Below are 135,195 nucleotides of genomic sequence, written 5' to 3'. Positions count from 1 at the left end.
TTTCTTTCTTTCTTTCTTTCTTTCTTTCTTTCTTTCTTTCTTTCTTTCTTTCTTTCTACAGTCTTTATTATTTACTTTCCTTGCCTTATCTGCCAGCTTTAGGGGCAGGGCTGGCTTCCTGGGAATACTTAGATCTGTTTGTTATTACTGGTAGGCAAAGATTTAAAAATGCAAGGGACATAAACAGAATGAGTGGAGTTTGGGGGTCTGCCTTTTAAGTTAGACCAATGATGGGGTGCCTAGGTGGCCCAGTCGCTTGAGTGATTGACTCTTGATTTTGGCTCAGGTCATGATCCCAGGGTCATGAGATTGAGCCCCATATCCCACTCCACAGTGAGTATGGAGCCTGCTTAGGATTTTCTCTCTCTCTCTTCCCCTCTCCCCAATTCACACACTCTCTCTCCCTCTCTCTCTCTCTAAAAATAAAATTAAAATTAAAAAATTCAAAAAAGTAAGCTAGAGCAATGACTAATGTCCTTCTCATAAATGGACTCTGAATGACAGAATTAGCTCCTTTGTGCGGAGGGGATGAGGGAAGGCCCAGAAACAAGGGAGGCAGAAGTGGAAGCTTCCTGATCTAGGGAGAGAGACAGAAGTGTTCTTTTATCCACATCACCTGGTTTTGTTCAATTTTAGCCTGATGTATTTATAGCTTTCCAGTTTGCCCAACGTATTCAGGTAAAGAAATCAGGAAAGTACGACGGGATTCTTGTTTCAACCTGCCCTCATTTTGTCATCCTCATTGTCACCAGCGTCTTATCACTTATTGAATGCTTAACATATGCCAAGTCCATTGCCTAGCACTCTACTTACTCATTTAATAATCCAAAACCCGTGAAGTAAAATGAATGCATCCTTGGATGAAGAAACTGAGGCTTAGGTATGTTTAAAGATGAAGAAATTTCTGATATAAAGTAAATGTTTCAGGCCTCATAAAATGAGATGAAAAAATAAAAAAGTAAAAGCTCCACTGTTGACCAACTGGACAGTACTTCTCAAATCTTCTGTACATTTAAGAATCACACGGGGACTCTATTTCAAAAATGCAGATCTGGAGGCACATGGGTGGCTCAGTTGGTTGAGCAGCCGACTCTTGATTTCGGCCCAGGTCATGATCTCTCAGTTCATGCAGATCTGATTCTGATCAATAGATTTGGAGTAAATAGGTCTGGCATGAGGTTGGGGGCCACTTTTTTTAGGGAGTCACGGATGATTTGGGTTCAAATGACTGGAGATCTTGCTTTGAAAAACACTGCAGTTGGGTGACTGCTGGATTTCAGGAGGATGGGTGATGCAGACCTGCAAGTATTGGGGGTTAACTTAGAGGAGAGGTGCTTAGGGAACATCGAACCCCACCTTGGAATGCCTGAATGCAGCTAACACCTTATTTCTGATGAAGCCATATCCTATTTTAGTTAGCAGATCATCTCTTTTTTAATGATAAAAAAAGTAGTAACTTTTTGCAACAACAAAAGGAAATTCATCCATGGTTTGAAAAGCAGCAGAGAAGAGTTAAGAGATAGACAAGCCTTTGGTTGTAGACTTAACCAGAAAAAAAGGCCACAACTTATTCCATTCTCCATCATGGATAAAAGTTTATTCATTCTTTCTTTTTAATTAAAAATTAAAATCCTTCTATATCTTTTTTTTTAATTTTTTTTAACGTTTATTTATTTTTGAGACAGAGAGAGACAGAGCATGAACAGGAGAGGGGCAGAGAGAGAGGGAGACACAGAATCTGAAACAGGCTCCAGGCTCTGAGCAATCAGCACAGAGCCTGACGCGGGGCTCGAACTCACAGACGGTGAGATCATGACCTGAGCCGAAGTCGGACGCTTAACCGACCGAGCCACCCAGGCGCCCCAAAATCCTTCTATATCTTAAAGGCCATAATTCCTTAATATTTTCTCCTTTGTTCCAAAATTTAAATATATTTTATTTATTCTAATCATTTTACTCTCTCAGGATTCTTTACAACATTGTAACTTCATATTGAAGAGAGCTGGTTATAACACTGATAAAGACATGCTTATTACCAAACATAGAACAATAATTCTCTAATGTCTGCCTTTAGAGTTCTCCTAATAATTTCCAGTAGAGACCACAAAATGACTCATAATCATTTCATGACCATGTTCAATCTTCTGCTATATCCTCTTAGCCTGGCTTTCCTTTCTGATATTCATGGTGAATTTTGGTTGGTGTGAGGCCTATTATTTAATTTTGTCCCTGAAACTTACCTAATAGTAATGGAACATTCTTACTATTCCTAATATTATTGGAATATATAATATATATTTATATATTTATAATCTATAGGTTAAATATTATATATGTATATAAAATATAATTATAGGACTATATGAGTATATCTTTTCATGTTGTCTTTTGAAGAATGAGAAATCTTTATTTGGAGTCACCTATAGAATTAAATATCCTTTTTCCAGTTAGAGGAATGTAGGGCATTCTCCATTGTCACGAATTTGGCAACTAGGACCCAAAACTAAGGACCAAGGGGGGGCACCCAGGTGGCTCAGTCGCTTAGGCATCTGACTTCAGCTTAGGTCATGATCTCATGGCTCATGAGTTCCAGCCCCACGTTGGGCTCTGTGCTGACAGCTCAGAGCCTGGAACCTGCTTCAGATTCTTTGTCTCCCTCTCTCTCTGCCCCTCCCCCACTCGCGCTCTCTCTCTCTCTCTCTCTCTTCTTCTCAAAAATAAATAAACATTAAAAAAATTAAACAACAACAACTAAGGACCAAGAAGCATTGGGGCGCGTGGGTGGCTCAGTCAGTTAAGCGTCCGACTTCGACTCAGGTCATGATCTCACGGTTTGTGAGTTTGAGCCCCGCGTCCGGCTCTGTGCTGACAGCTCAGAGCCTGGAGTTTGTTTCAGATTCTGTGTCTCCCCCTCTCTCTGCCCCTCCCCTGCTCAGGCTCTGTGTCTCTCTGTCTCTCAATAATAAACATTAAAAAAATTAAATTAAAAAAAAATCACTATGCATCCACCACCATTTTCTATTAAGAAAGGTTTGCAGCCATACACTCCCTCTAGGATTTAAAAAGAAGAAAGCGAACAGTCTGTGTACCCTCCAAACCCCAATCTTCCCCCACTTAGCTGATGTGAAGAATGGGAAGAGCCAAGATGAGAAAAAGTGTTCCCCTTTCCCCAAAAGTCACTTGAGGAGTCAATATCCCCGCCTAAAATGACTATTAAAAACAAAGTCACCTGAAAAATAAAAAATAAAAAGGAAAATTGCATGACATTCTGTCTTTGGATATCTGCTTCTGAAGCAGATTGTGATCTATTTTTACACCTGCCTAAATAGAAGATAAGGAAATTGGAGAAAGATGGTGGACTGAGGAGGAGCGTCAATGGGGCTGCCTGAGTTTCTCCATTAGGCACGGTAAGGAGGAGTGAGTGTTCTCCTGAGCAAGTAACGCTGCTGAAGGCAGCAGGGCCTGAGCTGTCCTGCCAGTGCTCCAGCCAGGAGAGAAGAGAGAGCGAGAGGCTACTGAGAGTGCCTCTGAGTGGGGACCCTCAGGGAGGGGAGAGCCCAGCCTTGAGGAGGCCCCTCGGGGCTCCCTGGTGCTCTCCATCCAGATGCCTGCCCGCCCCCCATGGAGGGCATCTGGAAAAAGCAGGAGGAAGTGAACAGAGCAGGCCACGCTGACCTTCTGGTAGCCAGGGGTCAAAACTCAAGTTCAGAGAGCAAAGGAGAGATGACAATGGAAGATATAAACAAGGCTGCACTTTGATTTGTTTAATAACTGAAAATGGCCCAGAGACTTTGCTGGGTTCTTTCCATGATGTCTTTAAGGGAATAAGATCCAGCGTCCCTCCAAAGCACCCATCCAGATTTAAGCCTCTTTGCTAGTCTTTGATACTCTTTCCTCTCCCCTTAGAAAAATGTTTGCTCCACCTAGAAAATATTGATTTTGTCTCAGTAGGTAAACTTGTGTTATATCATCGTATCATCCCCTAAATCTACAGTTGATGCCAGATCCTTTCACATGCCTGTAGGGCTGAAACTGTTGCAATTAAGTGGCAAGAAAGGCATCTTTATTTTCTTTTTCCAGCTGTATGTCCTGTTCTTGACGTGATGAGCGAGTTACCCCACTGCCTGAATGGAGGAAAGATCATGTGGTTTTTTAAAAATGAAAAAAGGCAAAAATTCTGTTAATATTGCAAAAATTGTCCTGTCCCACGTGGAGATCATTCTGAAACCACAAATGACCAAAATTGAAGTTCTTCTGTGACGTCATAAGCACATCTAAGCAATCCTCGTCCACGTCTGTAAAGTAACTTTACTAGAGCAGATTGGTGGACTTGCCCGGCATGGGAAGAAGGCCTTCATGTCTTTAGTCACAAGAGGAGGATGTTCCATTGTCAATAACATCCCTGATCAGTTGGGGCAGAAAGCGGTTGGTTAACATTCAGTACTGAGGCTCTGCAAAAACTGTGACAAATGATATATTTTATTCTCTTCATTAGAAGCAGAACAGTCTGTGCATAGCCTCCAACATTCAGTGATTCCTGGCTTTGTCCCAATCCATTATGAAACGTTTTCTTTCCACTCAAAATAGGATGACAGAGGAGGACAGAAAAGTGGCTGTGCCATTTTCAAGCCTAAATAATCTATTTTTGACCATTTTTTATAGTGATAGAGAAAAGTAGAATTTATTTATTTATTTGGTGGGAAGGAAATTATCTTACTCAATCTGTTTCATTCAGTTCTCTTAAATTTGAGAAGATAGCAGGAAGTTATCAAGGTCTTTCTCTCCTTTCTTACAGAGCCTTTATTCTTTTTTCTTCTTCCTGTTCTTCTCTGAGGTCAACTCTGTCAGTGACCAGAGACATACACACAGAACGGGGGGGGTTTGAGCAGGGTTTGTGGAATATAAAGATGGGTGCCATTCCATGTGTCTTGTTTTGTTTATACCAACATGTGAAGTCTCTAAATGCCACCCCCGACCCCTACAGATACATGATCCCTGGAAGTATTTGAGGAGACTAGAGAATCAGAAAAGTTGGCTTCTAGATTAGGATCTGATCTTACACCTGCCCAGTCACTTTGAGCATGTCACTTTCTGCATCAGAGTCTAATTTACTCATTCTTGTCATTTAGATGAACTTTCTCAGTCCTCTCATAACTATTTTTTACTTGGTGGCTTTTCTGAATGTAAAGAAAACTCTTTGAGCTCCCCACCTCATCAGATCAGTGGTAAAATATATTCTTTCTCTTGGAGTGTGAAAACGCAGTAAGAAAAGCATTCTGGGTTGATGCTGTCCTTACAATTCTTATTTTCCTCTTTCTGACTCATCCTTTTAGAGTTGAAAATTCATAACTACTTCTCAAGGGAAACCCTGGGTGAGAGTGGATGCCTGTGTCATGTTTTCACCCTTATTCCAGGGACATAACTAAACCAGGGAAGTGTATCAACCAAGCTACTTTCTCACTGGCTGACCAATGGTCTGGGATTCCTCAGTGTGACACCTGCTAAGTGCCTGTCCTCCTATCTCCCCCAGTCCAGGTTCCAATACAGAGGCTGAATTCTAGGCCCTGGACTCTCATGTCCACTTGAAGTTTGAGGACGATGGAGGTGTCTATGCTGCAGATCCTGAACCTAGGAAAGAATGGTCTTTGAAACCAAGGAATTAGAAGAGGGGCCTGCCGCCTTCACTTGTCTTCCTGTCTTTCACTCAACCATACTTAGAGCAGGAGTCAGATCACATCTGTATACTCTGCGAGGAAGTCACATCCTTAGTATGAGGGGCTATGTCATATCGAGTATATCAGTTTGCTAGGACGGTCATAACAAGGACCACAGATGACCTACACAACAGAGATGTGTTGCTTCACAGTTCTGGAGGCTAGCAGTCTGAAAGCAAGGTGTCTACTGGGTTGGTTCCTTCTGAGGCCTGTTGGGAAAGGGTCCATTTTAGATCTCTCTTCATGGTTCTTAGATGGCCACCTTCTCTCTGTGTCTCTTCACGTTTATCTTTCCCCTATGAAGTCTTCGCGTACAATTTCCCCTTTTCTAAAAATACCAGCCATATTGGGTTAGAGCTCATCTTGATGGCCTTATTCTAATTTGATTACCTCTGAAAAGATCCTAAGTAAAATCACATGTTGAGGTCCTGTGGATTAAGACTTCAACATATGAATTTTGACACAATTCAACCCATAACCCTTTGTGATCACATAAGAGCTTTCTTTGCTGTAAAGAATTTCTTATATTCAGTGAGCCCAAAGGAAAATGGGAGAAAGCAATGGCATCCTGGCTCCTGGCAAGTGAGTCTAGATAATTCCTGCCACATTTTGCTCTTTCTGTAGGATGGAAAGGAGAGAAAGTTGAAGTAGAGAATGGGGTTCATAGAGGAAACTTCTAAGAGGTACCATACCTGGACCTTAAAAGTCTGCCTTGGGGGTGTGGAGACAGTCTTATGTTTTTCCACTCCTAGGGATTATGTAATGTTACGACCACGGAGCCCAACTCCTTGGAAAGTTCTGAAAGACAAGAAGTAAGCATACTCTGTTCCCACCCCACCATTAGAGGAAAAGAGTACATCATCTGATATTTACAATTTTAGAACCAAGGCCCATAGTATCTGATTTCAGGTTTAAAGAACAATGTGACTAATAAAGTAGCTTTACCACCCATCCCTGTGGACAGAAATTCCAGTCCCCTGAACCTGCACCAGGTTACCCTGGAAAATACCACTGTGGATTACTGCATTGTGAGAGATGCACAGTGGGACAGAATGCTGTATACCTGTTTCTCTGGCAGGGGAGGGGAGATAACCTCTATTTAAAGAGGACGTTACACATAAAACATGAGCTTCATGGAGGAAAATGGAAAAGAAAAGAAGAAGGAAAGGAGAAAAAATAAGGAAAAAGAAGGGTTCTGGGTTCCCTCAATTTTCCAACTGTAGCATATGCATTTCAGAAATGAATGAATTTTGAAAGTTTGCTAGAAAGAAACAATTAGTATATTTATTTCAATGTTTTCCTTATTGTTCTAGACGGCTGTTATGTTCTCTATTTTTATGATTAAATAAGTTATAAATGAAGATTTAATAGTTTAAAATATTAAAGCAACTTGGGTGCCTGGGTGGCTCAGTTGGTTAAGCCTCTGACTTGGTTTCAGCTCAGGTCACAATCTTGTGGTTTTCAAGTTTGAGCCCCACATGGGGCTTTGCGCTGACAGCACGGAGCCTGCTTGGGATTCTCTCTCCCTCTCACTCTGCCCTTCCCCTGCTCATGCTCTCTCTCTCTCTCTCTCTCTCAAAATTAATAAATAAACTAAAAAAATATTAAAGCAACTTTATGCATTTAGAATAGAAAGTGACCCTCCTTGATTTGTCCCTCACAAGTTCTCAATTACTGTGAACATTTTGTGAGCACATTTCAACTGCTTCGACTCATTTAAATACATATTCATAATAAACATACTGCTTAAAGACATAAATGGGACCACGCTTAGATGTAAAATACTCTCATTTGACTGAACGTCAGAGAATTCTCTGCAAGTCAGAAAATTTAAGTTTAATCCCTTTCCGTAACTGTATAGTATCCTAATATAGATGTGCCATAATGTATTGACTAGTTGTAGTGAAGGATATTTAAATTTTTCTACTTTTTTGCTGCTGCATACAACTTTATACATATGTTTTTAAGGGTGATTCTGGAAAAGAATTCTCAGGCAGGTGGAATTTCTGGGATCCAGTAATAGGTAAATAACCCTTGTAAACCTTAATTAGTTTACAGTTCTGCTATGAGAGATGAGCACCCATATCCTGACATTATCACACACACGAAATATTAATATTATTCATCATTCTTAAGTCTTTGCCATCTGATGGGCGAGAAAGGATATAAAAGGATTTTTCAAGAAAGTGTGAGTTAAGGGCAACCAGCACTTCTGGACTAAAGTGGCAAGAGGAGGCAGCAGTTATAGGAATCTGAAGAAAGCAGCTACAACTATATAGTAAAAACTTAGATTTCTTCTTTTCTGGTATAAGCATTTATACTCTACACTTTTCTCTATGCGTGGATTTTGCTGCAGTCGGTGCATTTGATATTTAAAACGTTGTCATTCAGGAAGAGGAGGAGAAATGACTATTTCTCTGGCAATGCTGGGGTGGCTCCTGAGATGGCACTGTTTCCATTTCCACCTCCTATTCTTGGCAGATCTGTGCGTGTGAGTGTGTGTGTGCGTGCGGGTGAGTGTGTGTGTGTGTGAGCATATGACTTGTCTCTGATTGGCTGGGCTCACCCTGTTTCCTACAGATGCTTGAACATATAAGGTAGCAAAGCAGATTCTTTATCTTTTGAGCCCTTGTCAGTATTACAGACCCAAGAACGAGTTCTCAGTGGCTCTAAGTGACAGAAGGAATGGACAAATCCTTGAGTTTGCTCATCCTTTGGTTACAACTGGACTGTGAGTGAAAGGGATTTGGAAATGGGCAAAGAACAGACAGATCCTGAGCCGTTTCTCCTCGGGGAAGAGAAAGAAAGATAGGGGGCTGTACCGGTGTGATGTTCTATGTAGACTGAAAAAGTAAATTGGGAAGTAATTTCCCAGGAATGGTTAGCCGCCAACCTGTCCCTCTCTCTGTGTTCTCTTTCTGAACAGGGGTAAGCAGTAAACAGGAGGTGATGCAGAGTCCGGAAGCTCTGAATGTCCGAGAGGGAGACAGCGTGGTTCTCAACTGCAGTTACACTGGTAGCACTTTTTATTCCCTTCAGTGGTTTAGGCAGGACCCTGGCAAAGGACTCACAGTTCTGTTGTTGATTCAGTCAGCTCAGAGAGAAGAAACAAGTGGAAGAATTAAAGCCTCGCTGGATAAACCGTCAAAACACAGTGCTTTATACATTGCAGCTTCTCAGCCCAGCGACGCGGCCACCTACCTCTGTGCTATAAGAGACACAGTGCACAACAGGCTCCTGGCACCAATACCCAAACTCTGCAGCTGGGGCTCCACCCACGTGCCCTATCTTGAAGCTGAGGAATCCTTCTCCATCGAGGGGCTTTCTAAATTGACTCTTTTCCCAGATAGAAGCAATTAACTATGCAAAACCTGATCTATATATGTACACACACATATGTATGTGTATATATGCACATCTATGCGTATGTATACATATATATGCGCATATACTTATCTGCACATATGTATCTGAAGTTACATTTGATCTTTAGATTTTTATCAACTTCAACTTCAATAATAGCTTTGTTGAGATTAATTCACAGGCCAAACAATTCATTCTTTTAAAATGAATAATGAAGTGGCATCTAGTACGTCCACTATGTTGTACAACCACCACCTCTATCTAGTTTCAAAACCTTGTCATCACCCGGAAAGGAAACCACATACCCATTAAGCAGTTGCTTACCATTCTCCCCTCCCCCAACCCCTGGTCACCTGCAGTCTGTCTCTAAGGGTTTATTTATTCTGTTCATTTCACATAAATGGAATTGTACAGCCCTTTATACATGGCTTCTTTCACTTAGCACCGTGTTCTGGAAGTCCATCCAACACGGGACCAACTGGAAAAAGGCAGATATTCGCCCCTAACCAATCACATAGGATGCCCTATCTTTAGTTAACCTGTTCATGTCTTCTCCATTTTTTTTCCTTGTTTTGCTAGAAGGTTGTCAGTTTTGCTGATCTTTTTAAAGAACCAGCTCTTTGTTTTATTGATTTTTTTTTTTTTACTGTTTTTCCATTTTCAATTTCACTGATTTTTGCCTTTATTATTTCCTTCCTTATGCTTGTTTTGGATTAGTTTTTCTCTTTTTCTGGGTTTTTGAGGTGAGTGCTTAGGTGGTTGATTTGAGACTTTTATTCTTTTCTAATATTTGCATTTAGTGCTATCAATTTCCCTCTTGGCACTACTTGGGCCACGTCCCACAGATTTTGATGTGCTGTAGTTTCATTTTCATTCAATTCAGTATACACTTGATTTTCTTTGAGACATTCTCTGTGACCCTTAGATTATTAAGAAGTGTGTTGTAGGGCCCCTGGGTGGCTCAGTCAGTTAAGCGTCCAACTCTTGATTTCAGCTCAGGTCATGATTTTGCAATTTGTGAGATCAAGCCCTGACTCCAGCTCTACGTTGATGTTTGGAGCCTGCTTGGGATTCTCTCTCTCCCTCTTTCTCTGCTCCTCCCACGCACAGGCTCATGCTCTTTCACTCTCTCTCTCTCTCTCTCTCTCTCTCTCTCAAAATAAATAAATAAACATTAAAAAGTAAAAGAAGTATGCTGTTTAGTTACCAAGTATTCGGAAATTTTCCTATTATCTTTCTGTTATTTATTTACAGTTTTATTTCACTGTGGTCAGAGAACATGCTCTTTAAGATTTTAATTCTTCTACATCATGTTTGTTGAGGTTTGCTTTATGGCTCAAGATACAGTCTTACTTGGTATGTACTTCATGGGCACTTGAAACCAATGTGTATTCTGCCATCATTGGCTAGGGTGTTGATGGGTAGAGCTGGCTACTAGATATGGCTGGTTGTGGTGTTGTTGAGTTCTTCTACATGCTTGCTGATTTTCTGGCTAGTTGTTCTCTCACTTGTGGAGAGAGGGTATTAAAGTCTCTAACTACAATTGTAGATTTTTCTATTTCTCCCTTTGGTCCTATCTGTTTTTGTTCCACTCATTCTTCAGCTCTGTTGGTTGGTGCATACACATTTAGGACTGCTATGTCCTCTTGGAAATTTATCCTTTTTATCAGTATGTAAGGCTCCTCTCTGTTTCTGGTAATTTTCTTTGTTCAGAAGTCCATCAACTTTATCTGGTACCAATGTAGCCATTTTTCCTTTGATTAATGTTCACATGATATATCTTTCTATCCTTTTACTTTCTTTTTTTTTTGGTTGTGGGTATGTGATTTGCAGTTTTATTTTATTTTTTTTCAATATATGAAATTTATTGTCAAATTGGTTCCATACAACACCCAGTGCTCATCCCAAAAGGTGCCCTCCTCAATACCCATCACCCACACTCCCCTCCCTCCCACCCCCCATCAACCCTCAGTTTATTCTCAGTTTTTAAGAGTCTCTTATGCTTTGGCTCTCTCCCACTCTAACCTCTTTTTTTTTTTTCCTTCCCCTTCCCCATGGATTTCTGTTAAGTTTCTCAGGATCCACATAAGAGTGAAAACATATGGTATCTGTCTTTCTCTGTATGGCTTATTTCACTTAGCATCACACTCTCCAGTTCCATCCACGTTGCTACAAAAGGCCATATTTCGTTCTTTCTCATTGCCCTGTAGTACTCCATTGTGTATATAAACCACAATTTCTTTATCCATTCATCAGTTGATGGACATTTTGGCTCTTTCCATAATTTGGCTATTGTTGAGAGTGCTGCTATAAACATTGGGGTACAAGTGCCCCTATGCCTCAGTACTCCTGTATCCCTTGAGTAAATTCCTAGCAGCGCTATTGTTGGGTCATAGGGTAGGTCTATTTTTAATTTTCTGAGGAACCTCCACACTGTTTTCCAGAGTGGCTGCACCAATTTGCATTCCCACCAACAGTGCAAGAGGGTTCCCGTTTCTCTACATCCTCTCCAGTATCTATAGTCTCCTGATTTGTTCATTTTGGCCACTCTGACTGGCGTGAGGTGATATCTGAGTGTGGTTTTGATTTGTATTTCCCTGATAAGGAGTGACGTTGAGCATCTTTTCATGTGCCTGTTGGCCATCCGGATGTCTTCTTTAGAGAAGTGTCTATTCATGTTTTCTGCCCATTTCTTCACTGGGTTATTTGTTTATCGGGTGTGGAGTTTGGTGAGCTCTTTATAGATTTTGGATACTAGCCCTTTGTCCGATGTGTCATTTGCAAATATCTTTTCCCATTCCGTTGGTTGCCTTTTAGTTTTGTTGGTTGTTTCCTTTGCTGTGCAAAAGCTTTTTATCTTCATAAGGTCCCAGTAATTCATTTTTGCTTTTAATTCCCTTGCCTTTGGGGATGTGTCGAGTAAGAGATTGCTACGGTTGAGGTCAGAGAGGTCTTTTCCTGCTTTCTCCTCTAGGGTTTTGATGGTTTCCTGTCTCACATTCAGGTCCTTTATCCATTTTGAGTTTATTTTTGTGAATGGTGTGAGAAAGTGGTCTAGTTTCAACCTTCTGCATGTTGCTGTCCAGTTCTCCCAGCACCATTTGTTAAAGAGACTGTCTTTTTTCCATTGGATGTTCTTTCCTGCTTTGTCAAAGATGAGTTGGCCATATGTTTGTGGGTCTAGTTCTGGGGTTTCTATTCTATTCCATTGGTCTATGTGTCTGTTTTTGTGCCAATACCATGCTGTCTTGATGATGACAGCTTTGTAGTAGAGGCTAAAGTCTGGGATTGTGATGCCTCCTGCTTTGGTCTTCTTCCTCAAAATTACTTTGGTTATTTGGGGCCTTTTGTGGTTCCATATGAATTTTAGGATTGCTTCTTCTAGTTTCGAGAAGAATGCTGGTGCAATTTTGATTGGGATTGCATTGAATGTGTAGATAGCTTTGGGTAGTATTGACATTTTGACAATATTTATTCTTCCAATCCATGAGCAGGGAATGTCTTTCCATTTCTTTATATCTTCTTCAATTACCTGCATAAGCTTTCTATGGTTTTCAGCATACAGATCTTTTACATCTTTGGTTAGATTTATTCCTAGGTATTTTATGCTTCTTGGTGCAATTGTGAATGGGATCAGTTTCTTTATTTGTCTTTCCGTTGCTTCATTGTTAGTGTATAAGAATGCAACTGATTTCTGTACATTGATTTTGTATCCTGCAACTTTGCTAAATTCATGTATCAGTTCTAGCAGACTTTTGGTGGACTCTATCGGATTTTCCTTGTATAGTATCATGTCATCTGCAAAAAGTGAAAGCTTGACTTCATCTTTGCCAATTTTGATGCCTTTGATTTCCTTTTGTTGTCTGATTGCTGATGCTAGAACTTCCAACACTATGTTAGACAACAGCGGTGAGAGTGGGCATCCCTGTTGTGTTCCTGATCTCAGGGAAAAAGCTCTCAGTTTTTTCCCATTGAGGATGATGTTAGCTGTGGGCTTTTCATAAATGGCTTTTATGATGTTTAAGTATGTTCCTTCTATCCCGACTTTCTCAAGGGTTTTTATTAAGAAATGTTGCTGAATTTTGTCAAAGGCCTTTTCTGCATTGATTGACAGGATCATATGGTTCTTATCTTTTCTTTTATTAATATGATGTATCACGTTGATTGATTCGCGAATGTTGAACCAGCCCTGCATCCCAGGAATGAATCCCACTTGATCATGGTGAATAATTCTTTTTATATGCTGTTGAATTCGATTTGCTAGTATCTTATTGAGAATTTTTGCATCCATATTCATCAGGGATATTGGCCTGTAGTTCTCTTTTTTTACTGGGTCTCTGTCTGGTTTGGGAATCAAAGTAATACTGGCTTCATAGAATGAGTCTGGAAGTTTTCCTTCCCTTTCTATTTCTTGGAATAGCTTGAGAAGGATAGGTATTATCTCTGCTTTAAACGTCTGGTAGAACTCCCCTGGGAAGCCATCTAGTCCTGGACTAGATTTGTTGGGAGATTTTTGATAACCGATTCAATTTCTTCGCTGGTTATGGGTCTGTTCAAGCTTTCTATTTCCTCCTGATTGAGTTTGGGAAGAGTGTGGGTGTTTAGGAATTTGTCCATTTCTTCCAGGTTGTCCAATTTGTTGGCATATAATTTTTCATAGTATTCCCTGATAATTGTTTGTATCTCTGAGGGATTGGTTGTAAGAATTCCATTTTCATTCATGATTTTATCTATTTGGGTCATCTCCCTTTTCTTTTTGAGAAGCCTGGCTAGAGGTTTGTCAATTTTGTTTATTTTTCAAAAAACCAACTCTTGGTTTCGTTGATCTGCTCTACAGTTTTTTTAGATTCTGTATTGTTTATTTCTGCTCTGATCTTTATTATTTCTCTTCTTCTGCTGGGTTTAGGCTGCCTTTGCTCTTCTGCTTCTATTTCCTTTAGGTGTGCTGTTAGATTTTGTATTTGGGATTTTTCTTGTTTCTTGAGATAGGCCTGGATTGCAATGTATTTTCCTCTGAGGACTGCCTTCGCTGCGTCCCAAAGCATTTGGATTGTTGTATTTTCATTTTCGTTTGTTTCCATATATTTTTAAATTTCTTCTCTAATTGCCTGGTTGACCCACTCATTCTTTAGTAAGGTGTTCTTTAACCTCCATGCTTTTGGAGGTTTTCCAGACTTTTTCCTGTGGTTGATTTCAAGCTTCATAGCATTGTGGTCTGAAAGTATGCATGGTATAATTTCAATTCTTGTATACTTATGAAGGGCTGTTTTGTGACCCAGTATATGATCTATCTTGGAGAATGTTCCATGTGCACTCGAAAAGAAAGTATATTCTGTTGCTTTGGGATGCAGAGTTCTAAATATATCTGTCAAGTCCATCTGATCCAATGTATCTTTCAGGGCCCTTGTTTCTTTATTGACCATGTGTCTAGATGATCTATCCATTTCTGTAAGTGGAGTGTTAAAGTCCCCTGCAATTACCACATTCTTATCAATAAGGTTGCTTATGTTTATGAGTAATTGTTTTATATATTTGGGGGCTCCCGTATTTGGCACATAGACATTTATAACTGTTAGCTCTTCCTGATGGATAGACCCTGTAATTATTATATAATGCCCTTCTTCATCTCTTGTTACAGCCTTTAATTTGAAGTCTAGTTTGTCTGATATAAGTATGGCTACTCCAGCTTTCTTTTGGCTTCCAGTAGCATGATAAATAGTCCTCCATCCCCTTACTCTCAATCTAAAGGTGTCCTCAGGTCTAAAATGAGTCTCTTGTAGACAGCAAATAGATGGGTCTTGTTTTTTTATCCATTCTAATAGCCTATGTCTTTTGGTTGGCGCATTTAATCCATTTACATTCAGTGTTATTATAGAAAGATACGGGTTTAGAATCATTGTGATGTCTGTATGTTTTATGCTTGTAGCGATGTCTCTGGTACTTTGTCTCACAGGATTCCCCTTAGGATCTCTTGTAGGGCTGGTTTAGTGGTGACGAATTCCTTCAGTTTTTGTTTGTTTGGGAAGACCTTTATCTCTCCTTCTATTCTAAATGACAGACTTGCTGGATAAAGGATTCTCAGCTGCATATTTTTTTCTGTTCATCACATTGAAGATCTCCTGCCATGCCTTTCTGGCCTGCCAAGTTTCAAAGGAGAGATCAGTCACGAGTCTTATAGGTCTCCCTTTATATGTTAGGGCACGTTTATCCCTTGCTGCTTTCAGAATTTTCTCTTTATCCTTGTGTTTTGCCAGTTTCACTATGATATGTCGTGCAGAAGATCGATTCAAGTTATGTCTGAAGGGAGTTCTCTGTGCCTCTTGGATTTCAATGCCTTTTTCCTTCCCCAGTTCAGGAACGTTCTCAGCTATTATTTCTTCAAGTACACCTTCAGCACCTTTCCCTCTCTCTTCCTCCTCTGGGATACCAATTATGCGTATATTATTTCTTTTTAGTGTATCACTTAGTTCTCTAATTTTCCCCTCATACTCCTGGATTTTTTTATCTCTCTTTTTCTCAGCTTCCTCTTTTTCCATAATTTTATCTTCTAGTTCACCTATTCTCTCCTCTGCCTCTTCAATCCGGGCTGTGGACATTTCCATTTTATTTTGCAACTCGTTTAAAGTGTTTTTCAGCTCCTCCTGACTGTTCCTTAGTCCCTTGATCTCTGTAGCAAGAGATTGTCTGCTGTCCTCTATACTGTTTTCAAGCCCAGCGATTAATTTTATGACTATTATTCTAAATTCACTTTCTGTTATATTGTTTAAATCATTTTTGATCAGTTCATTAGCTGTTGTTATTTCCTGGACGTTTTTCTGAGGGGAATTCTTCCGTTTGGTCATTTTGGCTAGTCCCTGGAGTGGTGCGGACCTGCAGGGCACTTCCCTGTGCTGTGGTGTATAACTGGAGTTGGTGGGCGGGGCCGCAGTCTGACCTGATGTCTGCCCCCAGCCCACCGCTGGGGCCACAGTCAGACTGGTGTGTGCCTTGTCTTCCCCTCTCCTAGGGGCGGGATTCACTGTGGGGTGGCGTGGCCCATCTGGGCTACTTGCACACTGCCAGGCTTGTGGTGCTGGGGATCTGGCGTATTAGCTGGGGTGGGTAGGCAAGGTGCACGGGGGCAGGAGGGGCAGGCTTAGCTCGCTTCTCCTTAGGTGATCCACTTCAGGAGGGGCCCTGTGGCAGCGGGAGGGAGTCAGACCCGCTGCCGCAGCGGTGGCTCTGCAGAAGCACAACGCTGGGTGTTTGTGCGGAGCAAGCAAGTTCCCTGGCAGGAACCGGTTCCCTTTGGGATTTTGGCTGGGGGATGGGCGAGGGAGATGGCGCTGGCGAGCACCTTTGTTCCCCGCCAAACTGAGCTCTGTCATCCTGGGGCTCAGCAACTCTCCCTCCCTTTGTCCTCCAGCCTTCCCGCTTTCTGAGCAGAGCTGTTAACTTATGACCTCCCAGATGCTAAGTCCCACTTGCTTGCGGAACACACTCCCTCTGGCCCCTCCGCTTTTGCAAGCCAGACTCGGGGGCTCTGTTTGGCCGGCGGGCTGCCCCTCCGCCCCGGCTCCCTCCCGCCAGTCCATGGAGCGCGCACCGCCTCGCCGCCCTTCCTACCCTCTTCCGTGGGCCTCTCATCTGCGCTTGGCTCCGGAGACTCCGTTCTGCTAATCCTCTGGCGGTTTTCTGGGTTATTTAGGCAGGTGTAGGTGGAATCTAAGTGATCAGCAGGACGCGCGGTGAGCCTAGCGTCCTCCTATGCCGCCATCTTCCTAGTCCTCTATCCTTTTACTTTCAATATGCCTATGTAATTTAAAATGAGTTAAAAAAATAAATAAAATAAAATAAAATAAAATGAGTTGTCTGTAGACAGTTATAGTTGGGTCATGTTTTTTAATCCACTTCTTATTTTAACTGTCTTTTCATGGATAGAACAATCTCTGTATCATAACTGATATATTTATATAATTTGCATTTAATATCATTGATGTTTTGTGGCTTAATCTTCCAGTCTATTTATTTATTCGTTTGTTCTCAGTTTTTTTTGTTTTCCTGTGTTTTTTCCTTTTAATCTCTGTGAGTCATTTGGCATTTTTCTAGAATTCAATTTTAATTTATCTATGGTGTTTTTGATGTATCTCCCTGTATAGCTTTTTAAAAGGATTGTCCTGGGTATTACACTGTCATATACATAACACAGTCTACTAGTGATGTCATGTCACCAATTTGAATGAAGTATAAAAACAGTGCCTCCTTTTTACATCCACTTATCTTCCCATATTCATAATATAATTTTCTTTAATATTTCCCCTATATATGCTTAGAATATCATTAAACAGTGTTATAATTTTTCCCTGACCCATTAAACTTAATTTAGGAAACTCAAGAGAAAAAGGAAAGCTTTATGTATTTATCCTTCTTTTTGATTACTGTGTTCTTTCTTCCCTCCTGATGTTTTAAGTTTCCCTCTTTCACCATTTTTGTAAATCTGTTCTGGATTTGACAGCTCTTCTCTTCTCTTTCAGCCATTCAGCCTTCTTGATACTTCTTGATACAGTGCACCTCATTATTGCTAGGTGGGAGTTGCAGCTCCCATGGTCTCCACGGACGCTAGGCAGGGGTGGCCTTGTAACTACTGGGCAATAGTGAACTAGGCCTGAACTAGGTCGCTACTAGACCACTCCGGTGGGGAAGAGGAAAGGCTCTCCATTGTTCCCAGTGGTGGTGGAAGTCCAGGCTCCCCACAGAGTTGCCCTCACACTCAGGGAACATAGTAAAACTCATTACCAGAAGGCAGGAGTTACAGTTCCCATTCTCTACTTGGCCTTCTCTGACACTACATCAGGAGAGATGCTAAAGGTGCCTCTGTGTTTGCAGGGCAGTAGTCTAGGCTCCCCACCTGGCATCTGATTGTGTTAGTATGCATGGGGCTGCAGTTTTTTTCTGGGATGTGTGTCGGGAATACAACGATTATTGCCTAACCATGCTCTGTCTTGCTAAACAAGACCGTTTACTGATCCTTTGAGTAGAGAGAGCAGCAGGGTTTTTTGGAGGGTCTTTTCAAAGTAGTGTTCTCTATAATATTTAGACCTTTTCACCTGGAAGAGCCATGAAGTTCCCTTTAGGGTGTTGAGAATTTGGCAAGGTTTGCAACAGAATGATCGGCAGTGTGAAGATAAGGTGTGTGGCCCATATAGAAGATTTCTGTTTTGCCAGCTAGGATCCATCCCTGCTTTGCTTTTTAGTAACTATACCTCATATTTGTTTTGAGGCACAGCTCCTCTTCCCTTCTTAGTACACATGATTTAGGTGAGGTTCTAATTTTGGGTCTAGTGATGGAGTCCAGGCTGATCAGTGGACTGAGTCCCTCTTGACCCGGATTCTCAACTTGAGAGCCCATTGGAACAGCTTTGGGGCTTAAAAGAGCACTGATACCTGGGTCCATCTCAGGCAATTAAATCAGACCTCCTCCGGCCTGAAACACTGAAACATTGGGTTTCTTCCTTTCTTTCTTTCTTCCTTTTTCTTTCTTTCTTCCTTTCTTTCTTTCTTCCTTTTTTCTTCCTTCCTTCCTTCCTTCCTTTTTCTTTCTTTCTTTTTTTTTTCTTTCTTTCTTTCTTTCTTTCTTTCTTTCTTTCTTTTTCTTTCTTTTCCGTTGTCCCAGATTCTAATGGGCAACAATGTTTACAGCTAGATTCAGATACAGTTATTGGTGCAGGTGAAGGCTGTGGCTCAAGACTTGATAATTAGCATAATTCCATATATCTAACGGCCTGTGTGTGTGTGTGTGTGTGTGTAACACAAGCTGGAAAGCTTTTTTTTAAAGCTTTTTTTTTTCATGTTTATTTAGAAAGAGAGAGAGAGCAGAGAAGGGGCAGCAAGGAGGACAGAGGATCTAAAGCGGGCTCCATGCTGACAGCCATGAGCTGATAAGGGGCTCAAACTCATGAACCGTGAGATCATAACTTGAGCCAGAAGTTGGACACTCAACAGACTGAGCCACCCAGGTGCCCCAAGCTGGGAAGCTTTTTAAAGTGAGAAGCACAATCTCAAGATCGGAGAGCAAGTGAGCCCGAGAGACCATGTTTCCTTGTTGTCAGCTTCCTCAACTCCAAATCCCGAAGGAGACAAAAAGAAAACCCGGTAAACTCACCGTGTTCTTTCTCAGTTCTCAAAGTCCCTAGCTGTTCTGACTTCTCTCCACCTTTTGGTTTTGTTTTGTTTTATACATAATGTCCATGGATTTTAATTGTATAGTACTTAGAGAAAAGTATAACTCTTCCATGTTCCCAATAGTGAAAGCGCATGCCTTTAATTTTTGGAACAAGTTTGTAACATTGTGTAATTGTCTGAGCTTGCTTTTCATGCAGGTCATATTTCTAAACCTATCGCGTTATATATTTCTGCATTCAAACATAGATTTGAAACAAACAATAATAGTACAATGGTTGTGGAGAGAAACATAATATTGAGTTATTCTATTTTGTTATTTTATGAGACCATTGATAGTTTCTATTTGTGTTTAAAATAAAAAACAGAGGGGCGCCTGGGTGGCTTGGTCGGTTAAGCGTCTGACTTCGGCTCAGGTCATGATCTCACAGACCGTGAGTTCGAGCCCCGCGTCGGGCTCTGTGCTGACAGCTCAGAGCCTGGAGCCTGTTTCAGATTCTGTGTCTCCCTCTCTCTCTGCTCCTCCCCTGTTCATGCTCTGTCTCTCTCTGTCTCAAAAATAAATAAACGTTAAAAAAAATTAAAAAAAAAAATTAAAAAAAATAAATAAAAAAAAATAAAATAAAAAACAGAGAATGAACACTATAAGGGATAATATATTTTTTTTAATGTTTATTTTTGAGAGACAGAGCGAGACAGCACAAGCAGGGATGGGACAGAGAGAGAGGGAAAAGAGAACCCCAAGCAGGTTCTGCGCTGCCAGTACAGAGTCCAAGGCAGAGTTTGATCCCAGGAACCATGAGATCATGACCTGAACCAAAATCAAGAGTCGGATGCTTAACTGACTGAGCCACTGAGGTGCCCCAGAAGGGGTAATATTTTTAAGTGCCAATTTAAGTCATAAATAAATGATTTATTGAATTTGAATAATATTCTAAACACTGAAATATCTTCTTTATTAAATTGTTAATTATTTACATTAAAAACTAAAGAATGCACCAAGAAGATATGTCTTTTCCTAAATATACCATGATAATTATGAAACATTTTTGTGTACAGTGAAAAAGAGTCTTAAACTTTATTTGATCCAGATGTCAAATAAGCTAGCCATGCCACTAGTCATTAACCAGAACTTTTCCATCTCTGAAGACCTACCTTCTCAGATGACAATCATCTGTTTTGATTGTCCTCATGAAGTTACTCTTATCAAATCTGTTCTTTAATAACATCTGTTCCTCCAGTTCCTTCATAGTCTTCTGTCTCATCTGCTATTTTCTCTTCCTTCTCATCCAACAGTCTCCAGGACATATTTCTTCAACTGCTTCGTGCTGGTATTCTCATCTCACTCTGTCCACCTGTTATTCTACAACACTTGTATTAGTCATGGTTCTCCAGAGAAATGAAATTAATAGGAGATAGATAGATAGATAGATAGACTTATTATAGGAATTGGCTCACTCATTAGAGAGGCCAAGAAGTCCCAAAGTCTGCCATCTGAAAGCTGGAAGACCAAGAAAGCCAGTGGTATAATTCCCTCCATGTCCAAAGGCCTGAGAACCAGGATCTCCATGGTCTGACAGCAGAAAAAGATGGATGTTCCAGCTCATGAAGAGAGAAAAGGGTAAGAGGGAGACAATTTGTTCTTTCCCCATCTTTCTGTTCCATTCAGACCCCCAGTGGACTAGACAATACCTGCCCACACTAGTGAGAAGAGATCTCTTTGGTCATTCCACTCAGTCAAATAATCTCACTTTATAATCTTATTTTTTTCTGCCACTGATTCCTTTTCATCATTTCAAATATTTAAGCTTTCTCATCTTAAAAAATAATTTAACACTCTCCAAACCCATACGTGCCTTTCCTGCCTCCAATCCACTAATCTCTCCTGGAAATTCTCACAGACATGCAGAAAGAATGTTTTACCAGCTATGTGGGCATCCCTCAGGCCAGTTAAGTTGACACAAAATTAACCATCACAACACATCTGATAAATTCCACTTCTGGACCAATCTTCCCTCTTAGTCATATTGCTTGACTGATGAGCATAGCTGGTAAAAACCACATAGCTATACTGAAGATTGTCTCCATATAGTCACAGCTTTTAACATCAACTGTACATGAAACAGTGCATGAAAATATTTTGTTTCTATAATCTGTTATCATTCTATACTCTACAATATCTCCCTTGAAGCTCTATTCTGCCAAAACGGCATATCCACCACCTTTTGATTATCCATGGTAGGTGACCATAAAGATAATTGATATCATTAAATGATATCATTAATATCATCTTCAACTTTCTGCATCCCAACTAAAACTTTGCTTTTATACATATAATTTACCTTACTTCCTGTAATGATGTAAAAGGTATCCCTCTTACTTTTAAACAGACAGTATCCTGTGCCCAAACTGTTCTCCCATATCATTCTGTCTCACTTCTCTGGCACCTCAGCCCACTGATTACCCAAACTCCATAATCTTTTTTTTTTTTTTTTTTTTGCCACCGATTCCTTTTCATCAATTAAAATATTTAAGCTTTCTCATCTTAAAAAATAATTTAACACTCGCCCCAAGCCCATACACGTCTCTCCTGCCACCAATCCACTTCTTGGCTCCCTGTTCCTTTACTGTAGCCTCAATCATAACTGCTTTCACTTTGTCTCCTGTCTTTCACTCCACACCTCCATGCATCTTGGCTTTTGTCCCAACCCTTTTTAAAATCTGTTTTCTCAGAAGTCATCAATGACCTCTTCATCTTTAAATCCAAAAGATATGTTTAAGTTGCATTAAAACACTAGGCCAATATTTCTCAAATTTTAATGTGCACATGAATCACTAAAATGAAGATTCTGGCTTAGGAAGTTTGGGTAGTGTCTGAGATCACGCAATCCAGAATAGCCCCCAGTGATGCCAATGCTGCTTAACCTACAGACCACATTTAGAGCAGCCACTTTCTGCAGTCTTACCTACTCATTCACTCATTCCTTTTTTGAAATCTTTCTCTCTCTGACCCTCTGCACTCCCATTTAAAAATTCAAGATCTGGGGGCACCTGTGGCTCAGTTGGTTAAGTGTCTGACTTCATTCAGCTCATGTCATGATCTCACAGTTTGTGAGTTCGAGCCCCGCAATGGGCTCTGTGCTGGCAGCCTGGAGCCTGGAACCTGCTTGGAATTCTGTGTCTCCCTCTCTCTCTCTGCCCCTCCCCCGCTTGCACTCTGTCTCTCTCTCTCTCTCAAAAGTAATAAACATTAAATAAACAAATAATAAATAAAAGTAAAAAATAAATTCAAGATCTGGGAGATCTTTTGCAGTGTCCTTTTATACTATTCTTTGATTATTCCACATCATGAGCATTCCTCCTGCTGTAGGCCCTCTTTTCTTCTCAATATGTGCCCTCTCCTTTGGAAATTCCATCTGCCCCTATGGCCTCAATTCTCATTTCAGCAGCCTGACTACTCAGGCTAGACATAAGACTCTGCTAATGGTCCATTAACAAGTCTTTGCTTCCTTAAAGACCTGATGGTCTACTGTTGGCAACTTTCTGGAGTTTAAAACTATATTGCACCTTCCTGGCTGGTTCCAATCCATTTTTATGGTTTTACTGCCTACTATTACCATATCTGTGCCCTCCATTCTATATAAACTTGATTCCTTACCTTTGTGGCGGATGCCTTTGCCTATGCTTTCCTTTGGTGCGAAATGGCTTTACCCAGTTGTATCTATTAAGGTTTTTCTTAACTTCTTGCTGATTGGTCCCAAATTTTTTACATTTATGGGGTTAATGTATAACTCATAATACACCAGTAAAATGAAGACATTAACAACTGTGGTAGGCAAATTCTAAGATGGTACCTAAGATTTCTGACCTCTGGTGTACATACCCTATGTAATCTCCTCCCCTTGAATGTGGGCAGGACCTACAATATGATGGATGTCACTTGTACGACCAAGCTATATTAATGGCAAAGGTAAAGAGACTTTGCAGATGTAATTAAAGCCCTTAATCAGTTTGATTTTGAGTTCATCAAAAGACAGAATATCCTTTGGTGGGCTTGTTACAATCAGGTGTGCTTGACACAAGAGGGCTTAGGTTTTCCTGAGATCAGAGAGCTTCTCCTGCTAGGCTTGAAGAAGCAAGCTGCTATGAGTTCTACAACTACAAGAAAATGAATTCTGCCAACAACTACTTGAGCTGAAAGAGGGCCCCCACACCTCAGACAAGACAGCAATCTTGGTTGACTTCTTGATTGTAGACTTGTGAGATCTTGCTTAACTGTACCCAGACTTCTGACCCACAGAATATGTGAGATAAAAAATGGGTGTTGTTCTAAGTCACAGAGCTCATGGTAGTTTGGTACATAGCAATAGAAAAGTAACACAGACTTAATAAACTGGTTAATAAGTATCATCAGTTCATAGTATTTAGGCTTTGTTACAGCATAAGAAAACTTGAAATGTAATGAAATCTTACAGTACACAGTGACTAAATAGATGTTTTACAAAATTTGACTATAGTCCTAAAAATTTATGTAGCATTATCACAATGCACTGTGAATTAAAATTTGTGTGTGTGTGTGATCAGCCATGCTGGGAGTAAAGACTGAATTATCTTTATTTTTACTATATAGGAAATATTGCAAATTTATTGTCAAATGAAGAAACAACTAAAAAGTATGGAGCCAAAAGAAAAAGAAACAAAAAGTATTAAATAAATATATGAGGGAAATATGCAGTTTTCTAGATTTTATGATATTTGTGGCCTTTGTTTAATAAAATTTGTAATTTGTTGTGATTTTCTTTCTCATTCTAAAAAATTATTTTGTGCCCGATTTTTTATTCAAAATTTTCTATTCTTTTATAAAAATCCCCCATTTTATAAGTTTCAGGGCCTGCAAAACATAAATCCTCTGGACACAACCATAATGCTTTGAAATTCACCTATAGACGGTCAGGAACAAGTCAGAAAGGTTCACAAAAAAATGTGAATGTCTCCTTAGCTCTGTTTCGCCCCTAGAGGGCACTGTTGCCTAAATTCAAAATGGCTTTTCTGTAAAAGATCAGAATAAGCTCCCAAAAACCTCTGTCCTTATACTTTAAAGAGGTGTTCTGTCGGCATTTTTTAGACAGTGACATATAAAGAATCTCAGACAACAGGGGCAGACAGTTTTGCCCGGAGAGCATCTCTTCCTAACAGTCCCGAAGAAAAAGGAATCTAAATCTATCATTCCTCCTCAACCTCAGAGCAATCTGGATTCAAGTCCCCTCAGTCATCAGATTTTATTTGTGTGTGAACAACTTCCCAGAAAGAAAACTCTCTGGTTCTTCACTGCTTGGCCATGACCTTGGTGTTCATCTTGACGCTTGGGGTGCTTCTGTTCCTGAGTGAGTAACATTCCATTTAATTCCCTTGTCCACAAGTAAAACATTGTTCTGGCTTGATTCTGAATATAGACCTTTTGCTTTAGTGGAGTTCATTGACTCAGCACTAATGTTTCAGGAGGAACTGGAGCCCAGTCACTGACCCAACCTGACGGCCACATCACTGTCTCTGAAGGAGCCCGTCTGGAGCTGAGTTGCAACTATTCCTCCAGTGGAACTACTTATCTCTTCTGGTATGTGCAGCACCCCAACCAAGGACTCCAGCTTCTCCTCAAGTACTCTTCAGGGCCATCAGATGCCCTGGTTCAAGGCATCAAAGGTTTCGAGGCTGAATTTAAGAAGAGTGAAAAGGCCTTCCACCTGAGGAAACACTCAGCCCATTGGAGCGACTCGGCCAAGTACTTCTGTGCTGTGAGTGACACAGCGCCTGGGACTACAGGGGGAGCTGAACACAAACCTTCTAAGACACTGTAACTTAAAGGACTAAGGGTCTCAGCCTGAATTGTTTTCAGGAAGTTGACATGTTCTGTAAAGACAAACAATACAGATAACACAGAATCCTGGGAAGTGTTTGGTTTCTATGGACATCTTAGATATTTTCCCTTTTTCTTTTTTTTAAACTTGTTTTATTTTTTATTTTTTTAAATTTACATCCAAATTAGTAAGCATATAGTGGAAAAATGATTTAAGGAGTAGCTTCCTTAGTGCCCCTTACCCATTTAGCCCATCCCTCTCTCCCACAACCCCTCCCATAACCCTCAGTTTGTTCTCCATATTTATGAGTCTCTTCTGTTTTGTTCCCCTCTCTGTTTTTATATTATTTTTGTTTCCCTTCCTTATGTTCATCTGTTTTGTCTCTTAAAGTCCTCATATGAGTGAAGTCATATGATATTTGTCTTTCTCTGACTAACTTCGCTTAGCGTAATACTTTCCAGTTCCATCCACGTAGTTGCAAATGGGAAGATTTCATTCTTTTGGATTGCCAAGTAATACTCCATTATATATATATATATATATATATATATATATATATACACACCACATTTTCTTTAGCCATTCCTCCATCAATGGACATTTGGGTTCTTTCCATACTTTGGCTACTGTTGATAGTGCTGCTATAAACATGGGGGTGCATGTGTCCCTTCGAAACAGCACACCTGTATCCCTTGGATAAATGCCTAGTAGTGCAATTGCTGGGTCGTAGGGTAGTTCTATTTTTAGTTTTTTGAGGAACCTCCATACTGTTTTCCAGAGTGGCTGCACCAGCTTGCATTCCCAGATATTTTCCCTTTTTCAAAAAATGTTTATTTATTTTTGAGAGAGAGAGAACAAGCAGAGGAGGGGCAGAGAGAGAGGAAGACCGAGGATCCGAAGCAGGCTCCATGCTATCAGTGCAGAACTGATTCAGGGCTCTGATTCACAAACTGTGATCACAACCTGAGCCAAAGTTGGATGCTTCACCGACTGAGCCACCCAGGCGCCCCTAGATATTTTTCCTTTTATTTATTTATTTTTCCATTTTGCAAAGGCAAGGCGCCTGTTTTTTGAAGTGCAGCATTTTTATCCTCTAGAGTCAGGCTTCTAGAGGAAATGAAGCTATAGGATTTGATTTTCAACAAGCTGGAGGAAGTTACTTGCTCTTGTGTCATCTGAAATAGTGATGGGCTTAGATGGTCCGGGGTTGGCCATGTGAGTTGGCATAAGGCAAATCAGAGAATTACTCTACCAAAAACCCAGTATAACTGCTTATGTCAAACTGCATTATCTCCAGATTATTTTACTAGTATCCTCAGAAGTTTCTTTCCTTAAAGAACATCAGCGCTTTGACTAAAATATTTGAGAATGGACTTAATTAGAGCTGGCATTTTAAGGATATTGTCAGGTGACCTTTGAAAGACAATTCAAAATGAAGGGAAAAGGGCCTTTTTTATCCATTGGTCCTTGACAACATTCTCAGTCAAACACAGGTCATGATGAAGTTCATGTGAAATCTTGGACTTCTTTGTTCTATGAGTGACCAGCCTTTCTTGATCAGCACACCCAGGTTACTGCCTCCCTTTTTCTCTTCTCTAATTCAATTTCTCTCATACCTGTTGAATGGACAATAATAAGTGAATCCTTAATCATTTTCTTTTCCTACACTTTTTCTCACAGTGCCATTGATAAAAATTTGCAATATTCTTGAACAATTCATCAGATATTCAGTGTCTGCAGATCACCTGACTTCAGTAAAAATATAGAGGCCTTGGTTTTCTATTCCTTGAAACTGCAAATCCATCTGCAGAGGACTCCTGTTATTTATAGAGTCTGAGACAAGGGCACAAACTAAAGCTTTATTCATATGCTTTCAAAAAGTTATTTTCCTTTTAATCTACTAAAGCTAAAAGGCAATATATAAAAAAAAAGAATAATCAACAGTTTTAGTAACATGTGCTTAAAACTGAAATTTTATTTAAAAATTTTAAACTTAGGGGCACTTGGGTGGCTCAGTTGGTTATGCGTCTGAGTTCTCTGACTTTAGCTCTGGTCATGAACTCACGGTTCCTGGGTTCGAGCCCCACATCAGGCTCTGTGCTGACAGCTCAGAGCCTGGAAACTGCTTCAGATTCTGTGTCTCCCCCTCTCTCTTTCTGCCCCTCCCCCCATGTGTGCTCTCTCTCTCTCTCTCAAAAATAAATAAATAAATAATATAAAAAATGTTAAGCTTAATTATGGATTTTTTTAATAAAAATAAAGTCATTCAATTTTAGTTTCAAAGTCCATCTAGTTGTAAAGTAAATAACACCGCTTTTTAAGCACATTTAGTCCAGAATGAATACATACGGTTTTAAAGTAGTATTGTTAAGTCCTGCAGTGTTCCAACCATCATGAAAGACTGTTATGAATACCATGCCGATATCCTTTAGAACCATAGGTGAGTACATAGATAAGCAAGAAAATGGATACTTAGCATTTCAGGAAATAAAATTTCATGATGCAAGAATCTATTGCACCCATAGCATCTGAAAGGAAAGATTGGGTTAGTGAATTGATTTTTCTTTCCTTTCCCTTAAATCTTCCCAAATTCCAAATCAAAGTCTGGAGTAGCACAGCCCACAAATTTTTCCGATATTCAAATGCAGTTTAAGAGGCAACCCTTAAGGTATGTGAATAAGGCTTTTCCTTGAGCCTAAAAGCTATTAGTAGTTACTTAAGGTTATAGACTGTGCCCAGATCCGAGTGACAGAGACACCCAAATTTTTAATACATTTATTTGTGTGTGTGTGTGTGTGTGTGTGTGTGTGAGATCAGTGGTCCCGTCCACATACTTGCTCATCTTCTCTGTTCTTTGTATTTAAAATACTGGGTCACTTGGGGTGCCTGGGCGGCTAAACCTGCTTAAAAACCAACTTTTGGTTTCAGCTCAGGTCATGATCTCACAGTTTCGTGAGTTCGAGCCCTGCATCGGGCTCTGCACTGACAGTATGGAGCCTGCTTGGGATTCTTTCTCTCTGCCCCTCCCCCACTCGTTCTCTCTAAATACATAAATAAACTTAAAAAAATTAAAATAATGGGTTGCATTTCAAAGATCACCCATCTTTGCTTTTGTTATTGTCCACTCTTGTCACCTGCATAGAAGGCATACGGTATCACATTTTCCGCTAAACTGCCTCCTATAATAGAGGCTTAAAGTAATTGTTGCTGTCTTGGTGTTCAGGTAATATTAATGGCATGTTTTAATTGCTGCATTCCCTAGGACTTGATTACATTTAGAAAGATGTTTGTCTCCCCCACTATTACCATAAGCTCCCTGAATGAAGATCTAGTGTCTAATTCATTTTTTTATTTTCTCAGGTCTAAAACACTCTTAAATATATGAGCTAACCTGTATTGAATCACAGTGAAGGTCTCATTTTTTAATAAGTTCCTGGCTAAGGGCCGCCTGGGTGGCTCAGTTGGTTAAGCATCCGACTTCAGATCTGGTCATGATCTCATGGTCTGTGAGTTCAAGCCCACGTCAGGCTCTGTGCTAACAGCTCAGAGCCTGGAGCCTGCTTCAGATTCTGTGTCTCCCTCTCTCTCTGCCCCTCCCCCACTTGCACTCTGTCTCTGTCTCTCAAAAATAAACATTAGAAAAATTAATAAAAAAATAAGTTCATAGCTAAGAATTAGATTGTTTTCATACAATTACCAAAAATTATATTACATGAAAATATTTATTTTCATTAAAAGGCACTGGGGGGCGGGGGACTCATAGTCCAATTCATGGTATTCTCTGTCCTGTGGACAATTCTATGGCTTCAAATCAATCCACAGGTACAGCGCCAGACAAAGATAGCTGGGCTGAGCTATGTGTGCTCTTACTGCTGAGTAAAAGGTGTTTCTTTCTTAAGGTTCTGGTCCATCAGGAGGTACTATAGGCTTTTCTTAAATCAAGACTATCCTGAGCGACCTAGTTGTGAGTAGCTGTTGAAAGACTGGAGAAATTGTCTGAGTGTGAAAATGGGGGCTAGTAATAGACAGTAAAGAGGGGAGAAAAATTGGGTGTGAGGAAAAACTAAATCATTATCAGCATGTACGAAACATGCTTCTTACTGAATATTCCTTTCAATTAGTAGCTTTGCCTTATTCCCTGATTCAAGTACTAGACGTTTCTAGCTGTGATGCATATATCTGTATTTACATTGTTATAATCTTTATCTGTATCATTACCTTGATCTGCCTTTATCAGAAAAGACTTCTAGATCAAACAGAGTCACATAAAGAGAGATGGAAGGTGAAGAATTCCAGAGTTTTCTGGTTTGTTTCATTTTTACTGCCTAAGAATTTTCTGTATCAGGACAAATAGGAACTTTTGTTCACAGGTCCAAAATCATTTCTAAATCGTTGTATACCACCTTTTCCTTAATATTTTTTCTGTTTCTTTCCTGTCACTAGAAAACCAAAAGGAGGGAAGACAGAGAAGCTAAGGGAAAAAAGAAGAAAGGAAGTAGGAAGTAGAAGGTGCAATGAGAGGGGAAGGTAGAAGGAAAAGAGGAAGATAAATTAGAGAAAGGATTCACTAAACCGCAAGTGTGAACCACAGGAAACTTTACAGCCAAGAATTAGAAAAACAAAGTATTATGCCGCAAAGTTAATATGTAGAAATAACGTCCAAATTGGTCCTATCTTTTCCTCATAATTTACAGTCTTATTAGGTTCCTTTCCCGTAACAATATTTACCACAAGTCTTGGTTATTCTAGGCCATAAATATTTCATACATTCCAATAATAGGAATTCGTTAAGTATATAATATATAACGTTTATGTTCTTACTTGGCATGACTGGAATGGCTCTCATATAATTAATTCATGGGTGAGTAAATATCTTTTTGTCAGAATACTCGCCTGTTTTTCAGATTTTAGAACATGAAAATTCTTTCTATGATGCTCTTCCATTAGCTTAGAAGAAGCCTGGTTCTCTCCCCCGGGGGCCTCTCCCTTTCCCTCTCCCACACTACGACTTCCAGGATTATCAGCAAGTGTCCCTGAAGTATCAGAATAATGCCCTCTGTCGCGCCCCCACGCAGCCCATTCTCAGGGGGGTTGAGGCCAGAGGGTGGGGCTTCCTGTCACAGAGCATCTGGGCCCCAACAGTGTTTGTTGGGTGAGGCTGATTGGTTGCAGAAGCAGGAACACTTCCAGATCCAGTTGGTGACGCTCACGCCCCAGGGTTTAGTTTAGTCTATCTTTTGGTGAAAATGTCCTGGTCAGCAGGGCAAAGCGTCCTGAAGAGGCTACTGGTCACTGTGCTGGGACTTTTGTGCACCCAGGTTTGCTGTGAGTTGAGACAGTCCCAGGTGGGAATCTGAAAGGATTCAGCAGCTGCAGTGTTGTTGAGGGAGGACGGGGGGAGCTCACAAGACTGGCAGGCTTTCTGTCCTTCTCATAATCTATGAGAGCATTTTCTAGGTTTTGCAGGGGTTGCAGTGACCAGAGCCTGTGACCGTGTCTCCGTTTCTCATCAGGTGTGACAGGATTGATGGTGAAGCAGAGTCCCCCAGACCTGAGTCTCCAGGAAGGACTCAGCTGCACGCTGCAGTGCAATTTTTCCACCTCTGTGAACAGGGTGCAGTGGTTTCGCCAAAATCCTGGGGGCCACCTCATCCACCTGTTTTACATTCCTTCCGGGACAAAGCAGAATGGAAGATTACGCTCTACGACCGTGGTTGAGGATCGCCGCAGCTTGCTCTACATTTCCTCCTCCAGCACCACAGACTCAGCCATTTATTTCTGCGCCGGGGCAGAGTCACAATGCTCCCCAGGCACCTGCAGCCTGTGCACAAACCCTCAGCAGGACTTGGCTCCTCCTCCAGCCGCAGTCAGATCCAGAAGCCCACCACACGGCATTGGCACGGCTTAATATTTCTGACTATATCGCTGGAGTTCAAACCACAGGCACTTTTAGGTCCTACAGATTTGAGACTTTTTGGTCTTTATCTTCCCTTCTCAACCTGGGATCTCTTTTTCTGGACTTAAACCTCTGACTTGGAACATGAGTAGCTAATGAGAAGACAGACTTAAAATGAATAGTTAAGCCCAATATGCGGGATTCCAAGAGGGAAAAAAGTGAAAGGAATACAAAGAAAAAAAATCACTCCAATAAAGATGTTATTAGAGAAGGATCCAGCTTAGCTGGGTGTCTCAAGAGTACAAACCTGCCTCAATCCAATGTGTCTTAATAGACAATTGCAACTGGCTGCATCCCATCCTGATGAGGGAGCAAAAGGCAAGCTGGGGGCAAAGCACGAGCTAACATCCTGCAACCCCTCCCCATCCCCAGGTGGGATGTGTGTGATATTCCTCAGGCACTCCTGGCTGCCCAAGAACAAAGGAAGGGGAAAAGCAAATGGTTAACTGATAGAGATCACAGCCATGCAAGACATGTTTCCATGTTTGCAACTGCGTTAATGATTTATAAGGAAAAAAAAAAAGCAACCTTCAGAAACCTATAGACTCAATTTCCTGGAGCCCTAACATCACCCTTCCCTCCATAGGATAGAAAATCTTATATACTCAGTCACGCCTCACAACCCCGGGCAGCTCTTTCTGCCCACAGGTTCTGTCCCGATGCTATAATAAAAATACCTTTTATTTATTTATTTATTTATTTATTGGCACTGAAAATGTCTCAAGAGATCTTTCTTGCCCATTGGCTCCCGACCCCTACTTCAAACCACACCACTACTAGTCTGGCAAAGCAAACAAAAAAAATTTCTTTCTGAATGTTCATATATGAACTTGGTCACTGAACACAAAACAAATTCATCCTCTTATAGTTTTGGATGCAAGAAGTCTGAAATCATTTTCTCTGTCTAGTCAAGGTCTCAGCAGGGTTGAGCCCTTCTAGAGGCTCAAGAGAAAGAATCCATGTCCTGTTCTAGCTTCTGGAGACCAGATGGATTCCCTGGCCCATGACCCTTTCTTGAATGATTCCAGCCTCTCGCTTCTACCATGGGGTTTTGAGGTGATTGTGGGGTTGGGAGCCGATGGCCAAGAAAGAATTCTTGAATACGTCTTTGGTGCAAAAAGGTGATTTTATTAAAGCACGGAGACAGGACCCATGGGCAGAAAGAGCTGCACTGGGGTTGTGAGGAGTGACTGATTATATACCTTCAGGTTGGGAGGGGGTTTGGGACAGTGTAAGTCTCTAAGGAATTTTGGAAGCAAGGTTTCCAGGACCTTGAGGGGCTAGCTGTTGTTAGGAAAACGCCATTTATTACTGTTTAGTTAAACCTCAGTTATGAGACTTCAAATGTATATCGGGGGCGTAAGCTTGGAGTATAATTGCCAACATACACTTGAGAGTTAAAGATAAAGGAGATTTGCAAAGGAATTTTTATGTGTTTAAAGAGACTCACAGGATCCTGGGAGCGGGGGTCAGGATCATGTTAAGCCCATATTCCCTTTTGCCTCTAGCAAAGTGCCATCATCCAGGAGCTGAGCTCCTAGAGGAAGGTCACTCTGTCAGTCTCAGGACTTGTCAGTGGGCTATAGGCAGTAAGGGAATTTAATTTTCATTTGCCTTTTTTTCCCACATAAACACTTAAACCTCCTTACATTTTGATGAGGGTGATATTAGGGCTCCAGGAAACGGAGTCTATAGGTTTCTGGAGATTAGGCTATGGATAAGATTGCCTTTTTCTTGCAGTTTACTAAGTTATCCATAAGCTGAAGGAGACTCCTGTCATGTATGACTGTGATCTCTATCAGTCAACCATTTGCTTTCTTTCCTTTCCTCTGTTCTTGGGCAGCAAGGAGTGTCCGAGAAATATCACACGTATTCCTCAGACCAGGTGGCAGCAGGGGGTGGGGTGGGTGCTGTTAGCCTGTACTTTGGCCTCAGCTTGCCTTGTGCTCCCTCATCACCACTACATCTCCTTCCTCTTCTGGAGTCAAATCTCCTAATCATTCTCACAAAGACACTTGTAATTATATTTAGGGCCTATTCAGATACCCCAGGATGATTCATATCAAGATCCTTACATTAATCATATATCCAAAGTCCCTCTTGTCATATTCATTCATATATTCAAATACCAGGCATTAGGACCTAGATATGGTTGGAAGTAACCACATATTATAGCAACCCTGGGTATTCATTCCCCATCCCTTTTAGGGCTTCTTCTTCTTCTTGTTGTTTGCTTGTTTATTTGTTTGGTGACTCGACTCTTTCAATTAAACCAATTTTGTCCATGGTGTGTGGCCTCTGACATTGGTCCTAAGAAAACACAGTCTTGGGTACATGCCCGGACATCCTGGTATAACAGTGGTATTTAGCAAGATAACCTTGACAGACTTTTTCCCAGATCTGTGGTAAGCTCTCTGCCCCTGTTTGTATCACACCTAGCCAAATAGCCTCAATTAAGTGCTGGCTGATTGTTCTTTTGTTTTCAACAATGCCCCAGTGGGCATACATTGCTCCAAGCCCCTTTGCAGAGGTAGTCTTTGAGATTTATCGTTGATGCTTATTCTGACCCCTGGAGGATGCTTCCTAGCTTTTTCCTGTTTTCTCTGTCAAATTCCTAGTTTATGATTTACCTTATTGCTGTTCTTGAGCTACTGGACTTCTATTAATTTCTTATGACCAAAATCTCCACTGTTTTCAACAGTACCCTTAAACTTGAACTTCCCAATGCTACGGTCCAGATAAAGTCTTCTCGAGGGGAGAGCTCTGTTCTTATAGCTGCTTCTCTCCCTGCGCATAACCTCTCTGTCACCACTCTGGAGCTGTGAGAAAGGACCATGACCTGTGTTTCTCAGAGTGATGTTCCTGCTTTAGGAACAGTGTGCTGGGTGGGAGCAGCGGCCTCTGGTCCCGACTTACCTTTCCCAGCATGGAAGCACCACTCAATGAGGGAGCTGGGGTGAGTGCAACATGGGCCCAGTATTCTCAGTCTGTCATGCCTGGGGTAGAGCTTTGCTGCCCCGTGAGTGGGGTGAACCGTTGCCGTGGACTTTGTGGCTTCTCTTGAGGGCAACGCAGCTTCTATAACAAAAAGCCGGGGGAGAGGAGAGGTGTTAGCAGTCAGCCTCTCTGAGGGAAGTACAGGGGAAGAAGGAGTCCTGTGTTCTTGGTTGTTTTGGGGTGATGGGGGGTGAGGTTCAAGGCTGACAGCCAAGAAAGAATTCTTGAAGACATGTTTGGTGCCAAAAGGTGATTTTATTAAAGCACAGGGACAGGACCTGTGGGCAAAAAGAGCAGCACTGGGGTTGTGAAGAGTGACTGGCTATATACATACTATGGAGGTTGGGGAGGTAAAGGCAAAAGTGAGGTCTCCAGAAGGACTCTCATATGCTAAAGAGGACTCCTAAGATACCTGAAGCCCTACTATTGTCAATCTCAGGTTGTTTTACCTCTAGGAAGGTATTAACTTTAGGATGGTAGGGGGTTCCTGGAGTAATGTTCTACTCTTCTTTTGCCTCAAGTATTTTTCAGTGGACCACAAGTTGTAAAGAAATTTATTTATTTTTTATTTTTTTTTTAACGTTTATTTATTTTTGAGACAGAGAGAGACAGAGCGTGAACAGGGGAGGGGCAGAGAGAGAGGGAGACACAGAATCCGAAACAGGCTCCAGGCTCTGAGCTGTCAGCACAGAGCCCGACGCGGGGCTCGAACTCACAGACCGTGAGATCATGACCTGAGCCGAAGTCGGACACCCAACCGACTGAGCCACCCAGGCGCCCCAAGAAATTTAACTTTACCTTCCATTTCCTTCTTCTTGCCTTTGTTCCCCACATCACTATGGAGGGGAGGGTAATGTTGGGGCTCCAGGAAACTGGGTCTACAGGTTTCTGGATTAGATTACTGATAAGATTGCCTTTTTCTTATAATTTACTAAGACATTTGTAAACTGATGGGAACTCAGGTCCAGTGGTCTCAGTGAACCATTTGTTTTGTTTTCTTTCCTTTGTTCTTGGGCAGCCTGGAGTGCCAGGAATACCCTTGGGCGGGGGTGGGAGGTGGAATGCATGCCAGCTGTGCTTTGACCTCAACTTGCCTTATCCTCCCTCATCATTTGACATAATATCAGAACTTACAAAATCATCAACATTTATGGTTATGGGAAAACGAATTTCTCTTTGCAGCTCATTCTAGTCCGAATCCTGATGTTTTACTGCTTTGGACATCTGCTAAGTCACTGGTTCCAAAGTCAGATTTTTCAAAGAAGTTGTGGACTGCATAGTTATGGGTAATTGTGTCCACATAGCAATAAGATTCTTCACTGAATCACGAACATGCCATTGAAAAAAAAACTCAATAAAAGATAAATTACCCAGTTTAAAAATGGGCAAAATATTTGAGCAGGCTTTTTATAAAAGAGGTAGGAATGACCAATAAGCACATTAAAAAGATGCTCCACATTGGGGATCAACAAAATATGCCCACAAACCAAATCTAGCCAGCTACATATTTTTGCAAATAAAGTTTTATTGGAACAGAGCAATGCTCATTTATTTATGTATTATCAGTGGCTTTTTTCATGCTACAATGGCAGAGTTGAGTAGTTGCAACAGAGACCAATGGCCTGCAAAGCCAAAAATATTTATTCGACTCTGTATTGAAAAAGTCTGCCAAACTTTCTACATCCTTAGTCATCAGAGAAAGACAGGGTAATACCACAATGAGATCACTACATAACCATTATGTCAGCTGAAAAAAAAAAAAGATGACTATATAATACTTTGGCAAGGATGTAGAACAATTGTCTATATTAGAATTTATTTAAAGACGCGTTTTCTTCAATATAAAGGACTCTCCCTGATCTGATGTTGAGGTTATGGGAGGAAAGACAGCCCAAGCAGTGACTCAGCCAGCGGGCCAATTTCTGCATCTGAAAAGACCATAGGGCACGTGACATTCCACCAAGAATGTTTCAGGAGCCCTGTTGTCTCTTGGTAGGTCCTTCTTTGCAACCAAGACCTCTAAATCCACCTGAGATACATCTCAGTAAAAAAGAGCACAAGTTTCATAGAACTCAACAGGGGCAAAATTTCATTCATCCAAAGACATCACTGGCTCAAGAAGATTCAGTCACTTACTTCCATGCTCTAATTGACCCAGGGATTTCTGAACACAAACTGTTAAGAAACTGTGGAAAATCATTCAGTGTGACTTTTCTATATGACCACCAAGAGGCAGTGCTGCTTCAAAGAAAATTAACATTTGTCTCACCCACACAAATTCATCAACTAGCCAGAATTAATCCTTAAAAATTTAATCAACTATTATCTCCTACTTTGCTTCAATTTGTATCTATTAATCATCTGCATGTATCTATGCATTTAACTATCTACCTATCCATCCATCTACCTAAATAGTATCGGTGTTCAGTCTAATAGTTTGAAAAATATGACTTTGAAAAGCAACACTTTTTCTAAAGTTTATTTATTTATTTTGAGAAAGAGAGTGCAGAGGGAGGGAGAGAGAGAGAGGAGAGAGAGAATCCCAAGCAGGCTCTGTGCTGTCAGAGCAGATCCTGATGTGGGGCTTGATCTCATTAACTGTGAGATCATGACCTGAGCCAAAATCAAGAATCAGATGCTTCACTGACTGAGTCACCTGCCCCCCCCCCCCCCCCACCAAACAACACTTTTAAAAATAATATACCTTGTTCTTCAAGGTCAGGGCTACATTAGCTTCTTTAATATGAATTTATGTTGTTTTCACCCATACACAGCCAACCTCCAATCACTGAGTTAATGTGTGCATAGAATTCTCTTATCCCATTATTTTTACTGGGAAATCTACTGATGATCTAAGTCCTAGTTCAAGCATATCCTCCATAAGAACCCTTCTCCATCTGGGTCTAGAAGCAGAGTCCATTACTTTTTCCATCACATCGATTAGATACACAGTTCTCTTTTGTAGACTTTATTTAGCTGAACTTGAGTATTGACTAGGTTGACTGAAGATTGGGACTATGTTTCTTTCAGAATGAGACCCAAGTGTTACTCATTTAGTAAGCACTCACTTATATATTGAAGATACGCATTAATGAATGAATAAATGAAAACGGAAGAAACACATCAGAAATGCAACAAACGATAAGAAATCTCTTTAGAGTACTGGAGTAGAATGAGATTGGGGAATGAGGAATGGGGACTCTAATCATTGGCTCCAATTGAACTCTGATGTGTTTTCTTTTTATTAGATTTGAGATGATATCAAATACAGATAATTTTCTCTGTGCTTCAGAAAAATTATGTCCTCCTTATTTCTTCTAATTTCTATTATTTGTAGTACCTATCACTTTTATTTTTAGGGCTGCTTTTGGAATTTATCCTGAATTTCTGTCTCTATGCCCTGCCGTGTTAACGTCTAAAGCCAAACTGATTCTTCATATTTTCATATTTTACCCATTAAGACAAAATGTGAAGAAAAAGTTAAATGTTTGTTCAAACTCAGAATGAGCACTACTAAAAATGCTACGTTACTGGATGATCAAGACTCCATATCTTCTGAAATCTGCAGAATCTTTCTATTCTTTTATGCCCATTTGGAGATCAAAGGTCCTGCAGAACAGATTATTCCAGTACTTTCCAATTTCTTTTCCCCAGGTGTATTCTTAGAAATATTTAATTTACCTGATTTATATTTTAGAAGAAATATAAAAGAAATCAAAATTGGTTCAATTATTTTCTATAATTCTTTTAAGATCATATATAATATGGACACATTTAAAAGAGTGTAATAAAATTTAAGTTCCCTAAGGGGAAAGAGACCATATATTCTCTATGTTCTGCTCCATCACCCTAGCTTGTAATGTGATATTACACTTTTTGTGTGTTTTTAATAGACTTTAATTAGTATTTGTAATAAAAAAAAGAAATGCCCCACACATGCTAATCTTGTGGCTTCATAGGGGTCCATCTCTTCCTTTTCTTAAATGTAATCTTTATTGACATATAAACCTAGTGACCTAGTATATGATTTTTAACTAGGAGGTATGAGGAAAAGGAAGAGGAGTTTTGGGGAGGAGAGAAATTCTAAACTCATCCATGTGTTGGGGAAATTTTTGATTCCCAGAGAAGATATTTTCAGTGATTCTAAGTTAGGGCAAAATGAGGAAGTACTTCCTTTGACAAAAATAGCTTTCAGTGAAAGCACTTGTGAAGGGGTGGGGCCTGTTGAAGGAATTAAAAGCAGGTGTGACCTTCAAGTTAGAGTTCTAGCAAGCTAGGAAGAACAGAGGACCAAATGAGTTGTCTAGGATCTTTGGTGTCGGGAGGAATGGACAAGATCCTGAGAACATCAATTTTAATTCTATGGCTTCAACTAGGCTGTGAGTTGCAGAGGAGAAAGGCCAGGATATGTCTTTAATCTGGGGGGATGAGGAAATTGGGATACAGGCAACCTCATGCACGTCAAAACTTTAAGAGGAAAATATAAATTCGGGGACCTAATGACTTTGTTATTTTTTTAAGCAGGGGTGAGCGGCCAAGAGAAGAGTGGCCAGGAGCAGGTGAAGCAGGGCCCTCCCTCTCTGATAGTCCAGGAAGGAGCTTTTTCTACTCTGAACTGCACTTATGAGAACACAGCGTTTGACTACTTCGTATGGTACCGGCAATACCCTGGTCAAGGCCCTGCATTACTACTAGCCGTGTTCTCGGTTAAGCACACAAAGGAAGATGGGAGATTCACAGTTTTCGTCAGTGAAAGTGCCAAACAATTTTCACTGCACATCATGGCTTCCCAGCCGGGAGACTCAGCCACCTACTTCTGTGCAGCAGCAAGTGCACAGTGCTCCCCAGGCACCTGCTGCCTGTACCCAAACCTGAAGCTGTGGCTCCAGCCAAGCCCTACTGTGCGGAGGAAGCATTCACACGCATGCGCAAAGTCTGATTGGCCACAAAAAATTCTCGATACATTAAAGAGGACTGGAATGATACAGAATTTATTTTCTGATCAAAGTAAAATGGATTCTGAAGGTCAGCTGCAAAAAAAAAAAAAAAAATGTCTCTGGAAACTCTCAAGTATTTGGAATTTAAGCCTTGAACTTTAAAATACAATAGCCTCCTCTTAACCACAGTTTCCCTTTCTGTGGTTTCAGTTGCCTGTGGTCAACCATAGTCTGGAGGCAGATGGGCCTCCTTCAGGCATATTGTCAACTAACAGGAGGTCACCATGCCTACTCCGTTCCCCTTGCTTCCTCTCATCGTGTAGACATTTTATCATCTCACATCGTCATAAGAAAAGGGGAGTAGAGTACAAGAAGATATTTTGAGAGACCACATTCATATAGATTTTATTACAGCATATAAAAATAAAAATATACATGAGGTGTAGCTAAAATAGTACATAGAAGGAGATTTAATATTTTATTTTATTTTATTTTATTTTATTTTATTTTATTTTAATACCAGTGTAGTTAACATGCAGTGTTCTATTAGTTTCAGGTGTACAATAGAGTGATTCAACAATTCCATACATTACTCAGTGTTCATCATGGTAAGTGTACTTTTAATCCCCTTCACCTAGGACATTTAATATTTTAAATACTTACACTCGTAAGGAAGAAAAGTTGAAAAACACTGCTGTAAGCTTTCAACAAAAGAAGATAGAAATAAAGAACAAATTAAACCCACCATAAACTAAAAAAAAAGAAAAGAAAAGAATTAGAAAGTCAAACTGATGAACTACAAAACAAACAATAGAGATAAAAAAATTTAAAGTTTATTTTCTTAAAATGATTAATAAAGTTGATATGTCCCTAGCTAGAATTACCAAGGAAAAAAAAAGAGAGAGAAGATACAAATTATACATGTAAGGAATGGAAAAGAAAACCACCCTCCAGATTCTACCCTACAAGGATAATGCAAGAATATCATTAACAGCTTTGTGCTGCTGAGTAAAACTATAGAAGTAGATGCACACAAGTGGGGACAACTGATTTTTTGACAAAGTTTCAAGGCAACTCAATGGAGGAAAGTTAGCCTTAGAAACACATGGTGTTGGGACAACTGGATGCTCCTAAGCAAATTATTGAACCTGACCTAAATCTCACACCTTTATACAAAAACTTGAGAAGAGTCTCAAAATGGATCATACACCCAAGTGTAAAATGTAACACTATAATTCTTTTAAGAGAAAATATAAGAGAAAATCTTCATGACCTAGGACTAGGTGAAGGGATTTTTGACAAGACACTGAAAGGACAATCCATTAGAAAAAATCAACAACCTAGATTTCACCAAAATTAAAAACATTTGTTCTATAAAAGTTAAGAGAATAAAAAAGACAAACCACAGATTGGCAGGAAATATTTGCAAAATACAGTTTCATCAAAGGACTGGTATTCAGAATATAAAGAACCTTCTGAACTCAATAGGAAGGAAACAAACAAAGGAAGGAAAGGAAGGAAACAAACATTTTAATCCAATTAAAAATGGGCAAAAGATTCATGCAGACACTTCACCAAAGAGAATTTGTGGTAGGGAAATAAGCATATAAATAAGCATATGAACAGATTTTCAGCATCATTAGTGACTAGGGACATGCAGATTAAAGCCACACAGAGATACCACACCACATCTATCAGAATTGCTAAAGTAAAAAGTACTGACAATACCAAGTTCTGGCAAGGATGCAGAGAAATTGGAACACTCATACGTGGCTGGTGGGGAAGTGGTACAGTCCCTCTGGAAAACAGTTTGGTAGTTTCACATAAAGTTAAACATTCACTTACCTTACAATGCAGCAATCACACCCCTGGGTACATACTTTAGAGAAATGATAAGCTTATGTTCACACAAAAATCTGTACATGAATGTTTACGGCAACTATATTTGTGATGGCCAAAAACTGGAAACCACCCAAATCTTTTTCATTGGGTGAATGGATAAATATACTGTGGTACATTCATACAATGGAATGCCATTTAGTAATAAAAAAGAAAAGATTATTTAAAAAAATTTTTTTAATGTTTATTTATTTTTGAGACAGAGAGACAGAGCATGAGCAGGGGAAGGGCAGAAAGAGAGGGAGACACAGAATCCGAAGCAGGCTCCAGGCTCTGAGCTGTCAGCACAGAGCCTGATTATGGGGCTCGAACTCACAGACCATGAGATCATGACCTGAGTCAAAGTCGGACGCTTAAACCGACTGAGCCACCCAGGCACCCTGGAACAGACTATTGATACATGCAACGACCTCGAAGGATCTCAAGGGCATTATGCCAAGTGAAAAAAGTCCATCTCGAAAGTCTACATAATGTATGATTTCACTTACTAGATTATTATGATTCCATATATAACTTCTAATAAATTAAGCATAGAGTTATGTCATAAATGAATATGATTTTACTGCTGTTACATTTGGTGTTCCAATACACGACTGGAGAGGTTACAGAAGCCAGAAACATATTTTGATATCATCTGTCTGAACAATATTTGCTGTTGTAAAGTTACCAGTTCTCATGGTTTGGTGGTAAGTAGGAAAGGAAAGGAGATAATGAGTTCCCCTTTGTCTCATGTAGGGAAGCCAAAGATCAGTGAGCATGTTTCACCTCAGAATCAGGTTGGAGGCAAGAGAAGAATCAAAATATGAATAAATATTTGTAGTCACAGCCATGATTCATAATAAATTTATTTCAGATAAGCCTGTCAGATCTTATCACAGATTAATTTACTAAACTTAGAAATTTTGAGCAATAAATCTTTTTTTCTTATTTTTGTTCTTTAAATATTTTAATTTTATTTTTGAGAGAGAGAGAGACAGAATGTGAGTGGGGGGAGGGGCAAAGAAAGGAGGAGACACAGAATCTGAAGCAGGATCTAGGCTCTGAGCTGTCAGCACAGAGCTTGACATGGGGCTTGAACTCACGGACCTTGAGATCATGACCTGAGTTGAAGTCTGACGCTTAACAGACTGAGTCACCCAGGTGCCTCAGTAATAAATCTCCTTCTAATTATTGCTTTGGTATTAAGTTTTAGGCTTGTCCTTAACCAGATATAATCATTAAGTCATAAGGAAAGACAAAATAATGTTTAGGACAGGACAAAACTCCGAACTGAGTGTCATAGCACGTTCAAACTTGATTTAGCCATGGGGCACCTGGGTGGCTCAGTGGGTTAAGCATCTGACTCTTGATTTCAGCTCAGGTCATGATCTTGTGGGTTCATGGATTTGAGCTCTGCATCGGGCTCTGCGCAGACAGTGCAGATCCTACTTGGGATTCTCTGTCTCCCTCTTTCTGCCCCTCCCTGCTCACTCACCCTTTCTCTCAAAATAAATAAACTTAAAAAAACTAAAAAACAAATAAACAAAAATCTTGATCCATCCAGAAACCACATTTCAGAGGCTGCTGCTCTATGCAGCTGAGGGACCTTACACCTCTACTGTCAGAAACCCGCAGGGCCATTTCAACAAGAGGGTCATCTGGCCTTCATGCTGCTCTCCAGGCTGCTGTGCCCACAGCACATGGTCTCCTTTGCTTAGTTACAAATAATCACAAACCAAGGCATCAGTTAACTGTCAGCACTCAGAAGTGAAATGGGACAGAGAGGTAGATGTCTCAACTAACTATAAACTCTCTTCGTTGCCCCACTCACTGATAAGTTACTTTGACCTTAGAATCAAGGAACTGGCAATGCTTTAGAGACCTTGTCTGTACCTTCTTTTCTAGTTATTTGCCTTTTGGTCCTTTTAGATGAATTCATCCACTAAAACAATGAAACTGAAGAGAAGACTGACAGCTACATTCCATACGATCAGTTACAGTATACAAAACTTAGCCACCATGTGGTCTTGACATGTCCTAAGTGCGTGAAACCTATAGATATCACAACTTGTAGGAGTGGATTATAGCACTGCATCACAGAGCGATGTAGCATGCTTACCTTAACTTTATTTTACAAAACACACACACAGACCCACACAAACCACCCAGCCACAGATTTTATAAGTGAGACCAAAACCTCTGGACCAATGAGAGAAAATATGACCTCAGGACAATACTAGGACACATGATCTAATAAGTTCAATTCTACTTATGGAGGCAATAGGACTGAATATCCTGATCCTTTTTAGAGTCTAATACATAAAGCTCAGTGTCAGATTTCAAAAGAAAAATATTTTATTTCTGTTATAATTTCATAAAAATATAACTGAATGAATTCAGAAAGTCAGAATTTTCATCAGCCTGATTTTTTCATCATTTGATTTTGAAGGACCTTTATTCTAAAAGTTAAGCAGAATCCTAGAACTCAATAGGGAAGAAGAAAAAGAGATGTACTCATTGCTTTGAATAGGATAACGTTTCACTGAGAAAGCCAAAGATCTGTGAGGGTTTTTGTTATTGTTGTTGTTTTTTAAATCATTAGATTCTGGAAGGAGAAAAGAAAGTATAGGTTAAATTAACAACTAGTAAGTAGTTGGAAGGTCCACAGCCCATAATAAATTCCATTTCCAATGGGCCCCCCAAATTCCTCCTCTGAAAATTATCAGTGTATGTCAACTGGTTCAATCTTCATTTCCCTTCAGCTCAAAACTTTCATGCTAATAAGCTTCTTCTATGTCCCCTTTCAGGTACTACCTAACTTAGCTATCAGGGAAAAACCAGTAGACAAAGTAAAGGCTTGGGGTGAGCCAGACTCTTATCTGTGCATGGACCATGTGGTCAATGAACATCAGAAACCCTATTTCCTGTTTGGGGGAGTAGCCTCAGACCCCAGGAACTACGTGTCTGTGCTGCGAAGCACTCAGGCACTGCTCTCTGCTTAAGGCAGAGCTAAACACCTCTGTCCTGGGAATGTAGGCCGCATGCTGCTCTCCAGCCTGCTGAGGGTATTCATGGCCTCTATCTACTCTGACGGGGAAGGTTCCAGAAAAAGGTAAGAATGTTAAGAATGAAAGGGCTGCACGCAGGCAGGTGGTCCTTAATGGGCATTTGAGGAAAAAAGAAAGATTCGAGACAAGCAAGCATATTATAATTTCAGTTTGGTTTCTCTTTGGGTCCTACATTAGTCTAATTCTTCACAATATTTTACTCACCACATCAGCTCTGTTTTCGGATGTTTCCCTCACGATCCAGTGTGGCCCAGGAAGTTACTCATGTCCAGCTGGCCACATCTATGTAACAGGTTCAGCAGCGCAGTTACCCTTGATCTGTCTGTATGAAACAATGCAGAGCACATGATACATTTTTTGGTATATGCAGCGTCCCAGTGGAGAGATCACTCTCCTTGTTCATCAGAGCTCTTTTGGCAAGAACACAAAGAATGGTTGCTATTCTACAAACTTCCAGAAATCAGCTAAATCCATCAACTTCACCATTTCAACCTTATAGCTGGAGGATTCAGCAAAGTATTTCTGTGCTCTCCAGGAACACTGTTCGAAGTGATCATAAAGCTGAATAAAAATCCCACAGCTCAGGGGTGCCTGGGTGGCTCAGTCGGTTAGGCGGCCGACTTCGGCTCAGGTCATGATCTCGCGGTCTGTGAGTTCAAGCCCCGCGTCAGGCTCTGGGCTGATGGCTCAGAGCCTGGAGCCTGCTTCCGATTCTGTGTCTCCCTCTCTCTCTGCCCCTCCCCCGTTCATGCTCTGTCTCTCTCTGTCTCAAAAATAAATAAAACGTTAAAAAAAAAATTAAAAAAAAAATCCCACAGCTCAATAAGAGACAGCCTCCCTGCTGCAGGAGCCAAGTTGAAATGCACACCTGCAACGTCCCAGACAAGAAATGGTAGTGGCTGTGGTTGCTTAATCCGCGGTGTGGATCAGAAGGTTTAATTCTAAGTTAAGCCTTTTTCTATGTCATTTGGAAGCAGGTGTCGAGAGTAACTCTCTTCTAATACATTCTCAGTTTGAATTTTTGACCTAAAATCCATCATACAGAACATGCACAAAGTCACCTGAAGTTGAAAAAACGTACCCCATGATGATTTTAAAGTGTCAGTGTCAGTTAAAGATGCTCTCACTGCAAATCTGGGTCTAGTTATCTGGAATCACCATGAAAATCATCTCCTTAGTCCTTTCTTTTTAGGCTCTGTGTCAGTAAGGGTACAATCAGAGACTTAGACCTACCATGAGTGGTGTAGAATCAGAGATTAATGATAAGGATCTGACTTCATGCAATTGCCTTAGCTGGTGGAGAAGTCTATATAAAGCTGTTGTCTTTGCACCTAGTACTGAGCCTCGGTTTGCTGTAAATCAGTTGTGATATTTGTGAAGGAAATGTGGATGTAAACAAAGGCATGGACAAAGTGTGACTTGTAAGAACATACCAGAACTCATGAGGACAACTGGAACCCACAAAGACAAACTAAAACGTCCCTCTCTCTCACCTCCTTCAATCTCATAGTGTTGGGTGACCTTCAGGAGGAGTAGGTATTATTTGCCATCACGCTACATGGAGACTTGGCCCAAGACAAAGGGAAGCTGAGGGAGGAGCTGTGGTAGGAGGTGAAGGAGTCGAGAGCCAACAGTAAGATGAGCCAGTAGATCGGCCGCAGCCTGTGTGAGTTACCACAGCAAAACCTTCAGAACATCAAAAAATATGGCTGCCGCGTCACAACTACCTTCCAAATCTTGCACAAATGTCTTTTGTGGAAAACCTTAACCCAGAACAATACCAGGAAGCAAACTCTGGGAAACATATTTCCAGATAGTTAAGTTGAGACAGTACAAAGCTACCACAGGACCCTCCTTTTCACCTTGGCATCTGTATGTACCTCTGTCAATAACACTTCACTTTTAAGTAAAGACAGTAGCAAAATGATGCTCCCTGCTAATATGATGCCATTGTTCCTCACTCAACCAGAACCAAGATAACCTTCTCCCACAAAAAAGATATAAAGTATATTTGTCCATTTTGGGGTGATGTTTCCTCTTCTAGCCAAGTCACTCTCCCATTGATATCCCATAGCTTCACTACTGATACAATGAGGTATAAGATAACTTTATAGTAGTGCATACTACTACATGTAGGCAAATGGGAAAGAGGAGTAAAACATGGTTAACATACGAATATATGCATATCAAAGTTATAAAAAACAAATTTTTGTAACTACGGTAGCCTTTGTTTCTGTACACTGTCACGTGATTACAGCTGGTTATTTGTCACTACTTTTTCCGTCACTCATTCCATAACCTTTTTGCTCATAGCAAGCATCTCCTCTCACTGTTCTGTTTAACTTTCTATGAAACAAGCTCCTTATTCAGCAGCAATGTTATGTAGAATTCCATAAAGTTCCATAAAGAATTCTACAAGTCCACCACCGTGGCTTTGGCAGAAGCACACTGCGGGCACTGAACACAAATACATATTCAGAATGTTTATTTAAGTGGAAAAAAAATCTTGCCCATACTCAGGGACAGTTGATAACACTGTCTTGCGTTCTGTGAAACATGGTTAAGAATGATACCTGTGGCTGGTGCCTGGATGGCTCAGTTGGTTAAGCATCAGACTCTTGACCTCGGCTCAGGTCATGATCTCACGGTCTGTGAGTTCCAGCCCCTGCATCGGGCTCTGGGCTGACAGTTCAGAGCCTGCTTGGGATTCTCTCTCTCCCTCTCTCTCTCTGCCCCTCCCCTGCTTGTCTCTCTGTCTCAAAATAAATAAAAATAAACTTCCAAAAGAAAAAAAGAATGATACCTGATTTTTCATTAGAAGCAATAGAAAGTTATCAAGAGAAAACATTTTTTAAGTCCTTAAAGAAAACAAACCTTTTAAGCTTGATTCCTATGAACATGAAAACATATTTTGGGGTTTCTTTATTTTTAAATTGAAGCATAGTGGTCATATAATATTATATTAGTGTCAGGTGTACTCTCTAGTTATTTGACAATTACATACATTATGAGACACTCACCATGGCTAAGTGTAGTCACTATATTTCATCATATGAAATTATTATAATATTATTTACTATATTCCTTATGCTGTACTTTTCTTCCCTGTGACCTATTTATTTTATAACTGTAAGTTTGTACCTTTGAATCCTGTCTTTGTTAAAAATCACTGGTAAGAAGGTGGAAAATCAATGCACGGACTGGTAAACGATATTTGCGATGCATATTTCTGAAAAAGGATTCAGATGCAAAATATATAAAAAGCACATGTAATTCAATAAGAACGCAACAAATAAAAATGACAAAAACTTGAAGAGTCACTACAGAAATATATCAAATAGCTGACAAACATACAAAAAAAGCTCTTAATATTATTATTCATTAGGGAAATGAAAATATAACCCCACCTGAGTATTTCATCTGCCCTGAGTATATGAACGTAGCTAGGAGGAAATGACCCTAATAGAATAGGAGAAAATAATGATTATCTCTGGGGAAATACAGGACTGAGTGAATTTCAGAGAAACTTCCATCACTGAATCCATGTGGAGAGAAACAAAAGCAGTAACAGGTCACAAACCTGGACATTGAAGGAAAGGCGGGCTTTACTAGGAAAAAAGAAACTTGGTGTTTATTGAGCTTATTATATGTTAGGCACTGCAGTATGCATTTGGATTCATTATCTAATTAAACACTGCAAACCCTATGAGACAGGTTTTATTATCCCCATTTTATAACTTTTGTTTTAAAAATGTTTATTTTTTAAGTAGAGTTGACATACACGTTCCCATTTTTTGTATTTGGGAAATGAGACATAACTTTCCTAACTTTAAAAGCATCTCTAACTTATATCATCAGCCAGGGTGTAACACCTTACAGGGCTCTGAGAGAGTAAGGTTTGGAATATGGAGAAGCAATTGGCCCCAGAAGAGGGTGGCTGGATACCTCAGCAATGGTAACGTTTCTGGTTTCAACTGGAACTCAAAAAGAACTAGAAAAGAAGATGGTGAACCCAAGCACAAATTGTCCCAGGGTCCATACATGAAGAAATCGTCCACTAACCAGTTAACAGCGCTGAATGCTTTCACAAATCTCTTACACAGCAGTGTTCTGGGAGCAATAAGGGGTTACAGGGAAAGAAGAGGGATTGTTCCTTAAACACTCACAACATGTTTCGATATCAAGATACTTGCTGCTTGCCTTTGTCCTCTCTGCCTATAAAACTGCACTCTCCCCAAAATATCTGCATGGTGTACCTCTGCACTTCCTTTACATCTTTATTCAAATGTCACCACTTTGTGAATCTTTTCTCTCTATTTTTCTACCCTGAGAATCAGGCTCCAGCGTACTCCAAGTTATCAAAAACGAGAGCAGTTCTTTACTGAAGCACTGCCACCTGGTGTTCTGCTAAAATATTTTGTGACACTGGCCTTGCTCTGCCCTCCAGTGAGGACAGCAAGGTTAAATTGTGGCAAAGACTCGTCCTGGCAGGAGCTACCATTGCTGAACCAAAGTCAGTGAACTTGCCATTGCTGTTATCATGCAAGAGAAGATTCAGGAGGGCTGGCTGGTTTTTAACCTTTTGGCCAACCAGATGTGAAAGTGATTGACTTCCAAATTATACCTATAATATGTGGGATGATTCGAGCTGGAGAATAATAAGATATCGGGGAAAATTGTGTTTACTCCTCTGTCCTTTATTGTAGTATAGAAATATCCTGAGAAGTGGGAGCAAGGATCAATGATGTAAAATAATAATAATAATAATTGTGTCATAGAGAACACTGCTTGGTTTACTCTTTTCATGTTATCCTATGCCACCCAATCCCCCAATATGACAACATAATGCACTGACTTCCCACTGACAGAATCAAACATGATAGACCCTGGATACTTACGATAATACGTGAAATACGCTATGTAAATTGCAAAATTTACCTCGGAAAATATTGAGCTTTCTCTTGTGAATAAACTCCACTGCAATTTCAGACTGTGTCTCGCAAGCCCTCGGTGTTTTATACATTACATGCATCTCGTTGAGTGCCTGAGGTAAGGAAGTTATTGCACTAGGTGACTGGCATGTGTGTTCTCATTTAATTCTTATTGGAACACTTCAAGGTTCCTTTCGGGAGACAGTGTAGCAAAATGCTTGAGACCACTTTGCTTTGGGACCAACGTGCTTGGATTTCCAGATCTACCATTCATCAGTTAAGATCTTAGGTAAATGAGTTAATAATTTTTATGTGTCAGTTTCCTCATCCCTATAGTGTGAGTACTGATGAGAAGTAAATGAGATGATGCCTGCCAATGCTTAGTCCATTGCCCAATAGAAGGATACTGACCATTTACAGAAAAAAATTGAGCATAAGAGAGGTAAAATACCTTGCCTACTGTCACAGAGCAAGTGACAGAATGGAGCCTTCCCTCCATATCCTGTTTACAGCAGATGCTTTTCCTCATGCCAAAAATAACACTCTATTTCATTATAGTATTGTATTGTCTTTAAAATTTTTTTTTAATGTTCATTTTATTTTTTGGAGAGAGAAAGAAACAGAGTGCGAGTGGGGGAGGGGCAGGGAGCTGGAGACACAGGATCCGAAGCAGGCTCCAGTCTCCGGGCTCTCAGCACCGGGCTCAACGCGGGCTCGAACTCGCAAGACTGCGAGATCGTGACCTGAGCCGAAGTTGGACGCATAACCAACTGAGCCACCCAGGCGCCCCTGTATTGTCTTTATAGAGCATATCACTGTTTAAAATTATCTTATTTTTAAAAAATCTCTTTAATTTTTTTCTTCTCCTCTATCTTCTTCACTACTGCATCTTCCTTGCCTGAACAATGCCTAGTACAGAGGAGGTATCATCAATACATACTTGTTGAATGAATGTACAACAGATAAAATTACCCCTTGAACCAAGGTGAAGTTTAAGGGCACCAACCCCTGCACCACTGAAAATCTGTGTTTTTAAATTCTGGCTCGCCAAAAAACTGCTAACAGCCTTCTGTTGACCAGAAACCTTACTGGTAACAGTTGATTAACATATTCTTATATTAACATATAATTATACATTTGTTATATGTATTATATATTGTATTCTTACAAAAGTATGGTAGAGGAAAGACAATGTTATGAAGGAAATCATAAGGAAGAAACAATACATTTACAGTACTGAACTGTATTTATCAATACCCTACCTAAGTTTATGTTACCTGTTTACAGGATAAGTTGTCTGCCAGTACCTGTATCAATATTGTCTTACATGATACAAAACACTGTAGGGGCTGTATGCATTGCTAACATTAGACATCAAAAATGAAAAGATAATGTGCGAAACAAATTCCTATTTATTTACAGGTATAACAATTCATGCATTGATGATGAAGAAGCAGCGATATGATTGCTTTATGGTAATTTAGTGAACTGGCATGATCGCTTCACGAGCACAGCAGATAAGCCTATGTGTATACCATAGTGTAATGATTATGATTCATAACCATTAGTATATAGCCTAGCCTCCACACCAGCGAATGAATTGTTATAAAGATTTTAGGGCATAGAGTATTACAGTCATATTTATAATACAGCTTTGGAAACATAGTTACATTTTTAAAAAACTGTTTACTTGATACAATTTCTTCAATAAAGAGAAAGAGAGGCATACTTTACGGTAACGTGATTCTTTGAAAGCAAGTGATAAAACGGTAAGAAAACGAACATAGTTTTAAAAAAGGAAAACTGACACGTTAGTTTTAAATTAAATATCATTCCCCTTATGCCTATGTAAGGGTAGGCTGTGAATGGGATCATGTACGGTGAGTGTTTGTGTGTGTAAGTTTTGATACATTTTAACTTTTAGAATACATTGGTGTATATTTTATAGTCATAAATGATAAAATGGTATCTATCTATCTATATATATATATATATATATATTTTGTGCGTTAGTGACATACCTAACTTTTTCTTAATTTTTTCCCATATTACTAGGCTATCTAGCTTATCTGCAAGTTTTCCGAATTGTCTCAAATCTCCCTTGCAATTTCCGACACATTTATTGAAAAATAAACGTATAAAAGTGGATCTGCATGGCTCAAACCTGTGTTGTCCAAAGGTCCACTTTATGTCTAGAGTCCTCGCAATTCCAATACTAATGTAAAGGATTAAGATGGACTAATCTGTGTGTTATTTATCCAGAATTGTCAAGATTTCTACCCTGCAAGTCACTTAAGGTATGATTTTTTTAATGTTTATTTATTTGAGAGAGAGAGAGAGAGAGAGAAAGCACTCAAGTGGGCAGAAAAGGGGGGGGCAGAGGATCTGAAGTGGGCTCCACGCTGACAGCAGAGAGCTCCATGTGGGGCTTGAACCCCCAAACCACGAGATCATGACCTGAGCCAAAGTCAGACTCTTAACCAACTAACTGAGCCACCCAGGTGCCCCAAGGTATGATTTAACTTATGTAAGGTATCTAGCGGTCAGTTGGCTTGGCCTCTGTTTCAGGCAAAGTAGGTGGCTAAAAATTGCAGATTCTGCCCTATTAGTTACAGGAATGCTCCCTCTGTCAGAGGCATGCCTTTCTTCTTGAGGACCCTGCCCCTCCAATGTGTGAATGAACTCATCAGTGGATCAGTATTTTCAGCAGATACACATTTTACATCAAGTGGGCTTTCTGAGCGGTGAGGACAGACTCTCAGTATCACTGAGGCGTCTGAATGCCGTGATCTGAAGAAAAAAGGAGCTTGACTCGGAGTGGCTGTTGTTTTTCTCACAGCCCATCCCTAGCCCTAGCCCTTACACTTCTGAACCAGGAGATATTTCTAGGATTTCTGTCATGAACCACAGCCACATCTCTTTTCTTAGAAAGGAGAACTATAAATTAGCCATTGAGATGCGTTTGCAACCTACTCCACTTTTCAGAATATGATTTGAGTCTGTGGAAAACACTCTTTAATATTAGCCACTAAACCATGCTGTTTCCTTACTTATTTTAGTTGTTCACAGGAAGGGGTTTGAAACCAACTTATACCACCAATTTCCCAGAAGTAGATATATATTCTGAATAATCTTAATTCCTGCAATCATGCACTATTACTTTTTTTCTGGGCACCTCTTATTTCTCCAACTACATTTTGAGCTCACAGAAAACAGAGAAGGTTGCTTTTGTAATTTTCAGAGCTCAGAGGGAAATCCTAGGCACAAAAATAACTGCTTAAGCAAATGCATGTATGTTAAGTCAAACTAACATTATACCTCAGACTCTTGACTTCAGCTCAGGTCATGATCCCAGCGTGGTGGGATCGAGCTCCGCTGAGCAAGCAGCTTGCTTGGGATTCTCTCTCTCTCTCTCTCTCTCTCTCTCTCTCTCTCTCTCTTTCTCCCTCCCTCTGCCCCCTACCCCACTTGTGCTCTCTCTCTAAAATAAAACAAAATAAAATAAATACATTTTTTGAAGATCCATGGAAAGATTTCTAGCCAAAGTGCTTTCCCTATCCCAGATTGCTATGGTACCTGTAACTCTCTCTGAAGCAGAAAAATGGCAGTCCATGATTAAACAGCCAATGTCTCATAGGTTACCCATTCTCTTTGTGTGGCATTTCCCCAATGCTTGTAGAGCTGGCATCAAAAAAAAAACCCCAAACAAAAACAGTGTTTGATCTCTCCTTTTGAACCACAGGAAACTGAATCTAGGGCAGAGTTGGTTGGTGTGTTTCCAGGACATTTAGATGAGCTTGTCTGTGATTGGCTGTGCAACCAGATGCGACATTCTGTTTTCTGAAACAGATCTAGGCTGCAGAGCGTTCCTCTGCGGAGATCCTTGGGTAGGATCAATGGAGAAGAGTCCTTTGGCAGCCTCGTTGCTAATCTTGTGGCTTCATCTTGGCCGTAAGTCTTTGGGTTGCCAGAGAGATTCTGGACAGTCGTGGGTGGTGATGGAGAAGGGGGAGAGGGTGGTCAGACACCTCTAGGTGTTACTTGGGAACGTGCAAAGAAAATGGAAACTGTAGAGACCAATTTCTCTGTCTGACCCTGTCTTTCTCAACAGGAGTGTGCAGCGTATTGGATGTGAACCAGTATCCTCTGTCGCTTCATGTTCACGAAGGAGAAAACACCAATTTCACCTGCCATTTTCCTACCAGCAATTTTTATGGTTTACAGTGGTACAGATGGGAACCTGCAAAAAGCCCCAAGTTCCTGTTTACAATTGCTTTAAATGGGGATGAAAAGGAGGAAGGACGAGTAAAAGTCACTCTTGATACTAAGAAGGGTTCTAGCTCCTTGTACATCAAAGGATCCCAGCCGGAAGATGCTGCCACATACATCTGTGCCTTGACAGACACAGTGCTCTCCAGGCACCTGCAGCCCATACCCAAACCCGTGGCTGGTGCCACGGTGCAACGCTGGTCTCAGCGTTGACAAGTGCCATGTGCAGGGTGGAAAAGGCAAATTCATTGAGTTACAGTGTTTTCAATAATCAGAGGAAAGTGCAGACCCAGATACACAAACCTTCCAGTCACTGTAGCTCCCTCAATTAACTGGACTATTACTAAGCCCCACTGACCTCAACTCCCACCAATATATTAGCTGTGTCACTGAGTCGGGTCCCTTGCTTCCTCTTTTGGCATAACCGATTCCAGGTGCACTAGATGGTTACTCCAACCTAGGTAAAGTAATCTGGTTAAACTAGGATAATATTTACTCCTCACTGTTGCTACATCCTAAGCGCTAGTCATTCGGTCATGTCTGTTCACATGCATGAGTGGAACATGTGAATGTGCCCTCTTCTCACTCCTGGCAAGGAGATCTGCCTGTGTCATACCCGGAACAGGCAATGCCAATTCTGGTTTTGGTTCAGTTCATCTTGCCCCCTACGTGATCTGGATTTCATCTCTTCTCATATATGGATATTTGCATTTTTAAAAATCACTTGGGAGGCCTGAAAGGAGCACGGATAAGGGAAGCTCACTATTATGCTTGATCTATCCCCTAGTTTGTACTGGGATTGCGATATTGAGTAAGTAACTGAACTCGATGAGGATCTAAGTTTCTTTCTTTCTCGTTTCCAGGCATATGAGGTGGGTAGAGCATCTGGGGCTGTGCTCATTTTGCAGACTTCCAAACAATCCAGTAGTTTAATACCCCATTGGTGCTCTAGAGGCCTCTAATTCTGGAGCCTTTTGGGGTTTGGTTAACATGAATTAACTCCTTTCTGGGCCTTTTCATCTCATAGCTTGTCAGCTTTCTCTCGACATCTACATTAATGACTGCTCATCCAGCTTCTGTCCAGCTTCTTAAATTACGCTGCCAGTGCTCTCTTTGTCTCTTTCTTTTTGTAGATTTTTGGGTTTTGAAATCTCACTCCTGTCATCATCACATGTAAAAAAAAAAAAACAACTGCATATTTTGAAAACAGTATTGGATTGCATACTGATCCCTCAGATTGGACCCTTATTTAAGAGGCACACATATGGAAAGATTGTTTTTCCAAAAATCATTCACAAGGTAGTAATAACTCCATATGATGGTCAGACTGGGAACAGTTGAGCCTGTCATGTTATTGGAATGTGTGTAGAATGGGAGGTGTGTAGCACAAGACTGAGTGAGGAGAACGTACAGTCCATTGCCCAGTAGCGTTGTTGGAGGAAAACAACACAAGAGAAGGCCATTCACTGTTCTAGCCACTGGTCAGCTTCCCAAATTGGATCTCCATTATTACTGTCATAAAGATCAATGGTAGAAATTTCTAATATTTTCAGTAATAATCCTGTGGTTTTAGCTAACTCTGAATTGGTAGAAACAAAAGGCACAGAAGACAGTCAAGGACAATGTTTGGTTCGTTTGCACATTACCGCAACACAATGCTTCACAGACTTTTTCATGTAACAGGACAGAGAGAAATCGGTTGCATTTGCACAGCGCTTCCGGACAGAATGCCACTTGACACTGGTCCATGACTCCAGCTTCTCTGGGCCCCTTGCTTGCCTTTGGATGCGAGGGGATAAAGCTCTTTCCACACATGTGGCCAATTCCTGGATACAGTGGCACATACTTTGGAAAATCTACTATTAAAAGCATGGGGGAAATGTAAATCTGGAATGCAGACTCCTTACCAAAAAAATATCTATACCGTTACAAAAGTGTAACCAAGGAAATATTAACCACAATTCTCAGTCTCTGAGTGCTAAAATTGATCTGACATTGAAAATGGTCTGTCAAATTTTGATTATTCACAGAGATACAGGCATGCTCTTGTAAATAGCTCCACAGTGTGGGGGCGTCTTTTGTTTGTGTTTTAGAGTTTAGTAAATGGAATGAGAAGAACAAGTGAAGTATAAAAATCACATTGAACAAGATAGTCTTACATCTTCCTGTTTATTGTAGGGCCCCAGCGTGAGCAATCAGCCACCTGCTCCTGTGCTGTGGAAGCCCAGGGCTCACATCACACCCAAGCATTGTCACCATGCCTTCTGTGCCAGAGCGGGAGCGCTGGGGTCATATTTGAAAAGAAGTTCGGTGAAATAGGCAGATGTTCCAGGTGGAACTGTTAGAAACCATCAGAAGTCAGATAGAGGAAAAACACATTTTAATTCTTGCCAATTTCTCCCAAGTCCTCAACAAGACTCTTCAAAGGACTTCAGTGCCATAACAGTTTGCTGCAGAATAAACCACCCCAAAACTTTTAAACAGCTTTTAAACAGCTACCGTTTTACTCTCTCATGATACTTCTGCTCCATGTGGCGTCCAGGGGCTCCACTGGACTGGCACACCCCCAAACTGCTTGCTTAAATGTCTGGAGCCTTAGCGAGAATGCCTGGAAGGCTGGCCTCAGCTGGAACACCGGGATGGCAAGGCTCGTCTCTCATTTGCTGTATTCTCAGAGACTGTTCCTCCCCACATGACCTCTGGAGTGGTCTTTCCAGAAGGGAAGCTGTATATTTTATCTTATGTGGTGGCTCAGGGTTTTCAAAATCACAAAAGTGGCTGACTTTTGCTCATCTGACTTCGGCTCAGGTCATGATCTCGTGATTCTTGGGTTCGAGCCCAGGCATTGGGCTCTGTGCTGACAACTCAGAGCCTGGAGCCTGCTTCGGATTCTGTGTCTCCCTCTATCTCTGCCCCTTCCCTGCTTGTGCTCTGTCTCTCTCTCAAAAATAAATAAACTTTTTAAAAAAAAATCACAAAGGTGGAAACTGCCAAGCGAACTTAACATTTAGTCCTAGAACTGCCACGATGTTCCTTCTGTGGCATTCTGTTTGTTAAAGTGAATCACAAAGCCAGCTCAGATTCATTATGTAAGGGGAGCATGGAATTCAGGAAGAACAGACAGTGGGGGGGGGGGGCATCTAACCAAAAAGCGAATGGAATAAACACATTCCTTGGATGATTTTATGGCCTCTTAATTGTCTGTTGCCTCTAGTCTCTACTCCTTTGGATCTAACTTCTACGTAGCCACTAGAATTATTATAAAATATATATATATTTGATCAGATCACTTCTTGCTAATCTTTGGGTAATGAGGAACCATTAGAAGTTGTAAAGATAAATTCTATATTAAAAGATATGAGTCCGTTTACGTTTCCCCCCTAAGTTATCTTCTTTTTTTTTAAGGTTATTTATTTTGAGAGAGAGAGAGAGAGAGCACGCACCTGTGAGCACACAAATGAGTGGGGGCAGGGCGGGGAGAAGGAGAGAGAGAATCCCAAGCAGGCTCCATGCTGTCACCTGAGTCAAAATCAAGAGTTGGACGCTTAACTGACTGAGCCACCCAGGTGCCCCTCTTAAGTTATCTTCTATGTTCACCTCCCACCCCTTTTCACTACATGCCACAGATGTGTATCTGCTATTTAAAAATTCTAACCACTTATGCACACACTGAACTCTTTCTTAAATCTGTGCCCTTGCAGATGCACCCCCTTTGCCCGGAATATACCTTCCCCATTGTAAAATGTCTACTCATCCAACTTGTCCAGTTCAGACAGCATTGTGTACCTCTTATCTGAAATCTCATAGGATAACACATAGCATTTTAGTATAAATATTCTTGAATCTGTACTCCCTCGTGATTATTTTAACAAAAATATTTGCTACTTTGAGCTGTCTTATATTTATATTCAGTGCAAGGGGCGCCTGGGTGGCTCAGTTGGTTAAGCGGCCGACTTCAGCTCGGGTCATGATCTCGCGGTCCGTGAGTTCAAGCCCCGCGTCGGGCACTGGGCTGACAGCTCAGAGCCTGGGGCCTGTTTCAGATTCTGTGTCTCCCTCTCTCTGTTCATGCTCTGTCTCTCTCTGTCTCAAAAATAAATAAACATTAAAAAAAAATTTTTTTTATATTCAGTGCAAGCATTTCCTACTGGGAGGGGAGAGATTCCTTCTACTCCTCAAACCAGTTCCTTCTTCTCTTCATTTAGCAAATTTCTACGTCACGCCGTGGGGCCCAGAGACAGTTTACAACAGAGAGTACGGTGTGTGTTGGAGAAGAGCAGATTTCTCCCACGCCAGACGTTCTCGCTCCAGGTTAGGCTTCCGTGTGCACTGCAGCCTTGCCCTTGTTCTGCCCAGAAGTGACACAATGATTCAAGTTTCCACAGTGCCCCTTCCAGACTCCTTGCTCTTTTGGCATGGGAAGGAGACTTCATTATCACAGCACTGGTTTTGCCTTCATTTGGGGGCCCCGAACCAACATTCCTGGGAAGGAAAGAGGATCCCAATGGCGTGTATGTCCAAAACGTTTATCTTAACTCACGAGATTTTCATTTTCTAGCTCATCCTGAAACTGCTAAAACAGAACATGTTCTGTTTCCATATTATTCTTTAATTCAAATTCAGATCCACTTTTAACTCTTAACTTGAAGTGTTGAGATTTCTGCTATTAACATCTACATGGCAATACTTCAAAGACATTAGAGCGCCTATAGTGGATTAAACCATGAACCTCCCAAAGAGACGTCTGCTTCTTAATCCTCGGGAACTGTGAATGTGACCTTACCCGACAAAGAGCCTTTGCAAAAGTAATTAAATTAAGAATAGCAATATAAGATCATCCTGGATTATCCAGGGGGGTCATAAATCCAATGGCAAATGTCTTTTTGAGAGACACACAGAGGAGAAGGCCGGGTGAGGCACTCTGGCTAGAGGTGGAGTTTGGAGAGATGCAGCCACAAGCCAAGGGATGCCTGGAGGCATCAGGAGGTGGAAGAGGCAGGGCAGGCTCCAACCCCTGAGCACTCAAAGGGAGCATTGCCCTGCTGACACCTGATTACATACTCCTGGCCTCCAGTACTGTTAGAAAATAAGTTTTTGTTATTCTGAGCCACCACGTTTGTTACAGTAGACCTAGAAAACGAATGTGGTTTCTCCCTAAAGTAACTTGACTGTCTACATTCCCAAAGGGTATATGCAAGCACACACATTTATTTATCATTTAACAAATATTTGAGTACCCACTGTTTGCCAGGTATTAGAATAGTTTGTGGGAACCTGGTGATGAACAAAGACAAACATTGAGTAAGTGACTACCACACGTCCGGGACTTTACTTGTGATACAGTAGCGACAAAAACAGACAAAATTCCTTGTTTTCATAGACCCCACATTCAAAAGAGGCACTGTCCAACAGAACTTTCTGAGGTAGCAGAAATATCTATATTCACACTGTCCACTAGCCACTAGCCCTACGTGGCTATTGAGAACTTGAAGCGTAGCTAATATAACTGACAAACTAAATTTTATTTTATTTTTACTCCTTTAAAGTTTTTATGGATTTATTTTGAGGGATGGAGGGGGGGGAGAGAGAGAGAGAGAGAGCAAGAGAGAGAGAGAGAGAGAGAGAGAGAGAGAGAGAATCCCAAGCAGGCTCTGAGCCCGACGCGGGGCTCAAAGTCACAAAGTGTGAGATCGTGACCTGAGCCGAAATCAAGAGTCAGACACTTATCTGACTGAGCCACCCTGACACACTAAATTTTAAATTTTATTTAATTTTAATTACTTTAAGAAGCCTCATGCGGCTAGTAGCTACCATATAGGTCAGCGCAATTGTTAAGGATGATATCTAGTATACGCCCTCAAGGTAGATGAATATGAGGCAGCTCAGACAATTAACAGATCATTATCACACAGGGCAGTAAGTACTGTGGTAAGTGAGATTGAAAATCTTTGGAGCCGTGGGGAGCTATTCTACCCACGTGTTTTAAGGAAGCCTTCTTAGAGAAATTCATATGTGATAGATAAGACCTCTTCTTTCAAATTATGTTGATTTTTTTAAAAATCACTGATATGTGAACAAGTAACACATTGGGACAGTAGAGATGACCTCTAAACTGATAATTAATAACCAGGGTAATCTGTAGGATGACAGAGAAATAGGTACTTTTTATCTTCTACTTTGAGATCATGGGTGACCTAACAATAAATTATGAGTCTTTTCCCACATTTATTTAAATATCTGTGACCTAGTATGTTCCATTAGCTCATGCACAGACAAACGCTACTTTTTTCTGGATGAAACTGGGAATGCCAAATGGAAGTTTTATTACCTGTTGACATCCTAGTTTTAAATCACAGAACCCATTTTTTTTTTTAAAGACAAAGTATTCCTCCCTGAACGGTATCAGCAACAGTAAACTTTTTTTCCCCAAGTCTTGACAAATATAGGCACCATTTGAAGTAGAAAACAGTGGCTCAGTGGGTTAAGCATCTGACTGCCACTCATCTCAGGGGTTCCTGAGTTCAAGTCCCGCATCGGGTGAACTGGAGCCTGGCTTCCGGTAAAAACCCGAGCCCTGCGTGTGTGTGTGTCTCTCTCTGTCTCTCTCTCTGTCTCTCTCTCTGTCTCTCTCTCTCTCTCTCTCCTCCCCCTTGCTCATGTGTACCCTCTCTCTCTCTCTCAAAACAAACAAGTGTATAAGGAATCGGTTATAAAATCGGCACGTTTTGAGTCTGGCCCCCAGGAGGCAGCATCTGCAATCATAGACCCTCTTCTGAAGGTGATTGAGAAAAATAGTCTGATTGGCTACCTGAAATTGCAGTCACTTCTTTCCCCTTTCTTTCCAAAAGGCAGTGTAGTGGTACACTACATTTCTTTGGGTCTGGGAGACTCTTGTAACAAGGGAAACACATTTAGGAGCAACCAGATTCAGTCATTCTTTCTGAAGAGGAAGAAGAGGAAGATGTTACTTACAGTACCAGTGTTGATCTTGTGGATGCAAATATCACGTGAGTTTGAGATTTCCCTGATTGCTTCCAGAGAGCCCAGCATAGTGGAATACCATCTGCAGGAATGAGATTTTTCTGATTAAGAGCAAAAATATTGGAGAGGGGGAGCTAAAAAATAAGAAAGTTAGAGGCACTTGGGGAGGGAGACAGGGAAAGAAGGAGAAAATTAGACAAGAAGAGTGTAGCTCAGAGAATAGAGATCTAATCAGATTTTCTCTGATGCCTCCCATTGGTTTTTTGTTTGTGGTTTTTTTTTTTAACAGAAGTGAACGGACAAGAGATAAAGCAAATTCCTCAATTCCTGCTTCTACAAGAAGGAGAGAACTTCACCATTTACTGCAATTCCTCAAGGACTTTAAACAGCTTACAGTGGTATAAGCAGAGGCCTGGGGGCAGTCCCGTCCTCTTGATCACCTTAGTTAAGAGTGGAGATGTGAAGCAGAAAAGACTGACAGCTTGGTTTGGAGACACTAGAAAGAACAGTTTGCTGCACATGGTGGCCACCGAGACTGCAGATTCAGGAGTCTATTTCTGCACAGGGGCACAGTGTTCTCAAAGCACCTGCGACCTGTCCCCAAACCTTGCTGTGGAGCTCCAGGAGCAACGCTTCCTTATCTCTCTTTAGGGCAGGAGTCAGAGAAAGCTGAAGGCACAATGTCTGTGTAAAGTTAAATGTTAAATAATTTTAAAAGAATCTCCAGACTCAGATGGCTTAATTGTGAGAATTCTATTAAACATTTGAAGAATTGGCATGAATTTTAAACAAGTTCTTCCAGAAAATAGAGAGTAATTGCTAACTCCTTTTATGAACCTAGTATTACTCCAGTACCAAAATCAGACAAAGGACATACAGAAAACTGCAGAGTTCCCTCATGAATGACTATAGGCACAAAATTTAACAGAATATTGGCGAGTAGATTCATCAATATATAAAAAGAATAATACCAAACGCGAATGGATTTTTCCCAGGGATGCAAGACTGCTCTGCTTCAATGTTTGGAACTTAACTGATGCAATCTACCTTCCTAACAGGCTAAAGAAGAAAATCACATGATCGTGTTAATCTATGCAGAAAATAAGTTTGCCAAAATTCAACATTCTCGCTTGCTAAAAATTGTGACAAACATAGGAGTAGTGAAATCAAATCATTATTGATGGTGGGGCTTTCAAAGTCTTCAGCATTGCTCTGTTGAATGTCCCTTTGTTCTTAAAAGTCCTTTTCCCTTCTCTTTCTGGACACCAGTCATTTCTGACTTGTCACTTACTTCTCCAGGCTACTCTTTGAGGTTTCTTTGGTACGATTTCCACTGCCCTCTCTTTGGTGTTGGGTTCCTTGGGCATTTCCCTTAGTTTCTATTCTTTTCTCTGAGTATTGCTTTTCTCAGAGTATTGCTCTGAGTGTCTTGGTGAAATTATATCTACTATTTAAAGGGAGTACTATATCATAAATAATATAGTGGGTGAGGAGCTGGGCTTGGTGTATAACAGAATTAGATTCCAATTCTTATGTTGTCCTTGGACAAAGTATTTAACTTCGTAAAGATTTGATTTCCCGTCAGTAAGTTAGGATAATATCTACTCTAAGGGACATTAGTAGTAAATTATCAGTGGTTAATAACACGGATTTTTGAATCATTCTAATGGGACAAATTCCAGTTGTCACTTACTGTGACCTTGGAGAAATTACAAACTTCCTTCCACATTTCAGTTTTCTCATTTATAAAATGAGGATGGTAATACTATTTCCTTCATTTGGCCAAATAATAGTACTTACTTCTTTTTTTTTTTTTAACGTTTATTTATTTTTGAGACAGAGAGAGACAGAGCATGAACGGGGGAGGGTCAGAGAGAGGGAGACACAGAATCCAAAACAGGCTCCAGGCTCTGAGCTGTCAGCACAGAGCCCAACGCGGGGCTCGAGCTCACGGACCGCAAGATCATGACCTGAGCTGAAGTCAGATGCTTAACCGACTGAGCCACCCAGGCCCCCCTAGTACTTACTTCTTAAGATGAAAACAGACTCTTAGTAAGCAGCCCCTTAAACACACTCTCATCAGATTATAATGCTAAGAAATTCATTCAAGCCTAAATAGGAGCAGGAAAAAGACAGGCACAAAAACCTTGACACAATTTGTTACCATATTTGACCCCCAGAGGGTGATATTGTGTAAACTGGAAGAGACTCTTCTAAAAAAAAAAAAAAAAAAAAAAAAAAATTCTACCTCACTTCTGTGAGCTTCTTTACCTTACAGCTCAACAGAGACACACATTCTGAGTAGGCTAGACACCAGGAGCAGTCATTGTCAAGGAAGCGTCTCTTACTATCTCTAGAACTTAGCCTTTGAACGGGGATTTCTGGAAACTCAAATTTTCCTTGTTACAAAGACTCAGCGCAATCCGGCAGGCTTCTTCCTGCTCCTCAGGGGAAATCTTCCAGAACACAGCCGTCAGCTTCCTCACCGCCTAGCTATGTGCTCAGTGACCATCCTGCTGTTTGGAATGCTCTTCACAGTGAGTAAGTAACACTGTATTTTACACTCCTGCCTCCATGTCAGAAACACTGTTCTGACTGGAATCTGCAGGGAGACACTGTCTCATTTTAAGTACGTCTGTCCTGGTCTCACTGACTCAGCATTGATGTTTCAGGAGGAATGGGAGCCCAGTCAGTGACTCAGCCTGATGCCCAGGTGTTGGTCTCTGAAGGAGCCCGTCTGGAGCTGAAGTGCAACTATTCCTCTCGTGGAACGACTTACGTCTTCTGGTACGTGCAGTACCCCAACCAAGGACTCCAGCTTCTCCTCAAGTACATATCAGGGGACACCCTGGTTAAAGGCCTCAACGGTTTCGAGGCTGAATTTAAGAAGAGTGAAACCTCTTTCCACCTGAGGAAATCCCCAGCCCTTGGTAATGACGCGGCCAAGTACTTCTGTGCTGTGAGTGACACGGTGCCTGGGACTGCAGGGGGACCTGAACACAAACTTCCTGAGACACCGCAGTTTTCAGAGACTCAAGGACACAGTCTGACTTGTTTTTAGCAAAGTCTGTCATTTGATGGAAGTGAGCAAATGGAGGAAGAGACCTCTGGGGGGGTGCTTGGCTCCTGGCTCCTGAGGATAAATAGGAACTTCACCGTGTATCTTCTTTTACTACTGGGTCATGTAGACAAGTCCTAGAACAGAGACACTTGTATGGATATTCTCCTGCCATTTGGGGATATTGCATTCTAGAGGGTCCGGATTCCACTTTTATGTGACCAATACTGACCTTCTAATCTTTCACTTTCTGAACTCACCTCCAACATGCTCTCCACACCATCTTTTGCTTTTTTTTACTTTCTAACAGCTCCATTCTTTCAGTCTCTGGTCATAACTCAAGAGTTATTTTTGATTCTTATTTTTTCTCTCACTGTTGACATCTAATCCACCAAAAACTCCAAGTGGCCCTACCTTTAAAATTGATCCATAATCTGACCACTGTTACCATCTTCACTATACCTCCCTGGTCAAGCCCCCCTCATCTCTCAGATGAATTACTCTGAGAGTCTTCTAAGGGTCCCTTGGCTTGTCCTCCTACACTTCCTCCTCCTCCTCCTCCTTCTTCTTCTTCTTCTTCTTCTTCTATTTTTTTTTAAGAGCTGGGTCAGCCAATCAGCTTTTTAAAAAAATGTTTATTTATTTATTTTTGGGAGAGAGAGTGGTAGAGAGGGGGCAGGGGAGGGGCAGAGAGAGAGGAAGACAGAATCCCAAGCAGGTTCTGCACTCTCAGTGCAGAGTGTGTTGCGAGGCTCAAACTCATGAACCTCGAGATCGTGACTGAGCCAAAATCAAGAATCAGGTGCTTAACTGAACCACCCAGGCACCCCTACAGTTCCTTGTTAATACAGCAGTGTCTTCCTCACTTTGGGCTGCTGTATCAAGTACCGTTGACCAGGTGGCTTATAAACAACAGAAATTTATTTCTCACAGTCTTCAAGGCTGGAAGTCTGAGATCAGAGTGCCGGCATGGTTGGGTTCTGGGGAGTATTCCTTCCCAGACTGCAGACTGCCAACTTCTCGGTGCATCTTCATGTGGCAGAGAGCAGAGAAGAGCAAGCTCTGTCAGGACTCCTGTAAGGTCACTAATCCCATTCAGGGCTCCACTCTCATGACCTCACCTAATCCTAATTACCTCTCCAGAGCTCCACCTCCTACAATCATCACATTAGGGGGTGGAGTTTCAACAAATGAATTTTGGAGGGCACACATTCAGTCCATGACAAGCAGCCCATGTGATTCCTTAAAACATAGGTCAGGGGTGCCTGGGTGGCTCGGTTAAGCATCAGACTACAGCTCAGGTCATGATCTTGCACTCCGTGAGTTCGAGCCCCGTGTCTGGCTTTGCACTGACAGCTCGGAGCCTGGAGTCTGCTTCAGATTCTGTGTCTCCCTCTCTCTCTGCCTCTCCCTGACTCACACTCTGTTTTTCTCTCTCAAAAATAAAGAACATAAAAAAACATCTTAAAAAAAAAAAAACAAGAGCAACACAGGTCAGATCATGTCACATAAATGCTTTCAGTAGTTTCCCATTTTTCTCAAAGTCCTTACAATGGCCTATAGACTCTACATGATCTTCTCCTGTTACCTTTTTAAAATGCTAAGGGGGAAAAATTAGTTTTCAATCCTGAAAACCACAGCCAATGAAAATTCCCTACTGAGATTATGGTAAAATAAAGACTTTCTCCAGTGAAGGAAAACAGAATTCACTGTTAAGTGGACCTACCTTAAAAGAAATCCTGAAGGAAGTTCTTCAGACTGAAAAGAAATGATACCATAGGAAAATCTGGAACTTTAAGAATGAAGTAAGAACAATGGAAATAGTAAAAGTCTGGTCGTACGTAAGAAATGAATTTTCTTATTTAAAACATGTATAGCTACTGAAATAAAATCATTACAACATTGGTGGTGGGGCTTTCAAAGTCTCGGAGCACCTGGGTGGCCCAGTCGGTTGAGCGTCCGACTTTGGCTCATGTCATGATCTCACGGTTTGTGAGTTTGAGCCCCGCGTCGGGCTCTGTGCTGAAGGCTCAGAGCCTGGAGCCTGCTTCGGATTCCGTGTCTCCCTCTCTCTCTGCCCCTCCCCCACTCATGCTCTGTCTCTGTCTCAGAAATAAATAAACATTAAAAAAAATTTTTTTTAAGTCTGAAATGGAAGACATCCAACAGCTATAAAATGAAGGGGGGGTAAAATAACCTATACAATCATAACATTTCTATATTTTGCTTAAAGCACTGAAAAAACTCTAAATAGACTGGGAAAGGTGAGGCAGTAGGCACGCTACAGTCCTTAGAAAGCATACTACATAACATACTACAAAAAGAAAGGGCAAATAGATGATAGAATACTGAGAAACAAAATCAGAGTATGCAAACAGAACACGAACAATAAAATGATGGACCTAAATCTAATCACATCAATAATTATGTTAAATACAAATATTTAAATACACAAATTTAAAGAAATTTAAAGACAGACATTGTCAGTGTGTATTTTTTTTGACTCACCTATGTACTGTCTCATGAAACCCATGTTAAATATAATGACATAGATAGATTAAAAATAAAAGTATGGGAAAAGACATCCAGGCAAACACTAATATGGAAAGGCTATATTAATGTCAGACAATTTAAACTTCAGAAAAAGAAATATTACAGAAATAAAGAGGTATATTCCATACGTATAAAAGTTCAGCTTACTAAGAAGACATAACAGTGTTAACATATATGCATCTAACTTCAGAATGCTGGAACCTAAAACTATTAGAACTGAAAGAAAAAAAAATAGACAAATCTACAATTACACTTGGAGACCTTTACCCTTTGTGCTCAATAAGTAACAGAATCCATAGTCAGAAATCAGCAAGATTATAGTAGACTTTCACAACACTATCTACCAATTTGACCTTATTGATACATATTCACAGAACACTTCGCTAAGCGATGACAGAAAACACATGAAGCATGCTTAGAATAAAGAACTTTATTCTTTCATCTTTTAAAGAATTACCAGTTATGACGATCTGCCACAAAACGAATGCTGTATACACATGATGGACTACACTAGAACACTATAAGGTAACCCACAACCCACATATGTGGGGGGGGATTGTGTATATATATATATATATATACACACACACACACACACACAACATATATATATATACACACATACATAAATATAATTTGCCATTATTTTGCTGTATTCATTTATATTTTATTTCTCCTTGCATGTTTCTCCTTCCTGCTCACTTGTGTTTGAGCAAGTGGTATATCTGTGCTTCGACATGTAAGTGATGATGTCTGGCAAGCAAGCTATATTTGCTGACAGAATCTTCTGGCTTGTTTGTAAAATCCTAAATTTATTCAAAAATGTATAGGGTTTATGGAAAGTGGTAGAGGTTGATGAGAGGGTTTGTGGTGGGAAATAAGAAGGAAAAAGTGGCCAGGAGAGAAGAGCAGGGTCTGCAGGGCCCAGAGCAATAGGGGGGTGGGGGGTGGGGTGGTCAGGTCATTGTTTCTTGACAATTCTCTTAGAATTAGTGAGATCCAGAGTGGGAAGGCTATTTGGTGACTTTAGGAAGAGTTCTCAGCCTTGAGACAGATTCTTGGGTTCCTGTAAACCTGAAAGGAGAAGACTTCTACTTGGAATACCCACCTAACAGAAACAGTCTATTGTATATTGGATAGTATTTAGTATATGTGCTGCCGAAGCGAGCACAGTATTGGATAGTATTTAAAAAAAATTTTTTTTTAAGTAAGCCCCACGCTCAGCTCAGAGCCCAACATGGGGCTTGAACTCACGACCCTGCAAGTAAGACCTGAGCTCAGATCAAGAGTTGGATGCTTATCTGACTGAGCCACCCAGGCACCCCTGGATAATATTTTTAATATTTATGAATCCTCCCTGAAAGGGTCATGTTTCCACTCACAGATCGGAGGGACATCGTTTACAGTTTGTGTAAATAATTCTTGGCAAAGAGTGGAGCTGGTCTCTGTCTTCATAACCACACACATAATTCTATTTCTTGAAGTCTAAGATCTCAACAGTTCTGAACTTCAAGCACCTTAGGTTCAGATGCTTGGCCAGGCTGGGTGGAGAAGCTTAGATCTTATGGCTTCCCCTTGGATTTGGGCACTAAAGCTGTCAAAGACTTTCCCAACAGGCTAAGGGATGTAGCAGAGTCACCCTTGTTTGGGGTTATCCGGGGTTCTCTGCAAGAACAGTAGAAAAAATGTGTAAATTCTATAGCAAGATTAAATTTATATGTCTTATGCTGCCTTGCCAATCAACAAGAAGAGTTCTTGATCCCTGCATGTCAAAGTGGGGAGAAACACTAAAGTTGCTATTCCTGTTCCTGTGTACGCTTTAACGGGGATAAACAGAACCTCAGGAAGAATTGCCAAGATCCTGTTTGTAACAAATTTAAATTGGAGTGAAAAAGAAGAGAGAAACCAAGAGTTACCCTTACCACTAAGGAGATTCAGGGCTTCAGGAACATTTCAGTTTCACCAATTAACCTCTGTGTTTTGTATTCTTTGGGCACCTGCAGCTGGTCCCCAGTCCTGCTGCTGGGGTTGTGACACCTAGCGTCAAGGCAGCAAAGTTGTTCTCGACAGGCGTTTTGGAAAAGCAACCCCAGTGAATCAAGTATTTTTAGTAGTCTGAAAAAATTATCTCAAAATGCAAATATATACATTTGATAATATAGCTATGCCTTAATATGGGCTTTGCCAACTTCTCTTCCTCTGCATCAGCTAAGGAAGTCAGTAACTCGGTCCATCCTCTTATTTTTTGACGTTATATAATGTGACACTCTAGGCCACTCAGGCCTATACAATGAAGTATAACAATGGCTTTTCATAGAGTTCTATCTCCCCAATGTTAGTTACATTAACTTATTTCCCACCCTTGCATAACTGGGGCCTGCAATGTGAGTACTTTATTTTTGTTCTAGTTTCTTCCATATCTTCCACGGACATTTCCTTCTTTGTGCTATCTCACCGTTCCCTTTTCTGCCTCTCTTGGTGCCCTAAAAGGAGCTGGCAAGAGAAAACTGACTTTTGGCTCTTGTCTATCCATCCCTATTCTGTGATCTTAGACAGCCTTCCTCTATTCTGAAAGGACAATTTCACCTACTCAGCCTCTCACAGGGCCATTCTAAAACACCTTCTAGAATAAAGATGTCCATTTATCAAATAAGAAACTAATAAAGACTAACATAAATGATGGGCTGAGCCTCACTGTGCCACTGAAGTAAAATATACACTGGCTGTTTTGTAAGTGGATCGAATACTAAGTTGCAAACCGGCCAGGGGTTTGAATTGCTCACAACATATAGTTACTTGTATGAAACAGAGAGAGAGTTGGGTTTTTAAAAAAATTTTTTAATGTTTTATTATTGTATCTTTGAGAGAGAGACAGACAGACAGAGCATGAATGGGGGAGGGGCAGAGAGAGGGAGACACAGAATCAGAAGCAGGCTCCAGGCTCTGAGCTGTCAGCACAGAGCCCGATGTGGGGCTTGAACTCATGAGCTGTGAGATCATGACCTAAGCCGAAGTCAGACGCTCAACTGACTAGGCCACCCGGACGCCCCTAGGGGGAGCTGTTTTGATGACTTAACCAGGAACACAGGCCAGTTAATTAATTTATAGCACCTGTGAGCATCCAAAGTCACTAAACCCTAGATTACAAAATTAAGCTCTAGCTCTTTGCACAGTAGCCATCTTCCAAAGAATTGTATAAAGCTACTAGTTGACTTGAATAAATTGAGTACAATATGAGACATTTTTCTTGGAAAGAGAAGATGCAATCTCAGCTGTGGATAGAACAGGTTTCCCTCGGCAGAGATTTAGGAGATAAAAACACAAAATACCTCCGGCATCCATGTTACAGACTTAAGTTAAGGGAATAAAGATATCTCAGGGGTTGAGTTGAGGAAGGAAGGCAAGGACATGAATATCCACAGCTGCGGTAAGAGGAAATATGTATTTGAATATTCATAACGCTCAAGGTAGTTTCAATAGATAAGTATATGTATTTCCTCTTGAATCCACCACCTAGCTTGGATGCATATTTATTCTCAATGATCTAGGATGGTTACCATACCACTTTTGCATCAGACTTGTTCAAACTTTGATGAGGTGGGGATCTTGTTAAACTACAATTATGATTCGGTAAGACCTGTAACTGCATTTCTAACAAACTCCCACATGCTGCTGCTGGTCTGCTGACCACCCCCCCCCCCCCCCTTGGCAAGGTTTACACCGCCCGAGAGGCAGTATTCTAAGCTGGTCAGGTTTGTGCATTCATCAGGTGCACTGCCTAGATTCGAAGCCGGACTCTGCTCTATGATCCTGGGAGCTTAATTAACTTCTGTACCTCCATTTGCTCCTCAGGAAAAATAAGAATAATGTTAGCTACCTCCCAGAGTTGATAGGATGAAATGAGTTGATTTATGTAAAGTGTTTAGAGAAGTCGATAACTGCTAGTTGTATGCATAGTTTATCAAGTTTACCAAATCAAAAATACCTACGTTTTGGCCCAACTAGATACTTTGTATACCGGTTTATTAAAAAGGGAAAAGGTGACTAATTGGATCTTGTGTGCTTGTCCTACCTCTTCACACAACCCTTGTCACAGGCCAGGACATTCACACGGGATGGGTGATTTCCCTTAGGATGATTGTGGCTAACGATGGTGACGTGCTCTTGGATGTTTCTGGATAAGGACCCCGCTAGACCTTTTTGCTCAGTCCTGTTGAGGAGGAATTGGAGGAGTAGAGATGAGCTTCAGGGAATCATAAAAATAGGTTGATTGAAACATCGTCTGATTTATGTACATAATCTCAGTGTATCCGCAAGACATACCCATAAAATAAGTAGTGTAAGCCCTGCTCTACTGAATAGGAAGCTATTACATGAGTGAGTGAAGTAAATTGATGTGACCTCACTGGTAATTGGCAGTGATGCCTTACTAATCTAAATATGTCTGACTCCAGCACCAAATCATTTAGTCAGAAGTTATCCCTCCTCCACCAAAATACATATTTTTAAAGTCGGCTTTATGCCCAGCTTGAAATTGATTTTGGCTCTCAAGATAAATAAATAAACTTAAAAAAAAAACCCGTCGTCTCTTGAGTATTGGCATTTCGAGCAATGCGCAGCTGATGTTGAGGCTCAGTAACAATCATACACTGAGTGAAATCATTGTGTTGTTTGAGCATAACTGGTTTTTATTTTCTTTTTAATGTATGATTATAAACAGATCCCTTTATAGAATGGGCACACTGAGGAAAGAAACATTTCTCCAACAACTGATGAAAGTTGATGGTGATCCCATTTGACTTCAGAATCTGAAGAGCTAAATAGTAACTTAATTCTGTCGGCTATTGTGAATAGTGTAGCTCATGACAAAAGGGTGATATAGTACCTAAAACTCAGTAGTACGTTATGGAGCATAAGATGGCAGAGAAGGCCCAAAAACATTCACCTGGAGAGCCATCATGCTGAACCAAATCTCATTACACTTGGATGTAGTCACATGGCCAACACTGATTATCTTTACTAATGGCTATGAACAGTAGCTAAAGCAATCATGAGGCCATTTACCCAAGATTTTATGATATTTGAATACACAATACACCCACATCACAATATCTGTATACTTGAAGCACTATATTAATGCACACACACACACACACACACACACTCTCACACATTGATTCAATAATTTGTTAGCCATGTATTGACATTTTTCTGCCTAGTAATTGTTAGGGCCACAAGAGTGAAAATGGTGCAATCTTTCTGTCAAGGAACTTGTAGGTGAATCCAACAAGTGCAATCACAACACAACATGTTGAAGACTTTGAGAGTCATGAATCAGAGACCTAATGGCAGAGTAATGCGATAGATATCAGGAAAGTATTCTTAATTAAAGAATATCAACAGGGTTATTCATCTTAATTTGGTAAAAATAGGTTCATGTCTGGGTGCTTACCCATGCCATATGACCCAGAAAATATACCACAGTTTCACACACAAACACAACACTCATATTACACCTACAAATGCAGTTTACAGACACAGTTCTGCTCAACATGCTTGCTGAGGATACCAGAAGTTATAAGATAGTATTTCCATTATCTTCTGTTATTCTGTCTCAAAATGATAAATTTTTATTTTTTTATTATTTTTTAATGATTTTTTAAATGTTATTTACTTATTTTTAGAGAGAGAGAGAGAGCACAAGCAGGGGAGAGGCAGAGAGAGAGGGAGAGAGAGGGAGAGAGAATCCTGAGCAGGCTTCCTGCCCCTCCTTGCACACAGAGCCAGACATAGGGCTCAAACTCATGAACCGAGAGACCATGACCTGAGGTGAAACTAAAGTCAGACGCTTAACCAACTGAAACACCCAGGTACGCCTCAAAATGATAAATGTTTTTAAAATTTTTTAATGCTTATTTATTTTGAGAGAGAAACAGCGGCGGGGCAGAGAGAGAGGGAGACACAGAATCCTAAACAGGCTCCAGGCTCTGAGCTGTCAGCAGAGAGCCTGACACAGAGCCGGAACTCATGAACAGTGAGATCATGACCTGAGCTAAAGTTGGATGTTTAACCGACTGAGCCATCCAGGCACCCCAAAATGATCAATTTTTAAAAGGATGTATTTTCTATTTCTGAGAAAGGTCATTAGTCTCTACTTATATCTTGGTATTTGTGCATACCAAATGAAACTAGGAGAAATAAAAGCATTACTGAAAGTAAATCACTTTCCTATCTCTCCACAGGAGGGTACTGTCTCAAAAGGCAAAATCCTTCAAAGCAGAGTGTGAGGCTGGAGGAAGGGGAGGTTAGAGAGTGAATAATTCAATTGGCTGCCACACAGAGACCTCTGCCTTTTTACCCAGATCCAAGTGGGTGGGAAGTGTTACTCTAGTTCAAAAAAGCCTCTTTCAGGAGGGTATCTTTCAAGGGCAGCTAAAGTCAGTGACCAGGGCCATCCTGTGACAGGAAGAAAAGATGCTCCTGAAATTCTCAGTGCTGATCCTTTGGATTCAACTGGCATGTGAGTTTGAGAAGTTTCCAGTTACCTTAACTGGAAATCCAAGGGAAAATTAAAAGAAAAAAGGGAGAGGGTGAGGGAAGGAGCAGGTGGGGAAGAGGGAAGAAAAGTCATGTCAGGCTGGGAAAGAGTCCCCAGTTCCGTTCCCCAGTGCCCACTGCTTTGGTTTTCAACAGGGCAGAGCACCCAGCAACTGGAGCAGAGTCCTCGCTTTCTAAGCATCCAGGAGGGAGAAAACTTTACTGCGTATTGCAACTCCACAAGCACGTTTACCAGCTTTCAGTGGTACAGACAGAAGCCTGGGGAAGGTCCAGTCCATTTGATGACATTATCTAGGAGAGGAGAAATAAAGAAGCAGAAGAGTCTAGTAGCTCAGTTTGGTGAGGCAAGAAAAGACAGCTCCCTGTTCATCATTGCCGCCCAGGCTGAAGATGCTGCCATCTACATCTGTGCAGGGCCACAGTGCTCCCACGGCACCTGATGCATGTACCCAAGCCCTACTGCAGGCTCTGTCACGCTGCTGCTGAGTCCCCCACCCCCCTACCCGGCCCTTCCTCCCACATTTCCTGACATGAACAGTGGTAACAATCTCAGGCTCTCATGGAACCATCTCCACTACCTTTCCAGATATTTCCCACATACACTAAAGAACAAGATTCCTCTGTCATGGGATCACCTTCTAGAAATGCATCTCACTATCTGAACCAGTAAAAATATGGGTCTACAGCTCCCTGGGGTGGGCATTGGGGAGAAAAGAAGGGAGTCGATAGAGAAGAAAAATGAATATAATGGTCAGAGTGCATCATAGTTCCAATGAGTCATTCTGTTTTCCTAAAGACCACAGCCAGGAATGGTTAGTCCAAGGGGACAGAAATGAATGATTTTGCAGCTTTATTCTAGTAGAGTTGATGAAACTGGAGTGAAAGTCAGAAGTATAGTAAAAAAAAATAATTAGAAGAAAGTTGGTACTTTTTTTGGCAGAAAAAAATGCCTACTGTGTGCTCCAGTAATATCCCAACTGTGATTCCAAAGCAATCTCTCCATTTGGTGGTTCTGAACTACTTACACATTAGCTACAATTGCCTGTATTTACACAGGATTTGCTTGGTGATTATTAGACTTTGAGTGGTAGATATCAATAACTTCAAGTTTTCAAGGCTGAAGAAGATAGGATTTTTTTGGTTTCCAAAAGAAATTTTATTTGAGTGTAGTTCACACAATGTTACATTACTTTCAGGTGCACAACATAGTGTTTCTACAAGTTTATACATTATGCTGTGCTCATGGCAAGTATAACCACCATCTATTACTATGCAATGCCATTAAAATATCATTGACCATATTCTCTATGCTATGCCTTTTATTCCCATAAAATATGCTGTGCCATACTCATCCCATAAGTAGAGGCTTGTACCTCCCACCTCTTTTCCCCCAGTTTGCCTCCCCCATCTCCTCCCCTCTGGAAACCACCAGTTTATTCCGAAGAAGCTAGTTGACAGTTCCCTCCACCTGGTAAGTCTTCCACTGGCCTACTTTTATACTTGACAAATTCCTACTGGTCTTTAAAGCAAGATGAGGGGCACCTAGGTGGCTCAGGCAGTTAAGTGCCCGACTCTTGATTTCAGTTTGGGTCATGATCTCACAGTTTGTGGGTTTCAGCCCCACAACAGGTTCTGCACTGACAGAGTGGAGACTGCTTGGGATTCTCTCTCTCTCTCTCTCTCTCTCTCTCTGTCCCTCCCCCACCCTTGTTCTTTCTCTCTCTCTCTCTCTCCCAAAAATAAACAAACTTAAAAAAAAAAAAAGCAAGATGATATGCAAAGCACATGGGTTTTGGAGTCACAAACATCAAATTGCAAATCTTGTGTGCAATTTTCTAGCTCTGTATCCTTAGGCAATTATTTATCTTCATCTAAGCTTCCTTGTTAACACATGTTAATAAGAACACCCAGGGGGGCCTGGGTGGCTCAGTCAGTTGAGAGTCTGACTCTTGATTCTGGCTCAGATCATGATCTCATGGTCTGTGGGATCGAGCCCCATGTCAGGTAGAGCTTGCCCCTCCCCCCACCCCGCACTCTCTCTCAGAATAAATAAATACACTTGAAAAAAAGAGAAAAAAAAAGAACTCCTATTGTGCTGAGTTATTATGAATTAAATGAGATAAAATATACAAAATTATATGAAGTCCCATGTGCAACATATGTACTCAACAAATACCCTGTAATGATATGATTATTAATGCCTCTAAGGAAATGTTATCACTACTGTGAAGTTTGTACTGACTTCTCAAGAAGGAAAGATATCATCTCTGCCTAATATTCTGGATCCCCACCTTAGTGGTCAGGAAAGCAGACATGGCAAGTTGCCAACCTAATCCACATTCTCTTCTGCCTCCTTACTTACAGAACTGTTGATAACCCATTTGGGCAACTACCTCCCCACCTTAAAAAACAAAAAACAAAAAACAAAAAAACCCGTGCTACATTTCACATCCTTTTTTACAACGAAGGGTTGCATATAGCACAGTTCTGACCAATGAGACATAATCAGAAAACTGCTAGGAGTTTCTATAATGTTTTTGCTCTCCTGGTACAGGACTACATTTTCCAGTCCCCTTCCCCAACTCTTCTTCAGGCAACACAGAAGTTGTAACTTATAATCAAGGAAAGCCCAGGCCTGGGTCTCCTCCCCAATCCCACATTCATCTTTTAGAGGCCAAGTCAAGTCCCTTCTTCAGATTTATTTGTGTATGAAAACTCTTTAAAAAATTTTTTTAATGTTTATTTACTTTTGAAAGAGACAGAGACAGAGCATGAGCAGGGCAAGGGCAGAGAGAGGGAGACACAGAATCCTGAAGCAGGCTCCAGGCTCTGAGCTGTCAGCACAGAGCTGGACGTGGGGCTTAAACTCGTGAACCACAAGATCATGGCCTGAGCCAAAGTCAGATGCCCAACCCACTGAGCCACTCAGGCACCCCTGTGCATGAAAACTCTTCATAAACCATGATTTGATTGAATTTTTTGTTACCTGCGGCTAAACACAACCCTAACCGTAGTAGGATTGACATAAAATGACGTGATTTTCAGAGTTCTTGGGTAAGTGAGGAAAAAAGATTTGAAGCAAGTGCTGTGTTTATACAAGGAAGGCACCTGCATTCATACTGATTATACGTACTTCTTAAAGTATTAATGTTCACATAATTTTTATTAAGAATGAAACCTTCATCTTCCATGCCAAGAGGCCTCATTTAAAAATTTCCATCAATTTCTTACACTCGTGGGAGACTGGAATTCACTTTCTCATCCAAAGTCTTTTCACTATAGACAATATCCATTTCCATGCGAATAACTAATAACTGCAGTTTTATATTTTCTCACTCTTAGATTCCAAAGGCCATTTTGCTGTTGCTTTTAATTCCATACTGTTCCAGTAACCTATTCCAAAGGCTTTCCCTGAAAGTTTTATCATAGGGAACTCCTTCATTTTGAAGATCGTACGTAGAAATTAAAGCCAAAAAAATAAATTCTAGGGGCGCCTGGGTGGTTCGGTCGGTTAAGCGTCCGACTTCGGCTCAGGTCATGATCTCACGGTCCATGAGTTCGAGCCCCGCGTCGGGCTCTGTGCTGACAGCTCAGAGCCTGGAGCCTGTTTCAGATTCTGTGTCTCCCTCTCTCTCTGCCCCTCCCCTGTTTCTCTCTCAAAATAAATAAGCATTAAAAAATTTTAAAAACATTTATCATTTTGAGGTGTACCTGGGTGTTTCAGTCGGTTCATGCTCTGTCTCTCTCTGTCTCAAAAATAAATAAACGTTAAAAAAAATTTAAAAAAAATTCTAATTCTCTGTGGTATAAAGAGGGAAGGGCACTCTCCCAGTCCCTTTTATTAGAGTACTTTTGAAAACTTGTAATTATGAATCTTTTCTCTGTCCCTTTGAGGTGTGTAAATCTTTTAAAAAGCTGACCAAGCCTCTTGCCAGTTTTACAACCCAGGGATGTTTCTCTCAAGCAGGTGGAAGCCAGCTCATTGAGATGTAATCATGAGGAAGGATGGCATTCCTGCCTCCCAGTTTCTGTGGGAGGAGATGAGCCCAAACTCCACAGACGCCTTGCTCTAAGTTGCAAACTCACCTTCTGTCCTAAAGATATGAGAAGTTTCTCTTTCAGATAAAGGCAATTAGCAAACACAGGGTGGCTACCCCAATTCCCAGGTAAATTGAGGGCAAATTATGACAAAGGACGCTGTCAAGTTCTCTTACCTGAGGACTAATTTCTGTTCATGTTGAGAAAACACTTGTAATGGGTTGTATCTGCCCGGCTGGCTATATAAAGGGGTAAAATTTTTGCCTGTGTTTTAAGTATTTTTTAATTTTTTTAATGTTTATTTATTTTTGAGACAGAGACCGAACATGAGCAGGGGAGGGGCAGAGAGAGGGAGAGAGAGAGAGGGAGACACAGAATTCAAAGCGGGCTCCATCCAGGCTCTGAGCTGTCAGCCCAGAGACTGATGTGGGGACCATGACCTGAGCAGAAGTCACTTAACCCATTGAGCCACGGAGGCACCTCTTGTCTATGTTTTGCAATCTCTTAACAAATTGCCTGTGGTGCACATTACATTCTGGCTTAATGATTCCTCAATAATAAAACTCTTTCTTTTCTCCCTTTGTGGAGAGGTGTTCTGGACTGGCAGGAGATTTTGTTTTCATTTCCCCAGAAGAGGGCCCAGTGTCTTTCCATAATCGTCGTTCTTAGTCGTCTCTCTCCCTGAAAGGTGACGCGACACTGTGAAAAGAGCCATAGCCTCTCATGGCTCTGCCACTTAGTGGCTGGGTAACTCTGGGCATTTTATACTAGCTTTGTGAGCATCAATTTCCTCCTAAGTACCTTGGAAGTAAGTATGGTACTTACTTTACTGTGTCGTCATGAGGATTAACCATGTTTTGTGAATTGCCTAGCATAGTGGATTAAAAATGAAAAAACTTGAAAGTAGGCACCACAGCTTGGATCAGATACACTCGAAACTTCACTTGTGTCCCGGTATATGTTCTGACAGGGAATATGGAAAGGACTTTTCCTGCTTTCAAGGAACTCCCTCTCATGGTGACTGGAGGTCCATTCACCACTTCCCTCAGCCATCAGGCTGCAAGACCTATGAGCTGAAGAATCCTCTGATGTACCACCTCCATTCAGATCAATCATTTCTAAGAGCACTTTGGACACACTCCATGCTCCAGGAGCTTCTGAAAACATACCGTCGATGTCAAAGGTCACACTCAGAGACCCTGGGATGGGGGCCACATTACTGCACATAATATGGTGTCAGCCCTAGGTTAGTCCACAAGGGAACGCTCTAACCTGAGAAAAGTGTTATGATTCACTTTAGGATTCATTGCTAAATGAAGAATGAAAATCTCTGAAACAGAGGGTTACGAATTTAGGCCAGGGTAGAGGAGGAGGAGCAAGAGAATAAATATGTGGCCAGAGAATTGTTAATAATGTGCACAATCCTGCTTTCTCATCACCCATTTTCTTTTCTTTTCTTTTCTTTGCTTTTCTTTGCTTTGCTTTGCTTCCTATCTCCAAAAGCCAAAATAAAGTTGGAGATTAAAATAAAACAATTTGTGGGGTAGCTGGGTGGCTCAATCGGTTGGGTGTCCAACTTCGGCTCAGGTCATGATCTCATGGTTTGTGAGTTTGAGCCCCATGTTGTGCTCTGTGCTGACAGCTCAGAGCCTGGAGCCTGGAGCCTGCTTCAGATTCTGTGCCTTCCTCTCTCTCTACCCCTCCCCCACTTATGCTCTCTCTCTCTCTCTCAAAAATAAATAAACATTAACAAATTTTTAATTAAAAATAAAATAGAACAATTTGTTTCATATTTCTGTAACTTTAGAGTTTCATGAATCCATAGTTTTTAGTATCAGGGACCAATATGAGCTTTCACTTATTTGTCTAGAAATTGTTGTTCTTCTCTAAACCATGCTCTTACCTCCTATAAGATCAGAAACTCAAAGATAAGAAAAATAAAAGCAAAGAAAGAGGCGAAGAAAGAAGAGGGGGAGTACATATGGGCAGAAGCAGGTGGAGAAAAAAAAAGGGTAAAAGAAAATGGCAGAGGGTTGTTTGAACTGAAAATCATTACATGAGTTTCTCAACAGCAGCTTTGGGGCCAGAATCTGGGGAGAGGGGCTTTCCTGTGCATCGTAGGTATTTAATAGCATGTTTGGCTTCTACTCAATAGATGCCAGTAGGAGCCCCTCCCTTCCCTAGTGTGACAATCAAAAATGTCTCCAGGCATTGCTAAATATCCCCTGGGGAGCAAAAGTCCTGATTAAAAACTAATGATCTATATGTTAACTTGATAAAGTAGAAACTTTCAGAAGATAGATAGATAGATAGGAAGGAAGGAAGGAAGGAAGGAAGGAAGGAAGGAAGGATAGATATTTCAGGTATTATTTATACTTGCCTAAAAGTTTTTACTCTATCAATTTAACATATAGACTATTTAATATTCACTTCCTCAGTCTTTTTCATGTATAGATAGTAGATAGATAGATAGTAGATATAGATATCTATAGATATAGATACACACATATATAGATATATATAGATATAGATACATCCTGTATTTTTTATATACAAAAAAAACTGAGGAAGCAAATATTTTTCTGTCTACTATTATGATTCATATATCTTGAACTGTTATCATATCATTTGTCTTTGATAAATTCAACAAATAAGATACAAGGAATGTAAAGAATGGAAATAGGTTATATATTTGTATTATTTACAAATATACTAATAGCATATGTAATGTGTATACAATTTACATATAACAAGTAATTCACAACTGAGAAGTTTCTCAGTCTGATCTTGTCTCAGGTTTTAGCTTCGCCAGTATCTCTTACTTATAACATATAAACTATTTCTCTGTTCCCCCTCTAAGCTAACATCTCCCCATTTTTCACATAAATTATTCTACTCAGAGTTTAAATACTCAGAGTTTAAAGAAAAAAATATTCTTAAATGCTAAAAGACAACTCCTCCATTATCCCCAACACACACATGAGCGCGCGGGCGCGCACACACACACACACACACACGCGCACACACACATGCACCGGCTCATGCAAGCACCCAACAGTGTAGAGGTGGACTAAGCCACAAGTAGGCGGAGCTTCCCACTACAAAGCCGAGTGAAGGTGCTTAGGGGCCGCCACTGCCAGATCTATATCATGAAGCTGATGGGTTACAGCAACAAAGTTAGCCCCAAATTCAAAGTATGATGCATATCAGTATTTAAAGGGACTTGCCATTAAGGTGTATCCATACTGCTAAGGAGTCAAGAACCATGCAGACACAAATGAGAGTCTTGCTGGGCCTCCTGTGGCTACAGACTTGCTGTGAGTTGAGAACATCCCAAAGGGAACCTGAAGAAATTTCACAACTGAGTGGGGAGATGCAAGGGAGGAAAGGAGAGGTGGAGGAAGAGAGAGAACACAAGTCTCTTGGGCTGTGTCCTCTACTATGAGGATGGAAACTAGAGAAAAATTTCCTGTACTCAGAAACAGCTACGGTCATTTTGCAGTGACCCTCCACTGTGTCTATTTTTCTCTTTCTCAACAGGGGTAAGAGTCCAGATGAATGTGGAGCAGAGTCCTGGGGTCCTGAACCTCCAAGAGGGGAGAAATACCTCTATGATGTGCAATTATTCTAGCATCATAACCACTGTGCAGTGGTTCCAACAAAATCCTGAAGGACGCCTCGTATCCTTGTCGTACATCACTTCTGGAATGCAGCGAAAAGGAAGACTAATATTCATGCTCAACTTCCAGGAACGTAATAGCCACCTGTATATCACAGACTTGCAGCCTGGGGACTCAGGCACTTATTTCTGCACTGTGGAGGCACAGTGCTCTGCAGACACCTGTGGCCTGTACATGAAGCCATAGCTGGAGACTAACCCAACCCACAGAGCGGGGGGCAGGGGCCCAATATGATCAGAATTGTGTGTCCATTGCCTTGCCTCTCCTGGTTCATGCAGAAAGCATTTCTAAATGAGCTACAACTTGACACTACAGTGCAGGCATGTACGTGGCTCATCCTGAGATCTCCATGGGGCTAGTGTTACTAGGTAAATACTGTAGATTGATCAACTCTCTCATATCTGCTTCTGTCTTTCTGGGCAGAATGAGCAGTCAACTCAACGTGGAGCAGAGCCTCCCTCCTTCATCTCTACAAGCAAGAAAATACCAATCTCACCTATATCTCCTGGGCGTCTTTCTAACTTACATTGGTACATACAGAACCCTGAAAAAAGCTCCATGATCGTTTTTCTAATATACTCAAATGGGGAATAAAAAGAGGAGAAAAAAACCAAAGGGCCACTAGTAGTATGAAGGATGGGCAGAGCTTTGTGCATCTCAGCCCAGAGACTCAGGCACCTGCTTCCATGCTGTGGAGGCACAGAGCTTTCTAGGCACCTAAGGCCTGAATCGAGACATGTGGCCGCAGCCACCAAACCCAGCAACACGGGAGAGATGTTTGTGTGCTTTCCCTCACTTCTAACATGGTGTTGAGAAGTGCACACTTGATCAGTCGAAGTGGATCAAACATTTGATTCCACTTTCAAAAAAACTTGGAAATGCTGATGAATATTCAATCTAGTAACCATCTCTGTCCTAAAATAAACCATTCCTAACACGCTAACCCCTAAACCAGGGAATCAGTAAATTAGCAATCCACTCGTGACTTCTAATCACGAGTATGCTGCATCATCTTGAGCAAGGGAGTCACACTTTTTCTACCTCGGAATCCTCCTGTAGGTGAGGAGAGTATTTTCCATTGCTGTTACTCATATTTTCATACATTCAATCATTCAACAAATATATATTGAATACCTGTGAGATCCTGGATAGGGGGCTTTGAATAAATGAAGAGCTCCTTCCCTTGTTGAATGTACAGTTTAATGGGGAGCTCATTTTTGTTATCATAAAGTCCCTGCAAACTAAAGAGAAGAACTAAATTCGGAGAGAAAAAGAGATTATGAAAACAGTCAGCTAGAGACAGCTTTCTGGAGCATTTGACGTCCCAGCCTGAAACCTTATAGTTTAATAGGAGTTCATCAGGCTGAAGGACAGAAGAGGGTGGAGGAAAAGTGTTCTGGGTCAAGGAAAAGTGAGCACAAGGGCACATGCTTGTGTGTGTGTGTGTGTGTGTGTGTGTGTGTGTGAAGCAAGGCATATCATGGCAAATTTAAGTCCTAAAATATAATTAGTGATCAAAACAAGTGATAAAACACAGTGCATGGGTGACTCTCATGCTATGAGAGTCTTAAAATGAATAAGATCCTTGAAATTCATTGTCTGTATATTACAATACAGTAAGATGAAGGATATGGGGACCACTTAGCATGCCTACATACTCACAGAGCATGGGCAGGGATAGATAACTGCATTGAGGACCAATAAAAAGAATGGTGAAACTAATTAGTGATAAGAAATATTACTTTTCTAGAGACCTTGATTCCTTTTTAAATGCAGAAAGCATTTCTAAATAAGCTGCACAAGGTATGATAAACATGATACATAAACGTGATACATTTTGACTGTTGAATAAAACCGACAATTGCCTTTAAAAGAGGAAATATGTGAGTGTGTTATCTTAAGAGAAAAGAATTTTCTGGCTCTTGCGGTATACCTGATAGTGGAATTATCTTCCAACTGTAAACTACTATAAAATTGGGAAACATAGGAAAGAATTGTTTTTGAGGAGTGCAGACAGGGAATGCTTTCAGTCCTTGGGAGAAAGCAAGCCTGCCAAGTGATTCCCACATGCAGGCAACATTTCTCTCCTGGGGGTATTTTCTAAACCTCAGCATAAGGACTTGAAGCCCCATCGGAGAGCAGCAGCCTTGCTCAATGGCAAAAACAGAGATCAGAATCAGGGCTGTTAAATAACTGGCCTTTGAGGAAAACAGGTATTGGAGAGACATGAGCTTCCTATGATAGGACTGTGAAATCTGCATAGGGGGTTTTCTGAGCCTACACTTCAGCTGCACATGTGCAGAGAGAGACATTGGCAAGCCTAGCAGAAAATAGCATCTGAGGGTGTAAAATCTCCGAGATTTCCAGAGCTTGTACTGTGCTGGGAAGACATTGGAGCTCTGGCCTTTCCAGAGTGAAGACATCTTGGTAAATACCTTGGACTTTGAACTGAGTCACCAGAAGAAGGACAGAAGTAAGGGCTATGGCCTAGAAAAAAATAAACTGGAAAAGAAAATCTCTGCCTTACAAAGATTAAAGTAAGCCTCAACAAAATCTAAGTGATCTGCTAGTAATTTAACAGAGTTAACATTTTTCCAAGGGAGGCAAAATAATCCAGAGTTTCTGCTCATTATGACCCACATTGTGTAGCATACAATAAACAAAGTCACTAAAAATGTAATGAAGCAGGAGCAAGGGTTACATAAGGTATAGAAGCAGCCCCAAAGATGATTCACATTTGGAGTTAACGCCAAAGGGTTTCAAAATAAATATGACTAAACTGTCCAACACTGTTTCCTGTTGCTGACTCTGTTGGCCTGACTCTGTTGACCAACCACCACCGTGTATCTGGCAATGGACCCACGGAGATGGTAGCCACACGTGGCTCTAGCTTCTCTAGATTTCTCCATCAGTTTCCCCTTCAAATCACACTTTCATAGATAGACAGGCTTGGTCCTCAGATTGATTGACTGGTTAGGGATTCTTTCTCTCTGACTACCCAACTACCCTTAGACCTTCATTTCCTCAGCTCTCTTCACAACCGTGTAAGATCAAGTTCCTGTAATTTAAGCCCCTATCCCATAGCACTCATGATAACTCTGCTGCACTGACTGTACCGATATTCTAGGAAGATATAAATGAATAGCATTAGAATATTCTTTGTTTTTAAGAAATGAGTGTCCAGATACCGACTGGAAGAAATAATAATCAGAAACCTAGTGTGTGTGTTCGTTAGAGCCATGATAACAAAATACCACAGACTAGGTGGCTTAAACAAGAAAGATTTACTCTCTCATAGTTCTGGAGCCTAGAAATCCAAGATCAAGGTGTTAATTGGTTTGGTTTCTCCTGAGGCCTTGCCTTCCTACTGTGTACTCACATGAGTTACAAAGTAATTTGCAACAGATGTAAGACTGTCAGCTGTCAACAAGCCACAATCATCCACAGTTTGGTAAAAAAAAAAAAAAAAAAATTGCTCCAAAAAATTTAGAAAATGATAAACATGTTCCACCGTTTCTCCCAATCAAACCAATTTCCTGTGTAAGAGACAGACTGTGATCCAATTCCAGTGATTCTGCATGGGGCTTGTGGCTTGTGCTTAAATATGTGCATTGTGTGTCATATGTTTTTGTTTACCAAAGTAGTGTGTGTGTGTGGTGTGTGTGTGTGTGTGTGTGTGTGTGTGTGTAAAAGGGGGAGGTGTGTGCATTGCAGTCCAGCAGTTCCCCTGGGCCTAGAAAAGCAGCCTTCTTAGTGTGTCAGATGTGGTTCCTCGTGAACTGTATGTCATTGTCCTTTCTGACATCAGTTTAGAAACTTCCTATTGCAAACACTTAACTCCAACTATAATGAACCAAGTTTCCCCCAGCACTCTGAGCTATAATTTGCCTGTTTTCTTTTGAAATCTGACCTTCCCCTACAAAGTCAATTTGTCAATCTTCCCTAAAATCAAACTAAAGAGCTCTGCCTTTATGAGGTCTTCCCTGACTCCACATTTCTAGCTTTCGCAGTAGAACTAACTGATAACCATTATGTTTTTCTCATTAAGCACCCTTATGTGTCATGTCGTGTTGTAAGGATGTAGTCTTTCAGTTTAGACCACCAGATATTTAAAGTTGAAGATAGTTCCATAGTCATGTTTAAAACCTTAACCAAGCACAGTGTCAGGTATTTCAGAGAAATGAAATAAATGTTGACAAAATATATAAATACAATAGTGAATCTGAAAACATTTCTTCACTAGAAAGTTTGAATTATGAAAGTTTCAACCACATAATATGAAACACGGACAACTTACCAGATTGTCCTGAATTGGATAATTAGTGTAACTTCCCAGCATGTTAGTTTCATTATAATTCAAATAAAAATTTTAAATGTTTCTTCCCATATAAAATATGCATTGGAAATTGTTTTATTTTGTGTTCTGTGTCTTTGCTCAAACTAATTCCAAAAAATTATTTTGAGATTTACCATTGGCAGTAATGACTAGTTGCCCTACTGATTTAGCATTGAAAGCACAATAGATTCTTCTTGCCTCTTCCATTGGATTAAACTGGGAAGACATATACTAGATATAGACCAAGAGTGAAGACAAACAAACATATTGCCTTTTGACATCTCCTGGTGCCTTTCAAGTTTATGGCTTCATTCTGTCTATAAACTTTACAGGATTGTGTAATGCTTTCTCATTTGTGAACACAGAACACACCAAATGATCACATCCAAGTTCTCAGAGAGGAAATCCAGTGCAGAGGGTGATTTAATATAGGGAATAAGTTTTGTTGTGTTAATTTGTGGTTTTAAGGTAAGTGTCCAGAATTTCTATCAGATTTAATTGCCTTGTGGCATTTATTCATTCAGACCAAATATGGACACCTCTGAAAACCATCTTGGAATGCAATTACATTAAAGGCTAAGCTATCAAACTCCTTGTATTCTAAATTTGTAACCATGGTAAAGATAGCACCATACCTTTGTGTTCTCCCCCAAACACCACCAATATCTTATTTTAACTTCTTTATGGGGGAGGGAGTGCAAATTGATTTTAAGGAAACACAGAAATGCATTTTCAGAATTTTTCTACATGTGGGCTAAAGGGGGCAGTGCTTCCTCTCATAAAGATAAAGAGCTAAAAACAGTACTATTCATATGTGAAATAGAAGCCTCTGTGGAAGGAAATGAAAGAAGTGCAGGAAGTTGAAGTCAGATTTATGGTTGTTTGGGCAGGAGAGAAGACAACCTGGGTCCACAGGAGAAATGGGCAAGCTCCTGGGGGTATCACTGTTGATTCTGTGGCTTCAGCCAGACTGTGAGTTCTGGGTGGGAGGTCTGAATGCAGTAGAAAACCTTCAAGAAACACCACAAGGCTGGGAGACGAGATCATTGGGAAGTTTTGCTTTATTGTGTTTTGTTTTCTAGCTCATGCTGGTTTTCTGTGGGGACTTTAAGAATATAATTTAAAATTTACTCTCTTCCCAAACAGGGGTGAATAGTCAACAGAATGCTGACCAGCAGCAAGTTAAGCAAACTCCATCCCTGAGTGTGCAAGAACGAGAGATTTCTATTCTGAACTGTGACTACAATAATAATATGATTACTTCATATGGTACAAAAAATACCCTGCCAAAAGTCTTGAGTTTGTGATATCAATACGTTCCATTGTGGATAAAAAGGAAGATGAAAGATTCACAGTCTACCTCAACGAAAGTGCCAAACACCTGTCTCTGCACATCGCAGCCTCACAGCTTGGAGATTCAGCCTTGTACTTCTGCGCAGCGAATGCACAGTGCTCTCCAGGCACCTGCAACCTATACACAAAACTGCAGCTGGGTCCATGCCTCTTTGGGGGCTCATACTTGGAGGCACGTACTTGCTTCCACTTAAACAGAGCAGTAAGAGAGGGTATGCTTTAAAGTAGGTGAGTGGGATGAGCTTTAAGGAAGATCAGATACATAGTAAGTCCCTCAAATGAGTTAAGGATGTTCCTTGGGTTTTAGGGTGTCAAAGAGTTTAATCATTCTCCTTTTTCACTTTCAGAGAGAGGTTGCTGGTTTAACTAAAGCATCAATCTCTGGTGATGCTTTGATCCCGCTAGACCTTGGAATGAGGATACCATTTCCCCTGTAGCTTAGGGGAAAAGATACCCTGGAGATGGGGAAACCAGGATTCTACTGCAAGTTCTCCCAGTGAATGTTTATGTGCCTATACGTACCAGCAATCATGTGCTTCATTTTTGTGTTAAATGAACAAAATAATCCCTAGTTATTTCTTCTGAATCACTGTGCCTTCACATTAAATGCATTTCAGGATGTATATGTTTTAAGTTACATGCATTTATTTGTTTCATCGCTCACAAGATACTTCTAGGCATTGCTTCAGTGAATCACTTACTGTGTATTCTTATCCCCAGGCAGACATGGAACTATTTGACACACTGTCCATCAGTAAAAGGTGCTGCCCTGTGGATCATCATAATAAATACAGGCATGTCACGAACTTACCAGCTGCAAGCATCTTGTTTTGGGTAGCCATCCTGATTCTCTGTTGAGATGGATGTATCGCACTGGAGCCTTCAGGATGCAGTTCAAAGGGTGATGAACCAGGCCAACATCACCCTAGGACCATAAGAAGTTAGAAGATGTAAGAAATATCCCAAACGTTTATTAATTATAAGTCTCCAGTAGGTTGTCAGTTAATCAAAGATACAAGCAGTTTTCAGCTTCAAACTTAAGTGATCTAAATGGCCCAAGTTACCTACCTGGGATTCCCCTTTCCTAACAAATAAGTGGTAATGAAATGAGCATGATGACTAATAAAAAATATCCTGATGTTTTATATTCTAAGTTCCACTGTCAATTTGTATGACCTTGGCAATTTCATTAGTCACTCAGGTTCCTGTGAAACATGGGTTAGAACTAGATGAAATCATTTCCCTACAGCCCAATAAGTGTATGATTCCATTCACCTCAAACATTTACTGACCACTGGTTTTATGCTTTTCACTTACGTGATGAATAGAAGGAAATTAGTTAACCTGAATTTCTATGAAAAATTTTCTTCTTTTTAAAAAAATGTTTAGTGTTCATATATTTTTGGGAGAGAGAGAGAGACAGACAGACAGAGCATGAGCAGGAGAGGGGCAAAGAGAGAGGGAGACACAGAATTTGAAGCAGACTCCAGGCTCTCAGCTGTCAACACAGAGCTTGATGTGGGGTTCGAACTCACAACCTGTGAGATCATGACCTGAGCTGAAGTCAGACGCTTCACTGACTGAGCTACCCAGTCGCCCTGAAAAAGTTTTCTTCTTCGTGTCATGAATTCTCAGTCTCTTAAATGTAGAATTTCATGCTGAAAGAGAAAAAAAAGATGCCAGCTATCAGAATGAAAAAGAGAATTAGGATGAGACATCCATGGTTTTCTTGAGGAAACAAGATACTACTTGTGTAAATAATATATATGTAGAGACTATGTGTCTGTGTGTATGTGTGTAATATTTGCAAAGGAGCTTTCTCCTGATTCTTCATCACCATAAAGCTAAAGGCGTTCCTGAAATACCTTTCTAAGAATAAAATCTGTGGTCATCTAACGTGGTCCCTGAGTTAAGAAGCTATTTATTTATATTACACAAGAGACAGTTGCAATAGTCATTCCATTTGGGATAGGTTCAGAGATCCCAGATCTCTGGACCCATGAGACATCTAATCATGGAGTCAACACAAAGTTCACTGGAGAGCCTACCTACTCTACTGTAATGCAATATAGTCTTATCTTCTAGAAGCCACACCATAGGCTGTTCAATTAAGCACCCACATCTCCTTTGCTATATCTGTAAGCTATTGTTACAATAATGGTGCATAACTCTAAAACTCAGGGGCTGAGGGGCGCCTGGGTGACTCAGTCGGTTGAACGTTCAACTTCTGCTCAGGTCATGATCACACAGTTTGGGAGTTTGAGCCCTGCTTCAGATCCTCTGCCCCCTCTCTGCCCCTCTCCTGCTCATGAGCCGGTCTCAAAAATAAAAAATATTTTTTAAACAATAAAATAAAACTCAGGGGCTTAAAACAATAAATTATTTCACTCATAAATTTGTGAAGTGACAATTTAGATTGGACTCAGATGAACATTTCTTCTGGGTTTGGCTGAGCTCACTGTTAATGTCTGAAGACAGCTCGCTGTTGGCTGGTCTAGAATGGCCTTGTCTAGGATAACTATCACTATTCAACTCTTCTCCATGTGCCTTATCCTCTGGCAGCCTAGGTCAAGCATACATCAATCACAGGGGAGCAAGACTTGAGACATGAAAGCATCATTTAAACCTCTACTTCCATCACAACTTGCAATGCCAAATTGGCCAAAGCAAGTCTCAGATGCTCATCATATTATATCACTATATATTGTACATATAGTGTGTGTATATATACCTGTATGTATATATGTATATTCCACATATGTATATTCCACAACGGCAGGGCATGGCTGGGGAAAAATACATAACATGACATCATATTTTTTTTTAATTTTTTTTTTTAACGTTTATTTATTTTTGAGACAGAGAGAGACAGAGCATGAATGGGGGAGGGTCAGAGAGAGGGAGACACAGAATTGAAACAGGCTCCGGGCTCTGAGCTGTCAGCACAGGGGCCCAATGCAGGGCTCGAACTCACGGATCGCGAGATCGTGACCTGAGCCGAAGTCGGCGCTCAACCGACTGAGCCACCCAGGCGCCCCAACATGACATAATATTATGTATTATTTTACATAACACATACTATTTATCTATATGTGTATTCTAATAATTATTATATGCTATCTATTATTATGAATTCAATTTTTTATCATTTATTTTTTAATAGATTTTCCCCAACTTCTCCCTACTTCTCTTACTGCTCAGCCCCTCACAACCACTTTTTCACTCCTTTCTATGAGTTCAACTTCTTAAAAAAAGATTTCACATATAAGTGATACAATGCAGTCCATCTAAATTTCAAAATATATGGAAATATGGATAAAAGTCTAGTTATTATACATTCCTCTTCTTAACAAAACTATTTCTAACATCCTAAGTCAATAAATCAAATACCTTTTCTTATCTTCAGATATATTTAACATGATTTATAAATTATTCAAATTTAGTTATAAAGTTCCATTACGATGGACAGTTTTCACTGAGTGCCATTTATATTTACCCTAGTTCATGTCTATGTATGAGAGAGGCTATAATAAGGCAGTAGATTGATGTATTTTCTACATTCCTAAGATGATATAAGAAGTCATACTAGAAAAGAGAATGCTTTATACAATCTCATCCCTATTATTCTTGTTCAAGCTCTTTATACTACAACGTTCACATTTTATTAATTCCCACACTCATCAGTCTATAGCCTTTTCTTATTTGATACACTTGAGAAGTGACATTAATAAAGAGTTGCTTTCTACCATTGACCTCGTCATGAGTGTGCTAGGTCATCGTGAGCAAATGATCAGCTTTTTAGCATCTTATATCAGGAGTAATTCATTCATACTCAAGTATTCATGAGTAATGCAAGGACAAAAATTTCCAGCTAACGCTGCTCTCAGATTTTATTCATTTGATCAATCAACAATTATTCATTGAGTACCCGCTAAGTTCTACACACATAGAACTTAAAAAGAGCTGTGAGAAAATGCAGAGTATAGTATCTTCTGTCACTCGATTTGTACTCTAAAGTGAATCAAGGACTAAGCTTAAGAAAGCAAAGGGTGATCTGAAGGCATATAGCATTCCATCCCCACCCAGCCTTAGTAGTGAGTCAAAGACAGTGTAGAGTCTGTGATGTGATGCCCAAGCTAAGACAGGAAGTTTAGTAGGAGTTAATCAGGTTGCAGGACAGAAGAAGTGATGGAAGTGATCTTAAAAGTAGGAACAACACATACAAGGCAATAAAGATCATAGTGAATGTCAGGACTGAAGGCCAAGATTATGTCATGAATAACATTATACATTGTTTTATTTATATTTCTCAAACTAACACTGCAAAGCAGCCATAATCTCAGTTTTACAAATGAGCAATCATAATCTTTGTGGGTTTGCCAAATGTGTTCTCTATTGACTTGAGATTCTTATAATAGTTCATTCATTTGACACCCAACATGTGCCTTAGACTTCAACATAGGAGATGCAATCAGAAAAGAAATAGACATTGTGTATGCCTTCAGGAATCATGTAATATTGTGCGGTATGTTACAAAATAGGGTAATCAAAGCTATCACAGGAGGCAAATAAAATTAAACTACCTAACAGAGGCGTCTAAAGGGAAGGCTACCTGGGAGAGGTGACATCTAAATTAGGACTTATAAAAGCATTCGTCAAAGAGGGAGTCAGGCAGACTATTACAGAAAGAGAAATAGAATGTGCAAAAGTATAAAGACAAAATTAGAGAATTACATTAAAGGAATTCAGAGTGGCTGGAGCATGCAACTCAAAATAGGCAACGGTAAATATAAAACTAAAGCAATAAGCAGAATCCACTTTGTGAAAATAATTATAAGCCATTTTAAGAGGCCTTTACATTATCCTGAAGGCATTAATGAGCACTAAAAGGGATATGAACAAGCAAATGGTACAGTGAAATGTTACACTATTTGAAATATTATTCTGTTTTCATATATGCATACATATGTTTATATATAATTGCATACATATTTTTCCCTTGATTTTCCTTTTTCTCTTCATCCTGGAGTAATTCTCTCTCTAACCCAGTAGATTGATAGGCTCTTCCTTACAGCAAGAAAAAGACATATCTTAGATGTAAACTTATTAAAGAAAAGCCGAAATCCATTTTAATCTACATTTCTCAGCTTGGCCACAGGGAAGAATTGCTTTGAAAGTATTCTAGCTAGAGGTATGTAGTTCTGTATGAAGAGTGAAAGAGCTGTGATGTCTCTCTGCTTGGTTGTCCTCCAAAGTTACAGTGTTCTGGAAACAATTGCAAACAGGCCTCACTTGGAACTTAACCGTTGCTGAGGAACCCCCTTCAGAAGCTGACTTGGTCCACTGGATTTGCTGGGGAGCCAAAGGATGGAGACCCTCCTGAAAATGGTTTTGGGCACTCTGTTGTGGCAGTGGGCCTGGGAGTACAGGATTCAGTCCGGGAGAGGCTTATAACAGTGACTGCAGCCTGAGGGCAGGAACTGGGTCATCCTTCTGTCCTGGGAGGGATCGTTTTGAAAACCAGATGCAAGAGGAAGTGTGGGAAATGTTCTGTAACTATGTGGTGATGTTTATGTTTTGAGTAAAGGAGGGGAGAAAATCACCTTTCCTTTTATGAGATTGAGATATCATGTTCTATGTTCTGTTTTCTATGTTCTGATCAGGCATGAGAAGCCATGAGACCTCAATCCTTGATCATCCAAGAAATGCAAGACTCAAAAACTTGCAATTCCTCAAAGACTTTATATTCCTAGGGCTCCAGGGTGGCTCAGGCTGAGTTAGTCAACTCTTTTGATTTTAGCTCAGGTCATGAGATCTCAGGATCTCATGAGCCCCACCTTTGGGCTCTGCATTGACAGGGCTGAGGCTGCTTGAGATTCTCCCTCTTTCTCTGCCCCCGCCCCCCGCTTGTACTCTCTGTCTCTCTCAAAAATAAGTAAGTAAAGTAAAAAAAAAAAATGACTTTATATTCTTTAAACTGGTACAGGCAGAAGAGTGGTGAAGGTCCCATCTTCTTGATGATGTTACTGAGAGATGGTGAATCAAAGAGTCATGACAAAACAGGTGTCCCACTGAATGAGAAAAAAAAGCGGCAAAGTTCGCCATACATCATCATGGTGTCCTAGCTTGGTCATGCATATGATATGACTCACAGTCAAGAAGAAAGCAAATAGAAACTAACTTTGGGAGGGCACCTGGGTGGCTCAGTCATTAAGCATGTGGCTTCTGTTCAGGTTATGATCTCACAGTTCATGAGTTCGAGTCCCAATGGGGTGAGCTCGAGCCCCACTTCTGGTGAGCTTGTGCCCTATTTCAGATGCGCCCTGCTCCTCTCTCTCTCTGCCCCTTGCTCACTTGTGTTCTCTTTTTCTCTCAAAAATAAATAAATAAATGAATAAATAAATAAACAAATAATAAAATTTGAAGAAAATAACTCTAGATGGCTCAAGTTATTGAATTTAGCAGACAAATATTATAAAGTGCTAAGCAATTATGTACAAAGAACTAAAAGAATATATATCCCAAAAATCGAATCAAAATGTTCTTAGTAAGTGAACAGAAATAAAATCTCAGCAAAGAAATGCAAACCATAAAAAAGGAAACAAATGAAAATCTTAGAACTTAAGAGTATAAAAACTGAATGTTTCATGAGATGGTCTCAACAGCAGATTGGAGATGGCAGAAGAAAGAACATGGACAAGAATAAAGAAACTGATATATTCACAAAATTGAATACTACTCAGCAACAAAAATAAATGACCAATTCATTCATTAATGTGTATGAATGTTTAAAACATTATTCTAAAGGGGGCACCTGGGTGGCTCATTTGGTTGAGTGTCTGACTTCAGGTGAGGTCATGATCTCACAGTTCGTGAGTTCAAGCCCCACATTGGGCTCTCTGCTGTCAGCACAGAGCTTGCTTAGATCCTCTGTCCCCCTCTTTCTGCCTCTCCCCCACTCACTCTCTCTTTTTCTCTCTATCAACAATGAATAAACATTAAAAAAAACCATTACTCTGAAAGAAGCTAGGCACAAAAGAGTACCTCCTCGGTTACTTCACATATAAGAAATTCCAGAAAATGGCAAATTTAATACAAAAAATCATACAAGTGATATGATTTTTTTCCATCTCTGTCCCCAAGGAAGGCACTGAGCACAGTGGATCATAAGGAAACTGATAGGGTGATAAAAAATAATCTATGCGTTAATTGGTGTAGTGGTTACACAGGAGTATACATTTGTTAAACTCTCTAAGTGTTACATTTGAAATGTGACTTTACATTACATAACTTAGATCCCATAAAATTGAGTTAAAAAATAAGGTGGATAAAAGCTGTTTAGTTTCTACATCTCTCGACAACAGTAACAGTTCTTTCACCTCAAGAGTTAAGTAATTTTTCTATTTTAACTTGGAATAAAACATGAAAGAAAGAGAAGCAGAAGTGGGGGGTAGGTGACAAGTAGTATGTAATCAAGTTCAGTCTCAAAAAGCTATTGGGTCCCAAGTCCATCATTCACTAGCTCTGTCATATTAAGCAAGTTTCTGGGGTGGGAGGAGTAATAATTTCTCACAAGTTTCCTTGTGCCTTGCCACAAGGCAAGGATTAAGTAAGATCACATGCATGAAGTTCCTAGAACATGTTAAGTGTTCCGTAAATTTTATCTACTGTTTTTATTGGGCTATTTATTTACTATCTTTATTGTTAAACAAAAGTGGTCATTGCAAGTGAGTCTAGTTTCTTTAAATAAAATTGTGGGAGATGACCAACACGGCATGGTGGTTCCAAGATTTCTTTTTTTAGTTGGGCAGTGTGAGGGGCTGGAGGTGAGAATAGAGCAAAAAAGGTTATTTTTGCCAAATCTCACAGACTGGTTAGTGACCTGGAATCAGGGAAATAACATCTTATCATAGACATGATCTGTTGTTATAGCTGGGCCCAGGGCAGATAACATTGAATAAAATGGAAATTTTCTTTTGTCTAATGAAATGTACTTACTTAGATCACAACCAGAAGCCTAATCCGAAATACAGATAATCAGATAAGAGAGTGGACTTCAAAGAAAAGTGTTTGAAAACATGAACTGAGCAGGAAAGGAAACAGAAAAGAATGCATGGCTACTACCAGTATTATCATGAAATTCCATGTTGTAAAAATATCTATCTACCCCTATACAAGGATGGAGATCCTCCTTGGTATTTTAATTTAAAATATTTTTTCTTTGGGGTGCCCGGTTGGTTCAGTTGGTTAAGCATCTGACTCTTGATTTTGGCTCAGGTCATGATCTCATGGTTTGTGAGTTCAAGCTCCAAGTCGGGCTCTGCACTGGGGCAGTTTGGGATTCTCTCTCTCTCTCTCTCTCTCTCTGCCCTCCCCCCTCTCTTTCATGCATGTGAGCATGCTCTCTCTCTAAAAATAAATAAATAAACTTTAAAAAATGAAATATATTTTTTTATTTGGGAAAGAAAACACAGGTATTATATTTTTTAAAAAAATTTTTTAATGTTTATTTTTGACAGAGAAAGAGAGAGAGAGAGACCACGAGCAGGAGAGGGGCAGAGAGAGAGAGGAAGACACAGAATCTGAAACAGGCTCCAGGCTCTGAGCTGTCAGCACTGAACCTGATGTAGGGTTTGAACTCTGAACAGTGAGATCGTGACCTGAGCTGAAGTCGGGTGCTCAACCGACTGAGCCAGGTATTATATATTTTTAATGTCAAACCAAATCTGAGAATAAATGTACATGGCCCCCAAATTTCTGGAGAATAACTGAACAGCTTTTTCAGGAGGATAGCAGCTATCTTAAACACAACGAACAGCTAAACTTAGTCCGTGCAAGTGTGAGCAGGATATGATCTGACAACCTTTCCCTATCAAACCTGTTTTGAAACAGCTGCAGTGTCCCTCTCCACCAATTCTAGGTTGAGCTTTACAAAAAACTGAATAAGAATGAATCCCAGGCTCCGAGCAGAAGATTCCTTTCCTAGAGATAGAGGTGCCAACATGACTCTTCTCAGCATATCATAGGCACTGGTGGCCTCTGTCTTCCTTGGTAGGGATAGTTGCTGCTAGTGAAGCTGAGGACAGTTTAGGATTGAGGGGGGATTGGAGGTAGGGAGCAGAGGGGATGAACAATGGCTAACTACGACAGACATTCCTGAGAAAATAGAAGGAAGGAGAAAGGAACCAGAGTTTTTACTCCTTCTGCCTTGACCGAAGATTTAACTCATACCCTGGTAGCCAGCTCCCTTACAGATCAGTTCAGGGGATCAGTCTTGTTATTTTTTCTGTCTACAGGATCTAGCGTGTCCAAAAATGTCATTCAATCCCAACCAACACCATCTAGGCAGGAGGGCAAGATTGTGAAACTAGACTGTTCATATGATGCCAGGGTTATATGTTATGTATTGCATTGGTGCAAAAGGCCTCCCGGAAGGGAGAGAATTTTCCTCATTCCCCAGCACACAGATACAGAAACCAGTGCAACACAGGGTCAATATTCTGTGAATTTCCAGAAAGCAGGTAAAACTATCAGGCTCATCACATTATTATCATACTTGGAAGACTGCAACATATTTCTCTTGTCTCAGAGATGGCCTTACAAAAAGCCAGAACTCAACCTGTGGCAATTTCCTGTTCTTGTACTCCCAGGGAAGTCTCAAACTTTACCCAGACATGTGTTAGCAGCTGGCAGTTACAGTGTGTAAGATAAGATCCAGAAAGGAAGTTGTTAAATACATTCCAAGAAGTACTCTTTCACAGCTGGCTCTGGGACCACTCAGGACCATTTGCAAAAGTCACAGTCCTCAGATGTCATCGTATATCTATTTCTTCCCAGGGAGTATGGCATTTTTAAACTAAAGCAGCACATGAAGGACAGTATTTTAAAATTATATTTGATTATTCTAGATTTTATACCTGCTCAACTCAATCTTTTGGGGCAGATAGTTCTTTTTGAGTTCCTGGACTCAACTCCATTGTGGGGGTGGGAGGGACTTCCCACGACACCAAGCAATTGTCCAGACACTAGCTGGGGATCCTACAATTCAACTCAACTCTGACACTATCTGTCTGGAGACAGATCCCACTGGTTGAGGGCTCAGTCCCACAAGACTGCTCCCCACCACTTCAGATGCAGTTGAAAGCCCATGTTGTTACCTGTACTTCTGACCAACTTACTAGAGATGAGAGATTCCAACAACACCTTCCTTAGACCCCTGATGCCAGTTGCAAGTCCATGTTGCTATCGTACTTCTGACAAACTGGCTAAAGCAGAGGTTCCCATGACCTCCTCCTCAGGTCTCATTAATTTGCTAGAGTGGTTCACAGAACTCAGAGAAATGTTATACTTACTAGATTCTGGTTTATTAGAAAAGGATGTCAGGAACTCAGGAACAGCCAGATGGAAGAGGTGCAGAGGGCAAGGTATAGGGAAGGAGTGCGGAACGTCCATGCTCTCTCAGCCACTCTCCCAGCACCTCCCCATGTTCACCAACCCAGAAGATCTCTGTACCCTGTCCTTTTGGGTTTTTACAAAGGTTTCATCACTCAGCTATGACTGATTAAGTCACTGGCCATTGGCAGCCTCCAGCCCTCCTCCTCTCCCTGGAGTGTAGGGGGTGGGTACTGAAAGCTCCAAATGAATCACAAGGCTGGTCCCCAGCAGCAGTCCCCATCCTTAGGTTGCCTAAGCGCTTTCCAAAAGTCACCTCATTAACATAAAAGACACCTTCAAAGCTCTTATCACAGGAAATTCCAAAGATCTTAAGAGCTCTGTGCCATGAATGGGGTTAAAGACCAAATACATATTTCTTATTATAAATCAGAGAAGACACTGGGGAAAAACAAGCACACAAAATAGAAATTTATATGCTGGGATGCCTTGAAGACCAACCAGAGAAACGGAACCTCAGCTAAGACTATGGACAGGACAGAAGCATATCACACTAAGTAGGATAGTAACCTATTCTGGACCAGACATGTTTTCTTACCTGTTTGACTGCATTTCATTCTAACCCTTGCCAACTTCAGTTTGGCTTACCATGCCCTTTGACTCCCATACTCCAAGTAGCTGAATGGAGTCCCCCTACAGTCACGTGGCCATCACAAGCTTTAATTGATCATCACTGAGTTAAAGGATGCATGTGATGAGGCACTACTATATACTCTAGGGTCTGCAGTTGAGTTTGTATCTACCTGACTTGTTCATGGAAAACGAAAAGTTAGATTGCAGATTCTAAATCACAGAAGGTTTTTTTTTTATTCAGTCACCTACTTCCCAATGGTTTTTTTTGTTTTTGTTTTTTGTTTTGTTTTGTTTTGTTTTTTTGTCAAGTCCACAGGACTGGTCTTTCGATTCTGATGAGTCATTTTCCCCAAAATTCCTCCTAGGAATCCTCTGCTAAGGATAATGAAGAGACCCTATCTCACATGTCTGCAGGTCTGACACAGTGCCAAATCATTCACCTCCTTTCTTCTTCACGGTGTGCCCTGACCTAAGGCTTTGACAACTTATGAGAATCGAAAATGAAATACATCAAGTGTCAACTTTTTTGTGGTTATTACCTGTTGCTGGACAATTTGGACCTTCCTCCCCTGAAATTGTATCTTTGTGTACTGAAATTAGGATTGCTATGCTTGTTGAATACTTACTCCCATTGGTGTCGTCAATTACTTGTTCATTCCGAGAATAAAAATTAGATTCTAGGTAAAACCATTCAGTTGTTTCTAATTGCTTTAAGGGAAGTGTCTGTGTCCAAGTTCCCTTATATATATTACAAAATATTCCTCCTCATGATCTGTGGAATCAAGACCAAGGTGAATAATAATAGAGAAGATGTTCCCTGGATATCTATACTATCCATAAGCTCATCTTCAGGACCTATTTTTAAAGGTCCCAGAAAGAGCCCATCTGGGCCAGAATAAACTATCATTACCTGATTCCTCGGCCTTGCAGTGTTTCTTTGGGATTTATTCTTCTTGGATCCAGATTTACTCCCATGATTCCCAATCATGGGAATCTAGCTGAAATCACAGAATCAGCAAAGATCCCTTCTGGAACTTGCCTGTTCCTTCTTCAGCAAAGATCCAATGAAGATTCTAGTTTCTACAAAATTCCTAAAAATAAAATATAAATAGGCTCATTTTCTTAAAGGGGGTTTAGCGATCAGTAGAAGTTAAAATACAACCAGCAGAAGGTAAAACAGCGCTGTCCTATTCTGATTGAATAGGAAGGAGATATTTCAATTATGAATTGTGACTTACAATGATTATATATTTTGCAGTGCTGCATTCCTGATGCCAATATTTCAATTTTAGGTGCACTGGAAGATGGACAGAGTTCCAATTTGTCATAAGATATATAAAGCATGAAAGAGTGTCATATCCACCCTACCATGTAAAACTAGATAAACAGCAAAATCATAACTTTGCTTTTACCTATTAGAGACCTGAATTCACAAGGAAACCAAGTAGGCTGGATTCCAAACAGGAACAGGGTACTCCAAGGACAAGTAGGCATCTGGACTGGCACCACAGTAGCAGACCATAGGTAAAACAGGAGCTGGCTGCCTTATAAGCAAGAAGAAATCAGCCACAAGACTGAGTGAGGGCTCTCATGACAATGTAGAACTGCAGGGAGTCACAGACTCAAGAGGAGTCTGTATTCACTGGTGGGACCATTTTCACAGATCTCCACCTTGTGCTCGCAAAAATTGGAGCAGAGAGGGTGACAGAGGGAGCCCCATCAGAGATGTTGGTCTGCACCATGTGATTGGCTGTGACAGCAGGAGGCAAAAGTCCCTTGCCTAAGAACCTTGCCCAGGTCAGTCTCTCACAGAAAGGAAAAGCCTGAGGCTGTTGGGCATGGGGATAAAGAGCAAATTCTGTCACATGTGTGCATACACGCCTATGCACACACGCACACGCACGCGCACACACACACACACCCCTAGGGCACAGTTAAGATCCACTGCAACAGAGAGAATAGTCAAGGAAAAAGCCATCTATCTACCTTTGTCGAAGGGGCAGGAAAACATCCTGAGCTGAAAATCCTATAACAGTTCCATTAATCATTCTGCTACCAATTGTAACTGAACAAGCATGAGTTCTCTCGCTGGTGAGTTAACAAAGACTACACGGAGGGGGGAGTCGTCATACAAAGTAATCTTTCTTTGCAGCAAATAAGGAGGTCACAGGGAATAATTTCCAAAGCATGACTCTCTGCATATTCACGAAGGGGCTTGACAAAGGAGAGTTCAGTATAGAATTGTGACAGAAGCCAACCTAAGACGGCAGAGTCCAGGTCCTAGTTGATTGAAGTCATGAAGGCCAGCAAGGGTCAGTATCTTCAATTCTCTGCTCCAGTTAGCCTGGTGTTTGAGGCTCAAAGGGGCTTAAATCCTGCAAAAATGATTCAAGAATGTGTGTTAGGTCAATCCTTACTTTTGAAAAAGCACTGGGAGTTTTACTACTGATTTATCATATCTGATATGTTGGGCTTTGGAGAGACTGCTAGTTTTTGCATTCCCTTTGTTTCCTTAAAATCTTTAACTACTGAGGTTTTTGCATTTCTTTTTAATTTCCAACACCTTTTCGGAAATTCTGCAAGCAGGATGCTTGGGCAAGTAGTCCTGTTGGGCATAAATCACAAAAATAGATGCGGGCCTGAAATGATTTCTCTTGTGTCTTGAAAGCTATGCTTCATCTTTCTTTTTCTGAGGACCCCCTAACTCTGCTTACACAATGAGGAAGAGGCAGAACATTTTCTTACACAAGACGCATAGAGAAACATGTGGTGTTTGGCTGACACAGGAGCAGAGGTCCTAATGCTGAGAAAATCCAAGATCCAAGGACCAGGTACATGGATCAGTCTAAGATTGACACTGCACCAAGATAACAGAGGCTACCTATCCACACAGTAAGCCTAGCAAGCACTGAATAACAAACAGCCATCTGTTGTTGCGGGGAGCAAGAGCAAATACAGAAAGGGAGACATCTCACTGAGCAGGGACAACTTCAAGTTGAGTGTGGAGTTAAAAATTTGAAGTGGAGTACTCAAAAAGAAAGAGATTCCTTTTTTTTTTTTTTAATTTTTTTTTTTAACATTTATTTATTTTTGAGACAGAGAGAGACAGAGCATGAACGGGGGAGGGTCAGAGAGAGAGGTAGACACAGAATCCGAAACAGGCTCCAGGCTCTGAACGGTAAGCACAGAGCCCGATGCGGGGCTTGAACTCACGGACCGGACCGTGAGATCATGACCTGAGCTGAAGCTGGACGCTTAACCGACTGAGCCACCCAGGCGCCCCAGAAAGAGATTCCTTTTTAACATAACCACAAGAGTGTTCTTCCCAACAGGTACCCTCCTCAATGCCCATCACCCACCTCCCCCTCTCCCCCACCAAACCCCCCCATCAACCCTCAGTTTGTTGTCTGTATTTAAGAGTCTCTTATGGTTTGCCTTCCTCCCTCTCTGTAACTATTTTTTCCCCTTCCCTTCTCCCATGGTCTTCTGTTAAGTTTCTTGAGATCCCACAATAGTGTTCTTAAGTTTATATACATTAACAATAATTCAAGAAGCTGGAGTTTCAATGGCTCATGAAACAATAAGATTGTTTCAGGAAAACTTTGGTACTTAAGTCAGGGCAGCCTTATTGTAGAACTCTATATTTTCATGGCTTCTATTTTCTGTTCCTAGCGATGACGTGATTGGACGCTCCTGACAGAGATGTTAATTCATACACTTTTATTCGCTAGGTATAATTCTGAGGAAGTTGGCAAAAAAAAAGGATGTTTCTTATTAATATATTTATCTAAGATTTGTCACAGATGCTGACACTGTGAGTCCAAGGGTTTCTGGAAGGATCCATCACAAGTCTGGGGAAGGAAAAGAGGGTCATTCTGGTTCTCAAGTTTCCTATAGACTCTAAAAATAAATTGCAAATTCTGAAAATTATCCAGTAACTCAGCTTCATTGCTTCAACAGGGGTGAGTGGCCAAAAAAAAAGGATGTGGGGCAGAGTCCTTCAATTCTGAATGTCTGGGAGAGAAAAATAGCTGTTATCAAGTACAGTTATACTGACAGGGCTTTGAATTATTTCCTTGGTACAGGAAGGAAGCAGAGAAAGACTCTACATTTCTAACAGACTCATTCAAATGTGGATAGAAAACAGGACAGGAGATTCACAGTACTGTTGAAAAAAAAAGTTGAATGTGCCTTCTTGCATATCACAGCCACCCAGTCAGGAAACTCAGCCTTGGATTTCTGTTTAGTAGTTATATAGAACTCTTCAGGCACCTGCAGCCTGTAGCTGGGGACCCAGCCACATTCTTTGTCCTCGAGCAGGTTTGGGATTGAATGGCTTGCCGTAATGTGTTTATTTCCAATTTGAAATGAATGCAGAGATCTCATCATTGTGATTATTAAAAATTCCATTTTCAATAACTCAAGATGAGCTACTGCAATTTGTACTAGCTCCAATATATTATATTCTAGAGAAATAGTGGTGTTTTTAAGTCAATAAATAAATTGTAAGGATAACCTCATTGGGGTATTTAAGTTACTTTCATTGAAATCTTACATGGTTCATAATGTGCCAAAGAGATCTAAAACTCTTCTGGGTGACAATGTGGAAGGCCTTCAGAAAAAAAATATTGCCTTAAATAATTATGAAAACTAACACATGCTCATTATGGACACTTTTGAGAGTATAGAAAATGTGATAGAAAAATTAAAGTCATTTAAAATTCTGCTGCTCAAAGATAACCATTTACTATAAATATTCTTACTCTAGATGATCCATCTGCAAATGCCTCCGCATCAGTCTAACATATAAAATATACTTTTCATGTAACGTTTATGGCCATTCTCCTTTGTACAATCCATCTTCAAAGTATTGGGTGTTCATTATAAAAGATGCAATTCAAGGAGCAATCAGAAAAATTCCAGCAAAACTTTTTCACATTGCAACTATTCTACATTCAACAAATATTTACTGTCTGCTGTGTGTCAGACACTGTTTTTGAGTAGGATAAACAGGAAGAGATAGCAACATGTAACTCTGCCTCTCTCCTCTGCTCACCAGAAATAACTGGGAAAGTTTTTGAGGAATGTCTATACTCAGGGTTCAACTGATACTACTCATGAGTTTTGAGATTTTGCCCAAACATACCACCGATTTCTTTCATTCCTCATAGGTCTATATATACATCAGCAATGGTATGAAATTTTTCCATTTTTCCCAATGCTCCTTTATGAAAGGAAAGTAATAACTATTTTAAACAAATGATTCAAATTAGAAGGGAAGAAACGTCACCAACTCCTTTATAAGGCAAAAGAAAATAATATTTATAAAGGAAAGCTAAGAGTAGTGAAAATATTTGTAATACAAATTACTTTTGGATTTGTGAATAGGAAATAAAAACACAAGATAGAAAATAAAAATTATATAAAAGAAAATATAGTGAAAATATGTATAGTATATTCGGGAAAGTAACATTCCCTGTCACCTTTATCTCCACCAACCCTAGCAGTCTAGGAAAACCCTATTAAAATTAAATTTTTCCTTGGGTTATTTGTCTTTTTATCCTTAAGTTGTTCTTTATATATTCCAGATACTCAACCCTTAACAGATATATGATTTCCAGATAGTTTCTCCCATTCTGGGGGTTCTCTTTTTTACCTTCTTGATAGTATCTTTTGAAGTAGAAGAGATTTTAATTTTGATGAAGTCTAATCTATCTATATTTTCTTTAGTTACTTGTGTTTTGATGTCATATTTTAAAACCATTGCCCGATTCAAGGTCACAAAGATCTACATCTATGTTTTTTTTCTAAGAGTTTTATGGTTTTAGTTTGCACATTGAGGTCATTGATCCATTTCAAGTTAATTTTTTAGTACGGTGGGAGGCAGAGATAACAGTTTCATTCTGTTGCATATGGATAACAAGACTGTGGGAGTCCCTAGCCAAAAGAAAGCTGAGGAGCTATACCAATATCAGATAAAGTAGACATTAAACCAGGAATTATTAGAGATATAGAACAACTCTTCAAAATGAGGGGCGCCTGGGTGGCGCAGTCGGTTAAGCGTCCGACTTCAGCCAGGTCACGATCTCGCGGTCTGTGAGTTCGAGCCCCGCGTCAGGCTCCGGGCTGATGGCTCGGAGCCTGGAGCCTGTTTCCGATTCTGTGTCTCCCTCTCTCTCTGCCCCTCCCCCGTTCATGCTCTGTCTCTCTCTGTCCCAAAAATAAATAAAAAACGTTGAAAAAAAAAATTCAAAATGATTAAGTGCACAATCTACCAAGAAGATAGAAGAACAATTCTATTTTTATATGCACCTAATAGCATGGCTTCAAAATATATCAAACATAAATCAGTAGAATTAAACCAGTAGAATTTGTTGATGTAAAAATCAACAAACAAATATACAACCACAGTGGCAGGCATTAACACACATGTCTCAGTAGAAATGTAGAGAAAATATGACCAACACAATTAATATTCTTTACCTACTTTACATATCTCAGAACACTTTAACCTCAAACAACAGAATATATATTCTTTTCAAATGCCCACAGAATACTGATCAAAGTTGACTATATTCAGGATCTTAAACCAAGACTTAATCAGTTGCAAAGGATTTAAATCATTCAGAATATAGTCTCTGATCACAATAATATTAAGTGAGAATTCAATAACAAAAAGATAATTAAACTTCATTTTTGTACCTTGCTGGATAGAATAGCCATTTTTCAAGTGTATTGCTACAGAAGAACATCAAGGCAAAGCAGAGGTTTGTGGTGGGATAGATTTTCAGTCTCTGCATATAGCAGTGGGACATCCCACTTGTGAACCTTACTTCCTATTTGGGGACAGAAACATCTTATAGCCCCAGGAACCCTACACTCAGAGACTCAGATAAGAGCTGGTCTCTGGACTGGAGTGAGACTAAGAGAAATTTCAACCAGAAGAATTTCTATCATGCTCTGCCCTGGCCTGCTGTGGGCATTCCTGGCCTCCTTTGGCTTCAGTAAGAGTGGCCGTAAACATGAGGCCTCAGCTGCCTCTTCTAGTTCGAGAATGGGACTCTGCAAGCTGTAACGGACAGGGATATTAAGAGGGAAGAGAGATGATGGGCAAATGAAATGCTATGTGGTTCTTTTCTTTCTCCTTGTGTCATAAATTAATCCAGTCCTCATGACCCATCTGAGACATTTCAGAGAACCAAACTTCCTTTCTTTTTCCATAGATCCGGCATGGCTGAGAGAGTGATCCAAATGCAGAATACGGTAATAATTCAGGAAGGAAAAGCTGCCACCATGGAGTACAAGTATGAAACCAGTTGGAGTAATTACTATACTTTGTATTGGTACAAACAGCTTCCCAGTGGAAGGATGCATTTCCTCATTTACCAGGATGAAAGCAAGCCAAATGCAAAGCAGGGTCGCCTCTCCATGAACTTTCAAAAGACAGAAAAATCCATCGCTCTCACCATCTCTCTCGTACAACTGGCAGACTCGGCGGTGTATTTCTGTGCTCTCAGTAGTTCCACGGTAATAAAAATAATAGTGGAAGATGAACAAAAACCTTGGAGCTCCACAAAGGCAGCCACCTGCTTAGAGGCTTAGGAAAAACCCATGAACCACTGACAGGAAGAAGGAAGGCACTGTGGTAGCCCAGTTGAGACTTTCTAATGTAAACTTCCTTTCTATTAAAAAAAATGTTCTCCTAATTGAGCTCAGTGTATAAAACAATATTGTTCCCTGAGACTGCCAAGTATTACATTTGTATCTTGGGTTAAAGTAAACCACCCAGTGCTTCTCTAATTGTCCCTAAACAGGCTTGTTAAAAAGGAAACAGAAGGCTCAAAATGGAGTCACTTGTGCTAAACCCCACATCAGTAAACCAAGACTTAATCCCTAACCTAACTGTAGTTCCAACCTTCCAGGAATGTAAACTTTAACCAGTTAACATGGAATTACCTAGTCAGCATTAGTGAGATAACCTGCCAGATAGATCCCCTCTGTTCCCCTTAGAAAAGCGACTTGCCTAAAACAATGCATTATTTGCTAATAGTTTCCTTTTTCTGCCCCTTTTCACCAAATCCTATGCTAAACAACAAACAATGTAGGCTTTGGGAACTGCCTTCAAACACAGGAAGAAGAAAGTACTAAGGGAAGTGAAAAGAATTTGGTTGAGAGTGAGTTTTACAACTACTTCTGGGAGAAAAAACCTAACAGAAATAGTTCTAAAATCCCTGAGTGACTGAAAATAATTCAGTCTTTCATCTCAGAGTATTGTGGTAGGAAGGTCTTCACTGAGCCTTCCACTAGAGGGAGGTATCATAGACAAGGTATTTAACTTTAGACCTAAAACACAAACCTTGAAAGACTGTGGACAGACTTGGTTCCTAGTTCTAAGTAAAGAAGTTCATACACACGGTCACAAGAGGGGGCTGTTACACCTGCAAACCAAAGCTCCTTCCAGACTGAGGGGGAGATTATCACTGAGTTGAGCAAAAATTTTACTTTCCTCCCCTGTCACCTTGCACTTCATAATCTCACGTGGAATGAGAACACAGCTTCAAGGACATAGGTAAACCTCTTATCCAATGCAGAGCAAAGAGCGGACCTCTCATGGGAAGAAAAGAAAGAGGTGATTAATAGTTTAATTTTTAATGGCCAAATATTGGTTCCTATAGTAAAGTGATAAGCTTAGTTATTAGAGCAGAGAAGGATGAAAAATTTTAATTTTATTCTATCCCATTTCTTTAATAACAACCATTTCTTTAGAATAAATAGGGAAACTCTTTTATGTTTATTTCCACCTCTTGTAAAATGGCTTCATTTCAAATAATCTCTTCTCATTCCTTCCTTCTTTTTAGCGGCCTCAATGCACACCACCACTAGGCTTGGAGATGAGAAAATATGTGTTGAAGATGGGCTCAGGTGGGATAGGAATAAGTACCATTCAAGTCATTGGTTTCTGTATCAAGACCAGAGGCATCCAACAACGTCTGTCTGGAAGAAGCTTAAAATATCATTTCAGGAGCCAACATGGAAGACCTGAATACCAGGCACCTTGGCTTTTTTTTTTTTTTTCACTTTGGCTTTTACACTGGATTCCAATTTTTTCTTTTCCTGTTAGAGTACGCACAGTAGTATCATACAACTGTGAAGTTATTTTTGTCATAAACTTGCAAATATTTTCTTCCAATGTTATTGGATTTTTAGCTCAGCTTATGGTCATTTTTTTTAACCAGAAAGAAGTTTCTAATTTTTGAAGTTAAATTGTCTGTTACTGCTCCTGAGATGTACTTTCTCTGGCTGAGCATACAGATAGGAATTCTCGTCTTCCTTATACAGTCCAGGGCTCAATATAGGTTTCTTGCATTAAAAGACATTCATACCAGCTCAGCAGAACATCAAGTCACCAATTAGTGGTGGGTTTTGCCTTGTGCCACAAATGAGAGTTGGATAATCTCTTTGGGGATGATTTTGCTCATTCAGCTGCACTCAGACATAGCCAATTTGAGTTTGAGCCTTGAAAAGGATCTTAGTGTAAGCCCTTTAAATTAGGTCTGGACATTGGGAAAATACCCTTGTTCTCTTTTAAAATTTTTTGTTTAATCCTAGGAGTGGGAGTAGACCCAATCAAGAGACTGCTCCGTGTTCAGCTGATGCTTGGCTTGGAAACACCCAACTGGAAAGCTGCCTGGCAGAGGGCTATGCTACTGGCTGCCTAGGTCTTGCTGGGACCTCCCCCAGTGTAGGCTAAGATACAGATCCTGAGCTCTGCGACCTGGGACTCCAGTTTGCACTTGAACTATGAGATCACTGACGGGATTAGCTATTCTCCTAACTTTAGGTAAGTGATCTAGGTCTAATAAAGAGAACTCTCTCAGCTAAAGCAAAAGGCAGGCAACTGTTTCTTCTATTTCTCCCACTATACTTACCAAATGGCTGGCAAAATTTGCATTTATACACTTCTGTTCATCTATGTTTCTCTAGAGAGTGTCTCTGAGTATCATTGTGAGGAGAAAATCATACCCACCATTTACAGAAGACCTCCTGAGTCTCACAGCTCTCAGGCTGTAAGGAGTTTTGAGGTCCTTGAGACCAAGTGTCATGGAACACAGAAATTTATCTTTGGCCTTGTGGATCTGGAGGGATCAATAATACATGCCAGTAATATTTCTCTCATCGTGTGTAGCACACACAAAAATGCTTAGGTTTTGGGACAAGGCCAAGAGGAGAGTTCTGGGAGTGCTTGTGAACCTGACCTTAGAGGCACCCACAACTGACCACCAGAGCTAATCTATTGTTTCTCAACCCCTCAGGTATTATGAGCGATGCTAAGACCACACAGCCAAATGCAATGGAGAGTACAGAAGAGGAACCTGTACGCCTGCCCTGCAACCACTCCACAATCAGTGGGAGTGAGTACATACATTGGTATCGACAGATTCCCCACCATGGGCCAGAGTATTTGATTCATGGTCTAAAAGACAATGTGACTAATGGAATGGCCTCTCTAACCATCGCAAAAGACAGAAAGTCCAGTACCTTGATCCTGCCCCGGGTTACCCTGAGAGATGCCGCCGTGTACTACTGCATCACCAGAGACACACACTGGGACAGATGGGGCCGCACCTGTACACTATCTGCCTGGCGGGGAGGGGAGGGGAGGGAAAGGGGGGGAAGGGAAGCAGCAGCTGCCATCTCAAGAGGTCACTGCACAAGAATGAGCCGGAGCCCAGTAGAAGAGACGTAAAGAAGAAAAGGGGGAAGAGGTGAAGAGAAGATTGTAAGGAAGTCAAGGAAGAAAGAATAAAAGGATCAAAGAGGATGCAGAAGAAGGGCTTAGTTATTAAAGGGAAGGACTAAAACGCTTGCAAGGAAACGAAGAGACACAACTGTAAACCTGCCATAAAGGGAAAGGGAAATGAGAATCTGCCATAGCTCTTTGTTTTTTTTTAATTTAATATATTTTTAATTAATTAATTTTAAATCCAAGTTAGTTAACATATAGTGTAATAATGGTTTCAGGAGTAGAATTTAGTGATTTCATCACTTACATATAACACCCAGTGCTGCCATAGTTCTTTGTCTTCATCAAATGTTGCTTTCTATATAGGTCTCCCCAAAATAGGTGGGGACAACCATTGGGTTGTCTCACAGACTTTCTTCACTCAGATCGGAGGAGGCACCCAACCTCTGGATATCTCACCAATTAGTCCTTCCAACTTCTCAAAAATGGGAATGAATTTCAGAAACTGATTCATTTGCCCTTGAGAAAATTTGGAATTTTCTTTGTTGCTTATCTGTACAACACACATCACCGGGATAGAGGCAATTTGGGGAAAGGGGTAACTATAGGACAAATATGTGGATATTTCATTTTTAGGTTTTATGCTAAGATATTATTATTACACAACACACACACACAAACACACACATTTTCTCTCATTGCAAAAGACTCAAGATATTATTACATAAGGACGTAGAGTAAAGCCTGAAAGTCCAACACTGACTCTCCCAATCTCCACTTCATTTCCTTCTCAGCTCCTACGATAACCCATTTTGACATCTTGGAGTATGTCTTGATAATCTCATCCCCTTTCATTTATAAGAGCGTTCATATAAATACCCAATTCCCTTATATAAATTGGATTATACCATGTGTATTTTCCTGCAGCTTGGGTTTTTTTTAATGTAAAAATGTATTCTTGAGGGGCGCCTGGGTGGCTCAGTTGGTTGAGTGTCCGACTTCGGCTCGGGTCATGATCTCACAGCTCGTGAGTTTGAGCCCCGAGTCAGGCTCTGTGCTGACCGCTCAGAGCCTGGAGTCTGTTTCAGATTCTGTGTCTCCCTCTCTCTCTGCCCCCGACCCACTCACATTCTGTCTCTTTCAAAAATAAATAAACATTAAAAAAAATTTTAAATGTATTTTTGAGATGTGCTCATAGACACACATGTGCACACACAGACTTTCTAGTATGACTGCATAAAAATTTAATTAGCCTGCACACTTACTAATAATATTTAAATTTTTTTACTTCTCTTAGTTATCTTAACCAGAATCATAAATCAACAAATATATATACATATGATATATATACATATATATTTATATATGGATGATTTCTTAGAAGTGAAATTGCCAGTCAAAGGATATGTCTATTTTATATTTTTACAGATATTGAAAATTTGCCTTCCAAAATGGCTCTACCAGTCTACACTGCAAAACACAGCATATGGGAAACCTATTTCCCTGCATTTTGGTTAACACTATTATCTATGTGTTTTAGAATTTAGACACCTTGAAAGTATTTTGTTGGTTTCATTTGCATTTTCTTGATGGTTCAACAACATAGGGTAGTTGAACAACTTAGCTTGTGTGTTTGCACTTTTATAGATTATCTTTTTCTTGTTTATTTGTAAAAATTCTTTTTAATAATATGAATTACTTTCCCTGTTATATATATTGCACAGACTTTCTCCAAATGTATTACATCTTTTAAGTTTGCTTATTCAATGATTATTGGGGATATTTTAAATTTTTTTTTTTTAATATATGAAATTTATTGTCAAATTGGTTTCCATACAACACCCAGTGTTCTTCCCAAAAGGTGCCCTCCTCAATACCCATCACCCACCCTCCCTATTTTAATTTTTATACCATCAAATCTAAGCCTTCTAGGAAGACTTTACCTATCTCAAGTTGATAAATTGAAATTCTTACATTTTCTTCTAATCAAGAACATTCTTTTAATCTGTTTGAAGGAGGAACTTGTGAGCCCTGCTAGGGTTAGATATTTGATGAGGGGAGACAGGACTCTTGATCAAAATGATGGACTCCACAATTCTGCACTTTACTTATATAGAAGAGATGCCATGTAAGTTGAATTTCAAAATCAAAGAGTAACAGGCTTACTGATTTAAAAAAACCTTACCGTTTGTTATGGGTTGAATTGTGCCACCCTCCCAACACACACATGAGATTCAAACACACACACACACACACACACACACACACACGTTGCAGTCCTAACCTCCAGTACTTCAAAATATGACCTTATTTGGAAATAGGGTCTTTACAGAGACAATCAAGTTAAAATCAGATCATTATGGGTGGGCCCTAACCCAACATGACTTCTATCCTTATAAAAGAGAAAAATTTGGAGACAGACACACACAAGGCAAATGCCTTGTAAACATGAAGGCAGAGATCAGAGTAATGAGTCTTCAAGCCCAGAAGAGAGGCATGGAACAGATCCTTCTCTCATGCCCCTCAGAAGGAAATAATCCGCTGAAATCTTGACTTTAGACTTCTAGGCTCCAGGGCTGTGAAACAATTTATTTCTGTTTCTGGAGCTGTGCCGTTTGTGGTACTTTGTTCCAGCAGCCCTAGCACACGCTACATTGTTCAAATTCCTTCCAAGTGGGTGAGATCTAGGATAGGAACCCTCCCGCCTCCCCATCAGTCAGCCAAGGTGCCCTTGTGCACTTGTGCCTGTGATGTTCTTCACTCGAAGTGACACATCTATTTTATTCCTTTCCCTAAACTAGAAGCTGATCAGGAAAATGCTCTCCTCAGAAGGCAAAATAAAGGCTTTCCCACATAAACTCAGATTGAGAAAATCCATTGCTAACAGGGATCTGCTTAACAAGAAACACTAAAGGAAAGTTTTCAAAATGAAATGAAATTATATTAGTACACTTGAAACTAATATAACACTGTATATGAATTAGACTTCATTTAAGAAGAGAAGAAGGAAGGAAATGATATCAGATGGTAATTTTTAAAAATATAGTCTCAAAAAGAAATCACCCATAGTGGGGCTCAAACTCATGACCCCGAGATCAAGAGTTGCATGCTCTATTGACTGAGCCAGCCAGGCACCCCTCAGATGGCAATTTGAATGCATCTAAAGAAATAAAACGCCCAAGTAAAAGTAATTATAATTATACAAGTAAATAGATAGAAAGGAAGTATACATATGTTTTTCTTTCATTTTCTTAATTGATTTAAAAGAAAATTGCATGAAACAATAACTTTCAAACTGTATGGCAGACTTATAGTTTATAAACTTATAATATATGTAATAATAACAAAAGAAGGGGGCAGGGAACGGAACCATTTGGGAGAAAAGAAAAGACATCAGACAATAATGCAAAACCACAGGAAGAACACTGCAAATAGTCAATATTTGGATTATTATAAAAAGCCCTTTAAATATGTTTTCTCCTTTCTCTTCCTAATTTTTAAAAACGAAGATAGTAGAAAGTAAAAATTATAATGCACTGTTGTTGGGCTTATAGCATATATAGGCATGATATATATGACAGGAATAGCCCAAAGGAGGAGGGAAGAAATTGAGCTACCTTAGAGCAAAGTTTCTGTGTTTTATTGCAATTAAGTTAGCATTAACCTAAAAGCGATTATAATAAATTAAGACGTACATTGCAGAAACTTCCGGTTTCAGTTTCCACATGGAGGGAGCTTGGAAGTCATCACTCCATTCTAATAATAAGTAAAAAGCTGAACAAACTGAAAAACTATCAACTCTTCTTGGTGAGGAGGACACAGGCTAACGGGCCACACCCTAGACTGGAAAGACAGGCAAATACTACAGGGATTCACTGTTTACTGGAGCAGAGATTCACAAACAGAAATCACCTCAGGAGCCAAAGCCTGATAGGAAAACCTGAATTGTAATTCATGAATTGCTGGAGGCTCAGTGTGGACAAGTCTGAGAATTAAAAACTCCAGGAGGCCCCGGTAACAGGGTGTGCCCACAGTTTTGTGAAATAGATCTCCAAAGGTTTTCCAAAGTAAATTTCAGAGAAAAATCCCTTTCTGCTTCTGGCAGGTGGTGGCAGGAGGGGGGGGGGGGGGTGGGGGGGGGGGGGTACTGGCAAGGGCACTCTGTTCAAAAAAAATTTTTTAATGTTTATTTATTTTTTTGAGAGAGAGAGAGCACAGGAGCCAGTGCAAGCAGGGGAGGAGCAGAAAGAGAGGGAGACACAGAATCAGAAGCAGACTCTAGGCTCTGAACTGTCAACACAGAGCCCAGTGCTGGGCTCAAACCCATGAACTGTGAGGTCATGATCTGAGCCAAAGTCAGACCGTTAACTGACTGAGCCACCCAGGCGCTCTGCAAGCATCAAATCAGATACAGCAAGGATGCTGGAATTATCAGACCAGGAATTTAAAACAACTATAATTTGCTAAAGAACTTAATGGATAGGGCCCCCCCCCAGGTGGCTCAGTTGGTTGAGCATCCCATTTCGGCTCAGGTCATGATCTCACTGCTTGTGGGTTCAAGCCCTGCATTGGGCTCTGTGCTGACAGCTCAGAGCCTGGAGCCTGTTTTGGATTCTTTGTCTCCCTCTCTGCCCCTCTCCTACTCCTTCTCTGTCTCTCAACAATAAATAAATGTTAAAAAAAAAAAATTAATGAAAAAACTTAAAAAAAAAAGAACTTAATGGATAAACTAGACTGCACATAAGAACAGATGGGCAAGGTAAGCAGAGAGATGGAAAGCCTAAGAAAGAACCAAAAAAAGGAATGCCAGAGAAGACAAACACTGTATCAGAAATGAAAAATGCCTTTAATGGACTTATTAGTAAATTGGACACAGCTGAGGAAAGACTCTCCGAGCTAGATGGTATATTAATAGAAGCCTTAAAAATTGAAGAGCAAAGAGAAAAAAGACTGAAAAAAAGGAACAGAATGTCCAACAACTGTGGCAACTACAAAGGTGTGACATACACATAATGGGAATGCCAAGGGTAGAAGAAAGAGAGAAAGGAACAGAAGAAATATCCATGCAATGAATGAGACCAAAAGAAAAAAGAAAAGACAATCATATGAGCAAAGAAAAAGAAACTTCTGGTTTACAAACAACATAATTGTCTATGTAGTGAATCCTACAGAATCTGTGATTTTAAAAAGCTACTATAGGGGCTCCTGGATGACTAGGTCTTAGTTTCAGCTCAGGTGGTTATCTCATAGTTCGATTAATGAGTTAGAGCCCTACATGTGGCTCTGTGCTGACAGTGCGAAGCCTGCTTGGGATTCTGTGTCTCCCTCTCTCTCTCTCTCTCTCTGCCCCTCCCCCTGCTCGTTCTCTCTCTCTCTCTCTCTCTCTCTCTCTCTCTCAAAAATAAATAAATAAACATTAAAAAAATTAAAAAAATTTTTAAAGCTACTATATAGCTATCAGTGAGTTTGGCAAAGTTACAAGATACAGTCTCAAAATACCAATTGTACTGTGTTTCTATGTTTTAATAATAAACAATCAAAATTGAAATAAAATATAATACATATCATACAGTTTATAATGGCATCAACAAACTAAATTTAGCACCCAATTTGACAAAGATGTGCTACACTTGTACACTGAAAGATATACAAAAATTTCTGAGGGAAACTTCAGAGCTAAATGAATGTAGAATTATTGTATTCATGGCTTGGAAGACCCATATTAAATGTTAATTCTCTCCAAATTGATTTACATATTCAATGTAATACCAATCAAGATCCCAGCAGAAAGTTTTGTTGATATTGACAAAAGGATTGTAAGGTATGCATGAAAGTTAAAAGGGACTATGTTAGTAAAAACATTTTGAAAGCAATAGCAAATTTAAGGAACCAACACTATTATTATTGTTTTTATGAAAATACAATAATTGAGAAACCATGGGATCGATGTAAAGGTAGACAGATGTAACACTGGAACAGAATAAAAGGTCCAGAAATAGGCTCACACATATATGGTCCGTTGACTTTCAGTAAAAGTACCATAACAAGTCAATGAGGAAAAAATAATCTTTTTAACAAATCATGCTTAATAGCTTAATAGCATGGTTGGATAGCCATATTCAAAAATATAAACCTTAACCCTTAGCTCACACAATATAAAAAATTGACTCCAAATAGATTATAGAACTAAATGAGAGGGCTAAAACTGTGAACTCCTAGAATAAAACAGCAGGGAAAATCTTAGATACTGTGGATTTGGCAAAAATCAATTAATTATGATGCAAAGGATACATGACATAAGATTTTAAAATCTACACAAGTGAAAAATAGAACTACCATATGATCTAGCAATCCCACTTCTGGGTATATGTACAGAGGAATTGAAGTCAGGATCTCAAAGATATCTGTATTCCCATGTTCACTGCAGCATTATTCACAATAGACAAGACACGGAAGTAACCTAAATGTCCACTAACAGATAAATGGATAAAGAAAATGTGGGGGCGCCTGGGTGGTTCAGTCAGTTAGGTGTCCGACTCTTGATCTCAGCTCAGGTCATGATCTCACAGTTTGTGAGTTCGAGCCCTGCATCGGGTTCTGTGCTGACAGTACAGAGCCTGCTTGGGATTCTCTCTCTCCCTCTCTCCCGCCCATCCCCCACTCTTGCTCTCTCAAAATGAATAAATAAACTTAAAAAATGTGGTGTTTACATACAGTAGAATATGATTCAGCCTTTAAAACAGAAGAAAACCCTGCCACTTGTGACAAATGGATGAACCTGGAAGACATTATGCTAAATGAAATAAGCCAGACAGAGAAGAACAAACATTACATGATCCCCTTATATAACAAATCTAAAAATCATCGAATTCATAGAGGCAAAGGATAGAATAGTGGTTGCTACGGGCTGGAGGAAGCAGGAGTGGGGAGATGTTGGTCAAAGGGTGCAAAGTTTCAAATATGCAAGATAAATATGTCATAGAGATCTACTGCAGAGCACAGTGCCTATAGCTAACAATATTGTATTGTATACTTTAAAATTTGCTAAGAGAGTAGACCTCTGTTCAGGGTTTCTATCACAAAAAAATAAAAATAAAAATTTAAAAATAGAGAGCAGGAGGAAACTTTTGTAGGTATGGATATATCTATGGCATTGATTGTAAGGATAGTTTCGTGAATACAGACTTATTTCCAAACTCACCCAGTTGTATACATTAAACACATATAGCATTTTGTATGTCAATCACACCTCAATAAAGTGGGTTTAAAAAAATCAGTACCGTGGACTTCACAATATTAAAAATGTTTTCTCTTTAGGGATGACTGGGTGGCTTAGTTGGTTAAGCATCCAACTGTTGTTTTTGGCTCAGGCCATGCTCTCACGGTTCATGAGATTGAGCCCCACATTGGGTTCTGTGCTTACAGTACAGAGTCGGCTTGGAATTCCCTCTCTGCCCCTCCCTCGTGCATGTACACACACACACACACACACACACTCTCTCTCTCTCTCTCTCTCTCTCTCAAAAATAAATAAACTTAAAAAAAAATGTTTGTTCTTTAAAAGACATTGTTAGGAAAATAGAAAACAGAAGCCATAGCCTAGAAGAAAATCTTTGCAGAACATATACCTAAAAGCAGACCTATATCTAGAATATATATTTTAAAAGCTCTCAGAACTTAATAAGGACAATTTTTTTAATGGGTTAACAATTTGAACAAACACTTAACCAAACCAAACCAAAAACCCTATGTATAGTAAATAAACACGTGGAAAAAAATGCTAGCATCATTATTCTTAAGGAAAATGCAGGTTAAAATGACAGGATACCACTACATACTTACTAGAATGGCTAAAATATAAGTGACAGACCATACCAAGTATTGGTGAAATCTTGGAGAAACTGGAACTCCTACACTGTTGGGAATGTAAATGGTACAATCACTGAGAAAGCAGTTTCACCATTTATTAACAAGTTAAACATGAACCCACCATTTAGCCTAGCAATTACACTTCTGGGTTCTAACCCAAAAGAAATTACAGTTTATGTCTATATAAACAATTATAAGTGAATCTTCACAATTGTTTGGAAAACAGTAATTGGAAATAACCAAGAAGTCCATCAACAGGTGAATGGATAAATACATTGTGGTATAGCTACACAATGGAATACCAGTCAACAATGAAAATGAATCAGTTACCGATAAATGTAACAACATGGATGAATCTCAAAAGAAATATGCCAAAAGACACCAGATGAGAGAATACACACTCTATGATTCTATTTACATAAAATTCCAGAAAATGCAAGCCCTTTTAGTAAGAGAAGGCAGACCACTGATTGCCTGGGGCTGAATAGGGGTTGGAGTGAAGTGCCAGGAAAGTATACCAGAGGGGTTAAAAAGGAGCACGATGAATAGGGTCACAAGGTGGGGGGGGGGGGGGGGAAGGATCTGAGGAGGTGCATATACTCAGTATGTTGATTGTGATGATGATTTCACATTTGGACGGGTGAAGCAGAGCAGAGACTCAGTGTTTTAGAAGATAAAATCATGGAGAATAATGTAGCAGAAAAAAGAGGGAAACAAAGGCAAAAGATCAAGATCCAAGACTTAGAGAGCTCAGTGACTTATGATTTCACATTTGTATGCCCATGTCAAAAATGATCAAATTGTACATTTTAAATATATGCAGTTTATTATGTCAAGTATGCCTCAATAAAGCAGTTTTTTGAAAGACCAAAATCAAAGGCAGGCAGAACTAAATGTTGAAAACCAATTAATCAGTGTTATAGAGAGCAGAATTTTTCATTTTCCTTTTATTACAAGGGGAAACTGTTTCAAGCATGCAAAGGTAACAGGATATTTTCTATATCTAATCATAAATACCATACCTGGTGTAATAAATAAGTGTACCTCATATATATAAATTAATTTTGAAGTCCTCCATTATTCAATATTTCTCAGTCTGGCCAAAAGGTGGCAGTGTTTAAAAAGTGTTTGAGTTCAGGTTTGTGCAGCGCGGGAAGAACAGGAAAACAAGTCTGGTCTCTGGCTCAGTCTCCTCCCACCCATGAGAGACCCCTGAGCTAAAGTAAACTGTGCTGTGAAAGCTCGTATGACAACACCTGATCGGGCTGTGTTTTCTGATGAACCAAAGGATGGAGACTCTCCTCCAAGTACTCATAGGAATATTAGAGTTGCAAGTGGCCTGTAAGTATACGGTTCATCTAGGAGAGTCAGGGGATGGTGACAGCTCCCGGAGGGCAGGAATTGAGTCCTCTTCTTGTCCCGGGTAGGCCCATTTGAGAGCCAGTTACATGTTGGAAAGATAGACAATATTCTATGTTGATGTGATAACGTTGTTCCTGGAGGGAGGTGAAGAGCTCGGCGGAGAAAAACCTTCCCTACTGGGGTCATGATTGATCTTACGCCGGTCTTCTGTATTTTCTTTATATTGTCTCTTTGAACAGGGGTCAGTAGCCAAGAACTGGAGCAGAGTCCACGTTCCCTGATCATCCAAGAGGGAGAAGATTTCACCATAAACTGCAGTTCATCAAAGACTTTATATACCCTGGGCTGGTACAGGCAAAAGAATGGTGAAGGTCTAAGCTCCTTGATGATGTTACAGAAAAGTGGGGAAGAAAAGAGTCATGAAAAAATTACTGCTAAGTTGGATGAGAAAAAGCAGCAAACTTCCCTGCATATCACAGCCTCCCAGCCCAGCCACTCAGGCATCTATCTCTGTGCAGGAGATACACTGTGATCTCCAGACCTGTGCAGGCTGTCCCCAAACATGCAGCTGGGCCACAGATGCTCTGTTGACACAGGGCTCCGAAGGGGTGACTGGACGCTTGCCAAGATGAGAAGCCTTAGGAAGATGCCGTAGTCTCATTGCAAAACAAAAACAAAAACAAAACAAAGAAACAAAAGCAAAAATTCAAACAAAAAAATAAAAAACAAAAACACACACAAGAAGAAGAAAGTTCTGGAGTGAGAGTAGGGGAAGCTCTACCTTGATTCCCTAATTTCATTTGATTTTCTGTCTAGGTAATGAGTACTTTTTAGTAGATAGAACCTCAAACTGGGATAAGAATGGCATGGATTTCAGTGATTTTTGCAATAACTGTGCACAAACCTTGTGGCTTTAGTGTCCCAAGGAAACTCTTTCCCTTCTGCTACTCACTCAGCTTATTAACAGAAAGAAATTCTGAGTCATTTAGGAGATTCCTTGTGGCATTTTAGGACTATACCATGAGTATCAGGGCAGCAATATTGTCGCACTGGGAGGAGTCAGGGGCAATATTTTTTTTCCTAAGTTTATATTACAAATATAGAGATATACAAATGGATGGATAGATAAATGACAGAGAGACCGAAAACAGTTCACAGACTGCCCCTCTCTTCTCCAACAATAGGGCCTCACTCGTTCTCACTGCCCACTGGCTGCAGCCCCTCACTCTGATGTAGTTTCAAAAAGAAACAAATTATATTTCATCCTTGAAGCAGCGTTCATCTTACAGACATTTTTCCCACTTGTCTTATCCATTGTCTTTGATGAAAGATGTGCACTTAAGGCCAGATGCGCATGCAGAGATTTTGTCCTTAGTTTTTCCCCATCCCCACACCTTTGTGAACCTCCCTCCTATCAGCCACTCCTGCTTTTCCCCAAACTCCTAATGTACTCTGCGACCTTTTAACACCCTTTTGCCCACCCAAAGCCTAATGTTTCCAGTCACCAAATTGCTTTCCAAAATCTTCTCCCACTTTATCGATTCCATATCCATTTCCCAGCTCAGTCTCCAAAATGAAGTTGGTTTGTAACCTAACATCTCAGTGCAACATTCTAGATTAGCTCTCCCTGGATTGCTTGTATTTGAAAAGGGAACATTGGAGGAGATTCAAAGGGAGTAACCTCCAATGGTGCCCTTTCTCTTAGGGTGACTGTTGGAGAGAAAGGACATTTTGTGTCAAATGCTGTTTCCCACACTGCTAAACCATAGTGTACCCATCTGGGGTGACTCCCGTGGGCGAGGGTACAGGCACCACATTGCAAAAAAATTTTTTTTAAATATTTTATTATTCAAATTTGCTTATAAGGATAATATAATCCAGAAAAGAAAAAGAACAGAGATTCTATTGCTTGACACTACACACAGTAATTTGTAGTATCTCGTATCTAAGATAGACACAATCTACGTACAATCATTGTGATAGATGTGTGCAACACACAACATTGAAAGAACCATGGCCATTTAGATTCAATACCATAAAAGGCATAGAATGACAGATATTATTATATGCATTTTACTCATGGGAAAGCTGAATGAGAGAAGATATTAGCATCAATGAATGCTTTTGAAAACTAGAATTCTAGGGGAACACATTGGACGCCACAGCCACTCCAGAGACATAGAGGCCACTCGCCTATCACGTGATGAATCCTTACCTTGCCTGCTTCCTTTTAGTGGGTGCCCCTGAACAAATTTTCTGAAGCCAGAAGGCAGGTTGTGCTTTGCATTCTGTAAAATGCATATCAGAAAATGATGGAGATGTGGTATATACACTTGGAAATCAAAAAGAATGAAATCTTGCCATTTGCAACAATGTGGATGGAACTACAGTGTATTATGCTAAGTGAAATAAGTTAGGCAGCGGAAGACCAATATATGATTTCACTCCTATGTGGAATTTAAGAAACAAAACAGATGAACATAGGGGAAGGGAACCAAAAACAAGATAAAGATAGAGAGGGAGGCAAAGCATAAGAGACTCTTAAATACAGAGAACAAACTGAGGGTTAATGCAGGGGAGATGGGTAGGGGATGGACTAAATGGGTGATGTACTTGGAGGGCATTTGTTGGGATGAGCACTGGGTGTTGTTAAGTGATGAATCACCAAATTCTACTCCTGACACCAATACTACACTGTATGTTAACTAATTTGAATCTAAACTTAAAAAAATTAAAAAATGATGGAAACTGGGTTACTCTGCTCCTGACCCTACCAGGTAACTGAGTTAGACCTTTTTTGAGTCTCAAATCTCTCCCCTGGGCCAATGTATGCAGCCTATGTATCAGTGTCCTGCACTGAAAAGTGGTGGCTTCTCATATTTACTTTAGTTTATTTTATTTTTCTGGGGTTCCTGATTGGTATCTTTTTTCTCCTCCAACTTTAAATAGTAATAATCTATCCTTTTTTGGCAGGGTTTTCATTCTGCACAAGCTCGCTAAAGCCATTTGCTGTGCTTGATTTTCTGGCAGAGTCATTCTAGTTAGAAAATTATCTGAACAATTAAATTAGAATACATAGCAACTGTATTTCTTAGGTTGTAGTTTGCACACTTAAGACATATATGGGTCCTCTCATTAACCTCAGTGTTTTTAAAAGTTTTCCTACAAATTCCTGCTAACAGCTAGGAGAGTGAGGCTGTATTGTCATAGGCCCGTGAGATGTTGTCTACTATATAGATGATATCTCTTTGAAATCTCATGTTCTGTCTTTAAAATTCATGTGTCACATTCTGTTCTGTAATATGCCCTCATTTGTTTCAATATACCAAAAAAAAAAAAAAAAAAAAAAGCTTTAAATTCAGGATCCAGAAAAGTATGACATGTTTATCCCAGTGCTTACTGTCACCCTTCATACACTGCTACCTGGCCTGTTCTCTGTTAGGGGACATAAATATTCTGCCAGCAATCTCAAGAAAATGGGGGTGCTTTCAAGCCCTAAGACATCAGGGCTTCATGGAGAACTGGAACAGTGGCTCATCATCAGGGAGACTGCAACAGCCACCTTGATGATTACAAGGGGGCAGTAGATCTAGTGATAAACTTGACCTGTCCTCTTTATGCCTCCCACATATCATTAAAGATTACCAGATTAATGCAAATTTGTTTTTATCTAAAAGGAGATGTCCTGGTTTTTTGTTTATTCTGTTTGCTTTGTTTCTTTTTTAAAAAATGCATTACTTTAATAAAATATTGCAGCGTCACTAAAAAGCAAGAAAGGGCACCTGGCTGGCTCAACTGGTAGGGCTTGTGACTCCTGATCTCAGAGTTGTAAATTCAAGCCACACATTGGGTATAGAGAAGAAAGAAAGAAAGAAAGAAAGAAAGAAAGAAAGAAAGAAAAGAAGGAAAGAAAGAAAGAAAGAAAGAAAGAAGAAAGAAAGAAAAGAAGGAAGGAAGGAAGGAAGAAAGAAGGGAAGGAAGGAGGGAAGGAAGGAAGGAAGGAAGGAAGGAAGGAAGGGGGAAAGGAAAGGAAAGGAAAGGAAAGGAAAGGAAAGGAAAGGAAAGGGAGAAAAAAGAGAATGTTAGGTTGCCAGTATTTGTGCTTTAGGAAAAGGAATAGAGAAGAAACAAGGTAAATATACACACAGAAGTAACCCTCTGGCAAACCTAGACCTACAATTAGCATTGACCCTAAAAAAGCCCTGCTTTCCTAAGTCTAAGAAGCACAATGGGATAGAAAATGAATGCCCTGGTCAGTACAAGGTAGGAAGCTCATTTATGTAAATCAGGACAGAAGCTACAAGGTGTTCCTCAGGCACTCAGCCCAGATCCTCAGCATTTGAAACTCCAAGTTGTCAGATCATTTTTTTTTTAAAGACAAAACTTCCCCTCTAAAATTCCATTCTATAAAAATGAGCCTTTGCTATTATTCAAAGTTTTATTTTCTTCATTTAAAAAAGTCAGAATGTTCACCCTACTCTGTCAGTAAGCAACAGTAACCTTTTTCCTGCATTGTCACTGTCAGGGTCCTTTTCTCTTTTCGTTCTCGTCTCTGCCTTTCATGTTAAGGTAATCTTGTCAAATGCCCTGTGATCCCAGATGCTCATTCATACTTAGTGGGATATGAACGTGGGATCTGAGCAAAGGAGGTGGCTCTGGTTCCTCTGTTTTTCAGTATTTGCCTCATTTAGTTCTCAATTGAACCTGGTATCCCAGACTCTTATATGCCTTTTTAGTCAATATCTTTAGAAAAAAATAGTTTTTTTTTTTTTTTTCCATGAAAGCAGGTGGAAAGGAGTGGACATCTGACTTTTCCAGGTCAGGATGGGAGATCTGAGAGTATAACTTGATACTTTATACTTTATACCTGGTACATTCTATTTAAAGTTCCCTTACCCTGCACCCCTCACTCTGATCTTCTGAAGTATCAAGTGCCCAAATTCTTGAGATTTTCAGAGCACCTGGGTTTTTGTTGGCATTGCCCTCTGTGGGCCCTTAGGATTCAACTTTCTTCAGTCAGCTAAACCAGTTACCAGTTATCTGTTCACAATCAGTTACCTAAACGTCTTACAGGCCGTCATCTCTTGTCTCTGTTCTATATGTCCTTTGAGGTTCGTGACTTTTAAAAGAATGTTTACTCTCAGTGGTTTCTGAGAAAGGCACAGAGAAAAAAATATGTCTCCGATTCACCATGCTTAATCATAAATCCAGCTCTCACTGATTTTCCAGGGAGATATTATAAGGTGCCCAGATGCAGAGTTCCTGTCTGTCTTGTTCATATCTCTGTATTTCCCTAGCAGATAGTGGGTACTCATAAGGGTTCATCAAATGAATGGGAGAAATAGAATTATTTTTACAACTCTCCAATAGTGGCATGAAAGAACAGCAATCCAGTGACAAGTCATAAGGGGGCAGTGTCTCCATTCAGACTTAACCTTCAAGATCAGCTCCAAACTCAGAGAAACCTCCAGTTAGAGATCAGATTGGCTGAAACACAGAACAGATATTTTAACATCACGGTGGTATTTATAGTGTTACACGAAGCTCAGAGGAGTTTCTTGAAGCAAAAACCCTTTTAGGAAATAATTCTTTGCTGAACAACTTGTGATAAGGATGCTCCTCAAAGGTTCATTAATATTCTTGTGGATGCAGCTGACATGTGAGTCTTGGGGGTTTCTGAGTCTCACACAGAGAATTCTAAAGAGGTGGAAATTCTGTGAAGGCAGAAGGTGATGTTTTAGTCAAGTTTATGAAAAGAGAAGCAGAAGGAGAAAAGCTAGACAGGGAGGGAGGAAAGAAAAAAAGCACAGTGGTAAAGCTGGGAGTTAGGGAAGAGTGCCCATCACAGCTCCAACAAAAGTGACCTAAAAAATGATTTTGAATACCTTCTTTTGTCTTTCTAAACAGGGGTGAATGGCCAGCAGGTGAATCAGAGTCCTCATTCTGTGTCTGTTCGGGAAGGAGAGGATGTCTCCATGAACTGCAATTCCTCAAGTACAATCAACACCTTACTATGGTTCAAGCAGGATCCTGGGGAAGGCCTTGTCCTACTGATAGCCTCATATAGGCCTGGTGAAGTGACCAGAAGTGGAAAACTGACTGCTCAGTTGGGCGCAACGAGAATGGACAGCTTCTTGAACATCTCAGCCTCTGAGACTAAACATGCAGGAACCTACTTCTGCAGTGCGCAGCACTGTGCTCCCCGAGCACCTGCAACCTGCACATAAACTTGCAGCTGGAACCCTAGTCACTATGCTGCCTCAAGCTGCTGCTCCTCTTGGCATGAAATATGATCATACACACAACCTATGTGCCCTGCTCTCCCATTACTGCAAACTCTCGTGGGGCATTGGTGGTTCAGTGGTAGAATTCTCACCTGCCATTACTGCAAACCCTCATGTATTCAAGGCTCTATCTTCGAAAGATTGTGCTCTTTGCTTAATGAACACAACTCCTTTTTAATATGTAGAGAGATTTATTTACTTATTTTGTCAGTACGTAAGGAGAAATGATCAGTACAAAATCACAGTAGAAGATTTAACACATCTCTCTTTAAAAATGGATAGATATCAGTAGAAGAGAATTGAGAGTTCAGGAGTAAACCCAGACATCCATGGGCAAATGATTTTTAACACGGGTGCTAAAACCATCCAATGGGGAAATGATGCTGGGACTACTGGATAGCCACGTGCAAAAGAATATACACCTATTCAAATATTAACTGAAATTGGGGCACTGGGTGGCTCAGTCAGTTGAGCATCCAGACTCTTGATTTTGGTTCAGGTCATGGTCTCATGGTTTCATGGGTTCGATGCCTGCATCTGGCTCTGTGCTGATGGCGAAGATTTTCTCTGTCTCCCTCTCTCTGCCTCTCCCTCGCTCATGTTCTCTCTGTCTCTTTCAAAATAAATAACTGAAAACTGAAAAAAAAACTTCAAGTGGATCAAAGATCTAAATGTAAGAGCTAAAATTATAAGCTCTCAGAAGAAAATACAGGCAAAATTTTGGTGATCCTGGACTATGCAACCATTTCTTAGACATGATATCAAAAGCACAGCAACCAAAGAAAAAAATAAACTGCACTTTATCAATACTAAGAACTTTTGTCAGAGACCACAAAGTTTTCCACCAATGAAAATGAAAAGACAACCCACAGAATGGAAAACTATATTTGCAAGTCATATATCTGATAAGAACACAGTATTGAGAATATATAAAAAGTAACTTGGAACTCAACAATAAAAAGGCAAATACCAATTTTTAAATGGGCAAGGGATTTGCACATAATGGAATATTACTCAGCCATAAAAAAGAATGATATCTTGCCATTTGCAACAACATGGATGGATCTAGAGGGTATAATGCTAAATAAAATAAGTCAGTCAGAGAAAAACAAATACCGTATGATTTCTCTCATATGTAGAATGTAAGAAATAAAACAAATGAACAAAGAAAAAAGAGACAAACCAAAACACAGACTCTTAACTATAGAGAACAAACTGATAGTTACCACAGGGAAGGTGGATGGGGATGGGTGAAATAGTTGAAGGGGATTTAGAGTACACTCATCATGATGAGCACTGAGTAATGTATAGAATTGTTGAATCACTCTATTGTACACCTGAAATTAATATAACATTGTATGTTAACGATACTGGAATTAATTTTTTCTTATTTTTTTCTAAATGTTTATTTATTTTTGAGAGAGAGAGACAGAATGTGAGCAGGGGAGGGGCAGAGAGAAAGAGGAAGACACAGAATCTGAAGTAGGCTCCAGGTTCTGTGCTGTCAGCACAGAGTCCGATGTGGGGCTTGAACACACGAACTATGAGATTATGACCTGAGCTGAACTCAGACACTTAACTGACTGAGCCACCCAGGCACCCCTGGAATTAAATTTTAAAAAAGCATACAATAATTTAAAATAAATAAAAAATAAATCAATTAAGACAGTTAAGAAAGGGAAATTAAAAAGAAATTTCATTTATGAAAATAACTGAAAAAATTTAAATTAAAAATATGGACAAATATAAACTAATCATGAATATGTAACATAAAATACTATGAGTAAAGTTTATCTTAGAAATTTGTGGAAGGTTTAACATTAGGAAAATCTATTCATATAATTCCAACATTAGCAGATTAAAGGAGAAAAATGATAAGAGTATCTCAATGGGTAGTACTTTGATTTTTTATTATTATTTTTTATTTCAGAGAAAGAACATGCATGAGAGTAGTGGGGAAGGGCAGAGGAAGACAGAGAGAATCTTAAGCAGGCTCCACGCTCTGCATGGAGTCCTATGCAGGGCTTGATCCCATGACCCTGGGATCATGACCTGAGCCGAAATCAAGAGTTGCTGCCTCCACCGACTAAGCTACCCAGGTGCCCCAATAGTATTTTTAAATTAATGTTTTATTATGGACATCTCCAAACAAGCACAAAAGAAAGAATAATATCATAAATATGTACTCATCACCTGAATTCAACAATGATAAATTATCACTCTATGACCAATCTTTTTTCATCCATACTCCTTTTTTCTGACCCTTACCCAGCTGAATTATTTTAAAGCAAATTCTAAATGTTAGTCATTCCATCCATAAATAATTCAAAATACATCCTTTGGGATAGGACCGTATTTTTAACATAATCAGAATTATATGATCGCATCTAGAATACGTAGCAGTGTTATTTGTTTATTAAAGAATACCTTGATAATACTGATTCTTTGAGATTTGTGCACATATACATTATAGTCTAATATTTAGTTATTTTTTATTATCTGCATGTGCTTGAGAAGAAATATCCTCTCATTTTTTGTGCAGAGTTCTATATATGTCTATTAAATCAACTCTGTGTGGGTCTTTTGTATAATAAATAACATTTTGTCTCCTTGTCCTGTCAGTAATTGATAGAGATATATTGAAATATCACTATAAGTGAATTTTTCAATTTCTACCATTCCATCAATTTTTGTTTTATGTATTTAATATTAAATACATGGAAGTTAAGAATCATTCCATCATACTGGAATTAAGTAAACTTTTATTACTGATTAAAGACCTTCTTTATCCCTAAAAATGTTTCTTGCCTTAAAATATTTTTTTTTCCATTATTAACATAGATTCATAAGGTTTTTTTTTTTTTAGTTAGGATTTCCTTGCACATACTTTTCCACCTTTTACTTTCAAACTTCATTGACTACTATGTTTAAGATGGTCTCTTTGAAAAAGATGTGACTAGATTCTGGCTTTGTATCAATCTACAATCTCTACTTTTTAATGGGTGAGTTAGTTCTATTTACATTTTTTATAATTTTTCAGAATTAAGACTTGATTCCACCATCTTAACATATTCTTCTTTTTTTTTAATATTTTTTTAAGTTTTTTTATTTTTGAGAGAGAGAGACACATAATCTGAAGCAGGCTCCAGGCTCTGAGCTGTCAACACAGAGCCCGATGCAGGGATTGAACTCATGACCTGTGGGATCATGACCTGAGCCGAAGTTGGACTGCTTAACCAACTGAGCCACCCAGGATCCCCTTAATGTATTCTTTATATTTGTTTTCTCCTTTTCCCCCTTTTGCATGTGGGGAAGTGATTCAATTTGTGTCTTCTTTTTTGTTATTTTTTTTCTTTTGTTTTTTCTTATCCCATTTCCCCCTCTATTGGTTTGGAAGTTACATGCTCCTTCTAAAAATAATTCTTTAGTATTTATCTTTGAAGATTTACCATGCATACATAAAATCTAAAGTTAATCTATGGCTTAACCACCTTTCTGAAAAATTTTCAAACTTTAAAATACTATAACTTAAATTGAACTTTACTGGCTTCCATGCTATCATCAGCTGTTTTAGATCATGACTTTAAAAGGAAAAAACATTGCTGGGGCAAGCTGGGTGGCTGTGTAGGTTGAACATCCGACTTTGGCTCAGGTTATGATCTCACAGTTTGTGAGTTCGAGCCCGGCATCAGGCTTCTCTGCTGTCAGCACAGAGCTCGCTTTGGATTCTCCCTCACACTTTCCCTTTCTCTCAAAAATAAACATCTTTTTTAAAAAGGAAAAGAAATTATTAATTATTAATATTGGCTTTTACTGCTGATATTTATTTAGATTATCCCTGTGTTACCAATTCCTTTGCTCACTATCCCTTCTTGCATCTCAGACCTTTCTTCTGAGATTATTTTACTCCTTCCTGAGGTACATCCCTTAGAATTGAAGTTTTGTTGGGGATACATTTCTGTAGCTTTAGTTTCAACTTCATCCTTAAAGATAGTTTACTTACAATTCTAGGTTCATAGCTATCTTCTATCAGCACTTTGAAGGTATTTTCCAGTATATCATGCTTCCATTGCTGATTTTAAGGGGTCTGCCTAGGTGTTTTTGCCATTCCTTTGTCAATAGCCTCTTGTATTTTCTGACTGCTTTTAAAACCTTCTCTTTGACTTGGCAGTATTTCTAAAACTTGGTTGTTTATACAAATAACCTGTGCAGGCATCCATTTAGAAGTAAAGGATTATGAACAGGTAAGTACAGTTCATTCCCTCTCTCTTTTTTGTGACCCCTGAATCAGTGTTGATTACAAACATACTCCTGGTGGGGCACCTGGGTGGCTCAGTTGGTTGAGCGTCTGACTTTGGCTCAGGTCATGATATGAGGGTTCGTGGGTTCAAGCCCGGCATCGGGCTCTGTGCTGACAGCTCAGAGCCAGGAGTCCGCTTAAGACTCTGTGTTTCCCTCTCTCTGCCTCTCTCCCGCTCATGATCTATCTCTCTCTCTCAAAAATAAACATTAAAAAAATACCATTTAAAAAACAAACAAACAAACAAACATACTACTGGTAAACATCCCAGTGCAATTTACTAGAATATAAATGAGAGTCTTTTAGGGGCTGCTATGAACTTACTCTGCTGTGTTATGTTAGAATTGGGGAGTTTTTTTGTAATGAAGCCTGAAATTAAAGAATTTAGGATTCAGCTGGCTAAAGAATGGAAATTAGTCATGCAGCCCATCTAGCTAAGTATCCAGAGAGATGTAAGAATTAAAAGAATCCCATGGGGCTCCTGGGTGGCTTGGTTGGTTAAGTGTCCGACTTCAGCTCAGGTCATGATCTCATGGTCTGTGAGTTCGAGCCCCGCGTCAGGCTCTGTGCTGACAGCTCAGAGCCTGGAGCCTGTTTCAGATTCTGTGTCTCCCTCTCTCTCTGCCCCTCCCCTGTTCATGCTCTGTCTCTCTCTGTCTCAAAAATAAATAAACGTTAAAAAATAAAATAAAATAAAATAAAAAAAATAAAAGAATCCCAAACTAAATGGTAATGTTGTGCTAAGATTCTTGCCCTTACAGTCACATTACAAAAAAAAAAAAAAAAAAAAAAAAAAGACTAGAAGAACCCTAAATCTAATAAAATTATCAACTAAAAATTCACAATAAACATGATAGTGAGCAGAGAAACTAGGAACTATGTATTCAGCACTCAGTAAATGATTAAATAATTAAACATCTATACTAAAGAACACTCCAGTCATTAAAGAAAAAATGAAGTAGAACCTCACATAATGGTGTGGAAATACATTTAACATAGACTGTTCAAGCGACAAACAAATGAGTTACAGAATAACCATAAAATAAAATAAAATTTTATTTCCTTTAAATTTCATTTTCCCTTGATTTGAAAATCTAGCCATTTTGTCTTTTTTCACTCTCATTCAACCCCTTATGGATTGGGTCATGACAGGTCACCTTGCCTGATAAGGATTGTAAATATCTCATCTTCCCCAGAACTCAAGGAAATAGACTCCATATTTCCTGTTCCTAAAGCATAAAGTTCTGCTTGAATGAATCATGGAGACTCTTCTAGGAGAAACGAATGAATAAAGAAGATAATGAGACTTTTGATGTGAAGGGATAAAGAGGATTTGTAAGGGAAGCCAGGAGATGCTGGAGAGTCAGGAGGAGGGGGACATGCGATGTCAAGGCCCCTGATGCAAGAAAGGAATTAAAAATGGGCAAGAGGCAAGAAGGAGCAGCTGCTAAGACAAAGTTTAAGTGCCCAAGAGCCAAGCTAGTTCATGGCCTTCCCCACCCACTAGCCTGCTCTCCAGGTAAGTCTCCAGAAGGCTGATGGCCCCTAAATCCTGTTCCAGGTAAATTTTCACACTTCATGCAAGTGGCCACTTCTCTCTCTCGGCAGCAAGAACCCTTTCAGCCCCCAATCACACTTGAATACATTACCTTACAGCACCTTTAGAACAACTCAAGGCCAAATGGTGTCTTGGACACTTAGCAGGATGGTTGGGAGGTTCTCTAGCAACCATGCACCTGGGTGAGAAGGTGGGGTGGATGCCAGAATTGAGTACATTAGATTATCATGCACTGGGACAGTTGGGGGAGGGGCCACTTCTTTCTAAATGTTAAGCTGACGTTCTATCTAGCCATCCCCCCACCATTGCTTAAAGTCTACAATGCTTTAGAAAATTGTACAAAATGAGAAAAGAAAGTAACTTTATTTTGAACAAATCTATGATAGGATACAAAAAAAGAAAGTTTTGGATGGCAACATGTTGGGGGTATAGGGTAGAATTGCAAAGGATTTATATTTTCTGCCTGGTGCTTCCCTGTGGTTTCCAAATGTTCTTCAATGTCCATTTATTTCTTTAATAAATCAGAAAAAATGTATTTTCAAAGAATAAGTAGAAATCATTTTTTAACTTCTAAAGGGGAGAGACTCACATCACGATTTATGTAGGAATACTTATCCCAAAATATATGGATGAATATACCTTAGTAATATACAGTACAAAATGTGTTCCCCAGTGTTGTGTTGTCACCATCTGGAAATGTATTTAGTGCAGGAATTTAAAGAAAATAGAAGTCTATGGGGCACTTGGGTGGCTCATCGATTAAGAGTCCAACTCTTGATCTCAGCTCAGGTCTTGATTTCAGAGTCATTAGTTCAAGCCCCACATTGGACTCTGTACTGAGCATGAAGCCTACTTAAAAAATAAAATAAAATAAAATAAAATAAAATAAAATAAAACAAAAAACAAAACATGAAAATAGAAGTCTATAGAACAGGTGAATAGGATAAACAATGAATTGCTGGGTAGAAAACAATATTTGCAGGAGGGAAGGGTCTCAGTGAATTTAGAAATGAGGTTATAGGGGTGATGTCCTGGTATTTGTTTTGACCAAATTGTGATGAAACAGGAAAGAACACTTCAACAACTGACTTTCATCCAAATATACCCTGTGAATTATCAGAGACCCTGCTGTTTATTAGAAATACTGCTTTCTAAGTATATATTCCAGGATAATGAGATCAACAGTGAACCTTCAAAGAGCTTTTGGAAGGACCTTTGCCTCTTTACCCACATTTTCCTCCAAGTCTCCAGAGTGTTGTAGTCCTTTACTTCACAGGGTAGGTTCCTACTTGAATGTTAGTTCAGCCTTTTCCTACTTCCCATCCCTCTCTGCCCTCACTGAGCCAAAGAACCCTAGACTATTAGAACTGTGGGTAGCTTTGGATAGGCTATCCTTCAGCCATGAGACAATTTTGGAAGAATCTATTATCATCGGTAAAACAAGTGGATACAAGTTTTCAGCTATTCTGCACCAGCTCACAAGATGGCAGTGCTCTCTTTTGAATGACTCCTGAGTGCCTGAGTGGGAAGGATTTGAATTTGAATTAGGGCCAAATGACATTTATTTTTCTGGTTGGCTGAAGAGCCAAATTGCTATTTCCCTTTCAGATTATGTGTGTGTTTGGGAGGTGGGGGGGGGGGGTCCTGGGGGAAAGGGTGTTGTTTCAAAAAAGAACAAGAAAAGCTCAGGGCAGTGAATCACATTTTGCTCAGGAAAACCAACTCAAGAGTGGAAGGATGGAGAAGTGGCCACTAGCTTCACTAGCAATCTTTTGGCTGCAGCTGAGCTGTGAGTAGCATTATCACAAACGGCAGGGACAACCTGGAAAACCTGAGGACTGATTCTCAGAAAAGTGGCATTCATCTTGACTTATCTGCTGTTCCAGTGGAGACTAATTATGATCTCTGAGAAGACTTGATCTGACATCACTCTTTCTCTGACTGATTTCTTTTTTTTTTTCTGAACAGGGGTGAGCAGTGAAGACAAGGTGATACAGAGCCCCCCATCTCTGGTTGTCCAGGAGGAAGACAGTGCAACTCTCAACTGCAGTTACCAAGTGACCAACTTTCAAAGCCTACTTTGGTTTCAGCAGCAAGAGAACGCTCCTACCTTTCTGTTTAGACAAATTTCAGATGGGATTCAGAAGTCAGGAAGGTTAAAAGGGACATTAGATAAGAAAGCACTTCTCAGCACCCTGCACATCACAGCCACCCAGCTCGGAGACTCAGCTACCTACTTGTGTGCAGTGGAGGCACAGTGTGGTCTAGTCAGCTGCAGCCCGTCCCCAAATACTACAGCTGATGCTCCTGCGACTGTTAGATAGGGACCTTGCTAAATCAGGCACAAACCCAAAAGTAAACTGTAAGGAAAAGCAACCATCACTTAAAACCCTCATGCCCATGTTGACAATTACTTGTGGCTTACTGAGTCCGAGCCCTGCATTCACTACTTTGTCTGTGCTTTTTATGGACGTCTGCATAGCAAATATTTTTACAGGGTCACTCATACAATACCAACTCTATAACAACACCATCATGCCCTGGGGGAGAAAGAAAGCCCTTTTACCAGGATTGCACCAGCAACTTGTATGTGCACCACAAATCAAGGACTGTACCTAACAGCATGATGGATGGAAAGTCTGGTTGATTTGGGTCAGCTATTTCCACCTAGAATAGGCACATTTATAGGTAGAGTTCTGCCTGCCACTTTTCTTGCTGGATTATTAGCAAAGAACAAAGGGTGGGAATCAGAAAACATCATTACTTGATTCAAACAAAAGCTTTTCTTCTCCATTTGCAGTGTTCTTACTTACTCCCTTCATCTTTGGGTGGTTGCTTAAGCTAGGTGCTTCATGAGGGTAGCTTTCTCGAGAACTTGCACATTAATTTGAAAACTTAGTGCCGGAAACAGTCTCCCAAAAGAAGGAGGCTAGCTAAACTAAGTTAATGCCGAGCTAACATACACTTAGCTTAGCTCTGTTACGGTATATTTTTTCAGTGAAATATATGAACTCATATATATTGTGTTTACAGAGTTAGCAATGGAGACTACTGTTTGTTGAGAGTAAACATGATAGGCCTTGTGCTTTGCAAATATTACCTCATTAAAATTTCAAAACAACTGTGATGGATCATTGTTCTTCTTCTCAGTTAACAGGTTAGGAAATGCAAATTCGGGAAGATTAAAGTTGCCTCCTCCCTTCTGAAAAATAACTGCTAGAATTTGAAATCAAGTCCATCTGACTCTGAAGGCCATGCTTTTTCCATTACATGCCCCATGTTAAATATCCCAGGAGAAAAATAATTACCAACAGTGTGACCACAGTTATATACCAAAAAAGTACATGAAACACTGGAATAAGATGTGCTTGCCATGTGAATAAAATAACATGTTCACAATAACACCACAATGTTTATCACTGTATCGGTGTTTTTTGAGCACGGGGCTTAACACTGTTTATTTTCTACTTTATAATACTCTTTATTTTTCAAACAACCCCACAGGAACTCAATACCGAGCATTATTTCACAAATAGAAAAAAATATACAATACCCTCTATTTTAAAATGCCAAAACCCAAGTAAGGCGAAACTGCATTCTGTGGTTATTATCTGACACTCATGTTAGCTGGGTTACAATGATTAACTATACATGACCAAGCGACACAGTATTAAAACAAGATTTTTGATTGCTAGCCCTTCAAATCACTGTGGACTAATGCTCCCTTAAGTGGGGAAGGTGTAAAAGTTACAAGAAGACCTACCTCTCCTGATAATTGATTTTAATGACTATTCCTGTACGTGGAGTGTTTTAATGCCCTATTATCATAGGCGAGTGAAGACAGTAAAGGCAGCTTGAACTCATGAGTTTGTTAGGAAATGCATTGCAGTTGAGTGCAGTTTAGATTCCACTGTCCAGGAAATGAGACAGTGTGGGAAAAGGGCCAGTAGTTATTCAAGGAAAAGAAGAAATAGGATAAAAACGACTGCAATGCACCTGCTGGTTTTCAGCCTGCACATGCCTCTGCCCGTTTTCTCTTCTTCCCCCTTTTCTATCTACACCAAGAGCAAGAAACCAAGATGTGGAGATGGGAGGAGAATCCAGCTTTTCTTTATTTAAGATTATAAGATAGAAGTGGGAAATCCTGGGTAAGTCTCCCCAGTGTTTCTAAGGGAAATACTGTAAAGTAAAAACAATAGGAAGAAGATATATTTGTTTTGTTTTGTTTCATTTGAAGACCCAGGAAGAAAAGAGTCAAAAGAAGACAAGTAAGTAATCGCTCTACAGGTGGCCATCGTTCACACATGAGGTATGTTCCCCGAAAGTGGTGTGTGAACTGGATTTTTTATCTTATCATCCCCCCTTTAGTCATCAAGATCTATAAAAGGCAAAAATTGAAAAATAAAAAAAAATTCACAACATCAACTCTAATTATTCACTGCAAAAACCATCCTACCCTTAGCTGTTTACAGTGTGCACATGGCCTCAAGTTCTCCCATACAAGACACCTGTTAGAGGCTTAGTCTCCAGTGCATTTAAGACAATCAGATGGAAAGAAGTGCCTACCTATGGCTTGATATAAAGGATCACAAAATTTCAGCAGTTATTAGATCCATATAGCATGTAAATGAAGTCTATTAAATTATTTTATCGGATTTTCAATCTGTTTAAAATATTTCATAACGTTAGACATTTCTTTCATGCGTAGTAGGGAGGGGTCTTATGAGACTTCCCACACATGGTTGAATGCAATGATATACACTGGGACACAGGCTTTTACCCGGTCAAGGTCATTCTCATTCTTGGTTATAACTCACACGGGTAAAAGGTAAACGACCATGAGTTTTGACCCATGCATCCCACTCCATTTTCCCTAAGGAGAAAATCTGCCAAGAGAGCAATGAGCACAAGAAACATGAAATTTGAGGTGCTGCCTGCAAAATTTTAAAACAATTTTAATATTTAGCCATCAATTTGTTAGAGTATGTTTAGAAAAAACCACCTCTAAAATATAAAGATTATAAAGTGAAATAGGAAATGTCTATAGGGTAATACTAAGTTAAAGAAACAGACCATCACCCTGTTCCTCAAGTATTCTCACTCTGATTCCCACTAAATCCACTTGTTTTCTTTAAGCTTCTCTCTCAATAAGTACGTTTCTTATTCAACAAGGTTCTTAAGGATCTTCTCACCACCTTCTTCTTTTTGTCCTTGCCTGACACAGCTGGACCCAGAAGATCCCATATCTCTTTGCAATATCACTGAGAGTCCTCAGGAGATATACTCAAAAAATAAATAAAAGTGCATATTTTTATAATCTTCCAAGGCCCTGAGCTTGGGCCCAAACCCATGCATCTGGCACAAGCATTTCTTTATGGATAGATATTATCTTGTCTATTTAGGACAACTGCTGTGATAAATAACTATATCTATATTATATAGATCTATATTACATATAGATTTTTAAAAATTTGATTACAGGATCAAAGGATATCTTCATATTTATTTTTAACAGACTTTTGGATTCCTTTCAAATAAAGGTATAGCATGTCACACAATTGGTGTGGATTTTCCCTTTATTCTCACTAGTTTTAGACAATATGGAGTCTTTCAAATTTACAAATATGATAGGCCAAAAATTAACTCATTGTTGCTCCAATTTGCAGTTCTCTGATTTCTAGTAAGATCAAAAGTTTATGGCAGATTGGGTTTTCTCTTGTGTAAATTGTGTTTTGTATCTGTATCCATTCTTCTTTTAGGTTATTTACTTCTCATCAATAAAATATATGCTAGGGCTGTACAAATTTTCCAACACTTCCTCAGTCCACTTGTTTTTTGACTTTTTTAATAGTATATGGCATGGTATATTTTGTTTTTGAATATACTTCAAATTTCATATAGTCAAATACACTGTTTCTTTATAGCTTCTGATTTCCTCCTGTTGGAGGAAGTCATCAAGCAATACGACCACTGGTTGGACCTCAAGCTGGACCCCAGCAATTGGAGGCTTCTCACCCCCTTCCCTATCTTTGAAATGTACATTCTACCCACCATTCCCACACTAGCAGTCACTTCAAGGATGCAGCCTTAAGAGAGCATTGTGTTGGGTGGCTGAACCTGGGTGGCTCAGTTGGTTAAGTGTCTGACTTAGGCTCACATCATGATCTCACCATTCGTGAGTTCAAGCCTACCATCAGGCTCTCTGCTGATAGCTCAAAGCCTGGGGCCTGTTTCAGATTCTGTGTCTCCCTCTGTCTCTGTCCCCCCCTCAAAAATAAAATAAACATTAAAAAAGAGAGACAGAGCATTGTGTTGTTGAGACCATCTGGGCTGAATATGTGACTGAACCCAGTTGGCCTCTATATGACCT

The 135,195-nt window shown here is 40.1% G+C and overlaps 1 protein-coding gene, 1 long non-coding RNA gene and 6 gene segments (V, D, J or C); 7 read left to right on the top strand and 1 right to left on the bottom strand.

Annotated features, from left to right (window-relative positions):
* Positions 1-24,303: 24,303 nt before the first annotated feature.
* Positions 24,304-25,401, top strand: LOC125908819 (T cell receptor alpha variable 8-3-like). The segment is given in 2 exon segments: positions 24,304-24,619; positions 24,735-25,401. Coding segments are annotated over 2 exon segments (402 nt in total).
* A 4,902-nt stretch (positions 25,402-30,303) lies between these two features.
* Positions 30,304-30,998, top strand: LOC125910336 (T cell receptor alpha variable 22-like). The segment is given in 2 exon segments: positions 30,304-30,415; positions 30,604-30,998. Coding segments are annotated over 2 exon segments (474 nt in total).
* A 7,075-nt stretch (positions 30,999-38,073) lies between these two features.
* Positions 38,074-43,860, top strand: LOC125910335 (uncharacterized). Its single transcript, XM_049614105.1, has 4 exons — positions 38,074-38,422; positions 38,568-39,068; positions 41,615-41,655; positions 43,666-43,860. The coding sequence occupies exons 1-4, from the start codon at positions 38,338-38,340 to the stop codon at positions 43,858-43,860; spliced, it is 822 nt and encodes a 273-aa protein (XP_049470062.1). The 5' UTR covers positions 38,074-38,337.
* An 8,541-nt stretch (positions 43,861-52,401) lies between these two features.
* LOC125908812 (T cell receptor alpha variable 24-like) lies at positions 52,402-53,412 on the top strand. The segment is given in 2 exon segments: positions 52,402-52,808; positions 52,969-53,412. Coding segments are annotated over 2 exon segments (531 nt in total).
* Positions 53,413-62,296: 8,884 nt separating this feature from the next.
* Positions 62,297-63,731, top strand: LOC125908818 (T cell receptor alpha variable 3-like). The segment is given in 2 exon segments: positions 62,297-62,648; positions 62,780-63,731. Coding segments are annotated over 2 exon segments (435 nt in total).
* A 5,654-nt stretch (positions 63,732-69,385) lies between these two features.
* Positions 69,386-100,893, bottom strand: LOC125908833 (uncharacterized). The gene is made up of 4 exons (XR_007453446.1): positions 98,967-100,893; positions 97,619-97,799; positions 86,495-86,608; positions 69,386-69,928 (listed from the first exon to the last, which is right to left on the bottom strand). It is a non-coding gene; the product is annotated as an uncharacterized LOC125908833 (long non-coding RNA).
* Positions 84,749-86,406, top strand: LOC125908816 (T cell receptor alpha variable 29/delta variable 5-like). The segment is given in 2 exon segments: positions 84,749-85,302; positions 85,477-86,406. Coding segments are annotated over 2 exon segments (482 nt in total).
* Positions 100,894-106,168: 5,275 nt separating the features above from the next.
* LOC125910334 (T cell receptor alpha variable 26-2-like) lies at positions 106,169-107,455 on the top strand. The segment is given in 2 exon segments: positions 106,169-106,549; positions 107,022-107,455. Coding segments are annotated over 2 exon segments (474 nt in total).
* The last annotated feature ends 27,740 nt before the right edge of the window (positions 107,456-135,195 follow it).

This window comes from Panthera uncia (genome assembly GCF_023721935.1).
Source record: "Panthera uncia isolate 11264 chromosome B3 unlocalized genomic scaffold, Puncia_PCG_1.0 HiC_scaffold_1, whole genome shotgun sequence".
NCBI lineage: Eukaryota > Metazoa > Chordata > Mammalia > Carnivora > Felidae > Panthera > Panthera uncia.
The sequence above is the reverse complement of the archived record's forward strand: the minus strand, read 5'-3'. Positions and strand labels throughout refer to the sequence as shown.

Coding starts and splice junctions, on each gene's coding strand:
- LOC125910335 (XM_049614105.1), top strand. CDS start 38,338: ATGAGTTGTCTAGGATCTTTGGTGTCGGGAGGAATGGACAAGATCCTG. Junction 38,423..38,567: donor TCTATGGCTTCAACTAGGCT/GTGAGTTGCAGA, acceptor TTTTTTAAGCAG/GGGTGAGCGGCCAAGAGAAG. Junction 41,656..43,665: donor ATGTTTCACCTCAGAATCAG/GTTGGAGGCAAG, acceptor GTCCCCTTTCAG/GTACTACCTAACTTAGCTAT.